A 124,986-nucleotide genomic window follows, 5' to 3' on the forward strand; every position below is an offset into this window, starting at 1 on the left:
AGTCTGTTGTTACGAAGGATTAGTTTGCTAGAAAGGAAAACTTCGTGTATTTATGGACAAGGAAGTTTGGACACCAAGGAATTTCCAAAACCGGAAATATTCTCAAGATATTCATAAATGCAAAGATTCGGTTTTCATAATTCCTAGAAATGCTCTGTCCAAAAATAACAATCGAAATCTCTTGGAAAATATAATTAGTAAATCCACATTACCAATTCTGTAATTTCCATACAAATGAAATTAATAACCTTAATTAAAAAATTCTTAACTTATTTGTGTTTCGATCCTTGGATTCTCTTCCCTTAGCCGTTAAGGAATATCTTTGAACAATTATAGAAATAAACATTCTCAGCACGTGTTCAAAGTTTGTCGACATCTTTACTTTGTAAGTTCTCTTCCACACTTACAACCTTGAAACCGATTTGCCACACTTCCAAACAAGTTGAGAATTGGTTTATCTGACTTTCAAGAACTATGTGATTGATCAAACCAACATTCAATCACAATCATGGGTTTACGATTCTACCAAAACAAGTTTCGGTTCTACCTCCATGTGAGTACTACGCATAGTCACACTAGCTTCCCAAAAGATTCGGTTGACTAGGTACTAGGATCGGTTCCCCACGTATATATCGTATCTAACTTATATGTGTTGCACATGTTCACAGGATCGGTTCCCCTTTCTGCTGTAAACCTTGTTGCACCCGATACAAGGATCGGTTTCCTTTGATGTACTGCACCCCTTACAAGGATCGGTTCCCTTTCCCTTACAAGGATCGGTTCCCTTTCCCCAAGGCAGACATAATCCGATCATACCAAGGTGATTACTTAAGATTTGTTTTACTAATAAAAGTTATACCAATACAAAAGTCAGGCCTTTGTGAATAATTCTACCAAAAACACAACAAGTTGTGAGCGGTTCTACTTTATTACACATATTGGTTTTTCATAAGATATGCAACGAATAACAAAACCAATAACACCTGGCAATTTTCTTTTCTGTTCACAAAACGAGTTTATGAACTTACTTCCTTAGAACACATGTAAACACTGTTCCCTAGGATGAAATCCTCACCTCATACCCATACATAATCACAATAGCATTCAAATGATTATGGCGATGTCTTATCTACAAAGTTTAATGGTTAAGCAATAAACCTCGTACTGTATTCCTTAATACTATGTCTATCTAGAGTTAAAATATGCTTCGCAGTTATGTTTTCAATATGCAAGACTTGAAAGATACGTTAGAGAATGAAACAGTTCAAGTCAAATATCACTAACCTCAAGTGGAAGGATGATTGATGTCGTTGTAGCTCCTTGCTTTTTCACATCTTCAAGTCTTCGCAATACTTGTAATGTCTCATATCCTAATGCTTTCAAGCTAACCTATACGAAGTTTAACTCTAGTACATAATCAAGCGACTCTTAACATGAGTTTTGATTCACTAAAATATGACAACCAAACTTGACATACCAACGCTTGGTGGGTTCAACCGAGCCATGCTCTAACAAAAGGTTCAGCTGGAGAACATAACATAGAAGGCATTCAAAGGAACTTATATTAAGTGAATATATGCGAGGCGCCGAAATTTACAGAACATCTGGGATGGTTGCTACATTCGCCAGTCTGGATAAATTTCATGTATATATTGAACGACTCGATAAATATGCCGGTGGAGAGGTTATCACTCGCGGCACCATTTCCTTACAGAGTGACGTCACATCATATGCAAGGTTTTACGATTTCATCCCTAAGCTAAAAACCACCATCAACACCTGGCTCGGGTCTGTAGAGGATTGAAGGATTATCTAGATAATTCTTAATAATTTGAAATGCTTATTCGTATTCGTATGTCCACAAGAATTTGTTGCCTTTATTGAGGATGTCAAAGAACAATTTGCACTTTTCAAACGATCTAGTGAATGAACATTCCCATAGGCAGAGCATTCTTTTATCATCGCTAGTGGCGGCATGTCGCTGATCGCTTGTACCTTCGCCTGGTCGACCTCAATTTCATTCTTAAAAACTATATACCCTAAGAATTTCCATGAAGTGATCCCGAAGATGCATTTCGCTGGGTTAATATTTATTTGGTACTTACACATTTGGTCAAATATTTCATTCAAATATCTCACATGATCCTTGGACGTTATGCTTTTGACGAGCATGCCATATGCATACACTTCCAGAGTACAGTGTACCCATTGTGTGAACAACTTATCAACCATTCGCTGATAGGTGGCTCTTGCATTCTTCAATCTGAACGACATTCTTGTGTAACAATATAGTCCTCTTGGTCTGAAAAAGCAGTGTGTTCTTGGTCTTCCTCGATTAGCAATATTTGATTGTACCCGAAATACTTGTCCATTAGCGAGTGTCTCATAACCAGTTTTCAATTCTACCATTCGTGGAATATCTGGAAAACGAAAGCTATCCTCGGGATAAGCTTTATTTAAATCGCCGAAGTCGATGCACAAATTCAGATGTCTTTATTCTTTTTTGGAACAAGCATCATATTAGTGACGCACTATGAATATTTTGTTGGTCTAATTATTATAGACTCACTCATATTTTTGAGTTTTACTTTAATTATTTCGTGATAAACTGTCGCAACCTTCCTGATTCCATGTCTGAAAGGCTGAGTTGTATGACTGATATCAAGCCGATGGCATGCCAATGCAGGATCTACGTCTAGCATATCGTTCATCTTCCATGCGAACACGTCTTTATAATCTCGCTATAACTGTTCCAACCTTTTATATTCTTGCTCACCTAGTTTTATGTCTATCTTAACTATCTTTGGATCATTGAAAATCCATGTCCTTGGTGGGTTCTACCGTCGTGAAGTTCATCACTGGGTCGTCAAGAAGGGTTGGCTCCTTTAATTTCCATAAAGGCGTGCCCTCCTCTTCTGGGATCTCGCTCGGGATGCCATGTCCACTTGATGCTTTCATTTCATAGGTCTTGAGTTCTTGTTCTTTCTTATCTTCCTTAGCTTGTTTCTTCTTTTGCTTTTTCTTTTCTGCATGTCATTCTTACTGGTGAACATCAACTGTGTTTCATAATTTTGCTCTGGAAGGGTCTTCTCTAACCTCAGCGATCCCGTCTGATGTCGGAAGACGTATACATTGATGATACGTGGATGCTATGCCTTTTATTCCATAAATCTATAGTCTCACAATGATCATGTTGTAGGGAGATTATACATCTACAACGCAGAAGGTGACGACAGTTTGTATTTTCTCGATGTAAATGATCATGGTGAATTCTCCCCTTGGTTTTGAAGGTACACCATTGAACTCGTAGACGTTGTAAGTAGAAGGGACGAGCATCGAGTTTGAATATTCCATTCGCGTGATGTTAGCATAGAATAATATGTCGATCGAGCTTCTGGGGTCCATGAGTATCTTATCTACTGTCCACCTAAAGATTTCTAATGTTAGGACGAGGGGATCAGTGTGTGACTTTCCATTTTATGGTGCTTCGGACGTTGAAAACACTATGGGTTGCGATATCCATTTTTTCAAAGGTGGGGCCTTGGATATGCTGAAAATCTCTATTCCGTTGCGGTCATGTTCGTGTACTTGACTCATGATATTGCTATGGAATTTGGTCATTAGTAATGAATATTCACCTTTCGGGTATAGGGACTACTACCGAGTAAGACCCGAAAAAATGGCACAGGTGTACTTATTAATAATGCTCAAACGAGCACCCAAAAACATGGAAAAACAAGAATATGGAAAGTTCACCAAAAGAGGAGAGAGAAAATATAATAAAAATAAACAAAACAAAAGGAAGCGCGAGACCTGGCCCATCGGCCGGCTATGTCGCCGGTGCCTTGGCTGGTCCCCTTCCTTTTCAATTTTTTATTTATTATTATTTTCTCAAGTCTTGACTCCCTCATTCAAGCAAACTCTTGATTTTCCATATCTTTGTCAAATATTGATCAATCCGCTATATGGTTAACTAAGCAAGTGGTCCCACGATCATTAGGTATTTACGCCATCCAATATATTAAAACATTATTATTTTGATATTTCCAAAAACTGGACGTTTGAGCAAAAATCCTACTCGCTCATTCAAGTAAAAATTGAGAGTTTCAGTCAAAATCAAGTTCTTTTGAAAATATAAAATAATACTCAAATGTCCAACGAAAAATGCCAAAATTCTCTGGAATGGACGGGCGTCGACATGGTCACCAGTGCACCATCATGGCTGGACGGTCCCACCATTCCTTAATGCATGTTTTGATTAATCCTCCATATTTTTGGTGAGTCATATTTACACCAATTGGACGATCCTCCATACACCGTCCAGTCGGTCTCTCAACCACTAATCGCTGGTCCTCGTACCCATTGGTTGGTTGGTCTCACTACCCATATTGGACAACCCTCCATCTCCTGGATTCAGGGCTTCCTGAAATTAGGGTTTGATGATTCTAATCAAAGCTGAGCATCAATAATTTTCATATTGATCCAGTTTTCAATATTTTTATTAAATATTTGATGGTTGGTCTTGCTGCCAACATTTTTGATGCTCGATTGTCCAATAAGCAACAATCCATTTGGTCGATTATCTAATATTTCATTGGAATACCATCCACTTGATCGATCATCCAACCAATACTCTAATATCTATACTTTGTCATTCGACTATTCATGACATTGCGGATCGAGGGTGAGTATTCTACAATAACTCAACAATATGTTCCTGTCAGACACTTGACATATCAGAATACATATTGGTCCATAATCGGGAAATCTCACTAGACCGACGTTCATCAATCCAAACATTCGAGTATCATTGCTACCTCAACTGGCACAATGATATGTCACAATTCATCAGACTCGACGTCTGGGCATCATTGATGTCCCAGCAGACACCTTATGCTCAATCCATCATGACGAGTACTGAGCATGTCATATTCGTCATTGACAATTATGCTCGACTCATCAAAGTTAAGAATCAAGGTCTAGCCAAGTCAACAATTAACCAACTAAATACATGTCTTCCTTGCAAACTTCACATGAGACATCACATGGGGGATATTAACTAGGGTTTTGATCTGGTGGCCTACAACATGTGCGACGTAACAATACGTCCACGATGAGAAATGTGAGTAAGTCATGCTGGCAGTTGAAGGAGTAAGTGAAGTAGTGGATGGACAACATGCAATGTGAAACTGGTTCAACCACGATTTCCCACTTCCCCATTCTTCCACTCCTCTTCAACTATCACCACTTACTGGAGATCAATGTGTTAACTATTTCTGCAATAAAGAGGTTCATCAACCTATGATTTGATAACTTAATTGAACAGAACTCAAGCAATCAAGCTTAAACTGATCAGAACTTATCGTAATCAAATTTACGACACTCTACATTATCAAACATGCAAAACCCTCCAACACGGATAATTCAACACATCCACAATCCATAAATTTTCATTGATCTCGCACATTCTCAGCTTCCCTCCTACTAATCGACTCTCATCCTTGTTGTGGCCGAATTGATTCTAAAAAGACCATTTTCTTGGCTTAGGCCGGAATCGTACAGATTGATCTCTCGAATTCAAATATTCTCGTACAATACATATGTTAAAGATTTATACAATTTGTTTAATTAAAAATTCGCCTATTGCGCGACTCTCCACTTTTACCCAAAAATCGACTTATCGTTTTTACTCATCAACACCGATATACCTCTCAAATATGACTTTTCACTTATTTATACCTTGCGGTGCGTGCGAACACGTGGCGATGAGAGTTTTTGTCCACACATCCGGCGTGCAGCCTGCATGAGACTAACCACGAATTGCAGCCCAAGCAAGGCCAATGAGAATAATCGAATGCCCGTACCTCCATTAAGAAGAAATTCGTATTAATTGGCACCCACCATCCAAGCATATTGGAATATTAGAATCTTTCTATGGTGATGCCGCTTGATGAGTTTTATAGGGTCCACGTGCACGCCACATCAGAAACGGACAGGAAATGAGAGAATCTCGTGCATGCAAACACAAAGTTCAAACTTCAAAGCGCCCTTAGATTCCGAGTACAAATAGTCTATTAATTAATCAGGGTTGATTCATAGGATACTACGTGTCAACACCAGATACCTTGATATAAATTAATCAGGTTCAATTAATCACAATAATTGATGCGATGTTTAGTTAGGAGGAGTAGTTTACAAGGGAAAGTTAATGGAAGATATTTTCATTTAAATAAGATTATTAATAACAATATTTTAATGATTAGGAATTTAGGAGGGTAATGGTCGGTACGCACTGAGAATTTAAGCATTTTTAAACGAATTAAGTATTCATTTAATTGCTTAATCAATTAACTAATCGTGATCAAGAAAGGAAAGAAGAAATGTTGGAGAATGTCGGTGCCAATGACAACACCAAAAATTTCATCATTTTACTTTACATTTTTGTCAAAAGAAGTCCGTAATGTCTCTAAAATTTAACAAAATTTTATTTTTTTAAAGCATGAAATTCATTAAATAATTAAGAGACTGTTACACAATGGTATATAGTACTCCAAGATTCAAACCAAATTTAATTATAATTTTTAATTTCAAACCAAACCATTATTAATTTTTATTTAAAATGCAATAAAATATGTAAATGAAAACAAGTCAACTGAACGTGGCTTTATAGTGGCCGTCTATTAGTACTCCACTGGTAGCTTGGCTGGACCATGGACGTAATGATCAATTTTGACTATCGTTTACCGAATACAATATTGCCCTTTTGATCGTACACACTACATTGCTTTGATCAAAGCCAATGATCCAGTAAAAAAAAGAAGAGATGGAGTTGAAGCATGAGCTTGAAAAGGAGACGAGGACGACAAATTCAACTTAACTGGTCTACCATGCACAAGCCGGAAAACTCATTATATTGAGTCCTCCGCACCCATGTTATGTAGACAAGTTATTACTTGCAAATTATTTCACTAAAGGGATTTAGAATTGACCGATTTGAACCCCAAAACAACCAACAACTTGAGCTCTGAAAATGACAGGTTAATTGACCCTAGCTTCTACTACTGCTAGTTAATGTATTGTGGATGTCCCATATCGATATTGAAGCATCATTTATAGTCCATCCTAGAATTACTTTGAATATGGCAAGTATGCCCTTGGTGCTAGTATAAATTAGAAGAGATAAGGCTAAAGGAGAAGGTTTTTGAGTTTTAGAACATTTGTGTGAAGAATGAGAGGTTCTCTTCTTTCAAACCTAATTGTTATCTCTAGGAGGAATTAGATCATCTAATTCTAAAGTATCAACTAGATGCCTCTCATAATCTTATAGTTTTCAATTTAATTGGGTAGAAATTGTAAGTTATTTGAGAAGAATCTCCATTATTAGGTTCTTCCTTTATTCAAAGGGTAGAAGAAACTAAATTGGTTGATTATTTATCTTTTTCAAGTTATCAATTTCAATTTGTTTTCATTGTAAGCTTCCGGCTTCTCATCATTTGGTATCAAGAGCTTTGGTTGGATTCTCAAGGGAAAGTGGTGATTGGTGATGATACTTGTTCTTGAGGTGAACACTACTAATCTCTTTAACAATATTTTGGGTTGATTTTTATGTTCTTTGATAGTATTTTCAAGTTGGGTTTTTCAATCTTATATTGATTTCACTATGGTTTACAAAAGAGAAGTTAATTTGGGTAGGATTCATTCAAAGGATGTGTTAATGAATATTGTACATGAAGTGTTTGATGATATGTATCTAAGAATGGGAGAAATTTGTGAAGAATATTATTGGAAACTTGTAAGTCTTCGTAACCAAGAAAGTATTCTACCTAATGATTGTGATGATGTAAGTGAACTAGATGTATCAATTTTGGTTGGTGGATATGAGGATGAACAAATTGCCCATAAGGTGTTTGATGAAATACCTCCACCAAGATTTGGTTTCTCTTTAAACTATGAAGAAGGTGAAACTGCTCACAAGGTGTTTGATGAAATGTCTTCACCAAAATTTGATAGTTATTTGAGTCATGGGGAAAGTGAAACAGTGGGTGATCTTCCAACCTATCAAGATGGCATGAATGTGGATCAAATATTTTATTATTTTACTATCATGGACCAAGTGTTGTCATGTAAGAATCAAGAGAAAGAAGAATACAATCCTTTGTGTTCAATTTTTGGTGAGGTATTTAATGGTAATGAAGTAAAAGATTTTGGTGTACCAAGGTATGATATTGAATTGGAAAATGCTATGTTAGATGCATCTCGAGAACAAATTCAAGTATGTGAACCGACAATTACCGGAAGCAAGCCTTCACTCAAGCTACAACAAAATGGAAAGTCAATATATATTAATCCAATTTGGGCTTTCGTTAAGGACAAGTTCCATGGATTTCGTTACCGTGTAAGGTTGAGAGAAATGCTTGGTGTTTCTTTACTATTTTGAGATGTGTTTAACCATGACCTCAAAATGCTACATTTGGTAAGTAACTATAATGGAAGGTGTAGAGGTAGAATTGTCTTCAAGCAAGGAAGAAATTCAAGCACTAATGGAGAATATGCTTTGAAGAATTCGTGGACGAATTTGTTCAAACAAGGGGAGGATGATGTATTTACAAACGAATAAATACTTGGTGTGTCATTACTACTTGGGGATGCTCTCTACTATGACCACAAAGTGCTACATTTGGTGAGTAAATACAATGGAAGGTATAGAGGTAGAATTGTCTTCAAACAAGGAAGAAGTTTAATCACTAATGGAGAATATGCTTTGGAGAATTCGCTGACGAATTTGTGCAAACAAGGGGAGGATGATGTATTTACAGATGAAGAAATACTTAGTGTGTCTTTACTACTTGGGGATGCTCTCAACGATGACCACAAAGCGCTACATTTGGTGAGGAACTACAATGGAAGGTGGAGAGGTAGAATTGTCTTCAAGCAAGGAAGAAGTTCAAGCACAAATGAAGAATACGCTTTGAAGAATTCGAGGACGAATTTGTTTAAAGAAGGGGAGGATGATGTATTGTGGATGTCACATATCGATATTGAAGCACCATTTATAGTCCATACTAGAATTACTTTGAATATGCCAAATATGCCCTTGGTGCTAGTATAAATTAGAAGAGATAAAGCTAAAGGAAGAAGTTTTAGGGTTTTAGAATATTGTGTGAAGAATGAGAGTTTCTCTTCTTTCAAACCTAATTGTTATCTCTAGGGGAATTAGATCATCTAATTATAGAGTATCAACTAGATGTCTCTCATAGTCTTATAGTTTCCAATTTAATTGGGTAGAAATTGTAAGTTATTTGAGAAGAATCTCCATTATTAGGTTCTTCCTTTATTCAAAGGGTAGAAGAAACTAAATTGGTTGATTATTTATCCTTTTCAAGTTATCAATTTCAATTTATTCCAATTATAAGCTTCCGCTTCTCATCACTAATCTAGCAGCAGTAACCAACTTCAACTCAACTTTATCATTCAATCAAACCTTGAATCATGCTGTGTAACCTTTTCTTTCTTTAACAGTGTTTTTTTTAACAAAATGTTATAAAATGTCTCAAGTTTCCATTATAGAAATAAAAAAAAAAGAAAAAAAAACGAATAAAGAAGAAACTAGCTAGACACCAACATAATTAAGAAGACAAGTTCAATAGCCAAACTTCGACTATGTGCAAGGCCCTACTCTTTCTTAAGCCTTGAGCTTCTTTGCCCAGCTAGCCGAATATGAATCCAGAAGACTAGTCTGGTGAGTAAGACAAGGTGGTGGTGGAGCTGATGATTGAGGGTGAATCTAAGTTTCTGGCATCGCTGCATAAGGGGGTGAGGGTCGAAATTCATTGGAACCAGAACCACATACCGGATCAGATATAGATTTCATTTGTCCATACTTACAAACTCATTCGCTTGATTTATAAAGGGATACCACTATTATTTGGGGTGATACCAATGCATATAGGACAAAAAAATATTAATAGATCCTGACCGTCGAATCACTCAATTAGTATCATCCCCGCTAATAGTGGTATCCCCTCTATAAATCATGCACATTAGACTCACAACTCTAAAGTTAATACTCTCGTAAAATACTTCCTGGCTGCTGGCTGAAGGAATACTCCGAACGCAATTCCCATTTGCACGAGGTTAGTGACGTATATACAAGCTGACCTATACCGGGTTGCCTATGTGCATTGCTGGTACTAGTAGGGATGAAATTCTTGGGCAGACCGACAACTACTTCGCAAAATTTACAGTTGAAGAATACGGTTATTTCTTTGACGAAGAAGCTAACAGAGTATGGAAAAGCTGGAGAATTACAGAAAGCCATGAATCTGTTTGAAGAAATGCCACACAGAAATCAAGTTTCTTGGAATGCAATGTTAACTATACTTCTGCAATCAAACAAATTCATCGAAGCAGAGAATGTGTTCGAGAAAATGCCCCTAAGAAACTCGACATCTTACACTACCATGATTGCCGGCTTATCAAGGTCGGGGTTTGTAGCTGAAGCGCGCAAGGTATTTGATTCGATCCCAGTTCTTGAGCAAAATGTATTTTCATGGACGGCTATGATTTCGTCTTATACACATAATGGACAGCATTTTGATGCTCTTAAACTTTTTTCAATCACTTGCGGAGAGTTTTTTCCATGGATATTACCGAATTCATTTACTTTTAGTACTCTTCTGAAGTCATGTTTAGATGTAGGGTCACTTGTGATGGCAATGCAGTTACATGGTTTGACAGTAAAGATATTGAATGAACAAGACAAAGAAAATGTTTACGTTCAAAACTGTTTGGTTGACTTGCATAGCAAATTGGGTAATCTGGGTGATGCAGAGAACGTTTTCAATGGGTTAATGTGGAAAGACTTGAGTACCTGGAATGTTATGATGGATGCTTATGCTAGAAATCTTATGATTGATAAAGCTCTTGTAATTTTCGATTCCATGGAAGAAAAAGATACGCTTTCATGGAACATTATGATCTCTGGATTTGCAGAATGTGGTCGTGGGATTGAAGCTCTTGATTTCTTTCTCCGCTTGTGTAGGTTACAAGGACCAGGTACATACCCTAATTCATCAACTTTTACGATCGCTCTAACTATATGTGGTACGTATTCTATGCTCAACACTGGGATACAACTACATGCATGTGTACTAAAGCATGGGCTCACTGAGGGTTATAGTTATACGGGTAATTCATTGATTAACATGTACATGAAATGCGGATCCATTGAAGAGTCAGAAAAACTGTTTTATGAGATGCCCAGAAGAGACGTGATCTCGTGGAATTCACTCATCTTAGGTCTTGGGCAGAATGGGCTTTCTAAGAAAGCAATAGAAATTGGAGAAAAAGCACTAAGTTTGGGTATCTATAACCACAATACGTTTACTGCGTTGCTAACAACTTGCAGCCATGGAGGATTAGTTGACGAAGGGATTGAGTATTTTGGTGCCATGAGTAAAAGTTCTGGGATTGAACCATTTTTGGATCATTATGTTTGTGTGATTGATATGCTAGGAAGGGCAGGTAAAGTAGTCGAAGCACATGATTTCCTACGTAAGATGCCCATCTCACCGAATGCCATAGCATGGTCAACTCTTCTCAATGCATGCTTGGTTCATGGGAACAAGGAGATTGGGGAAGTTGCAGCTCGTGAGCTTCGGATTTTGGAGCCAAGTAATTCTGTAAGTTATGTGATGTTGGGAAATCTATATCGCAAAACAGGTCATTTTGAAGAATCTAGGCAGATTTTGGAATTGATGAACAAGATTGATTTGAAAAAGGAAAAGGGCATTAGTTGGACTCTTTAAATACAAATTACATATACAGAGATGCGAATTTTGATGACTACTTATTATCTGGAGATGGTTACATGATTATGTTATCTAGCATGATAGTGGGACTTGGTTTATACTGGTAATCTAATAAGTTGCTCTGGCTCCATGGTTAGGTATCATTTCCTCGTTCAAGCTTGTGATCCCGCTGATGCTCTTAGAAGATGTCAATTGACTTGAGAAAGGTTCAGATTCAGTTTGATAATAACCATCAGAGAAATCCGAGATCAAACCTTGAATGTCAAGTTGAATATCAATGGGCAGAAGAGGAGCACTAGCATCCCCTAAGAGATATTGCACTATCTTTCTCATGCTAGGTCTGTAGTTTGGGTTGGGATGCAAACATAACAAACCGAGTCCAAGAACAAGCTTTGCTTCGTCCGGGTTATATAAATCCAATGCAGGATCAACGGCTCTCATTAGCTCTCCTCGAGAATGCAGTTCTCTAACCCAATCAACCAAAACCAATTCTTGGGCATTCTTCTGAGGCTCAATGGGTCTTCTACAGCAAACCACTTCCAGCATAAGTGCGCCGTAACCGTACACATCCGTGCTTGTTGTAGCTTTCCCAGTTTTGGTCAGCTCCGGAGCTAGGTACCCGAGAGTTCCTACAATATGGGTTGTTTGAGGATTGATGGTGTGACCAGAGATCCTTGCAAGGCCGAAATCTCCTAGCTTTGGGTAGAGATCTGCATCTATGAGGATATTGCTCGGCTTTACATCGCGGTGCACAATTTTATGTTCACATTCTTCATGCAGATACAACAAAGCTTGGGCTACTCCTATCAGGATCTGACATCTCTGTTCCCAGTTTAGTGTTTTCTTCTGGTTATTGCTGAACAACATATCGTCAAGGCTTCCATTTGGGATATGATCATAAACCAGAAGAAGCTCATCTTTCATTCTGCACCAACCGTGCAACTGAACTAGGTTCCGATGCCTAAGCCTTCCCATAGTCATTATCTCTGCCACAAATTCTCTCATCCCCTGCCTCGAGTCTTGCGCCACCCTTTTAATTGCCACCTCAAGTCCTGTGCTAGGAATAATTCCTTTGTAAACGCTTCCGAATCCTCCACTGCCTATAAGGTTTTCCTCTCTAAATTCCCTGGTTGCAGCAAGGAGCTCGGAGAACTTGAATCTTCGAGCTCCGTACTCAACTTCCCACTCTTCTAAGGACTCATCAGCAGGCTTCCTCCACCACACCACCTGAAACGAACCGCAGGTCACCAGCAAAAATAGAGTTATGCAAGCTAAAGCAATTCCAACTTTGAAACCCTTCTTATGACCCACCACATTTCTGGATTTCTTAAAAATTGGAACTTTCGAAGGATCTAAATCTTCAGCTCTTCCACCAATCCTAAAGCTCCAACCATGTATGTTATGTGAAGCAGAGAGCACACCTGTTGACGCAGAGAAGCCAGTATACATGTACTCATTCATTAACGGTGTAAGGTCGATTGCAGAAAGGATCAACGGCTGATTTGGCTTTGGAATTCCAAGAGGAGATATAGTTACTGTAAGTAACTTTTTCTTTCCGTTGTATTTAATCCATGCTTGAATAAGATCTCCGCTCTTGAGATTGACAGATTTGTTATTATGTCCGTCGAAATATTTTGCAGGTTCGGATACATTAGAGACCAAGCTTCCTATATCTATCCCAACGTGATTATCATTGATGTCATTAAGATCAAGACTTTGAACAGTATCAAACTCCACACCAACTATCCGAGTTGAGAATTCAGCAATGCTCGTCTCGTTTGGAAGACCTAAGTACTGGTTTCGAAGAGAATTCTTGGGTTCTTTAGTTGACGAAATTACAAATGCCAGTCCATGACCTCCTAGTCCAGGGTACTTAGGTATAGCTGAGAATATAAATGTGGTGGCAAAAGAGAAAACGAAAGAATAGGTTGAATTCTCCTTGAATGGCAGAGGATGCGGATAGAATGAATGACCGAGGATCTTACAAGTATCATTAGTTAACTCTAGAATGCCGTTGGAGGTTACGCGTGAAGCTCCTGATAGGCTCATGTTTGCATGGAGGAACCCATTGTAAGTAAAACCATATTCTGAAGTAACAAATTGAAAGAAAAAGATTTGCAAGAAAATCCAAAAAGCTTTACTTGCCATATTTTCCGACCTTGATGCTAATTTAGTTGGTAGGTTTGTTCTTCTTTTATAAACGGTGTAGCATGCTATAAGTAGTTTGAATTGTGGTCAGCGAAGCGGTATTTAAGATGCATTCAGATGGAGTGAAGTTAATGTCAACACATTGATGCACTGGAAAGGAAAAACTGTCTTGTCTGTGGTCCAGGATTTCAAGTGTTCTTGAAACTTGAAATGCTTTCCAGAAAGGAGCTGAAAAACTGAACTTGGATAAAATCTTAACCTTACTGTACAACTAGGTTGTTAAAAATGGCAAGTGGATATATCAGAAAACTGGAACTCAGAAACGAAAAACTATCCATCAGTACAAAATCTAAGGGAGTTTTCTTGAAGACTATGCAGACTCTAAAATCCAGATGAACGGAAATCAATATATTTGCACATGGGTTGAATCTGAGTTCTACCATTTGACTCTGATGCAAATCGACATGGCTTTTCTCCGCAATCCCAAGTAGGGGTGCACATATCCTACCCTTAACCGCCATTTCTACCCTATCCGCCACTGTTTTGTCCGTACCCTATCCTACCCGTCAAACGGCGGATAGGGTGATGGTTAAAGATTTCTTACCCGCCATTAAATAGGTAGGGTGACGGGTAAAACTCGAAATTATCCTACCCTACCCGCCTACCCGCCTAATATCTGAAAAGACTAAATAGTCCTTTCATTTTTTTTTCTCCTGCGTAAATTTTTGTTGTTTTCATCGATATCAGGGGTAAAAAGCTAACATGTTTTTGCTCTTCCTTCTTAAGTTCTTATCTTTCTTCTTCTCCCAAATCAAATACACACCCCATACCTAATCAAACACACAAAATACTTCCTCCCAAATCTATCAGAAGAAGTGGAGTACTCATTCGATTGAATTCTTAACGAAACCCCTTTCTCCTGTTATTGCTCCATCTCCGTGTAAAGAGGAATACAACGGGTAAATTGGATTTTGTTTGATTAATTGGTGACTCTGATATGTCTACTAATTTCATACTCTGCATGTTTATAAAATCATCTCCTTTGAATTGATTTATGGTCTCCCTCTCGCCACACTACCCTTCTAGTATCCGCATCTTCACTGCTAATATCATTTCAATGGTTTTCTGTTTTGTAGAGTAACGATTTAATCGCAGGAGGAAAAAGCAAGAGAACCAAAAGGATAGCACCAACATCCGATGATATCTACTTGAAACTTCTTGTCAAGGTATAAATTTAGAAACCCATTTCTGCAGTTCTTATTGTTTTCATATTCTCACTTGAAAATCTCATTAGATGTTGTATTTTGGCTCTGTGATTGATTTAGTTGTTTCTCTCGATCAGAAATTAGGGATTTGGTCATTTGTAAACTGATTGATAAATTGGATCTTCATGATTTCTAGCTAAAACCCATGTCTTTAAATGTATACATTTTCAATATTTCAAACAATTTCAGTAAGATTTTGATTATTTGACTTTGAACCCATGTCTTTAAAAGAAATTGCTGCTCTTCAGTTGTTTAGTATTTGAAGAAATTATTTGAGAAATTAACATGCATGTTAACTGATTGATGAAATTTCTCATAGGAATTTGTTCCACATGGAGGACGAGTTTTAATGGGATTCGTAATTGGACATTTGTTGATTTTGGGCTAAGGATTCTTTACAAAAAAAGTAAGGTTAGAGTCTTGATTTCCTTCTTATTACTGTAATTGATTTTGAAATTCTTGTGAATTCCTTACCACCCACCAATTCCAGTTTTGCCTGCACTCTCACCAAACAAGATGGTAATTAGAATTTTTAAGCTTGTAGTCTGTACTCCATTTATTGTCTGCTAATTGAGTTCTTCGTCATTTATCTATAATTACTTATTCGAATATGCATCTTATTGGTAGTATCGTTCATCAATGGCTTCTTTCAAGCAGTTCTTCTCCTTGCCCATCTTATGATCACTCTCATCTTTGGTTTCATGTTGGTCTCCTCCTTTGTTGATGCTGGCAGAGCTTAAACTTGTTGCAGGGTAAATGACACCACCACTTAATCAACATTTGTTGATTATTAATTTGATTCTGGTTTTGAAAAATTTAGGTTCTTATTCTTTTCTGCCCTTAATTTTGTGCAGGCTTAGTGTGGGAAACATGGTTGAGATTACAGAAGTGATGTCAACGAGACCTCCTATTCCCTCTCAAGCTGCATCTCAATCTGTGCAACGAAGGGCCAGTGCGGTTGCATCTTCGCCACCTCCACCTCCACCATCTTCTCAACCTGAGGTCAGAGAAAGTATGAAGCGGAAGAGAACATCTTGGGTATGGGATCATTTCGAAAGGAGTGTTGATGAAGCTGGTATTACATGGGGGAAGTGTAACTACTGTGAAGGTGGTAAATATAAGGCTGGTGGTAAGGATTATGGAACATATAATTTGAACTGGCATTTGACTAAGTGTCAGAAGTATTTGGGTACAGTAGAATCTGCACAGCCTAGCAATTTGGGAGATCAACAACGTATGTGTGTGGGGATACGTTTTGTCAAGAAGCATGTAGGAGAGCCTTGATAAATTTCATAATCACAGATGAACAATCTTTCCGAATGGTTGAGGGTGAAGGGTTCATAGCATTTTGCAGGTATCTTGATCCGAGGTTCAAACTTCCATCTCGGATGACCGTCTATCGTGATATATGCAGGTTGTTTGTGACTGAAAAGGCCAAGTTGGTGAACTATTTCAAGGTGAACAAGGTTAGAGTTTGTCTCACAACAGATACTTGGACGTCCATTCAGAACTACAACTACATGGTAGTTACTGCCCACTTTATCGATGACCACTGGAAATTACACAAAAGAATCATATGTTTTTTTTAATCACTAGTCATGGAGGTGAACATATTGGAAGAACATTGGAGAAGTGTTTGATCGAGTGGGGGCTTGAAAGAGTGTTCACCATCACTCTCGACAATGCATCTGCAAATAAAAAAGCAATAGAATATGTCAAGGAGAGAGTTGTCAGTTGGGGATCATCAATTGTTGGAGGTAAACATTTGCATGTCAGATGTGCTGCCCACGTATTAGCTTTAGTTGTTAAGGATGGGTTGAAGAAGTATAATACTTCAGTGGAAAGAATCAGGTCAGTGGTTAAATACGTCACAGCCTCTCCTGCAAGGATGAAGAAGTTCTTAGAAGCTGTATTTGACGAAAGAATTGAGTATAAAAAGGGATTAATATTAGATGTAAAAACAAGATGGAACTCCATTTTTTTGATGTTGGATTCCGCGGAAAAATATGAAAAAGCCTTTATAAGGCTAGCACGGTCAGATAAAGCATTTCGTGAGAGGTTTATCTTCGATATTCCCGATGAACCAGAAATGGGTGTTAATATTGATGCTATTGACAGTACAGATGTTCCCGATGAATATGAATCTACTTCATCTGATTCTGATGCTCCTGAAGAACCCGTAGATGGTCGGAGAAAAGCCAATAAGAAAAAGCCTCGTGTGCATGCTCCTGAAAAGTATGATTGGGCTAATGCTCGAGCCCTAGTTCAGTTTTTACAGGTATTTTATCTTTCTTTATCAACCATTTTAGAACTGATTGCATGAAACAAAACAAGGTCTGAAACTTAGAGCTGATTGCATGATACAAAACAAAGTCTGAAACCAGTAGATGGATTGTAGACTGCGATAGTCAAGGTGGTTAGTCTTAACTTTTGTTGATTACTCGTTGAATCTTACCTCGTCTGTCACTTGTCAGTGTTTGTTGATTGCTCATTCCAAGTGTTTGTGTTTGTGATTCTGTGTCTTGTTAGAATAACATAGTTTGAATGGTACAGGCCCTGCAGGGTCTTATTATTGTACATGGTTTAATATGCATTTTCAACTGGAGCAAATTTATTGCAAGTTTTGCTATGACAACATCCATCTCTATGGACGCAACGGTCGATGACAATTAGTACTGTATCTACAGGTATTTTTTGAAGCCACTGTTGAGTTTTCTGGTTCTACATATGTCACTTCGCATACATTTTTTGCGGAAATTTGTGATGTACGTGGAGAGTTAAATGAATGGAAAAAAGCTCATTTTGATCCTCACTTAAGCCATATGGGTGAGAAGATGTTACTTAAATACAACAAGTATTGGGGTGAGTATAAAAACATGAATCCTTTATTGTTTATTTTTGTGCTTCTTGATCCAAGAGAAAAAGAACGTGGACTGCAAGTAATACTAGAAGACTTGATTGTGCATGATATTCCTTGGATGAAACAAAGATTGGTAAAAAAATTGGTTAGATAAAGTGAAAGAGGATTTTAATGAATTATATACAGCTTATAAGGCAGAATATGCAGGTGTAGGAAGTGTGTTAGCCTCGTCAGAATCTGTAGGTGAAACTGGTGGTAGTCCTAGTCAAGAGAGCTCTAGTTCTAGTTCTACGTTACATAGAAAGAGAAGATATAAGGCCCATAGAGAAGAACGTAAAACCCAGTTGTCTACAATGGAGGATTTTGACAAATCAGAGGTGGAAAGATACTTATCAGAGCAGATTTCCTCACCAACAAAAGACAAGAAAGAAGGTTCAAAGTTTGATATATTAACTTGGTGGAAAAGCAATGCTGCAAGGTTTGATATTATGTCACTTATAGCAAGAGACATACTTGCTATTCCCGTCTCTTCAGTTGCAAGTGAATCTGCTTTCAGTACTGGAAAGCGAATACTTGGTCATTTCCGTAGTTCTTTAAGACCCCGAACTGTGGAAGCATTGATTCTCCTACAGAACTGGTTGAGGACGCCGATTGATATGGATCCATCTACACTAGGAGCTGAAGAGAAGGAGGATGACGTCTTAGAGTCAGGTATACAACTTTCCTACATTGATTCTCCTACATTTGTCAAGTCTCTGCTGTTTTCAGTTTCTTAGAATATAGTATAACCATATGTATATTTCCATTAGTAAGTATACTGAGACCTCTTAATCAACATTTGTTGGTTCTCCTTCGGTGCAAGGATTTCTATTTTATCATGTTGTTGTAATCAAGTGCCATGTAACTTGAAGTCAGAATTGCTTTACAGTTCGTGGTGCCTAAATCAGATCTTTTGATGACTGTAAAGGATGATTCAAGCATATAAATGCATTGTATTGTATTAGGTGTTGTAGAACTACTTTTTTTTTGAAGTATAGTTGCTATCTCGAACTCATAGAATTTAGCAATTTCCTAGCCTCTTATTTTGTCTTTCAAACATTAACAGATACAAAACTTGTTGTGATATTATTACTTGATTTTGGTATTATGACTGAACTTTGCATCAAATCATTCACTATTATGACTGAATCTAACAAGAGATAACTTGTATGCAGATTTATTTGGTGATCTTAGTACTTATTCCATCATCGTAGATGATGATTGAAGAAGAAGGTCAATATGAAGAGCTTTTGGTGATGATATTGTTATATGAAGAACAAGGTCACGTGAAGAACATGGAATTGGGCTGGGATTCATCGTCTATTTCAAAAAGAATAGAACTCTTTTCTTGAGAATACTTTTGTTTGTACATTTTTTATGGTTATACTTTTGTTTCTTGAGAATAGAACTTGTTCAGAGTCTGAACTTCAAACTTCAGAAAGTCATGGAAAAAAAAAACGGTTATACCCGCCACCCTACCCTACCCGACCTGCCAGAGAATGGGTTGGGTAGGATCTTACCCGTTTAATGGCGGGTAGGGTGGCGGGTAAAATTTTTCTTAACCGCCAGTAAACGGGTAGGGTGGCGGGTATAGGCCATATCCTACCCACCCTACCTGTTGTGCAGCCCTAGTCACCACGCACCAGGCTCTTGAGCCCATGTAATAATCTTGGCTAAGCTAGTTTATTCTCAAACTTAGTCGTTTCTAATTCCTAATGTCTCTTTCATGATAGACGGTCGAGATTGAAGCTAATAATAAATCCTAGGAACTTGTTCTACCTATAAAAGGGACACAATAGCCATCAGTATTGTGTCTAAGATTCATTAGCTTAGCAGCATCAGCAGATGTGTCCGAGAATGGTGAACCCAAGAAACAATTACATTAGACCTCCTCTTGGTAACGCTAATGGCGCAATAATTGCTCCCTATCTGCCTGTTCCTCTTGGACCTTTCGGGTATGGAATGGGAAATCCTGGTATGCCATCTCCAGTTTATTTTGTTTCTGATCCTCTTAGGGGTGTACCCTTCCTTCCAGCTGCTCCATTCCCTATGTTTTTTCCTGGCGCAGACCATAATTTATACTCCACAATAGCGAAACAAATAGAATACTACTTCAGCCCAGTATATCTACGCAATGATATTTTCCTGAACCCTGATTTTGGGCATACCTAAATCTTTCTAGGCATATCTAATAAAGACAAAAAAAGATGTGAAATAACAAAATCAGAAGTCCCCTTAACCAATTTTTTTTAATGACAAATCTGCCCTTTTAGGATTAGTGTTAATACTAATGATTAGTTAAAATAATTCTGATTAGTGACTAATGATTAGTGATTAGTGATTAATTTTAAGATTATTTAGTTATAAATTTGTGTACATGAAAAATTTTGAGTAAGAAAAAAAAGTTCGATTTTTTGGAGAAGAAGAAGGGGAAAATGAGAAAAAAGCTTGTATGTGATTCAATGGATGAGGAGGGTACACTTCTATCCTATGTTTAATCTCACTTTTGTAGCTTAAAATCATAAAAAGTTTGTGTTTTTTCACTAAAGTTCGGCGAGTCTGGAATATGTTCGGCTTAATATATGATGTAGTTTTGTAGTGGTAAGTAAAGTGTTCGTTGCTCGGACTTGAAAAGATTTTTAAAACAAAAATATATACAAAATTTGTCACAGGATCATTAGATACTAGGACTCAGGATTCCACCAATTCTTATACTCATGCGAAACAACTATTAATTCTAGACAATTATAGCTTATATTGATAACAAATATCGACTCTTTTCTTTGCGAAAATAGATTTTATAAAGTATTAGATGTAAATCATAAGCATGATGCATCAAGAGTTCCTAGACTAAGCATACATCATCAGATAAAATCACAAATAATCAAGAAAAATCATAAATCAACTCATAATAGTGCAAATAGTCATAAAAGAATTAAATAAAATTACTCATGCATAAAGAATGGTTTCCTCCATCATCCCAGTATTGGGGTTTAGCTACTCATAATAATCATGTTCTCAAAATACATACTTGATGCTCAAAATATGATTAAAAGAGTGAAAAATATAAAACAATGAAACTACGACCCTCTATAAGCGTCCAGAGAAGAACGATACGTACTGCTGCTGAAGAACAATACTTCAGCGCTGCTGTTGAATAACGACGCAAGTCTGCTGCTTCTAGCACTGTTTGAAGAACGACGGCTCTGGAGGGTCCGTTCTTCGTCTTCTTCTTCCTCCTCGAGCAGCAGCAGCAACAACAAGAAACTTTTCCTGCAACTCCTGTTCTTCGCTCCTCCGGTCTCTCTCTGGTCCCTGCTCGACCCCAAACACTTGATAATCTTCTCTCACTTCGCACTAGCCTTTATATACCCAATCAGCTCCAAAAATCCCGAGAAAATCTCCTCTTCTTCCTTTCTTCCAAGTCACGGCTTTTCTTTTCTACACGGCTGCTGATCCTTGTTCAAACTCTTCGTACGCGTCTTCTGTTGTTACCAAAATTTCCAAAGATATAAGGGAATCGAATAAGAGAAGATATCCTCCCTAATCCTCCACGCAATTGCCAAAACTGGACCCAACATAATCCCATGAAAACAACATTCCCTGTTGAACTTTTTTCTCTTTTCACAACTTATCCAGCCCAATTTGCTTCGTGAAATCACTTACACTATCCATGTTTAGCTTAATCACGTTCATCCCAACTGTTTCCAGCGATTGAATCTCTTCAAATCTGCTCCAAAATTCGAACCCTAAAAATTGTTCTTCGCTGCCCATAGTTTCCCGCCAAAACGAATGCTTGAAAACTTGAAGAAATGTGACCTTCCCCTATCCAGTCCCGGTCTCCCTTTAGCAGATGCCTGGAAATGGTCACCCCTTAGTAATTAGGTTACCCCTTATCCAAAGTGAGAGTCCGTATAGTAATTTTCTCCCACGAGCGCAAAAACCACTTTTTTAGCCAATTTCGCCGCAAAAGCTTATTTCTCCAAAAATACCTATAGGGACATAAAAAGCCATAATAAATATAAAATCGAGCATTAATAATATATATAATTGAGATTATATAAGACACAAAAATGTGCCTATCAAATACCCCCAAACTTATTATTTGCTAGTCCTCGAGCAAATCAAATAGAAAATAAAATCCTAACTCACTGTCGCAGGCATCGTCAGTTGCATTTAGCGTATGCAATAAGCCTTTAAACCCCTAGGTGTCCCTAGTGGCCGAGTTATAGTCTCGGGAGGGCTTACTAGAGATATACCCACAAAACCTTTATACTCCAGACCCTAGCTATCTACGCAGAACCTTGGAAAGCACTAAAGAATCTCCTTGGTTGGCATACTTATTGACTACAGGAGGAAGTACCCTGATGCGAAATTCCAATTGATATACACGAGTTTGCACTCAAGCATATTAAAATTCATATAAAGTGACAGAGCTCTACTCAGATAGTCGCACTATGGACATCAATATCCGGAGTCAAAACTAATCACATGGACAGATCAAGAAGATGGATATAGAGAAAAACATAGATGGTTCTGATGTTTACTAAGTGAACGGCGTTTCCCATATCTGTCTGAAGGCCTCCGCCAAAATGAACCTATCCTAATGGATTGAGATACTAGTCTGACTAATATCAACACAACTGGCATATACAAGGGAACCAGTGATTGATAATCCTAACTCTAGGTCAACACAGCTGGCATATACAAGGGTACCAATGGTCGACTTTATTGAATTTATTCCTTTTGGTCAAATGGTCTGGTCTCAATTTTTTTTTTTTCATAATAATTTTTTTTTTTTGTATCTCAATCACTCTAATTCACCCTAGTATTGGTAACAACTTGAATCGTGAGCCCCACCTAATCACTTAGAGAAACATAGTTTAAAAACAAAATAAAATAAAAATAGAAGTGAAAAGGACTCAACGAGATATGGTGAAACTATCATGTTATTTCTAACACCTGAGCTCTGTGCTTTTATGAATAGACTCTTCTAGATGTTGCCATCTAATCAGATTGGTTCCTCAACTCCTACAATCAAAATGCTTCCATCCACTTAGATTGGTTAGTGCCATCCTTAATAGGCATAAATTTCTAGGCTCTGGAGTTTATTTATTCATACTGCAACTAAAAAGTTTCTCCCATACCCCCAAACTTAAATCTAACATTGTCCTCAATGTTTTAAAGATGAAATTAAAAGCATGAACAAGGAGAAACTGTTACCATTTGAAGCAAAAGAGATAAGGAAAGATATTACCGTGTCGCATGAATGTTGGGCTACCTCCCAAGAAGTGCTAAGTTTAAAGTCTTCAGCCAGACTTAGGAAAAGATTAGTCAACTTGAACCATAAAGTAACAGACGAAATAACTGCGGGTCTTTAAAACCAAAAAGAGCTGACAAAAGGAAACTGCAGTGAACCAAGAAAATGGACAAGAATAACATGCCCTTACCTAGTTTCCTGATAATTATCGCTAATTGTGGTCCAGGTTCAGGTTCTATGAAAGGGTCTAAATAGAATATTTTCATTGGCTGCGTTTCTTCATAGATGGGATCCGAATCACTAGGTCTTAGAGTCTGCAGAAACTCAAATATGATCTTAGAAGCGCACAATAATAACCTAAATAACTGAGGATCCTCTAAGTAAATAATATTTGACTTACAAAATTGACCACAATGAGAGTAGTGGTCACTCTTAAGCAAATGTGTCGATTCTAATTTCCTAAAGCATTTAGGTTTAGTCTCACAACTTAATATTCGACACATTTGGAATATAAACGTTCCCACATTTGGAAGAAAACTATTTGGTGGGAAAACAAAGTCAATCTGGGTATCATAGCATGGGCAAACCACATCAACCAGAGGATGGGTTTCTAACGACTGAACTTCTTCCTGGACATCATTAGGTTCGGGAAAACGAGTATGAAGGTAATCTTGTAAAATTGTCGAGGCAGAGATATCAAGTCCTAAGTGAAGGGACTTTCTGAGAGTTAAAGGTAAGGCACTAGGAAGGTGATAATCACCCCCAAACTTAGAGTTTTCAGTGTCTCTAGATAGACTAGTTACAATCTCCCTAATTTTTGGATCATTAGATTCTTGAAAATGGTCAATTGATTCTTCTAATTTATTATCAGTTAGTGCATCTTTACTCATCTCTACGGGTATATCTTCTTCACCTAATATTATTGTTTCTAAGTCGCTAGACTCTAAAACAGCATTTTCGGAATAAACCCGTTCCTCTAAACCACTATCGGCTTCGTAATCAAAAGGAAAAACTACATCGTCTAAAACGATGATATCCCTAATCAAATCCTCGTCCTTTTGAATAGGTGAATAATCATAAAAATTATTTGGATTTGAACTAGAAATAATATAATCATTATAAATCTCAATTGGATTAATAGATTCCTGATCACCATGCCTACATATTTCAGATTCTTCATTACTACTATCCTCATCATCATAATAGTACAAAGATGATTGAACCTTATCTAAATAAGTAGTGTCTTTTATTCTAGCCTCGTCCTCTAAATTAGGCAAATATTCACTATTGATATCAAGGGTAGAATTAGAAACCCTATTTTGGAAATTTAGATTATTTCGAGCAGCATTAGCCAACTGTTCATTTTCTGCCTCTAGACGTGCCTGAATTTCACTGAGCATAACACTTATACGTTCACCACTCTCGTTTATCATCTCAGAATATTGTGTACACTCTTCTTTTGAACTATTCATTGCAACTAAACGTTTATACGTCCTTTCAATCCGTTGTTGGGTCTCTTCTAGAGATGGAACAGGTTCAAAAATATCATAATCAGGACTAGTTTCCAAAAACGAGTAACCAGTACTACAGTGTTCCTGATTTTCTTGTTCGTAAGACCAATTCGCGTGTGGATAGTAATTGGGCTCACCATGGTCATAAAACTGATGATGTCCATATTCAAATTCAGGTCAATACTCATTGTATTGGCTTCTATCATACCAGTTCGACATTCTTAATTGCAAGGGAATTCTACACAACCACAAACAAGGCCGACTCGACTTCACCAAAGAAAGCCTAAAGATTTCTAGCAAACAAAAAGCATGATGGCTCCACTTAGATTGTTTCTAGACTAGCTTCTATCTCTCGAAAGGTAATTCGTTACAGTTTGAGCAAACCCATCTGGATCAATCCGAGCTAATGTGAGATGAAACTGAGGCGAGGGAAGCTCAATGGAGCTTTGATACCCAAGGCCTCACCGGTGTTACAAGGCGGCTTGTTTCAACTCCCAGAAGTCATCATGAACTTTGAAATTGCTTAAAAGGTAACCAACATCCTTCGAAAAATTTTCCTAACAAGCTCGATACCCTATAGGTCTCTTTCTAATCAGATTTTAAAGCTTGGGTTCGCGTTAGGTTTTGTTTTCCTAAAACGGGCAATAAGGGAGCGGTGATGAAATCCGAACCCTTATCTTGTTTAGGCCAGGCCTTTCCCTTTACTAGGAATATAAAAACAGTCTGGTTCGTCCTCAAACAATTATCACCTTAAGGAATACAGTAACCCGCTTGCAGGAGATTCGCGAGTGTTTCGATTGGACTTACCTCCCGTACCAGACGGGCGATGAACCGTTGTAGTCGACTCGGGCCACTGACTCCGATGTCAGTGTACGAACCCGAGGGGCCGAGACGATATAGTAATCGTCGTCCTTCCCTGCACACAGTTTGTATTTAAGAGTACCCTTCCGTAGGGTATAAAAAAAATGTCCAATGTCCAAAAATAAAGAATAAAGTCCAAAGAAAAGTCTAAAAACTACAAAAAATTACGAAAAATAAAACCCTATGTACAATTTCTAAAAAAATAAAAAAAAATAAAAAGCTATATACAAAACTTCTTCATCACTCCTTTTGGATTCCTCTATTCTTTCGTTCTTTGGCTTCACTTTTCTTTTCAGCACTTTCTCTTTTCCTTTTAGCGCAGCTCCGAGTCTGAAAGCAAGCAAAAATACCAAAACGGGTAAAAAAGAACAAAAATAATAAAAATAAATAAATAAACCTAAAAACAAATCTATAAACAAGTCCGCGACGGCGGCGCCAAAAATTGATGTAGTTTTTTAGTGGTAAGTAAAGTGTTCGTTGCTCGGACTTGAAAAGATTTTTAAAACAAAAATATATACAAAATTTGTCACAGGATCAAGAGATACTAGGACTCAGGATTCCACCAATTCTTATACTCATGCGAAACAACTATTAATTCTAGACAATTATAGCTTATATGGATAACAAATATCGACTCTTTTCTTTGCGAAAATAGATTTTATAAAGTATTAGATGTAAATCATAAGCATGTTGCATCAAGAGTTCCTAAACTAAGCATACATCATCAGATAAAATCACAAATAATCAAGAAAAATCATAAATCAACTCATAATAGTGCAAATAGTCATAAAAGAATTAAATAAAATTACTCATGCATAAAGAATGGTTTCCTCCATCATCCCAGTATTGGGGTTTAGCTCTCATAATAATCATGTTCTCAAAATACATACTTGATGCTCAAAATATGATTAAAAGAGTGAAAAATATAAAACAATGAAACTACGACCCTCTATAAGCGTCCAGAGAAGAACGATACGTACTGCTGCTGAAGAACAATACTTCAGCGCTGCTGTTGAATAACGACGCAAGTCTGCTGCTTCTAGCACTGTTTGAAGAACGACGGCCCTGGAGGGTCCGTTCTTCGTCTTCTTCTTCCTCCTCGAGCAGCAGCAACAACAAGAAACTTTTCCTGCAACTCCTGTTCTTCGCTCCTCCGGTCTCTCTCTGGTCCCTGCTCGACCCCAAACACTTGATAATCTTCTCTCACTTCGCACCAGCCTTTATATACCCAATCAGCTCCAAAAATCCCGAGAAAATCTCTTATTCTTCCTTTCTTCCAAGTCACGGCTTTTCTTTTCTACACGGCTGCTGATCCTTGTTCAAACTCTTCGTACGCGTCTTCTGTTGTTACCAAACTTTACCAAGATATAAGGGAATCGAATAAGAGAAGACATCCTCCCTAATCCTCCACGCAATTGCAAAAACTGGACCCAACAGAATCCCGTGAAAACAGCATTGCCTGTTGAACTTTGTTCTCTTTTCACAACTTATCCAGCCCAATTTGCTTCGTGAAATCACTTACACTATCCATGTTTAGCTTAATCACGTTCATCCCAACTGTTTCCAGCGATTGAATCTCTTCAAATCTGCTCCAAAATTCGAACCCTAAAAATTGTTCTTCGCTGCCCATAGTTTCCCGCCAAAACGAATGTTTGAAAATGTGAAGAAATGTGACCTTCCCCTATCCAGTCCCGGTCTCCCTTTAGCAGATGCCTGGAAATGGGTCACCCCTTAGTAATTAGGTTACCCCTTATCCAAAGTGAGAGTCTGTATAGTAATTTTCTCCCACGAGCGCAAAAACCATTTTTTTAGCCAATTTCGCCGCAAAAGCTTATTTCTCCAAAAATACCTACAGGGACATAAAAATCCGTAATAAATATAAAATCGAGCACTAATAATATATACAATTGAGATTATATAAGACACAAAAATGTGCCTATCAATATATCAGCCGAACCCACCTGGATATTGACAACTAATGAACAGTTCGGCAAGCTGAAAGTGTTATTATTATGAGCCGAACCTACTTTGTAGCCCCTAGTTCGGCTTGTTTAAAAATGTCATAATGAGCCGAACCTAATCCTGTGTGATCTGGAAGAAAAATTATTTGAGGTTCGGCTTATATTGAGAAAATCGTAAGCGTCGAACCTTTTGGTAGTACATGGTTTGGCTATTTACATAAGTATTATATAAGCCGAACCTGATCACTTATATTCCTGATAATTGTTGGGGTAAGAATTTTGTATTGGTTCGGCACATAATGTGAATATCGTAATAGTCGAACCTCGTAAATGTGCTAGGTTCGGCACATATTATGATTATCGAATACGCTGAACCCCTATGCATCTCTATCTGTGACTAGGTTCGGCTTGAAATTTCATGCCGAACTGTTCATATACACTTACAGGAAGCTTTTGTGAAGAACAGTTCCGTTAAAAATGCAACTCAATTTTGAGCCGAACCCAACACCGTAACCGTCATTTAATCGATGAAAAGCAACAAATAGGAGATTGGGTTTGTAAAACTTACTTTCTTATCCTCATTTCCGGAGTTGGAAATGCAGTTGGTTCAATTTCTGGTTCAATTGGTGGTTGATTTTCAGTTTCTACACCTTCATCTCCAATTGGTTCTTCTTCTTTAATTGATGGATTAGAAGACGATTTGGTTCGCTTAGTCCCTGCTTTTCTTTGTACGAGTCATTATGTGGTTGAGTTTAATCGACGATCAATTTTTTACGAATCGACAATTAATCACGGTGATGGATTTTTTTTTCGCGGGAGGGGAAGAGTTCGGCTAGAGGAGGAAGAAGAAGAGATGTTAAGGGAAACTGATTTTAGATTTTTGTATTATGGGTATATAGGTAATTGAACTACTCATAGGGTACCTCTTATAAGGTCATCGAAGATGGAACTATTGTTTTGTATGCCTAGAAAGATTTCAGTATGCCCAAAATCAGGGTTCATTTTCCTGTGGCAAAACATGGATGAACAAGGCTGGGTTCCTGTTTCTTTAATAGCAGGCTTCCACCGAGTTGAGCAATTAATGAAAGGAATTCCATACAGTGTTCAATTTATATTGGATGCAGTGAGAACATCAACAACCGTAGAGACCATGGGTGATATGATAAGAAAGCGCAATGACTGGATGAATTGGATCTTGCCTCCAGCAGCAACTAATTTCGCTCCTGTTCCTGTGCCTCAGCCGGTAGGTGTACCAAAAGATGGGAACCCAGAGATGAACAACCATTTGCAACGTTCCTCCGGGGAGGGGACATGTGAAGTTAATAAAATTAAGGATCTTCTGCGAGAGATTTCTACATGCGACAGAATTGAGGATATAAGAAGTGGTTTCTACAATTTTACTTTCAAACTGCCGAGAAAAATGAAAGCGCGGGATGCAGAAATTGTAGTTAAGGCTATGGAGGCATTAGTTGATACTCTGCAACGTGAATACGAACTTATCAAAAGAGAAATTGATGACGCTGATGAATCTTATAAAGAGGCGATCATTGAATTTGTTGACAAGCATCCTTACGTCGTTGATATGCCATTGTTCGAAGACCTATTTTCTGACGACCAAAAAAGAAACTTGCTTGAGCTTGGCACAACAAAATCCAAGAACAAAACAGTGGGAGACCTCAGACCATGGTGTTTCAAACTATGGATGTCGTTTGGTTCACAGTTCACACCCACTTGTTGGTACTAGTCTACTTTGTAACCTGATCTGATCCAATAGTGTTCACCCGACACTTGCCAAGTAATTCTGATGTCACCCCCATCATCACCATTAGATATCTGTAGTTTGAAGCATAACCCATTGAATCCAGCTACTATATCCTAACATAATACAGTGTACACGACTGTACAAATTAAAAACCCCTGAACTAAGCAACCAAGATTTCCCAATTAATAAACCTCAACTGTGTACTTTATGTTGTTCAACTCTTATCAATCTTTCTGAGTCTAAATAGACAGAAAAAAGATCCTTAAATCAAGGTTAGTATCTCTTCTACTTTACTTTATCGTTGATTTGTTTTTCTTTTTCTATTACCCGGTGCTTTTCTTTCAATCTTCATGGGGCTTTTTAAAGGATCCTAATTTAGGGTTCTTAATCTGTTAGGGTGAACATGGCGCAAGAGAGTCAGAAAAGAGGAATTGAAGAAACGGGTTGTCAAACTCCCAACTCTCTAACCCTTTGTGCTAACAATTGTGGGTTTTTTGGAACTTCGGCGACCAATAATTTCTGTTCAAAATGTTACAAAGATATCATTTCGAAGCAATCCAATCAAAAAGCTCCTGTCGTTTCAATTGTTACAACTGAGAAGAAGGATAATGTTGAGGAGGACCCAATTATCGGTGAAGCGGAGAAGATTGCGATTGCAAATGCAAATGATGAAGGTGAAGCGACCACCTCTGAAGATCCGACGAAGAAACTTGCCAACCGTTGCAGTTTCTGTAGGAAACGAGTTGGACTCACGGGATTTAAATGCCGGTGCGAACAAACGTTTTGTTCCATTCATCGTTACACGGATAAGCATAATTGTCAATTTGATTACAAAAGTGCAGCTCAAGACCAGATTGCGAAAGCTAATCCAGTTGTGAAAGCAAATAAGATTGAGAAGATTTGATAGTGGCACTGGCAATGCAGCAGGCAGAGGTGTAGTGAAATGTCTCTGATATTGTTTAATACAAGGACTACTGGCTTATCTATAAGGTAGATGGGTAATTAAAATAACTTAAATCTATTTCCCTTGCGGAATAAATCTATGTATCTACCGGGAGTTTGATGAATATGTACAGTTAGGTGTTTCAATTGAAAGTTATAACATTTAAGGTTCTCTATTTTCAAATATGATTTTTCTTCTTCATACTAGTAACTCTCTGGAATTTAAGTGTCTTTCGGTTCAAATGTTAAGCTGTGCTGTTTAAATGTTAACTCCAATGGGTGTATATGTTACTGCTACCTCGTCATATAGATCATCCTCAGCTATAAAGAATTTGTATGTGAAATTAAATTGTTTATGCAGCTTGAGAATTTGATCAACTCTTGTTATGTCAGAAAGCTGAGAAGATTACCTAGTGCAGTTGCGCCGAGCTCCACTCATCTGGTTATTCCTGGGCCAGGTTTAGTTCTTTAACTTGTATACCTGGTTAAGCCTTCTAGTTCTGGCCGCCATTTAGATGTTGCATTTCCTCGTTGGTTTCTATGAAGTAACAGGTTGATAGGATACTATTAGTTCGCTATTTGCAGGCACCTATTGTCACCATTTACTAATATAACAAACAAAATAATAAGTATGTGGTAGTCGTGCAATTTAGCATCTCTGATGATAAGTAGTGCTATTTGTCCATAATTCATAGCAGTTCTGCCCCATTAATTTTCTTTGTGTACTTGTTCTTGAGAAACTAAGGCATCCATGTGTTGGATTAACAATCGAAGTCATCCTGACTCTTTATAAGGCTGACACACATGTAGTGATTTTCTGCATTCAAAAAGTTTCCGGCTCTACGGATGATGCCACCAGCTCTAAGCAGTGTCTCATAGCAATCTTCATCTTCTTCTCTCTTACACTTCACCCACGCGTATCCTGCAATATCATCAATGACTTTTAAGTACTATTTCATCAAGATCAGCGAATTTTGTGTATAGATCATGTAAAAGGCTCGAGTAAGGGGAAAGGCCTATCAGCAGTATGTTGACTAACCTGGAAAAACGTTTGGATGCAGTTACTATTTTGTTTATTTAATCTTTTCCATCGTATCATTGTTGTTCTGTAGCTGAATTCAAAGAATTATTTCCCATTGTTAAGTACTACTTTCAGCAGCTTCAGATGGCGACAGTCACAAGAAAGGCCAAGACTGCTGACGATCATGTCCTTTATTAAGGTACGCCTGGTTTGCATATAAATACAAATATGTAGATAGATCAGTCATTCCATGCTAATAGATTTTTACTTTATGTCATTGAAGATTATTTTGAGCTTTCGCTACCAAACTTGCTTCAAATGATCTGACATGAATTGCTTACCCAAACTGCATGACCAGTGAGCTTAGACAATATAAAGATCATAAGGTCTTTCTTTGCAGGAGCTGGGAATGCTGTATAATGAATAGTAGGCATGATCATAAATTGTTTTGACAGATGGGCCTTGGATAAAAACATGATCACAAATTCCATGAAATTCAGTGTTGAGTCATACTGTCTGATGGCAATGATTTGTGATGCCACATAGATGTATTCCTCCTCATTTGAAGTTCTTAGAATTGAAGAAGTTTGTTTGGGTTTTCTAGATATAATTGCATTGCACACGAAGGACTAGTTGATACATACATTCTTGTTTTTCTTAATGTAGTTGATTACCAACTTTGTTACAGACAAAGTGAAGTTATATTAAACAAGCTAGTAATCCTATCATTGATAGATGATAATTAATGATATCTACTACAATTGATATTCAAATTGTTTTGCCGCCATATTCTTCATGCACTTGTTCTTGAGAAACCAGGGCAATCATGCGTTTAAGTAGCCAATCGAAGTCATCCCGACTCTTGATAAGGCTTAGACGTACATAAAGATTTTCAGCATGGAAAGTGCTTCCATTTCTACCTATTATACCACCATCTCTTAGCAGTGCTTCGTAGCAATTCTCATCTTCTTCTTTCTCACACTTCACCACGCATAAGCTGCAGTAGCATCATTATCTCTAATTAAGTACTACTTCAATTACATCAGCAGGTTTTATTAAGATTTGTATGGTCAATGCACTAGAGATGATACCGAAGGACCTTATATGAAGGAGGTGAGTGAAACAAACAACAGTATGCATATTTTAACTAACCTGGAGAAGGAACGGTGACATTTTGAAAATATCACAATAGAACGGTGATATATCTATAATACAAAAGAGGTCATGGCTAAGTTAGCCTGTACAACTAACGGTCCAGATTAAATCTATCTCAATATAATTCAACAACTCACGCTTAAAGTTGGAGCATGCGCTCATAAATACCGCGCGTGTGGCGTTCAATCGTCTGAGCAGTTTTGGTTGGGCTTTCGAGGGCTTTTAGTTGTTATCGAATTTGAAGGACGACGACAGCTGCATATTGAGCCAATAGGAAAACAATCAAATCTTAATTTCTAGGGTTTTCGGCAAAATCCTTCAAATAGAATTCATGGACGGTGCCATATAGCTTGCAATGTAACATCAACTACCATATATCTAGCATACAGTGGTCAAATTGTTTCTTGAGCTGTAAGCTATTATCTCCATCTCCTTTCTGAAATCTTAAAAAACTTTCTGCTCCAATCTTTCAACGGAAAATCTATGATGGAGCTAAGAGCATGTATTGGTGGGTTCACCGGTGAGTTAGCTATGGAGGTTGATCAAGTTATAGCATTGGGATTCACTAAGCATGTTATCGATAAGACAAGTCGCTGCGTACTGTTGGTATACGGTTGTAGAAGTTTAACAAATATTCCTAAACCACTATTTTACATATCCAAATATCTTGAACATCTTTCGGAATGAAGCCATCAATGGCCGTTGATACATCTCGGGAGCAGCATATATCTCCAGGGTTTGTCCAATAATCTCAAACTGGCTTTTAGTGCACCTCTCTGATAATGCGTTAATCCATTTCAACCATCTTTGATTTTCCCTAGCGACAAATATAATTTGAAGATGTATACATCTAAAGCCCTCTACCAATTGAAGAGAAATATACAACCATCGATGTAATGTTAGGGCACCATTGTGCGACTATATCAAGGTTTAAAGTACGACTGCGGGCAACCTCACTCATAATTTGATATTGGTAGTTAGAATGTTAGGGTGCATCTTCAAAAAATAAACCAAGTAGAGATGAAAGTCATCTTCAAAACTCCAGCACAAAGGAAAAGGATGAAGGCAAGTACGAAGGACTGATACTACCTACACCATAATTGGGGAAACAGGTGTAACTAGATCTTTTGAGGAGAGTTGACCCCCATCTGAAGACAAACAAAGTTCAAGGCTTTGTCAAGCCGTAACAACGTCCCGTTTTTAAATCAACATTTAATGTGATGCGTTAGCGTATCAAATGGAATACCAGCTAAGTGTGTGTAAAATGTGAATATAATGGGAAGATAAAAGATACCGGGTTGTTTTAATTTGTGGGCGGCATATTAACTGATTTTACCATTCATATGTGGTAATTGAATAACAATTGACACAAACCCAATAAAAGCTACAACCGAAAATGGGTCTTTGGGTCGGGTGACTCATAAAAATTCGGAAACACTGAGGAATTTGCTATTTCATCCAGAATACCCGACTACGTTTAACCGGTAGTCCAGCGCCAAAAGGTAATTAATCGGAGGTCCAAAAAGCTTTTGAATAGTCAAAATTACTTGTCTATCCTCACCACTCACATGTGGATGCATATCTCGTTCTTCTTCTTTACCTATCTACCCATAGACACGTTAAAAGTAATTTTCAGTTTCATTTTCGATTCTCTCTCTCTTGTTTCTTCAGTTACATAACCGCTCCTTCAATTTCTTCTTTACCAATCGCTTCTATCTCTTCTTTCTTCTCAATCAAACTCATCTGAAAAACGATTTCGGAAATCATTAATTACAGAAAAATCATCAGTTCCTGACCTAATCAATTACGTAAATCATCAGTTCCTAACCTAATTTTTATTCATTCAATTGAAGAGAAAAAATGGTTAGAACTATCAAGCGGACAATTACAGAAGAAATTGTAGAAGAAACCCAGGTAAAAAGAAGAAGAAAAATTGTTGATGATTCACCAACACAATCCTCCCCTGCTGCTAAATCTCCGACAACAAGGAGTGTGAGTAAAGTTGGTACTCCTTCACGAACAAATGTTCCTCAGGTAGAAGGTAAGCAAAAATCAGAAGAAAGTAAAGCCTAATTTTGTACTTCATATTGACATGCAATACTTAGAAAACTGTTGTTGAATTTCATGTTGACATGCAAATACATATCAATATGTAGTGCTGATGAAAAACTGTTGATATGTAGTGATGTTCAACTAATATCCTACATATGCTCAATAGAATCACTACATCTCTGTATGTAGTGTTTGTTTTACATGTTTTCAACTGTTGTATATGCAATTTACTCTTACATATTGACATGCAGTGTGTGTTTCTATGCTCAATGGAATCACTAGATATTTGTATGTAGTGTCTGGTATACATGTTTTCATATGTTGTATATGTAATTTGAGACAACATATTGACATGCAATGTGTGATTCATATGTTTTTTGTTCAATAGAAACACAACATCTCTGTGAGTCATATGTTTTACATGTTTTTCATCTGTTGTGTATGTAATTTGACACAACATATTGACATGCAGTGTGTGATTCATATGTTTTATATCTGTACTACATATCAATATGTTATCTGCATTTTGTAGTTATTGATATGTAATGATAGCATCTCAATATGATATGTGTGCTACATATTATTATCTGCCTGTAATATGTAATGTGTACAAAACTTTTGGTTTACAAAAACAGCAAAAACCAAAGGAAAGAAAGTAGCTGCTGCTCCTGAAGCAAAAAGCAAAAGAAAAACAGCAGCGGCAACTACTAAAGCAAAAGGAAAAACAACGACAAAGGCTGCTACTCCTTCACCACCAGCAAAGGGGAACAAAGCACTTGTCCTGATAGCTGCTACTCCTTCTCCAAAAGGAAAGGGAAAAGCAAAAAGGGGGAAAGCAAAAGCGCTCCTGAAAGAAGGTTTGTAATGTTAAAACTGAAGATAATTCTTAATAATGAGGGGGAAGTTGTGGTATTTGATATGTAGTTGTTTCATGTTCATGGTAGATACATTACCTACATATTTGATATGGTGTAGGGGAAGAGAAGGGGAAGAAAGCAGTTGCCTTGAGAGCTGCTACTCCTTCACCAAAAACAAAAGGGGGGAAAGCAAATGTAGAAGGTATGTAGTACAACTACATATAGAACAAAGCGTATGAATAATATGTATCCTTAATAACATATGTTTATGAGTATGTAATGATGCATTGTTGTGCTTGTTTTTGGTATTAAGTGTTTTTACATTTTTACTGTATCAAAGCAGATACATATGCCATACGTACTATTACAAATCGATATGTAGTTAAAATAATACGTAGTGGTATCTACTATTATATATCAATATGTAGAGGTAAATACTTATACTCTGATAACATATTACATATAAATATGTAGAGGTAGATACTTATATTCTCGTATGTACTGTTAATAATATGTAGTTTCAAGACTTGGTAGATATTACAACTACATATTGATGATGTAACTACATATTTGATATACCATATTGATATGTACTGTAATATTTTTTGGTTCTTTTTATTGTGTAGGTGCTAATAAGCGTAAGAAAGGAGATGGAAAACCACGAAGTTTATAGCGTGGCGGTTTCAGGGGCTTGTGGAGGCTTGCGAAGACTATTAGGACCACTAAGAAGGCTATTGCGAAGTCCACTGAAAACCTTGAGTTGAGTGAGTTGCAGCTGAAGATGATTTCTGAAGCATCATTCGGTAACCTGTTCCTAATGTTCTGGTACACAAGATTTGAGTTGGAACATTGGTTGAAGATTGAAGATGCAATGACGAAAATGTTACGCTGTTACGTTAGGGGTCAAGATCCAAACAAACTTAGATTTGTCTTTAAAAGGCATGGCCAACCGAATGAGATAGTATCCACACCAGAAGAAATGACACTTATTTATGGGATGCCGAGAATTCCAAATAGGGAATATCTTGATTATAGGCTTACACAAGTCAATAAAAAAAGTGGATGGCGTGAAACAGAATTTTTCAAAAGGACTTTTCCCACTGATATGAAAGCTGGTGATAAAGTGACTAGGCCAATGATTGTGAAGGCAATCTTGAATATCCTTAAACGAACACCAATTAATCTGAAAAAGAAGAAGTCTGATGAAGAGTCTCTGCAAAGCGTGGGTGATCAATCAAATGAAGATTCTGAAGAAGACGAGGAAGACGAGGAAGATGCCGAAGATCTTGTTAGGCTTATCTGCTTGTATATGTGCACTTCATTATTTTTCGCTACAAGTGATGCAAACGCTTTGACTGAAAAATATATTGGTTTCGTTCTTGATCTTGAGAAGACTAAGAATATTTCATGGCCTGACCTCATCCATTCTCATTTAGAGAAAGAGCTGAATGAAAACGTGGAATCCGTAGAACACACAAATGGTTGTGCTATTTATTTGTTGGTAAGAATCTATTTATTTGTTTATTCTACTTCAAAATGTTTTTGTTTTATGTGTTTTCTACATTTTGATAGTATATCTTATACTGCATATCAATATTTTGCAGCCATGGTTTGCGGAGCATACCCATTTGGTGGCGTCCGAGGATATAGTGACAGAACCTGCAGGAATGTATGTGCCAAGAGTGGCTAGGTGGAATCATACAAAGATATGTGCTGAGTTCCTAAAGGATATTGATCTTTCTGAGTATCAGGTAAACTTGCCGTACATATTTTGTCATAATAAAAATATATATTGATAAGTACACGTAGTTCGACATATTGATATGTAATTATTAGCATATTAATATGTAGTAGTTATTAGCATATTAATATGCTACTACATATTAGCATATCAATATGTATTAGTTATTAGCATATCAATTTGTGGTGATACATATTGATATGTAGTTATTAGCATATCAATATGTAGTTCTCACTGTGTATCTAATAGAGAAAGAACCACGACATGTTTTTTTTTGGTAATATCTAATATGTAGTTGCTTTTTTACATTTATTTGATTTGTACCAGTTCCATGTTGATTTCAAAGATGAGATAACACACGAAGAAAGACAAATCCTTAATCGTATTTCAAGAAGGATTCAACAGGAAGCAAATGATGATGCTTTTTGTTTAGATGACAATTCCGAATCGGAAGAAGAGAAAGAAGAAGAGGAAGAAGAGAAGGAAGAAGAGAAAGAAGAAGAGGACTCAGTATTGGGGGGAGAAGATTGGAAGATTAAATACGATGATTCGAGGAATACAATATCTGCCAAATGGAGTGAATTCAACACAATGCAGCAAGAGGGCGAACCGGTTGACGCTTCAAAGCTTGAGTTCATGTTGCATGATATTTACCGGAAAGCTTTCCCTTTGCAGAGAGAAGCCAGCCAGGAAGATTATGTTAGCTTGGGATGTACACCTACTCCAAGAAACCCCAATGAATAGTTGAATGTGGACCAAATAGTTGAGAACGAAATACAAGGTTCTCCGGAAGATCAAACAGATGCTAATGTCAACATTCCTGAAGTTGGTTTGTCAACACCGAAAGATCAAACTCATGCTAATGCCACCTCTGAGGTTGAATTGTCAACAACTTCAGTATTCAAGTTCCATGATGTTGAAGTTCCGCGTTCTGAGGTTAAAAATTGGGCTAAATCTAATTTGGAGCAAAAAGTCAAAGAGATACAAGAGAAAAAGGGCAAATAAAACACACAGGTAAGTAGCATATCAGTACGTAGTCTAAGTAGCATATTAATATCTATCTGTGACATATCAATATGTAGTGGTATCTACCATTACATATTGATATGTAACAGTACATTCTTGTATACCACTATCTATCTGTTACATATCAATATCTATCTGTTACTTATCAATATGTAGTGGTATCTACCATTACATATTGATATGTAACAGTACATTCTTGTAGTGGAACATATTTATATGTAACAGTACATTCTTGTGGTGGTAGACATAGCAAAAACTCAAGCTAAGTAGGTTTTTGTTGACAGTTTCAATTGATTTTTGCAGGTTGATCAACTTGAAGTTAGGCAGGAAGCAGCAAAGGAGTTGCTTACAACTATGCTAGAAACGAAGTCTTCAGTTGTAGTTAATTCAGAAATTTCCAGAGTATAACGCCGGATTGGCGGCGGAAGAGTTTCATTTGCTGGATGTACCTTTGTTTACTATGATGTCGAGTTTGGAACACATTGAAAAGCTGTCTATGCCAGATTTTATAGAAATGGCAAACTCTGGCATTGGTGTTTATGTCGAAGAGTTTGCAGACCTCCTTCCAGATAACAACGATGGTCTTTTTGGTATTAACTTACGAGAACAATTTGATAATCTGTTTGGAAGAGATTTGCGGCCTTTACAAATTCCACAAGAAACAACTGAGCAACAAGAACCCATTGAACCGAAAGATGCAGGTGAAGTTACAGGTAAGCAACAAGAATACATACTTACAACCAGTTCAAAAAGTCATTTGGAGGTTGCATCACAAGATCCTTTGGATGTTTCATCACAAGATGTTCTGGATGTCCCCTCGCAAGATGTTTTGGAGGTTCCATCACAAGATCCTTTGGATGTTTCATCACAAGATGTTCTGGATGTCCCCTCGCAAGATGTTTTGGAGGTTCCATCACAGGTGAATGATATGTACTAAAAATCTCATTTTTGTAGTAAAAACTACAAATCACTACATACTGATATGTATATCAGTATGGTAGCACTAGAAATCACTATACCATACAATCATATACCACTACATGCTTTCAAAAGATTAGGTGATGTAACTATGTTTTATGCAATATAGATATTTACATATTTTTTTATGTTGATTAAAAATGCAGGAACAGTTTAGCCCAAGCCAGAAACAAAAAATGGTAAAAGTGAACAAAAAGCGCGCTTCAAAGCCCGAAAAGCAGCAGGTAACAACACCCACCAGACCTGTTACTCGTTCCCATCCTGCAAAGAAGGTAGATGATATTTATGAGAGTGGAAGTAAGTTCTCACCATCATATAAAGGACCGAAAGCTGCAGCAGAAGCAATACCGCTAAACAAAAAGAGAAAGCTTAAATTGCGCAAGTATTTCCGGAAACTGACTAAATCACCATTCTATAATGACATGAACGATGAACAAAAGAGTACTCTTTCCACATACATCAATAATGCAAAAAATCTTAGGTGAGTTCTCAATTGACACTTTTATATTGATATGTACTATTAGTTTGTGTATGTACTTTTGATATACATACATATTTGTATAAAAAATACTGAGAAAGACATATCAGTATGTACTGTTACACAAAGAATACTAACCTTTACGTCGTTTATTTTCTAGCTCAATTGCTTGGAGAGTGGGAGAAGGTGGTCTTTGTGTAAGTGGAACTACAGTTGATGACTTGGTGCAGAACGATTTATTAGAACAAGATCTTCTCAACTACGCACAATACAAGCTTAACACCAAATTTCAGAATGAGCAACCGATGCACGAAGTATACAGGAAATACTTGCCTGTGTTGCATCTGGATCCGTCCGCTTGGGTAAGTTGTTATCTTACACTGCATATTTACTACACACATATTCAAAAATTAAAAAAGTATGTAGGGGTAGGTACACTACATATCAATATTGCATAAAACAACATTAGATATAAACTATTTCAAGTACATCCATGTTTTCAGTACAATGTCGAGTTCCCGGATAACCTCAAAGGAGCAGCACATGATTCTGTTTACAAACCAATATTGGCGATGGATGAAAGTATCAAGAAGATTCTTGTACCAATGTGCCACCACAATCTTCATTGGACGCTACTTGAGTATGACTGCGAAAAAATGGTGTTCAACCACTACAATTCTTCTAAGGCTGAATGGGGAGGTATTTGTTATCCACACGCCTGCAAAATGGCAGATTACATGTACGTACCTATCAACGTGTACTTGCTGGAGAAGAACAAAGTAACAATGAAGAATGTAATAGTGAATGAATGTGAAGCACCTCAACAAGGGGGATCGCCAGACTGTCTACTGTTTGTGATGCATTTTATGAAGATGATGTCAAAAAGAAAATATGTGGGAGTGCCTTTGGGAGATGATGAAGAAGTGCAAGTGAAGATTCGTAACAAAAGGGTCCCGTTAGCATGCAAATTGCTGAAAGCATCTCCACCAGAAATCAGTTGGCAGATGACACAAAAATAGTCTTACTTGCTAAAAGTAATCTGACAGTACATATCACTATTTACCTATTTTCTTTTCTTTTTATTCTTGGTTTCATTTCATTTCATGAGTTCAAGAATGTTCAAAAACATATATCTAATATGTAGTGATTTTTAATTTGAATTTGGGTTTAACTTTAATGTAGTGATATTTCAATTGTGTTACTTAAACATGATTTTGTGTTGTTGATACGAGGGGGCGCTGCCCCCTCGACCCCCATGAAGATGGTGAATCAGCTGGAAAACCAAAAGATGTTCTAAATAATCTTACTGGAAGATGGTTAAACCACAAACCAGTACATATTTAATTGTTTTCTTGTTACAAACATCTAGTATGGTTACACTACAACCACTACATATCAGTATGTAGTGGTAGATACTAACACTACAATACTGACATGTAATTTCAGTATGTAAATACTTCACTACTGGTGATAGATACTGACATTTTGATAGACTTAACAACATATTTCATTATTCGAAAATAACTACAATAACTACATTTTGATAGACTTATAATGTTTCAAAAACCAAAAGATGTTCTAAGAAACAACAAAAACAGTATTTTCAGTACACTTGTAATGTATGTACTGTAAATGAAATACTTATTAACCAAATTCAGTTGGTACTGACAAAATCAAAAAGAAAAACGGTAGAATAGAACAAGGGCTAGAGGAAAGAATTGTGGAAAAGGAATCTGGCAACATCATCGATATAACATTCTGCTGCACGTTCAAGCCTGTGATAAAAGAAAAAGAGAAATCAGAACACTACTTGCTTAAAAGTACATTGTATTGTATCAAACTTACTTAATTAAGACATTAATATGTATCTGACGGAAATACATACCTGACACAAAATCATTCTTCAGAAAGTTCATACTGTCGGATAAGATTGCATGTTGCCTTGTTGTGATGAGTCTTCAAATTACAGTTTGAACACTTGACAGATTTTCTACTAGTCTCATATGCAGACTTAATACGTTTCCCCTTTTTCCTGCCTGGTGGAGACCTAATTACTTCTGCTGGGAGAACGATATCATCTACGTGATACTCATCGGGCCTGTGAGAAAAAACAGTATCATATAAATGGAATGAACCACAACTACATATGAATATGTACACGGTATATTGTTCCTGAAAAACAAATATAAAAAAATGTAGTGGTATCTACCATTACATATCAGTATGTAACATCCATATGTAAGTAGGTTTATGTTGACAGTTTCAATTGCTATTACATGTGTAAGTGGTATCTACCATTACATATTGTTATGCAAAATATGAAAATGTACTGATTAAAGACACATACCTGTCGTGGTTAGGAACGGGTCTAATAGCTATTGAATATAGCTTACGAAAAGTGGTAACTTTGAAATAATCTTCAACGTAATCAAGAATCCTTCCTCCATCTAGTAACAGCTGCAGTAGCGTGCGAGCATGGAAAACCATAAACGCGCCATCGTTGGCAAGTACAAGTTTTTCTCTCTAGATCTACCATATGAGATCTGCACAGTACATATTCATGTGTTATTTTTTAGTACACCTAATATACACAGTACATATTTATATGTTCTCACAGAAACATGGTACTTAAAAAAAGAAAGAGAAAGTAAATAACATTCAGATGATAGAGATTAGGGGTAAACGCTAACCTTGGAGAATGCACTTCATAACGATTAGCATCTGACTGGCTAACTTTCCAGGGACGACCAATTTGGATGTGTAGTTCAAGCAAGGCTTGATACGTAGGGGTTAGCAGTTCTGGGTCCATCAAGAGACTCTCTTCACGACGTTCTGACATCATTTCCATCATACGTATCCTACACGACAAGGGGATAGCAAGTCTGTTATACTAAAAATATACGTAGATTAACAGAACATATATGCTAATACTGTTACAAAAAGAAAACTAATATAAGCTTGTACTGTGACTAAGGAAACTGATACAAACCTGATCGAGTCAACGAACGCACACGCAGGTAATTTCTTCTCTTTGTTAATCCAGCTATTGAACGATTCAGCAACGCTAGATGAAGTGTAACCATAACTACAGCCCTTGAAGAAAGCACTGGACCACTTTTCTTTTGGAATGTTGCGGCAGTAGTAAGCAACAGAAGGCCTTCCAAATTAACCATTTCTTGAAGACCTTCCTCGTATGTTGCAGGAGAAAGAGCATATGTCGCCTTTCGGAAAGCATCAGTCACTTCCTTATACTTTTCGTCAGACTTTGCGATAGGTAAGTTTTTGTCCAAATGGAAGTAACAATATCTTTGATGAGAATCAGGGAACTCTTTGGGAATATTTTAACCAACCCTTCACCTCGGTCAGTCATAAAAGTGATTGGGCGATCATCATTCAAAGCCTCCTTCAGTTTCTTGAAAAACCATTCCCAGCTGATATTGTCTTCACCAGGTACTAAAGCAAACGCAAGCGGATAAAATCCTGCAAAAAGGAATTACTAGTTATGTTAAGCAACTAATATTGACACTACATATTGACATGCAGTTGGTTTACCTCTTTGTTGATATGTGAAAACCTGACACTACATAATAACATGTTAAGCAACTGATTGACACTACATTTTCACATGCAGTATGGTTTATCTCATACTCAGTAAGGTCAATATGTAGTATGTAGTATGGTCAATACTCATTGTCAGATAGTGAAGTAAGGTCAATATGAGTGATCTAACTACCAGACACTACATATCAAAAAAAAAAAGAACCAGTTACCTTGATTGCCATTAAGACATGTTGCTGCCATGAGACCTCCTTTAAAAGTTCCAGTGAGAAATGTACAGTCACAGAAAATCATGGGACGACATAGTTTATATCCCTCTATACAAGCTCCAAAGCAAACAAAAAGTCTATTGAATTTTTTTGTAGCATCATTGAAATCGAAATCAATAAATGACCCAGGGTTTGTTTCCCTAACAACATTCACCCACCAAGCAAGATCAGTGTACGACTTCACATCATTACCAAAAATATGTTTATGCGACAACTCAATTGCATGATATGCGTGGTGATATTGGATTTCAATGCCACCACCAACTTTAAGATAATCTATGATCTCTGCTGGTGTTATGCGAGGGTTGTGCCTGACCATCTCATGAATTAGAATGTTCATGAGTTTTTTTGTAACTCTTGGATTCTTCAACATATAACCACCGCCACAGGTGTGCCTTCCCACATATTCCTTTATCTTAAAAACATCAATAGAACTACCAATGGCAGTTGCGTGAAGCTTCCATGAACAACCTTTCACACTACATACGGCGGTGAATCTCTCAAGGTCATTCTTCTTCTTAATTACCTCATATCCAGTTCTCATGCAGTATTTTTGGCATGCTATACGTACGGCATCAACACCACCATAGAATAATTGATCTGTATCATCAAAAATCTTATCCCAACCATCTGAAAAAAACACTCTTGGGGATTCTTTACCTTCTTTCAAATAACTATTCTTTGCACTGACAACTAAGTCTGCCAACTTCCATACGCCTAGATGCGCCATTTGAAATTACATCCACGTGCAAATCAAAGAAAGCTGATTGCTTTGAAGAATGTAATGCAGAGATGCCCTGGAGTGTTACATCGGCAAGAATAGGAACTATCGCTTGATTCTGGAAATAGTTAACCAGAATAGTCGATGGAGTCAACCAGCTCCACATATTACAGATGCAAAATTTCAAATCCTCTAAAGTTGAAAACGATGTAACCTCATATGCAAAATGATATTGCTTATGGTATACATGAGAATATATGGAGAAGTCTGGTTTGGGAGCAACGTCAGACATGTTAACCCTGTAAAAAATGACATGTACTGAGATGAAACAAAAAGAGTCTTTGTATTGACATGATATAAGCAGTACGTATTGACATGTACTGACTCATATTGATATGTATTGGCATCTACTGCAGGATGAAAAAAGAGCATGCTATATGCAGGACGTATTGACATGTACTGACTCATATTCATATGTATTGGCATCTACTGCAGAATGAAAAAAGAGCACGCTATATGCAGTACGTATTGGTAATACATACTACAAGATCTGTCTAATGAAAACTAAACAGAACAGCAGCAAAAAAACGTAGAAAATACAAAAAATCAGATTACAAAAAACATAACAGAAATCATAAAAAGAAATCATACCTTGTTCAAATCTGAGATAAACCTAATTCGAAGCTCAAATACCTAATTGAAACACACAAAAATCACGAAAATTACTTAAAAAACGAACGGAAATTACTTCGAAACTGAATTGACATTGTAAATCATCATAAAACAGAAATCATAAAACGAAATCATAAAAAGATAACAATGTACATCATATACAATTATCCTGATAGAAATCGGATCAGAATAAACCTAATTATTCATCAAGATTTCTAGAACAGCAGCAGAAGAGGATGATTGAAAGGATAAATACCTTGGTTCGAAGCTCAGATGACTTAATTCGAAACTCAGAAGAACCTAATTCGAAGCTCAGATGAAGATGATTGAAAAACAGTACCAGAAATTGAGAGAACCGATTTGAGAAGAAAAAAAGAGGAAAGAAACTGATTTGGTTTTCTGTTCTTCACTTTAAGTTGCAGAAGGGTATGTTGGGAATATTTGAAAACTGTTCTTGTGTAAACTGCACGTGGATGGATTAGGGGATAAAGTTTCTGGTCCAAAAACATGTTTTTGGACCAGAGGATAAATCAATTCTGGGAGTGGACTAGCCAGTAACCAATTCCCTCATTCCTGGACTAGCCAGTAATTCCTAGTTTTTCTTTTTACTATATATGAACGGTTGAATAGAATGCATATATATATTCCCGTGCCGTTACGGCACGGGTTGAGCGCTAGTGTACAATATCGAGGGATGAGTTTCTCAAGGGAAAAACGTTTTGATGCAGATACGACTTTGTTTAAGCTTTCCCATCTAGTCCTTGTTGTTATGTGTCCGAATTCAAATAACTCTTTCCCAGTTCCAAGTACTACTTTAACAAGCTTCAAAGTTCTCAACTCGGAGTCACGAGAAACACCAAAACTATTCAAGGGCATGTAGTTTAGAAATCTTTCATACACTTCTTGATCCTTTATCAATGCCCACCTGTAGTGTATAAATTACATGCTAAATTCTATCAACCAATTTGTAGATGTGGAAAATCCTACAACTACATCCAAAAAAACACATACACACACCTAATGAAGTAAACCAGCAAGAGATGCACAAAAACACAAGATATACGTTGTAACACCTCGAGTTACGGATCAGGGTCAAACCCACATGGAGATCCGAACTCGAAGCGTTACGGGTCAGAAGGAGACGGATCCTATATTTAAATTTTCTAATTTTATTTTAACAAGCATAAATTATTTATTTATTTTTAAATACATAGATCAGGCATTATAAATTACTAGTTAAACATTTACAAAATGATATTTGGATAAAATTACATATCAACCAATGGAAAGAAGCAAAACAAATAACACTAGTTAACTTCTAACTTCCACTTCCACTTCCACTTCCACCATTTATTTTAATCTGCAAAAAATGTCAATTGGGGTGAGTTGACGGCTCAGTAGGCATACTTTCCCATCCTCTAAAAGATACAAAGAATTCACGATAAAAATGGACGAACTCACAATAATAAATGACAATAAGAATTTTATCAGTTTATCAATAATTTCACAATACCAATATTTTCGAATTATTATTTAAGTCATTTTGTTACATGAGTCCACGACACGAAAACCTTGGTTCGTACACCACCTATCCTTTACCGGCACGGACAGCCGCCATCAATGGTCAGGAACAAAAGTTCCTATGGGGATCATACCCATTTGCTCTCAGGGATCATTACTCGTTCCGTTTTCGTTATCCGGCACGAACATCCGCCATTGATGGTCAGTAAATACAAGTTCCTACTGGGGATCATTGCACATTTAAATTTCGGGGATCATTACCCGCCGTTAGCATGAAACCATATTCCATCTAACGGTAAAACATGAACTCATATAGTCTGTTTTAAAATTATTTTAGTATTATGATGACATGTATGGAATATTATCATTCAACACCACTGATCATTTCATACTCAAAGACACCATCACCATGAATATCGATCATTTATGCACAAGGAAAATATGTAATCATATATAAAATACAATACAGACTAGGGCTGTCAATGGGTACCCATTACCCGCAACCGGAACCGGATCCGGGAGAATAGGGTCCGGTTTCGGGTCCTAAAATAGGACCCATTAACAAGTTAGGACCCGAATGGACCCGTTAATAAATGGTTTCATACGGTTCCTACCCGGCGGGTAGTCGGGTATTGTAAGTATTTGTTTTTCTGGGGTTAATTCGGTCATGTGAAGGGTTATATATATACGTCGTTAACAATTATAGACAAACATAACCTAAAATTTCCGCATCTGACTCTTCTGCTTTCACCCTCCGTTCCAAGCTCTGCTCAAAATTGGCCTTTCATTCTCTCCATCTATGTAATAATTTCTTGTCCTAATGAAAATTTCATCTTTTCATGTGTTATAATGAGGAGACACTGTTTCAGATCTGCTATCTTAGTAACGTTTAATGATGGGTTGTAGCTAAAAGTTAAAATTCAAATTTGTTAATTTTGTAAGTTGTAAATGTTTACTGCAAATTTTTTTTTTGTCAAACGTATATCTCGAATCTCTTTATCAATTAGAGGATTGACTGATAATAATAAAATTTGTTTGTTTAAAATTCCTTTGTTTAGCTTTTGAAGTTGTAGATGATTATCTGCTTATTGATTAAATAACTTTTATTCATACTCAATCGACAGTTCTTTTTAATTAGTGGCTAGATCTTGATAACGATGGTGATGCTGTTGTATTTGATCTGTTTTCAAGTGTGGTTATTTGAGGATAGATGGAGGTGGTTCTAAAATTTTCACCTCTTCATTTCACTCCACCTCAATTTCAGAGAGCCGAGGCAAGTCATGACGGCTGCTGTCTGAGGAAGGTTTAGAAATTCAGAGAAAGAAATGGAGACTGCGGCTGTTGATTTGAGAGAGGGAATCGAGAGTTATGACGAGTTAACAAATCGATCTGTGTTGGGTTGGATTTGTAGAATAAGCTTCAGTCGAGAAACATATGATGTTGTAAATCTGGTGAAGATTGAAGGTGCAGATTAAGAAGAACTCGTTACTTCTATGATTGTGTTGATAGATGGAGGAATTTAAAGAAGAATTGGAAGAGTCCACAGATCTAGAGAGCACACAGTGAAGAGAAGTTGAAATTGAAATTGAAATTGAAATTGAAGAGTTAGGGTTTGTCAGTTTTGGGGTTTTTCTCGATGCTGAGATTAAGTTTTGATTCAGCTGTTGATGGTGGTGTTCATGAAATGGAATCAGGGTTTCTAAGCTGAACGCCAGCTGTGGTGGTCTGAGAGGGTTTGAAGCTATTCACATCTAGAAGAAGATGTTGTCATGAATTGAAGCTGGCCATGGTGTTGCAGCTGCAGTTGTAATGATGTTAGAGCTACAGAATGAGATGCAGCAACTGAAGTGGTATGTGTTGGTCTGTGTTCGAATGAAACTGCGATTAATTATGCATTGCAGGTGTGATGTTGTTGGTAGAGTGCAAGCAGCTGTTGCAGGAGCCAAGAAACTGTCCGAGAAGAATTGGTACAGCTGACTTGTTGTAGTTGAGCTGTACATGGGAGTTGTAGTGGTGATATGAAACAGAAATTGGTGATCAAGAAGCTGTTGGATTGAGTGCAGAATTATTGCTACTGCAATGGGTTTAAGAGAAATTGAAGCAACAGCTGAGGTTGGTAACGGTTGTTTGATTAAAGCTTGTACTGAGAAGGAGCTTCTGAACTGGGGTTTGCTTTGTTGGAATTTCCGTGAATGCAGAGATTGAAATGGGTTTTGTATTGATGATGTTCATGGGTTAGTGGCCTGAGCCTGAGATGATGGAGATAGAGATGGTATTGATGATGTTGGTGGAATTTCTGGTAGTGGTCATGAGAACAAGAAAAATATGGCGTTGTGTTGGTATTGGATGGCGTGGGGAAGGCTGGTCTGTAAGTGTTGTATGAATGGTCTGAGCTCGGCGTTGCAGGTGAAGTTTGGCTGAATACATTGGTGCCGAACTGAAGCATGCGAAATGAAGTTGCAGCTACAGTTGCAGAGGAGAGTGGTGGGTTACTAATGAAGCTTATGTGGATTGCTTGTCGGCTCGCTATTACAGAAGCAATAGCTCATGAACTGGTTAAGGAAATGGAATGAATGGGTCGGTAGTATAGCATGAAGGCGATGCTCAGAGGGACTGAATTGGCGCAATAGAGTTGAGAGCCGAGGTCAAAGCACTGGAGTTACAGTCGTGCAAGCCAAGGCTGTGGTGGAACTGGAGCTACAAGGAAGTTTGTGTGTTATCTGAGATTGTGCTGCAAATTGCTATGATGGACTGAGATTGTAGATGTAAACTTCTACTGGTCATGGACGATGGCGGCAGTTCTTTATAGATTAGAACTGCGAAGATAAAGAGTGGGGATTAAATTGGTTATGTAGGAGCTGTTGTACTAAAGCTGGGATTGTGAACAGTTCAGAATTAAGATTCGATACAATTTATTGACTTCGTAAACCACTTACATTTGTATGACCTGATGTGTAATAGAACTGAACTTGAAGTACCCGTTTAATACCCGGAACCGGTGGGTACCCGGATGTTTAATAGGGTCCGGTTCTGGGCCAACTAATTTAGGAACTGGACCCGGAATCGTGAGGACCCGGAACCGGAAAAAATAATAGGGTCCGGTTCCGGGTAGTATAATACCCGGGAGGAACCGGACCCGTTGACAGCCCTAATACGGACTACTTGGATTCATAAATATTTATGATTGTACAACATTTTCATCTAAAAGAATTATGATGAGAAAACACACAGTACACCATTATATACACGTCAAACAGCATAAACAAGTAGCTACAAACAACCTTGCTAAACATTAGGATCAGAATTCGAAGTATATAAAGGGAGAAAATAAAATTCAAGTCAATTCGTAAATTAATCATCTCAAAGAGGATAAGTCAGTAAACCCACCTTTTCTTTTTAAATTTCCTTACAGCTTGATCCATACATTCCAAATGAGATAACTATTCATATTATGTAGATGATTCTCTTTAGAGAAATGATTGATTTATCATTGTTATAAAAGACGTGCACTTTGATTCTGTGATCAAAGAGTCAATCAACGGAGATGATCTAATGGGGACCCCGATCTGGCGGTGGGAAGCTACTGATTGAGTTTTTGCTTGGACGGCTGAGAGAAACTCACGGTATTGTTAAGCGTCTCGGTGTGCGGGGACCAAATATAATGTGTTTTATTCCCAACATAAAACCAATACTAATAACAAGCCAGTTTCATCGAGTTTCCTGCAACTTTTGATCTTCTTCGACGCCCTAATTTTCGATGTTCGTTAACAGATAATCAGAATTCACGGATAGCGTAATCATCAATTAAACCTTTGGATTGTTGATTCTCACTGGGTTGTAATAAGGTTTGTAATATTATTGCAATTTAGGGTATTAGCTTTTAGGCAAAATCATTGTTTTCTCTATGGGTTTTTCTGGGCTTACCAAATTCTAGGGTTTTTACGTTTTCGTCTTAGTCATCAACTGTTGCTGGAGTTGATGTCAATCCTCCTCCACCATCTGCAACAACAACCATCTCCGATTTGATTCATGCCAAAGTAACAACAGGAAATGGCAATTCAATGATGAAGGAGCTTTAATTGAGGTATTCCGTGCACCTGTTCAGATATAGAATTAGAACTTCTCATCTGTAATTCTTATATGTTGGCGTTCATGAGTTCCTCTTATTAGTTTTTTTCTACTTGACGGGTATCAGAAGCTCCAACAACCCTCTATGTATCAGTAGTGAATATCTTAAAAACAAGACTATGATAGAAGTTTCAATAAACCTCTATGGTTACTTCCCTTATTGTATGGTCCTTTATGTTATTTCAAAAGCATACTTTTCAGTATATGTTTCATTTAACATGCTTTAAATTTCTTTTGGTTACCCCTTTAATTAATCATATTCTGCTGTCCATCGTTACTATTTTAGGAATGAACATGTGTGTGATTTAAACATCTCAGTCGGGTAATTTTCAATCTCTGTACATTTATTTTGTCAATTTACTTGGGTTGGTATGTATCTTTCTCAAGCTTATGTCGTATTTCTCGGAAGGATATCAGTGTGTTTTATTCGTCTACATTAGTCGATAAATAAGTTATTGTTGCTGGAACACTAACTTTCAGGCATTTGATTTTATTAGATATCTATCAATGTCTATCATTTCCATATACTCATTCACAATGAGAAAGGACGGATTGACACCTGTAAGTGGAATCCTATGAAGAACTATCACTACTAACTGAATTGGATTAGTCTTAATGTGTCTAATTTTCACTTCGGCAGTGGTAAGAGTAATTAGGTATATGACTACTAACCCAATTTCAGTTAGACCATATCAGCATCACCAACTGTATAGTTTTTGAGAGTTCCGCTCAACCTCAAAGTGCAAGAGGTATGTTGATTTGAATTACTACTTTTGTCTTATTACTCTAATATTGTATGCCTCAACTGCCCTATTGTCCAGAAAATAAACTGACTACCCATCTGTGGACAAGATCATTGGGGACAAGAGGTATGTTGATTTGAATTACTACTTTTGTCCATGTTACTCTAATATTTTATGCCTCAACTGCCTTATTGTCCAGAAAATAAACTGACTACCCATCTGTGGATAGGATCATTGGGGATCTTGAAGCTCCATTATAGATAAACCTCAAATAGAATCAAGATATTTTGTTTAACTGGAAAAATGACCTTAGTTTTACACTTTTACTCATTTGAGTTTTATAACTGTAGAGTCACATGATTTTTCACTCTTTTTTTGTATTTATCCTATATGTTGCTCTTATAGCAATAATACATACTCAGACCCCTTCCAACATAAGTAATCTTAGATTTTTAAAGTTGATGTTTCAGAGGTTCTGTGATGGATCCCTTGAAAGCATATACGACTATGAAATACTTATCAAGTAGAGGAAAAACACGATACCTTACGATTAGTGAAACAAACTTTATTGAGGTACTGCATATTCTTAGTTAATATATCTTTGTAACGGTAATCGTATTGATAACCAAATTGTTTTCCGAAATATGATTTTATAACTAGCATATTAGACTGCATGTTTAACAAGGTGGTAATGTTATCAGAGGGATGCCCTGTCTACTATGGACCTGCATCAACTTCCTTGGATTATATCTCTTTAATTGGATTTCCACTTCTGTCATTGTCAACCCAGCTAACCTTTTAATTGATCTCCCAAATGGTACATAGTCTTTTCTCACCTTTGCAATTGTCTCATGTCTTCTCATGAAAAGAACATACCTACAAGGATGAAGGCTGAGCTCAGTGGTGTTGTCAACATCAACCATCAATAACTCTTGATATTTGTCTGCTCGCTACTGTTGATATACTCAACTGTTAGTAGTGTATACGATTCTTCATTTGCTTTGCATCTGTTCTAGTTTTCATCCCCTCCAAATTGATTTACAGATTTTGGTTCACGGAATCATCAAAATAGAATGGTTGATCTGTATTTGATTATTCTGAAGAGTGACTTTTGATGCGACTGGATGATGCAGGGAACACGGTGAAGTCAGAGACTTGGAAGAGTGGGGACTAATGGTGGTCTGAGTATGTCATATTAAGCTAACTCTACACTGTTAATCTATTTTGGGTGAACCCTTTTTAAATTGCTGTGTTATTTACTGTGCAAGATTTTAGATCAAATGAACCATCATAACCGGTTGCCTAGCATGTCAATTAGGGATATACGATGTACAGGGTTCAGGGTCCTAGACTATAAAAATTCGAAATTTTTTGAGTCTTTGATAGCACAACACTTCACGGATGGCGTTATATTTATCTCTGGAGAAAAGTTTTTGATATTGCTGTTAGAGGAGATCTATTGGGAATTGATGATCAGGAGTTTGCTAACATGGTTAATAATGGAAAAGTCGGTAAGGACTCTCAATCGCAATTTTGTTCATTGTTTGAGTTATCATCTTGGACATCCTCCACCTGACTGCTAAGTGTTAATACTCAATTCCCTCCTCATGGGAGATAGATGAATCTTTTTAGTGGACTCTATTGGATTCAGTTCCTTTTTGGTTTATCTCAATCTACTTTCTTGACTTACCTTATTTACTGAATTTAATTTATCGTGTTGTTCAGACATTGTTGCCATATAGTTTCTAGAAAAAATAAGTTTGTAGTCTTGAAAATATGTTTGTTTAGTAGCATTTCAGTTACCACTAAAAGGATTAATTACCTGGATATATTGTGTCATCTCCAGGTTATTTGGTCGATAATTAAGTATGGTACAGATTTCATATACGTCTTCCATCATATATTTGGAGTACACTGAATTTGTATCATCATTCTTTTCTTCCTGCTTGCATTTTTTTCTGGGAAATTTGGCTTCATTGTAAACAATTGCAACAAAACTAATTTCCAGTTCAGCCAATAATGCCAAGAATTTATTCCCTTTAAATCTTATCCATTTCGTCTCTTTCTGTTCATTTAGTTTCAATTTTAAAGTTTTGAGTAATTTTATTTTTTGTGCACGAGTACTCCGCAGTTTCTTGAAACGTACCATATATACACAAGATCTACTTATGTTTGCTTTCATATTAGTTCTTACATTATTCATCTGTGAAATGAAAACTTGATGGGCTCACACTTGGCTCCAGTTGTAGCTTTCATCTCGATGCAAATTGCCTAGAGATGTCTTTAAGTGCCTAGATTCTTAAGTTCACGTTTTCTAAGAATTATATCTAGATTCTGTTTGGGAGTTTGCGTCACTCAAAGATTTTAGATTGCGCCTTTTGTAGAGTGTTAGGGCTCTAAATTTTATTAAAACTTTGTCTTTTTTTTAGCAGACATATAAAGAACAAAGTATTTATCACTCATTGGCTTCTCAGGTACTGAGATGATAAGGTTAAGATGTTTCCGGCAACTTAAATGGAAAACACTTGCTCCAAGTTTTCTTTTACTGATTTTGATGACATGCAAGCAATTAACAATACTTATTTTACTTTAGCGGGATTCTATCACGACGAGATCAAGATCTTCTAGAAGTTTCTTTACAGGGGAAACTTGGTTAGAGAAGAGTTTGAGAAGCCTTAACGGTTAGCTAGCTGACAAGTACGTGTTTCCATAGTTACAGAAGTTTCATGGGCAATGGATTTTAAGATTATTGTTTTTGTCAAATGCACTAAAGGTTCTAAAGATCTTAAAAAGAAAGTTGACCGAGATATTAAAGCTTAATAATTTTAAAAAAATCTGCAAAGCAGAACCAACACTTCATAGTACATATGAAAAAAAAAAAAAAAAAAAAAATTCTTTATAGTACATACTACAAAGAACCCGATCAGTTATTTCGGTGTGGATGTTTAATGATGTGTGAAAGGGTGTGAAGCGTGCTCTATCCAGAATCCTTTTTACCTGCAGTTATGACTCGAGAGTTAATTTGATTTTATGCTCTAAATTATCTTTTTGAATGGTCAAGCAAAAACAGTAAATTGCATATTCGAGTTGTAAATAAGAAATATCTATCCGTTTGGTAAAGGATAGTAAACATCTAAAGGGTAGTAAACAGCTACAAACACCTCCACAAAGGCGTGGGACTGAGTGGTGGTGTATGTTAGAAAGGCAACACAGTAAGAGAAAATATTGTAAATAGCTAACGGGACATGAGGGGTGGTAATATCTACACTTATATTTAAATCTCTCTAATATACGGTTGTGTGAGGTAATTGCAAAGCCAGGATTTTGTGTTAAAATTTGGTTTGCAATGATACTCTGTCTTTGACCTTCTCAAATAAATACACAAACATATGAATTGAATATGGAAATTTGGATCATGGCACAGTCCTGCTTCAATAAACTGAGTATAAGGTCATCACCTTTATATTAGAGTCTCAATTTCAATAGGCACTTGATGAGGAGACCACCGACGTTGTTGGGTCTTCAGTATCCCAGGAACAAAACAAACCAAGAACCTCCTTAATGTAGCCAGAATAACAAAATAAAAATACAACCTTAAAGATGAGGGAAGGATCCCCACAAACACTTAAATACACTCTCACACTTTCGACGATATTTTTCTCAGTAAAACCTAAACGGTAACGGATTTGAAAATAATATTTTTGGGATATATTATATATAGCTACCAAAAATGAGTATATTCAGAAATGTCAAATTCCATTATTTATCAATCTTAATTTCAATGGATGAAAATATATTGATTTTCAAGTGTTATATGTCTTGAAATGTGCTCATTTTTAATAGAAACGTAGAGCTTCGTAAAAGGGACATATCACCAAATTATTAGCTTTAAATCAGTTAATGTTTAGGTTTTACTAACAAAAAATCGCCAAAAGTGTGAGATAGTGCAAATATAAGAGTGTAAGTGGATGCTCTCTCATCAAAGATATATACAGAAATATCCAGTATGTTTTATCGACTCTTTATCATTCACTATAGACCAAAATTATAAATTAAAATCTAAAAAAAAAACCGCATCGGTTGAGAAGATGAAAAAATATCAATTAATACGTGATAAATTTGGGCTCATTCTAACAACAATGTTGTTGGATTTGTTCAATTTACATCTACAAAAAATCAGCACACCTGCACTAGGCTACTTATATGTTAAGTACAATGGGGATTTGTATGCCCATATCTCTAAGGTTATCATATGTTGGACTTCTGAATAGATTTGTTGTTGTTGTAGGTAATTTATAAGTTGATGCATCTTTTAGTACTGTCATTCACGTATCCTTATCTCTACCATGTTAAACATAAAGTAGCACACAGTCGATGCGAAAGATGTAATCCTTTCAAGAAAAGATGTCGTATATAACTCTTAGTACTCAACAAATTTCTTGGTATATTCAATGCCTCCGTGACGTATTGTTCACAAGGTTCTAAAAACGGTGATTACCCTCACAAGTTAGATGTTACGTTTACACGAGTATCGAGTAGGACCATATTATATTAGTTTGTATCTCTGTAATTTGCACGAATTTAAATCTCTCCAAAGATGATTTATTTTATAAGTAAGGACAAGAATGCATAGGAATGTAAAAAAATTTGTTGGATTAGTTGCTAGAAAGCCAAAAAAATTAATTTTAAATTTTGAAATTTGAGATGACTTTGATATGTTCTTCTATAAACCTTGATTATTTATCAATTTGAAGTTATTCTCTGACGTACTTCAAACAAGCTCAAAAAGCATCTCACCTATACTTTAAGAAAAATCAATATCACTGATAAAATTGATAAATATCATATTAAAGTTTTTTGTCTTTTTCTTTTTGATCAGATCATACTAAAGTTTTCCAGGTTATAATATAAAAATTTCCCTATATCATCATACCACAGGGTATAATTGATTCCAGCAATAGGGAATGAAAATAACATCATTAGGCTATTTGGTTAATCACGTAATAAGAACAACAAAAGAACATTACTATCCCAAAGAGACTGCTATTATCTTCTCATTAAGCTCCTTCATTATATTTTATTTATTCTTAAGCCTTTTGTACCTTGCAAGGGTAAGAGTTTCCAGTATTTAAACATGAAACTAATTGTCTTCTCTAATCTCAATACAAACCAAATAAGATAATATGCATGGCCCTGAAAATCCCATTCCTCTAATTTAAACGTGAAAGACAATAAAATCGCTTGACGCAAAACTTGCTAAATTGGATGATTAGTGAAGAAGCTCTTACCGTATGGATACTTGAAGGGGTTTTAGAAAATTACATATAACATTATATACACAAAGTATGATGCAGATATATGAAAGGTAATAGTATGGCCGTGACACCAGGCTAGCAAGCTCAAGTATTCATCAGAAGGGATCATGCATGTTATCAGGGACGGATCCAAGATAATTCTCTGGCTAGGGATGAAATATCACTTACGGGTAAGACGGCCGAAGGCTGCGACAGCGATAATTTTTTTGGGGCTTAATTAGTTTGCAGTTATTATTTACCTCCACAATACTACATAGATACACAAGTAAAGCTTAAAACAAAACTTTTTTGTTTTGAATGTACAGAAGAAATACGGGAGATAATATGTGGAGAAGAAGAAGGTTTAAGTTTAATTTTTCTCATGTGAGCTAAATATTACACACAAATGAAATTTATGTTGGCTAATTACACTAATACATGAGTTAAAACTCAAATACTGCTAGATTACCTATACAAAAAAAATTCTTGGATAATAATAGGGGCGGGCTATAGCTCGGGTTATCCCTTTGCTAGGCCCATCCCTGCATGTTATGAGCAATTAAATTTGGCGTCATAGGTTCTTAGATCAAAAATAGGAACAAGTTGGTATAGTTGCGAGTAAACTATTCAAATATGTGGTATCTTCCTTGAATTTTTGTTATTTAAATATAGATACGTTGTTTGGTGCTGAGTTTTAATACTGGACATGCTATTAAGGAAGAATTATTTTAACCATAATGATAAAAGGACGATATACAAACAAAGACATCTTGAAAGAGAGCTCCACAACACTGTAAAACAAAGCAATGAACGGCAGAGACAACGGTCAAATACACCCTTTAGAAGAAATGAGCACCTAAATTAACCCGTTTACCTCCCCAACTAATGTACTAATTTGTTGTCCTCGATTTGTTACGAAGAGTCAATATACTATTATGCACGGAATACATATCTAGATGCAAAATAATGATTTTTGGAGTTTGTAAATTGATGTGGATTTACAATTGAATTTCAAAACATAGGTTACCTCATACGCACGCTCTTCAATTCTTGAATGGTTGATAAATTTGATTATTCTAAATTTCCGGATAAAAAGATTGATCCAGATTTGTTGCTGATGCTTAAAAAATGTACGTTACATGGTGCAAGTAGTTCCATATCTCTATGGAAAAACTGAAAGCGTGACTGAAATTATCCGGAGAAACACGCTGATTATACATGCATGGATGAAAATAGATATCTAATTTATCATCGGTGTATGATGGAAAGGAGGTAATTGTTCACAATGGATACTACACCAACAATATGTAGGTAATTCCTTATAACTCGATATTGAGAGAACATTTCCATATCGATGTTGAGGTTTGTGAAGTTTCTAATTAAACATATATAAGTCTATCTATATAGATCATGGTCCCGCAAAAATTTGTGCAGGTGAATGTGATAAGGTACGATAATACATTAATGTGAGATATAATGGACCTGATACATTAATGTGAGATACATTGGACCACCTGAGGTTGTGTGACATTACATGGTCATTGGTGCATGACCCTTTGCCCAATGACCTGAGGTTGATGGCATCATTCGGATATTACATTTACCCTTTGCCCACTCCTCTACAACATTTCGTATGGAACACAAAAAAGTGTAGAATAAGAAAGGTATTTCAATTAGAGTTATACCCACTACCCAGATAATATAAACTTGACTATATCAGTGGAATACTTCACGGAACTTATATACAATACCAACAAAAATATCATGTGTTAAATACTAACAAGAGGTTGAGCCGGGGCCGTAAGGCCCCTGTGATACCTAGTGTGGAATATATTTTAATTGCTATCAATGGCTGCATATGGGAGGAACGGTAAAAGTAGAGGAAAAGGAAATGCGTTACACGAAATGCTACTGGTTTTGGATGATTTCCCTATTTGTCGCCTAGGTTCATATATGTATATATATAGTATAGCCATTAATTTCTCAAGGCTTTCACATTAAACGTTGTCAAATATTAACGCACCAAAGGAATGTGAAATCTAAAAGGTCCCTAACTTTAACAGAATTTTGTAAACACTTTCTACCCATAAAGAATGCTACTAAATCTCTCATAATTACATACTGTATAAGTCCATTGATTAACGTGCTCCACCACAACAAAAATAAGGAAAGAACAATATTATCACACATGCAAGAACTTAAGTATATACAGCAAGTCAGCAATGCAATTAACTACACATGCATAATGATAATAGTCATTATTTTTAAATCCGTTTTCTTTCTTCTTTTTCTTCTCTTCTTTCTGAACAAAAAGTCCAGATCCTTCCTTTATTTCCTACAAGTGTAATTATATAACATGTGAACTGGAGAGTCTTATCAAGGCAATTAGGCATGGAGAGAATTAATTTAGCAAGATGGTACCTACCCTCACCGGGATGTATTCGTATATGTATATAAAAATGCTGACTAAAACTTATTTAATTCCTCTTTTTCCTCCACTACTTAATATGCATGCATAGCCACAAAATTAAGATCCCAAGTTTTAAGAGAAAACGTGTGTCCTTTGGACTTCCTAAAATGTCTTACTATATTTTCAATTGTTTGATTATTTAGGCAAATGCGTTATGATTAATTAATGATATTCACTACCACAAAATGTAAATGATTATCTCTCCAATTCAAAAGTCTATCGTTAGAAACTGCACGTGCAACTAGTTGACTACATTTGTATCTTATTTGGTCTACGTATTTTATTCGGACATGTCAATATTTGGGTACTGAATTCCGAACCAAAAACAACGGGTATCACAGTCTACCACCCTTAAAAGAAATTTAGTCCCTGAATTTAGAACATGCTACCGGTATTAAATTTATGCCAATCAACAAACACAACACAACACAACAATTCATTTTATTGCACACAACTAACTATCACGCATATTCCGACAAATCAGGAAAATATGATTAAGCAAATAAAAATGGACGATCATAACAAACAATCATGCATGGTAATTTAGTTGAATTTTTTTTTTTGTTAATTTTTTTTTAATAAAACTATTATTTTACTCTCTAATTTCCGGAGTTTAAATTACAAAGTTTTTAGTTGGTAGCTGAGAACCAATCCCTTTTTGAATGACAACACCCAAACGATGAAAAATAAAACTACCTAGATCACTGTCAGCATCATGGATGACTAAACAATTCTTCAAACGCTTGAAAAATCGAACCGGCGATGAGCTCCAGTGAGAAAAACCGACGATTGAAAGCCAGGGTTTCTCGATGGATTCGTCTCATCCATGTTGTTTTTTCTCTTTGATCGTTCGGCGTTTTTCGATTTCACTTTCTTTTCCCTTTTCCACGATTGTTTTCCCTTGTTTTCCCTGTCAGTTTCGATCTAGGGTTTTAGTTCCTTTTCCGTTTTTTAGGGTTTTTGAAAGTTTTTGTTTCCATGTCTGCTACCCCACGGCCCTGTACTCTTAGCTGTTCACGGACGTCTCAGCAACGCTCTTCTTCCCAGCCGCTATCATCTTCCACACGACGCCAAAACCATATCGAAGATGCTGTTTCACAGAACGAAAATTATCATTGCCCTCTCAAAAACTTCCATGGATGTCTGGACGGGGTGAATGGTAGAGTTTATGTACGGGGATCGTTCACGAAACACTTACAGGACAGGAACTTCTCAACATTGGATAACAAAGAAGATTGCAGAACCATCATCTCCAACGACTTACGGGTCTTCTGTGCTTGGGAGAATTTTCTTCGACAGACTAGTCAATGGTTATGCTGCCAATGTATGATCTTACATGCCTGGCGAAGTTTTGAAGGAGCTAGACATGTTGTCATTGCTGGTCCTGGTGCGCCTGCAGTCTTCCTCATACATGGCATTGACAGGCCTGAGAATGTTGTCGTTGTGGTTGATTCTGTTGACGTTATTGAACCTGTATCTTGGAGTAGTGGTGTTGCTTCGACTCTGCTGAGGTTCCACCTGATTCTGTCGAGATGGGTTCTTCCCTAAAGTCTATACCTGACATGTTCTCCTCCTTGTCACCGGAACTGCTCAACGCCGTTTTTCAACGGCGTTTTACCACGGTTTCCAGCCTTGAAGTCTAGTCTTGATAATGTGCTTTGTCGACCTGCTGATTTGTTATCTTGGATCAGTCTTTTGCTGCTTCCCATTTGCACATTAACCTTGTACAGACCTACTCGTTATGTGGATAAGAAGTCTTCCAGTAGGAAACGTCTTCAAGTGGCAGCCATCCAACATGCTTTACCCACTTGGAAAGAACCCATGGGTTGCTTCACCTTGATCTCCAAACTTCTTCGCCAATCATGCCAACAATTCTCTGCCAAGAAGGACAGCGACAATAAGCCAGAGTCGGCTAATTTGAGTGCGTGTCGGAAGAAGTTAGAATATGGGCACTTTGCAGCTGCGATTCGGGTCTTGTCTTCCAATGGGTTAGCACCTCGTGATGAGAGCACCTTGACTGAGTTGGAAGCTAAGCACCCCACAGCTCCCCCGCCAGATATTCTGGTTGACATCGCCATTGGTGATTCCATAATGGTTGACTCAAGGGCTGTCATTGGCGCCATCAAGAGTTTTCCCAGAGGTACTTCTTGTGGTTGGGATGGTTTGCGTGCTCAGCACTTGGTCGACGCTTTGAGTGGAGCTGCAGCGGCTGTTGCTGACGAGTTGGTGGCTTCGATTACTGGGGTTGTCAACCTTTGGCTGGCAGGTAAGTGTCCTAAAGTCTTAAGAGAGCTTATTGCTAGTGCGCCACTTACACCTTTGCTCAAACCCGGAGGTGGGCTTCAACCAATTGCAGTTGGTACTGTCTGGCGTCGTTTGGTCTCTAAGTTGGCCGCTTTTTCAGTTGGCAAGGACATGCAGTCTCATTTGGTGTTGGAGTTCCGGTGGGTGGAAAAAGCATACTTCATGCTGTCAATGGTTTGCTGGAGTTGAAGGGTCTGTCGGATAGCATGTCAATGTTGCTTATTGATTTTTCGAATTCTTTCAACATGGTTAGTAGGTCTCATCTTCTTAAGGAGGTCCGGCTTCACTGTCCAAGTATTTCTCGTTGGGTTGAATTTTTGTATGCTAATCCTGCTAATCTTTACTATGATCAATACATCATGTCCTCAACACTCGGTGTTCAGCAAGGTGATCCTCTCGGCTCCCTTTTGTTCGTCTTGACACTTCACCCTCTTGTGAAGTCCATTGCTTCTCGTTGTAAGCTTGATTTGCATGCCTGGTATCTAGATGATGGTACTCTCATCGGTGACACGTTGGAGGTTTTCAAGGCCTTGAGTATTATCGAGACCGAAGTCTCGATCAGAGGTCTCCATCTCAATATCAAGAAAACTGAGGTTTTCTGGCCTACAGTTGATCCACGGAGTGTGGAGATAGGTGTTTTTCCCCCTGATAATGGTAGGCCGAGCAAGGGAGTTAAGCTTTTGGGTGGTCCTGTGAGCTTAGATTTGGATTTCATGAGTGACATGGCGGTTAATAGGGTGAATAAAACTATTCAGCTTGTGTCGGCTATCAAAAAACTCAAGGATATCCAAAGTGAGTTTCTGCTGCTCCGAAACTGTGTTGGTGTATCAAGATTATATTTTGTTATGCGTACTACTAATCCGGCAGCTCTACAACAAGCCTCTGACCTCTTCGACGACCACTTGTTCCAATATTTGAGGCTTCTAATCACTGGAGATGGACCTGGTTTTGGACCCTTGCAACAGAGATTGGCTACTCTTCCTATCAAGGATGGTGGGCTTGGCATATATACCATGGCTGACACTCGCACCTATTGCTATCTTGCTTCTCAGAGTCAGACTGCTTCGGTGCGGAAGGTGATACTTGGTAGTTCTTTCTCAAGCTATTATGCGGTCGCCTATCATTTGGCTCTTCAGAATTTCACTCAGGTATGTGGTTTGCCTTCCACTTTTTGCGTCGATGACACTGCCCCCCCTTCTATGCACTCCCTGGCAGTCACTTATTTTGATGCAATCAAGAAGCAAATCCCTGACCGATTCGTTTTTTCTGCAAGAGACTCCACACTTTGGCAATGTAACCAGATCAAACATGCTCAGGATTATCTTTTGGCTATTCCGATCAGTGGTTTAGATCAATGTATTGGCCCCAGACAGTTCAGAGCTGTAGTTTGCTACCGCCTTGGTATCCCCATATTTGTTGATGGAGGGTTGTGCTCGTGTTGTAATAAACCTATGGATATATTTGGTAATCATGCGCTTCACTGTGCTAATGATGTTGGACTAAAATTCCGTCATGACTTAGTACGTGATGTAATTGCGAATATTTGCTTCAAAGCCGGGGTCCATGCACGCAAGGAGGTGAATTTGGGTCTTATGACAGATAGTAACAAGGATTTACGTCCTGCGGATATCCTTGTTCTCAATTGGGAAAACGGCCAAGATGTATGCGTGGATGTCACAGAGGTCTCACCCTTTACTGATGATGGTGTTCGCTCCTTCGTCCCAGGCCAAGTTATCTTTAGAGCAGTTTCGCTTAAACGCTCTAAATATTTGAACGAATGTACTTCACATGGTTATGGTTTGGGTGTTTTAGCATTCACTACCTTAGGGGAACTTAGTGAAGATACCATTTGTTTTTTGTTAATTAATTTTTTTTTTAGTCCTATGTAAGATCTAAAGCCTAGAGCTCTGATACCAACTTGTAGCATCCCGAGTTCCGGACCAGGATCAAACCCACATGGAAATCCGAACTCGAAACATTACGGGTCGGAAAGAGACGAATCCTATATTTAAATTTTCTAATTTTATTTTAACAAGCATAAATTATTTACTTATTTTTAATTACATAGATCAGGCATTATAAATTACTAGTTAAACATTTACAAAATGATATTTGGATAAAATTACATATCAACCAATGGAAAGAAGCAAAACAAATAACACTAGTTAACTTCTAACTTCCACTTCCACCATTTATTTTAATCTGCAAAAAATGTCAATTGGGGTGAGTTGACGGCTCAGTAGACATACTTTCCCATCCTCTAAAAGATACAAAAAATTCACGACAAAAATGGACGGACTCACAATAATAAATGACAATAAGAATTTTATCAGTTTATCAATAATTTCACAGTACCAATATTTTCGAATTATTATTTAAGTCATTTTGTTACATGAGTCCACGACACGAAAATCTTGGTTCGGACACCACCTATCATTTACCGGCACGGACAACCGCCATCAATGGTCAGGAACAAAAGTTCCTACGGGGATCATACCCATTTGCTCTCAGGGAACATTACTCGTTCAATTTTCGTTATCCGGCACGAACAACCGCCATTGATGGTTAGGAAACACAAGTTCCTACTGGGGATCATTACCCATTTAAATTTCGGGGATCATTACCCGCCGTTAGCATGAAACCATATTCCATCTAATGGTAAAACATGAACTCATATAGTCTGTTTTAAAATTATTTTAGTATTACGATGACATGTATGGAATATTATCATTCAACACCACTGATCATTTCATACTCAAAGACACCATCACCATGAATATCGATCATTTATGCACAAGGAAAATATGTAATCATCTATAAAATACAATACAGACTACTTGGATTCATAAATATTTATGATTGTACAACATTTTCATCTAAAAGAATTATGATGATTAAACACACAGTACACCATTATATACACGTCAAACAGCATAAACAAGTAGCTACAAACAACCTTGCTAAACATTAGGATCAGAATTTGAAGTATATAAAGGAAGAAAATAGAATTCAAGTCAATTCGTAAATTAATCATCTCAAAAAGGATAAGTCAGTAAACCCACCTTTTCTTTTTAAATTTCCTTACAGCTTGATCCATACATTCCAAATGAGATAACTATTCATATTATGTAGATGATTCTCTTTAGGGAAATGATTGATTTATATGGAATATATTTTAATTGCTATCAATGGCTGCATATGGGAGGAACAGTAGAAGCAGAGGGAAAGAAAATGCATTACACGAAATGCTACTGGTTTTGGATGATTCCCCTGATTTGTGGCCTTGGTTCATATATGCATATATATATAGTATAGCCATTAATTTCTCAAGGCATTATTTCACATTAAACGTTGTCACGTATTAACGCACCAAAAGAATGTGGAATCTAATAGGTCCTAATTTTGGCAGGATTTTGTAAGTACTTTCTACTCATAAAGAATGCTACTAAATCTCTCATAATTACATATTGTATAAGTCCATTGATTAACGTGCTCCACCACAACAAAAATAAGGAAAGAACAATATTATCACACATGCAAGAAATTAAGTATATATAGCAATGCAATTAACTTCACATGCATAATGATAATAATCATTATTTTTAAACGGAAATGGGTCATATGACTATAGTAGGAATTACATATAGGTACTAGTTTAGTGATACTAATTAGTGGCAGGTCCACCAACTAAAGCTCAGTAAGCATAGATCCATAATTAAAAGAAAACATGAAACTGGACCTAATTTCTTAAGCCTAAGTCATGTACACGTGCGGGACATATGTGACATATTATCATAATTCCCAAAACACCTGCACTATATAAAAACGGATAGAGACGTTTGTTTCTTTTTCATTCTTTCAATTTATATTTTCAGAGAAGAGCTCTGCAAGTGAAGATTATTTGAGGTCCTTGTTCGATTCGTGAGTTCGATTCATGAGTTCGAGCTCTGCAAGTGTAATCGGTAGGTGGATTTTTTATTCTTACGATATTCATGCTTGATTTTTTAATTTTTTTACTTCGATTTTGATAAAAAATACTTCAGATCTAGATAGATAATCATGTTTTATGTTCATTTAATTAGTAGATCTGATATTTTAATTTCATTTTGTTGGTCTTTGATTTGTTTTTAGTTTGATTTTGTATATTAATCATCAGTACGTATATGATGTACTGGTGGTTTTTGATGAAAATAGTTCAGATCTAGTTATAAAATCATGTTTTATGTTCATTTCGTTAGTAGATCTGATATTTTAGTTTCATTTTGTTGGCTTTTGGTTTGGTTTCAATTTTCTTTTGTGTATTAACCATCAGTACGTATATAACGTACTGTTAATCTGTGTTTACTATGCATCTATAGGTTTGGTTTCAGTTTTTTACAGTGTTTTTTTGGTATGAATTGACAGTACATATATGGCGTACTCTTCTGATTCTGTTTTATTCGAAGTTTTTCCAGTTTTTTTTTGTTCGATCCATGAGTATGTATGTATAATACTGAAGTGTTGTCACCATTTTTAGTCTTATCCGTCAGTACATATACGAAATACTGTAATATTTGTTTCGATCCTCTTATTTTTCATAGATCTATTACCTATTCTTGTCATGCAGTTGATTTGTTGTTCATGAATCTTCAGTACATATGTCGCATACTGATAGGAAATGCTATTTGGATGTGCTTTGTCTCATTTTTTAGTCTTATCCGTCAGTACATATACAAAATACTATAATATATGTTTCGATCCTCTTATTTTTCATAGTTCTGTCAGCTATTCTTGTCATGCAATTGAGTTTGGCCACTTCTTTGACATGAAGTTCAGTTTTTAGTTCATGACTCCGCAGTACGTATATGTCAAACTGATATAAACTTCTTCTAATTCTGTTTAATTCACAATTTTGCTACTTCTTTTGGTTTGATCCATGAGTATGTATGTGAGATACTAAAATACGTGCTTTGATTCGGTTATATTCATGGATTCATCACTTATTGACATGCAATTGAGTTTTTAGTTTATGAATCTGCAGTACGTATATGACGTACTGATAGAAACTTCTTTTGATTCTGTTTTGTTCATAGTTTTGCCACTTTATTTTTGTTTGACCCATGAGTACGTGTGCGAAATACTGAAATAGATGGTAGCTTTGTTGATGTGTTTTAATATTGTTATATTCTGATCACATTTACAGGTTCCATATGTCCAACGGATACACACTCTATATATAAGCAGTGCGGCAGATATATACTCAGATTTGTAAGTAGTGCAGCAGATATGTACTCAGATTTGTAAAAAGTGCAGCAGATATGTACTCAAATTTTAAGCATGGTGGCAGATACGTACTCAAATTTATAAGCAGTGTGGCAGATATGTACTCAAATTTGTAACACAAATGTAGCAGATATGTACTCAAATTTGTGGTATTTTATATGTTTTAATTAAATTTGGACCTCCCGATAAATAAAATCTCGATTTGGTAGAAGTATGTTATTTCACACATATTTAACTAGTAGGGTATATTAGTCATTTCCATGTTTTCAAAAAATTTTGGACCCTAGGATAAGAATAAAATCCGGTTGGACCCTCCTATAAATAACCTTATGGGCTTAGGACCAAACAAGAAATTTTCCATGACTATAACCCAATAAAGTACGGGAGTGATGGACATGTACAATATAAGTCTGGGTGAAAAAGACACAAAAAAAATTGGTCATACATACCCTTTATTTTAAACTTTATTCCTTATCACATCCTTTTCTCTCTCTTATTTATTTTCTCTCTCTAATTTAAAATTAATCGCGAGAAATGTCTTAACTTCTGATATATAAGTCAGATTCTAATAAAATTTATATTTTTGGAAAGGGCTCCAAAATCTCTACAAAACAAGATCCATTGTTGATATGAAATTCGGAAGAAAAAAAATTTATTTTAAACTAGGCCGAGGATACATTGTGCACCCAGGTGCATCTGATCAAAATGTATTTTCTATAAAAATATGCATTATGCACCCAGGTGTAACTTGGCCAAAATTTATTTCATATAAAAATATGCATTATGCACCCAGGTACAACTTGGCCAAAAATATTTTTCTTATAAAAATCAAAAAATTATACATTATGCACTCGTGTGCGACAAGACCAAAACCTATTTCTCGTCAGAATACACATTATGCACTCAGGTGCATCTTGTGTATTTCGCGGGTAAATCCAAATTTATCCCAGTTATCACCTGCGATATTTTATGTACAAACAAAATGACTAATTCATGATCATGGGAGCTAAATCCACCACCATTACAATTGCATTGGCCAGCAAAACATCAACCAAACATAAGTATTAAGAAGAAAAATAAGAGGAATAACAAAAAATTCTGAAAAATACACATTATGCACTCGGATGCAATCCGTAGAAAAAATATTTTTTGTCAGAATATCCATTATGCACCTAGGTGCATCTTGTACAACCACCTCTGTCAAAAAACCCATCCAATTCATGACTCAAAACACACACATCCCATTGCCAAATTTCACCTTTAACAAGTACCCTTCATGATTCGATGAAACTTTATTGTTCTCACTCTGTTTTCAGACTTCCGTCGTCCGGAGTTAGTAGTACCAGCTTGCTATTTTCGATGCCTTTTCCAACTGTTTTTGCAAGACTAGTTCAGGCATAAATACAAATACTTTGTGTGCATGTAGCTGGTGACAATGAACCTGAACACAGCTCCTTCCCTGCAAAATTCCAATGAATCATGATTCCAAATGGATTGACAATAGCACAAGGTCCGACATCTAAGCATCAAGATCATCAGAGAATCACCAAAAGTACTGTCATTAAAGAGAATACTAAGCGAATGAGATAACATCTTGTATTTCTTTTTGTCTACGTACACATTAGAACTCTGAGATCGAGAATCGTCCATATAAGGTACTTCCTACCCATAATTTTTTGTATAGGAAAAGAAAAATGACAAAGACAAGGGGTTTAGTAATCTTACCAATAAGATGCAGTCATGAGAACACCAACCAAAGAGGCAAATAGCCATTACTCAAAATCTTAATATCAATATCACTTCCAATAACTTCTTAATTGAATATCAACATCAGTTAAAGCCAATTCAGCCATAACCACACAAAAAGACTTACTCTACTTCTCCACATAATTTAATGACAACTGCAAGATGAAACTTAGCTTATATAAAGACAACTCTCTTTATTGATGTTTAGAAAATCTCTCAAAACTAAACACAAGTTCTAATCTTGCTCATATGATCAACCACAACTTTGGTGATCATATATATATAGAACTATGAATTCCTTTTCCTAGTCCTATTACCTTATTACATGTCTTTCCTTTTCTTAGAACTAGATGACTTCTAATTCCCTTAGGATTACATCAATTGCCTTTTCTTATCTTAACCAACTTGTTAGAGATTATCTTAGGCTTAATGTTGAAGTTTAACCAACATTCTCCCCGTTAAGCTTCAACCTTACCCGTGACATATCTTGTACTCCAATCAATTGTCTCATTTCTTCAAACTTGATCCGAGCTAATGCCTTTGTCAATATATCTGCTTTCTGCGCAGTTCCTGGTATGTGTTCAACTTTAATGACCTCCTTCTCGATGCATTCTCGTATGAAATGATACCTTTTGTGAATGTGTTTCGTCTTCCCATGAAACACTGGATTTTTAGTGAGTGCAATTGCAGACTTATTATCAATCTTGATGAGAATTTTTTCAGGTTCTCTTCCTTTGATTTCACCCAACAATTCTTGAATCCATATTGATTGTTTAGCTGCTTCTGTTGCGGCCATAAACTCAGCTTCACAGGATGAGAGGGCTACAGTGTCTTGCTTCTGTGAACACCATGTAATAGGTGCTTCACCTAGATAAAATATATGACCAGTTGTACCCTTTCTTTCATCTTGGTCAATATTATGACTGCTGTCACTATACCCAACAATTCCTTTTGATCCTCCTCGACCATACTTCAATCCACAGCGGATTGTTCCTCTTAGATATCTAAATATCTGTTTTATTACATCACCATGAGACTTGTGTGGACTCTGCATATAACGGCTTGATACTCCCACATAGAAAGCCAAATCTGGTCTTGTGTGTAATAAGTATCTTAGGCATCCAACATTTCTTCTATAACTCGTTGAATCAATCTCAGATTCTTCTTGTGCCTTTGAAACTTTAAGTCCAAACTCCATTGGTATCTTAGTTGGATTACAAGTTTCAAGTCCTGCTTCTTTCAGAATTCTCCTTGCATAAGCTTCTTGTTTAATCTGAATCCCATCTACTCCTTGATGGACTTCTATGCCAAGGTAATAAGTGAGTTTTCCGAGGTCTTACATCTCAAACTTTGATGACATTTCTCTCTTGAACTCATTGATCACCTTAAGGGAGTTGCCATTCAAAAATAGATCATCTACATAGACTGCAATCACAAGAAACGTTCTTTTTTCATCTCTTCTGTATACAGAAGTTTCTATAGAACACTTTATGAATCTCATTCCCTTTAAGATTTGATCTAACTTTGTATTCCAGGCTCGAGGAGCTTGTCTTAGACCATATAGATCTTTTGATAACTTATAAACCTTACGCTCTTGTCCTTTTACTTCAAAACCTTCTGGTTGTTCAACATACACATCTTCTCGCAATTCACAATGTAAGAATGTTGTCTTAACGTCTAAGTGGTGAATTTCCCATGAGTTTTATGCTGCCTCTGCAATTAATAAGCGTATTATTTCAATTCTAGCAACTGGTGCAAAAACTTCATCAAAATCTATGCCTGATTCTTGTACATATCCTTTAGCTACAAGCCTTGCTTTGTATTTATTGACAGTACCATCAGCATTCCGTTTTATTTTGAAGATCCACTTAAGACCAATCACTTTTACCCCACCTGGATTATCAACTAGAAACCAAGTCTTGTTTCTGTTGATTGAAATAATTTCTTCTCTACATGCTTGTGTCCATTTAGTCGAGACCTTTGATTCCTGAAAATTCCTTGGTTCATCATTAACAGAAAGTAGCATAATCTCACATTCTTCTGCAGCTTGAAGAACATAATCCTCCAGATATTGTGGCTTTTGTATCTGTCTTGTTGATTTTTGCAGTGGAATGGGTTGATTTATTTCATCGATCTCCTCTTATTCTTCTTCTTCTTCTTCTTATACTTCTTCGTTATTCTCGGTGTTTTCATTATTCTCTTCTTCTTCTTGATTAACATCATTGTTTCCATTGGTATTGATGATTATGGGTCCTTCGCCTTTATCAATTACTTGACCCCATCTCATGTGAAACATTCCTGGATCCCTACTTGGTCCATCATTAGTTTCTTTCCAGTTCCAGTTTGCTTTTTCATCGAATACCACATCTCGACTCACTATTACTCTTTTCGTTGTTGGATTGAATAATCTGTAAGCTTTGGATCCAGGCTCAATTCCTAGATTCACAAGAGTCTGAGATCGATCATCCAGTTTCTTAAGAGTTGCAGAATTAACTTTTGCGTATGCTTTGCAACCAAACACTCTTAAATGATCTATGTTTGGTTTTCTCTTTCGCAAACTTTCATATGGAGTCATGTCTTTCAGAGCTTTCGTAGGTATCCTGTTTATCAGGTATGTGGAGTGTCGTACAGCTTCTCCCCATAGATAATTAGCTACCTGCATAGCCTTTAAAGAACTTCTTGTCATCTCCATTAGAATCCTGTTTCTCCTCTCCACCACTCCGTTTTGTTGTGGTAGCCCTCGAACCATCTTGTTCTGAGACATAGTTTTTAAGGTTCTGAAACTTATGTGTCTGAACCTTGCGTGCCACTTCCATGTCTGATCTTCCAGTCTCATATTCAGACACAATGGCCTTCCAATCATGAGACTTATCTTGTAGAGTCTATTCTGTGAGCGTGAGACTCTAACTAAAAGTCTTCCACTTGGGTCATGAACTGTTAGATAATCTTGTTGCATTCTAACATCACATCCAACTTCTGTATCTTGTCCTAAACTTAGAATGTTGCTTTGTAAGTTTGGGATGAAGTAGATGTTTGTGACAAGCTTCTGTTCTCCGGTCTTGCTTTGAAATCGGATTGATACTTTCCCTTCAATCTCTACATAAGAACCATCTCCAAATTTCACTTTTCCTTTGATTTTCTCGTTGAGTTCAGAGAAATAGTGTCTCTTGCCAGTCATGTGGTTGTTGGCTCCGTTATCTAAATACCGGATTCCTTCTTCTCCATCCTTTGCTTCATAGTTCTTTGGTATTAGTTTCCCTTCGTTTAAGAATACAACTTCGTGCATGAAAAGAGTTGTATATGCTTCCCTTGTTTCATTCTTGTTTTCTTCTTCCATGTTTTGTATTCTTTCAGGGCATACAAAGGAGAAGTGTCCTGGTTTATCACATCTGTAACAAATAATGTTTGATCTATCCTTCTTTTCTTTCCCTTGGTTTTGATCATTCTGACTTGTTGTTCTATTTTGTGAGTTAAACCTTCCTCCCCTTCCTCGGCCTCTGTTTACTCTACCACCTCTTCCACGACCTCTTCCTCTTGTCGCAGAGTTTTGTTGGTAAGAGTTTGTGTACAAGAGTTTTCCTTGAGTTTCCCCATTGTTTTCTTCATCAAGGATTCTCTCTTCATATGTTTTCAATCTTCCAATTATATCTTCATAGCTAGTCTTCTTAAATATAAGACTTGTTCGAGAGAAGCTATGATATGAATATACTTGGATCTTGGTAAACTATTGAGAAACTTCTTTACCAGTTTATCTTCATCAATGGATTGTCCAAGTGACGCAGCTTTTGAGGCTATCTCCGATAGCTTTCCTGCAAAGCTATCAATAGTATCTGTTTCTTTCATCTTCACTCTTTCAAATTCAGACATTAAGGTTTGCAGACGGGCTTCTTTAACTCGATCAGCTCCGAGATTACGTGCCTTTATTGCATCCCAAATTTTCTTTGAAGTTTCCTGTTCACCAACTTGTAGAACAAGACATTCTGGTATTGCTTGAAAGAGTAATCCAATGGCAACATTGTTTTTGTCTGGGTCCAATGTACCAGGATCAGTTGTTTCCCAAACTTTGTAGATTTTCATCAGTACCTTCATTCTCATGGCCCATACTGTGTATTTTGTGGCGTTGAGGATTGGAACTTGTATTGATGGTGGCGTGAACTGTTTTGCACCCACAATGGTGGTTTCGTTTTCCATGGCTCAGAAACAAGCTCTGATACCAATTAATGGCAACTACAAGATGAAACTTAGCTTATATAAAGACAACTCTCTTTATCGATGTTTAGAAAATCTCTCAAAACTAAACACAAGCTTTAATCTTGCTCATATGATCAACCACAACTTTGGTGATCATATATATATAGAACTATGAATTCCTTTTCCTAGTACTATTACCTTATTACATGTCTTTCCTTTTCTTAGAACTAGATGACTTCTAATTCCCTTAGGATTACATCAATTGTCTTTTCTTATCCTAACCAACTTGTTAGAAATTATCTTAGGCTTAATGTTGAAGTTTAACCAACATAATTGAGCTAAATGTTTACCAGTAGCAACACCAATTCTAACTGATAATAACTGAATCAATAATTCATCATTGCTGCGCACATTAGTAGCACTAAGAAAAACAATAGGAAGCATAACAATCTTCTGTTCATCATTTCAACCCAAACAATTCCTGCAACATCCCTAAATGTATTGATTCACTACGTCCGCTTCCATAAAGAACATTTCTTGCATCAAAAGGGGAAAAAACCCAAAATAATGTTCAAAGGATTAACCATATTTCAGATTGCGGAAGTAGATAACTAACAGTGGGGGATCTACTTAAGTATATAAACCCAAAATTCATCAAAACAGAAAGAACTCAAAATCATCTTGAAATTCGTAGAACAAACCAGAATTAATAAATCGATATCAAAAGTAGAAAAAGGATGGAGATGATTGCATCTTCTCTCGCTCTTTTCCTAGTATCGACGATAGCCTTTCTCGTCTCGACGGAGATGAGATAAAAATTCATCATCATCTACAATTCAGTTCTGTAACTATTAAGGATATTTTAGTCCTGTCGTAGAAAATCGGTTAAATTAAATTGGGTGAAATATCCGAGTTTGGATGTTAGAAAAGTATCTTAGAGATACTGGTCTTTTAGAGAAAGTCTTATGGATGGAATCCTTCCATCTTCCACGCCACCTCAGCATTTGGAACTGTGAATGGAAGCGCAAGTGTAATGGTGGAATAATAGAAATGTTATTCTTAATGGAGCTAAAAAAACGATATTAAGAATTGAGCTTTTTTTCAGCCGTTAGATTTCAACAACTCATTTTAAATCTACGGATAAAAAAAAACGCAATTCTTAATAACGTTTTTTTAGCGCCAATCTTATTTGCGTTTAACGCTATTCTTATTGGCGTTTAGATGGATTCCACGAACCCTTCCATCAAACCATGGAACCCTCCTTGGATTTTTTGTGGAAAGCCCCAACTTGGGAGCCATTAGACTTGACATTCCATGGTTTTTCCACACTTGGAATAGGTTGGATTCCACCATAAGACTTGGTCTTAGACCCAACCCAATATTTTACTACTCCCTCCCTCCGTTCCTTTTTAATATGCTGGTTTTGGTTTTAGAGAAATTTAAGGAAATTAAGAGAACTAATCATTGAAAGTGGTCTTCATGACACTTGTCAATAAAAGAAGTGAAGTGAAATGGTCCCCATGACACTTGTCAGCAAAAGAAGTAAAGTGCAATGGTCCACATGACACTTGTCATCAAAAGAAGTAAAAAGAAAAATGGTCCCAGAAAATTAAAGTAACATTTGACTTTCCCAATTAGGAAACCAGCCTATTTTTTTGAAACATTTATTTATACAAACCAGCCTATTAAAAAGAAACGGAACGAATAGTCTTTTAGACCCAGGAATTCACATCTAGGGGCTAATCGACCAAAAAAACTTTATTTTTAGATCCGTTTTCTTTCTCCTTTTTCTTCTCTTCTTTCTAAACAAAAAGTCGAGATCCTTCCTTTATTTCCTACAAGTGTAATTATATAACATGTGAACTGAAGAGTCTTATCAAGGCAATTAGGCATGGAGAGAATTAATTTAGCAAGGTGGTACCTACCCTCACCAGGATGTATTGGTATGTGTATATAAAAATGCTACCTATAAAACTTATTTAATTCCTCTTTTTCCTCCACTACTTAATATGCATGCATACCCACAAAATTAAGATCCCAAGTTTTAAGAGAAAACGTGTGTCCTTTGGACTTCCTAAAATGTCTTATTATATTTTCAATTGTTTGATTATTTAGGCAAATGCATTATTATTAATTAATGATATTCACTACCACAAAATGTAAATGATTTGTCTCTCCAATTCAAAAGTCTATTGTTAGAAAATTCACGTGCAACTAGTTGGCTACATTTGTATCTTATTCGGTCTACGTATTTTATTCGGACGGGTTAATATTTGGGTACTGAATTCCAAACCAAAAATACTGGGTATCACATACGTGGTTCGGTATGATTACCTACGTCCACGGGGGTAAAAGGATGATCTTATTATTCGATTAAAGGTTACAAATTATGTATCTCACTAACAAGCACTATATTATCTCTCTCAAGTTCTTGATATTCTCTTCACCCTCATTGATTACTTGGTTCTTTAGCTCTCTACATGGCCCTCTATTTATAGCTACAGGTGATGATACATCCAAGTTACAGTGTAAGTCGCGGCGTATCTTCCTTGATGTCCTTCTCGGGTAGCAGGCGATGTCTTTTCCGAGATGTAGGGCTGGGCCTAGTGATATCTTCTCCCGACATCCATTCATTCGATATCGATCAGTTAGTGAGTATAGACGATGTCACCCTTGATATTATTAGCCGAGTCTTACTTTGACCAGATTCTCCTTATCTTCTCAACTACTTCGTCAATGCATTTATTGCTCTTATACTCGATGGTTATCTCTTCTGTCACCTCCGACCTTTACACGTATTGTCTTCACGGGTTCCCTTGGTGTCTCTTTTCTCGCACCTAGGCCAGGTAGAATGATTTGGTGCTTCACACTTCATCTGCTGTCGATGCCCCATTACCTAGGATTGCTCCACGTGGATCTGTGGATTATTTACACCTACATTTATGCCCATTCTTTCACTCGTGTGATTGACACGAGGGGAAGAAACCGCTTCTCCTTCCACGTCCGCTGCCATACCGTGTTTCATGTCATGTTGTTCCCCACTACACTCGTCTTTATGACTTGTTTACCTTCTTCGCTGGTTACAATTGTTGGGACTATAAATTCAAGCCATAAACCCTTGGTTTTTCACTTTTACCTTTTCCGAAAACTTGCACTCTCTCTCCTTAGTTTCTTCTTTCAACTGCTGCTCGGAAATCCTTTTGTCTTCTAATCCTATGAAAGCTTCAATCACCCTTTGACCCTTTCATTGCTTTCCCCTTGCTGCTGTTGCGATTTTTGCTGCTTGCTACCTTCTTTGGTTCGAGATTTCTTCCCAACAGTTCTTCCATGTCTTCTTCGACTCCCTCCATGACAGAGAAGAGGTGTGTCAGTTATACCTTTTCTGATGATGATGGTGTTCCCATTGATTCTTTGTTTATTGTTAAAAACCCTTCGCACCATGATCATCGCGCCCTTAACTCTATCCTTTATGGTGGTTCTCCTTCGTTTTCATGTAGGAACGACAAGAGAGTTTCCAAGGACTTGACTGATGAGCAGTTCATCAAGCAGTTAAAAGATGATTTTGGTCTCCATGGTTATGAAATCCGACTCTTATCGGGCCAAAGAGGTGTTTTGAAAAAAGGTGATGTCATGAATTTCCCTCACTCAGCCGAGGCGACCGTCATCACCAAGGGTCAGTTGGAGCTCGGCCTACGCTTTCCACTGTACGATCCTAGCCGTCCCTTCCTGTACAAATCTCTTTCAAAGATTCGTCAGTCTCGTGCTTTAGCTAAATGAAATGGCAACACCTTTCGACTCATAAACGAATGGGAGAGGCGAGAGCGAGGCGAATGCACTCCCACCGCTTGGTCGACCTATGATCCTTCCGAAGCAGGCGACTATATTCCCGCCAGCTTTGCTGCCAACTACCGGAGTGGGACTTCTACCAATGGTGATCTTGCTGGATTCGCTGCCAGTCCTCATCGCAACAAGACTCTCCCTGAGGGTTTTAAGAAGCTTCTCTTGGACGAGGACCCTGAGGGGAAGACAACTAATAAGCATGCCCGCCATACTAGTGATGTAGCTTGGGATCGGGTTCCTCTTGCTATTTATGGTCCTCTTCTTAGTGGCAAGTTTCCTCCTCCGGCCGAGCCCTATCAGTTCTGGGTGGTCAATGTTGATCGAGTAAGTTTTTCAATCTTGATCGATGTCGGCCCGAGTGATCAACGGGACGGTGTTTTAATTTGTTTGTATTTTGTAGTTCAAGTCCCAGAGTAGCCATCCTGAGCCTCTCAGTCATCGAAAGAGGGATAGAGGTCCCATCACAAGAGTCGAGGAAGAGGCAGGGAAGGTAACAAATATACTGCTTTATTCACAGTACATGTACTTGCCCATATTTGTTGCCTTGAATGAATCTAACGAAGACTCATGTGCAGAAGTCGAAAGTTGATAAAGCAGGAGCTGGAGGTGCTTCAACAAAAGATGGTGAGGATCCCGACGATCGGCTACCTTTATCTTATTTCCTAAGGAAGTCGCCTCAGAAAACTTCTGATGTTTCGTCTACCGTTGTAGGTGGTAAGCCTAGTGGGAAGGGTAAGGAATCGTAGGTCAATGAGTCTGCCTCCGGGAAGGTGTCACCCTGCCTCCGGGAAGGTTATGCTCCAGCAGTCTGCTGGTAAAGGTGTCACCCTTGCCAATGTTGTTGTGTTTCTGTTGTCTGATGGTGATGATGATGACGATCTTTTTGATGAGGAGGACGAGACTGGTGGTGTGGGCGAGGAAGGTGAGCCGAAGCCGATAGAAAAGTCTACTGGTGGTGGAGATAACGTTGTTTTTGAGGGTGGAGAAAATGTTGCTCCTGGGGGCGAGGTGTTGGGGACTATGCCTCCTGTTTTTCCTGCCCCGAGCTCGGGCGGGACTACCTTCTTTACTTTCTAGGGTCCTGTGTGCAATTCTCTAGGGGCTATTACTTCTCCCGATTTCGGATCCCTAACCGACGAGGAGATGATTTCTGCAGTATCCTCATATTCTGCTGGTCTGAAAGATACCCTCAACCAGATGGTGAGTTATCTTTCTTAGTTGTATATTTATGACGTGGGATGGTTGTTGATGTTCGTAATGTTCTCAGGCTGCCAATAAAGAGTTGTTGGATGCTGCTCTGCGGCGAAAGGAGCTAGCAGAAAGGGAATGTCTTCGTATCTAATTGCAGCGAGAGCAAGAGCGAACCCGAGAACTGGAGATGCAACTGGCCGAGACCCAAGGTACTTGCTCGAGCCTAACTTTCTATAATTGATTCTGTAGTACCAATATCCTGAGTTTAGTACTCTCTTCCTAGCCGAGATGTCTAGTATTGATGCCGATGCTACTTCTGAATATCGTTTGTTAAAGAGAAATTTGGATATAGAACGAAGTCATGTGGACAATCTTCATCAAAGAATCGTTAACAAGGATGACAAAATTGATCGTCAGGAGGTCTTTGAGTATGTGCCCGAGGAGGTGGATAATCTTCGAGCGAGCCTTTCTCGGGCCCATGGTATTGCCGCCGATAAAACCTTGTTGGCTGACAACTTGGAAAGTCAATGTAGCGGGTTGAGACTTCAGATTAGGGATTTGCACATTAATCGTAGATGGATATTGAAAGAGAAAGGTACTGCAGAAGGGTCCAACCAAGAATTAAGGGAGAAACTTCGACATTTCGATCAGGTATCCCAAAATTTGGAGTGGGTTCAGGCTCAGTTATCGGGCCTGCAGTTGGCACATGATCGGCAGAAGGCTAGATGGAGCGACCACAAAAAATATTGCCCCACCAATGAGTGCAACGAACAACACTATAATGAATTAACTAATAAGATCTCAGCCATCGATTGTAGTTTACTTAAGTCCGAGGAAACCGTTAAAGTAGTTTTTCCCTTGCTTGAAGGTGTTGTTGCTTGTGTTGTGTTTGTTCATATTTTGATGTTATGATGTTGGTGCCCCTATTACTAATCGTCTTTTCTCATCTGCAGTTGAATAAGGAAAAGTGAAGTCTTTGGAGGAAGAGACTGTTCGGTTGAAGGAGAGGAAGACCCAACTACTCGGGCAGGTAGCTATTGCTGAGGCAGCGTCGACTCAACTGACTCAGAATCTTGCTGCCGAGAAGGATAGGTTCAATACCGAGCTTGTCGCCAAGGTGAAAGAAGGTGTGAAGGCGGTTATGGAAAAGAAACAGGTCGATGTTGCTGCTAAAGGGCAGGTTCGGGATCAGTTCCGCCTAAGGCATAGGTAGGTCTTTTGTATTGTTGCGCCACTATTGTGCTCCTTATGCTGGGTTGTAATTCGCTTGAACATCTTCATCTTTTCTGACAATTTTATTTGATGGGGTGATGTGTAGCCAATCGGTTGTTTTCGTGTTGCTTGACATTTTTACTTGTGTTACTATGGTCGTACTTTGGCTTTCTATTTATGGTGAATTTATTATTTCCTACAACAAAATGTTTTAATGTGTTAGTATAAATGCCATTTCTGTCGAACACACTCAACAGGGAGGGTCATCGGGCCCAATGCCATGTCCTGATTGAGGTATCTCATCACCGTCAGTTTTGATCTAGTGGTAAGGTATTCAGTCATTCCTAGGTTTTATTGGCTCGATATCCCCAAGAAGTTATCAATTAACTAGCTCGGGCAAGTGATTTCGGCCACTTGCGATGAGAGAAATGTTGTATGCTCGACTGTCGGGTACTCGTGCCCCGACAATCGGCCAATGGTTTCCAACCACCAGGGCCCTTAGACTACCTCGGCACTTTCACACTGCCACTGCCCCGAGTTCGAATAGCCCATAGAGTTTAAGACACCTCGGCACTTGCACACTTCCATCGCCCCGAGTACGAATGTCCATTCGAGTGTAAGTTACCTCGGCACTTGCACACTGCCGTCGCCCCGAGTACGAATGACCATTAGACGCAATTGTCACATTCCCTACCCCCACATGGATTTTTAAGGAAATAAATGACATAATATCATACCTGTTTACATACCTCTCATGGGTGATATAGCTTTAGGCGTCGAATGTTCCACGGTCGCGGTTCGGGTGTTCCATCTGGTTTCAGTATCTTATACGCCCCTTCTCCAACTTTTTCCGCAATGGTATATGGCCCGCCCCATCGTGCCGCTAGTTTCCCGCCCTTCTGGTCACGCTCGTAGCTAGGTATCTCCTTCAATACCAATTGCTCGGGTTGAAATTCTCTCGGTCAAACTTGTTTGTTGTACTCACGTTGCAATCTCCTTTGGTAGTTTTCCATTTTTTGTAGGGACATTTCTCTAGTCTCTTCTAAATCATTGAGCGTAGCCAAAATAAGGTATGCTAAGATGTTCCTTCTCCACGCGTCGGTCCTTGTAGTAGGTATCATTGCCTCAGTTGGAAGGATGGCTTCAGTCCCATATGTTAGCATAAAAGGTGATAAGCTTGTCGCGTCTCTGCGGGTGGTCCTGTATGCCCACAACACATTGTAGAGATCCTCACACCACTCGCCATATTCTCCATCCAACTTCTTCTTTAGGTTGTCGGATATGGTTTTGTTCGTGATCTCGGCCTGCCCATTACTTTGTGGGCAAATGGGCGTTGCCTTGCTTTTGTGGATGTTGTAGGTGTTAAACAATAGGTCAATGTTCTTGCCTTGGAGTTGTTTTCCATTTTCCGAGACGATTGTTTTCGGCACGCCGAAACGACAGATAATGTGTTCCCAGATGAAGCGAAAAACGTCCTTATCCCGAATGTGCCTTAGTGGTGCAGCTTCCACCCATTTGGTGAAGTAGTCAATAGCCACGATCAGATATTTTCTCTGCCCCGACCCGACATGTAAGGGTCTTACGATATCGATCCCCCACTTGGCAAAAGGCCAGGGTCCAATCACTGAGTTCAGAGTTACTGCAGGCGCATGTATATTTTTTCCAAACTTTTGGCATTCATCGCAAATTAATGCCATGTGCTTTGCATCTTCGTTCATGTAGGGACAAAAATATCCCATGGTTTTAGCTCGGGTTTCCAGGCTTCGACCTGAGCTGTGATTGCCCGCGGCCCCATAATGTAGCTCATTCAGTATTGAGTGCCCTTCTTCTTTGCTTAGGCACCTTAACAGTGGCCCTAGGTAGGAATTCCTATACAGAACACCGTCTCGTAGTTCGTACGATGCTTCTTTGCTTTTAATTTTGTTGATCTCTGGTCGTCCTTTAGGCAACTCTCCCGTCTCCAGATATTGGTGAATGGTTTTTCGCCAATCGCCGTCTTCGTATTTATCGGCCGTAGATACCACTACATGTGCTTTTGTGTCTACTGACTCAGGTACAGATGGCATCAGGATTCTCATGACTCTGATGCCTTCAATGCTCGAGTCTGTTAGCATGGAAGCGATGTATGCCAGTGCGTCTGAATGTCGACTATCTTTTCTGCAGATGTGTCGGAACTTGATGTTTGGTATCTGGCCGATATAAAATTGGGCGAGCTCCCAATACTTCTGCAATGCTGGGTCATGTATAGCGTACTGCCTGTTGATCTGCCTAATGACTAGCTGAGAGTCACTAGTCAGTCTCACATCATGAACCCCCATTTTTACTATCATCCGTAAAGCATGTATTACGGCCTCATATTCGGTGACATTGTTTGTTGCCTTAAATTCAAGCCTGAAGGAGTGAACCATCTTATTCCCCTTTGGTGTAGTGAAGACTAGCCCTAGGCCCGACCCGTCTTTATTGGACGACCCGTCTACGAAGACTTCCCATCGCGTCGGACTGCAGGTTTCAAGGAGGTCAGATGGATATTCTCGGTCTTCTTCCATGCCCGGTATGTCTTTGATTTCGTCCTCATCGTCTAAAGGGAAATCTATCAGAAAATCGGCCACTGCCTATGCCTTTACTGCCGTTCTCATCTCATAGAAGATATCGAACTATTTGATTTGAGCACTCCACTTAGAGATTCGTCCCGACTTTGCTGCATTGTGGAGCACTGATTCTATGGAAGACTTCGTAAGCACTCGAATTCTGTGAGTTTGGAAATACGTTCGAAGTTTTTGTGTTGCAAATACTAAGGCTAGTATCAATTGCTCAATTCTGGTGTAGTTCTTCTCCGTTGGGTTCATGGTTTTGCTTATGAAGTACACATGCTTCTCTTCTGCCCCCACATTTTTGACTAAGACTGCACTTATGGCATAACTCGTTGCCCCGAGATATAGGGTAAGCACTTCATCGGGCTCGGGTCTTTGTAACACTGGTAGGCTCGCGAGATGTTGCTTAATCTTTTGGAATGCATCCTCACACTCCTCGCTCCATTTGAATTTTTCTCCTTTTCTTAGCGTCCCGAAGAAGTCTTTATATTTACCCGAGGACCGTGAAATGAATCGCCTAGTGATGCCAAGTTTCCGTTTAACCGTTGTACATCTTTTATTGTCACCGGGGACGGCATTTCCAACACATCTCTAATCTTTTCCGGGTCGGATTCTATAGCTTTATCAGTGATTATGTATCCCAGGAACTTACTCGAGGTAACCCAAAAAGTGCATTTGGCCGGGTTTACTCGCATCTTATATTTTCTCATGGTTCGAAAGATTTCCCTAAGATCGTCAATATGGTTGGCTGCCACTTTGCTTTTGACTAACATGTCGTCCACATAAACCTTGATGGTGTTGTGTATTTTTCCTCGAACATGTCCTCCACCAACCTCTGATAAGTGGCTTCAGCGTTCCTCAACCCGAATGGCATTTGAGTGTAGCAATATAAGCTCTGGGTGTAAAGAAAGACGTATGTTCTTGATCCTCGGGAGCCAGGGGAATCTGATTGTATCCCGAGTATCCATCCATTAGTGTTATCGCCTTATATCCAACTATGGATTCTACTAGTTGATCGATGATGGGGAGGGGAAAGTTGTCCTTTGGACAAGCTTTATTCAAGATGTTGAAGTCGATGCAGATTCTGACCCCTCCATTCCTTTTAGGGACTATCACCATGTTAGATATACATTGAGGATATTGAGCCTTTCGAATGATCCTAGATTCTTGTAGTTTCTTTAACTCGGCCTCTACCGCTGCTTGCAGCTCGGGTGCAATTCTCCACATTTTTTGCCGGATTGGATTGAATTTGGGATCTATCCTTAGATGATGTGAGCATACCTCCGTATCAATCCCCCCCATATCATGCATTTTCCAGGCGAATACATCCAAGTGATCCTTTAATAGGGTTATCAGCTGCCCTGTTTGTTCGTCCGATAGTAGGGTTCCAATTTTTACTAACTTAGGTTCCTCCTCGGTCCCTAAGTTGATATGTCGTGTAGACTCTAAGGCCGAGAAGTTTGGCTTTGATTCCTCGACCGACGTCGCCTCCTTTGATTGCTATAAGATCTCTTGCTCGCTTGTTTCGTAGGCTGTGATGGCTTGTGAGAGTATCTTCTTCAATTCTTCCGCTGCTCTAGCTTCCTTATCTTTGTTCTTTTCTCGACGCTGTCTTGATCGTCTTTCTTCGTTTTGTTGAATATCCAGCTGCATGCATTGTCTTGCAGCCTGGGGATCGCCTAATACTTCCATAACCCCACGGTAAGATGGGAACCTTAATTTCTGATGGTATGCCGACGCCACCCCTTTGATGCCCGCGATCAAAGGCCTGCCGAGAATTTCCTCATAAGGCGATACGACATCCACTACACAAAAGGTGGTAAGTGTGTCCAAATATCCTTCTCCATCCGAGACCCTGAGAGTGACTTCTCCCTTGGGCACGATCACTGTACCATTGAAGCTGTAGATCCGATAAGTTGAAGGGATTAAAATTTCATCAGATAGCTCCATTCTTTTAAACGTGTCGTAGAAAAGGACCTCGACTGAACTCCCACTGTCCATCAGTATTCTTTTCACTCCCCATTCCTAGATGATTAGGGTGATCACTAGGGGATCCCCATGTGCTTGTCCATTCGATGGGACATCTTTTGCTGAGAAGGTGATCGGTTGCATCATCCAGGGTCCCATAGGCAAAGTTTTTGCTACACTAAAGATCTCCTTTCCCGCCCGATCCCTCTTGTGGATTCTAGAAGTAATGCTGATCCCTAAGTCGAACCCTTGAGTTGCCGAGTGTGATATGGTATTGCAGGTGAACTGAGTTCCTCGGTCAATCCTCACTTGATGCACGGGAGCATCGGGCTGGGTAGATGTCGGCGTTGTCTTAACAAAGTGTCGTAAGTACCCATCTCGGATCAAATGCTGGACAATGTCTTTTACCTCTCGGCAATTGTTAGTCGAGCGACCTCGGTACTGATGGTAATGACAAAACTCGGGATGGTTCTTGTCTCGTCAAACTGGATCCCCCTAGTCTTTGGGTATCTGATGTCATTTCGCTTTTCTACGTCCTTGAATATATCTTCCAATGGTGCGTTCAGAGGCGTGTATGTTCTTGGTTCATGACGAGGCTTTTTTCCTTTCTCGACCCATTCCTTCTTGCCCGAGCCATGTTGTTGTGTCATCTGCCTTTTTTCTGATCGCTTTGGGTCTTCTTGAGGGACAGGCTCCGCCGCCGCGCTGGCTTCTTGTATTCCTCTATCTTGCGCCCCCTCTTGTATCTCCTCCAATGCGATGTAATGCTCCTTCATCTTCCTCATCTCCCTTAACGTTTGTGGTTTCTCAGTGTACATTGCTATCCAAATGGGGTCAGGCTTTCCTAATGAATTTTCAAACCTGAAGATCTGTTGGTCGACAGGTACCTTCTCGATATTGGTACACAGCTTCCTCCATCTGTCCGTTAAAGATCTTAAGGGTTCCCTGAACCTTCGTGCCAGTATGAATAGCTTATTTACCCCTGGGCGAGCAATGTTGTTATGCATATAGGTTTCAAGAAATGTTTCCACTAGGACGCCTTAATTGCCAATGGACTCATCGGGCAAAGTATAGAACCAGTTCTTCGCCTCGCCTTCTAGACTTGCCGGAAAAAACTTTCACATAACCACGTCATAGTTCTTCCATTGTAATAGGGATATGCTATACATCTTGTTGTGCTCTCATGCGTCACCGGTGCCATCAAACCTGGAAGGGAAGGTTGGGAGTGTACACTTCGGAGGGAACGGTGCTCGTTCAAGCTCCTTGGTGAATGGGGTTTTCTGTGCTTCGCTAATCACCTCTTCCATCTTATTGTCCTCGCCATCTCTAGCCAATTTCTTAACCATCTCCTCAAGTTGCTTGAGTTTGGCCTCAGTCGCCGCCTCGGATCTCTCGTTATGCACTTCTTCGTCGGTTGAGGAGTTCACGGGAGGGTCGCACCCACTTCTTGTACGGTTAGGGTTGGGTACGCGTCCTCGGACAAGGGTGGAGTTCGGGTTCGTCCTAATCGGGTGTGGTTGCTGGAAGCTCCTCGTCTCGATGACCCTCTTGACCCAGATCTCTGGTTCCAAAGTTGATAGTTTTCATGCTCTAGTGCCAGATTCCTTCTCTGCAACTCCCTCATCATGTCTTCCTGTCTTCTCTGGTTGGCCAGAATTTCTAGAAATGTCGGGTCGGTGCTTTCGTGACCGGAATGACCATTTACATGGTTCCCTATCATGCTGGGTGGTGGAACCAGTGGTGCCACAGGAGGAGCTACGGGGGGATCGGTTGCCACTGGTGGGATGTATTTGGTGGTGTTGCCCAATTATACATGCACTTGTCTAAGCCTCTCTCCTTCTTGTTCCAAGGAAAATCGATATTCCGCACGTTGCCTTGCTCGTCTACGGTCCTCTCGCATCATTTGCGCTTCCTCGTCGTCATATGTGTCTGATGCAGTCATTCCGTCTATCATATCCCCTGGTCTCATGTCCCCTGGTCTCATTTGGCTCGGGTTGATCTTTAGTCCTCTCGGAGAAAGATCATCGTCTCGGGCTAGATCGACTTCCTCATTGACAGTTGCCATGCCTCCACCTGGTGCCCGGGGTTCTTCCTGCTGGTGCTGTCGACTGTTTTGTTGTCGAGAGTCCGTTACTCCTTCTTGCGCGCTAGTTCCTGCTACATTTCGATTCCTCAGGATCCTGCCCGTCCCGGAAGTACTTGCCATCGGATCAGGTATGATTGATACTCTTCGGATCGCCCTTCCCTACCTACGTCAGAAAAATAGACAACGCCTCACTTTGGACTATTTTCGAAAAGGTTAAGGATGAAGTACAACAGTTCTGAATTTCAGCAAAGGACAAAGTTCAACCAAGTACGATTCCTTTTTACTTCAACATTATGAACTCAGCAAAAGATGTGGTTTGACTACTAAGACGATTTTTTTGAAATGTTGTTTTACTACGTCGCTTTCGGTACTTTTCCCATGCATTAATCATTATTTGTCCTAACATTCTTTGTGCCAGAAATCATTAATCATCTGTACGTTTGGTCGGAAAATTTATTTCTTGGCTAGGGTTTGTAGTGATGACTTCCGTCAATCGTTTTGTCGATGTCTCAACTGCACAGGTTGCCAAAACAAGGTTGCTCGACCTTTTGGCTTTCTGATGACGCTGTAAGGCTCTTGTTATAGGATTAGGATGAGACTGTCATCGAAGTGCTCACCGTACCCTTTCTAGCCACAACTTTGGAAAACCCTAACTCAATGATTTTGAGTTGGTTTTGTCGCTGCTACTATTGTGTTTAATTAACCCACGACGAGATATGACCAGTGAGATGAAGTTTCATTCTAGCTTCTACCAAGCATCAAAGATGATCCTTTTGGGAGCTTTGAATCTTTCTAACAACTCGTCGCGGTCATAAAAGAAAACACGATCGACCATAACTCAAACCTGAGATTTTAATCATAACTACTTCAAGGATTTTGACGTAAAGAAAATGTTTTCAAAAACAAAACAAATCACAAGTTTCTTTGACTCGAAATCGTAAGATAAGAAGATTTTTGTTTAACAGGCGACAAGAATCTTGTTTAACAAGAGCAAAACAGTTCACACTGTTGACGGGATTTTTCGACTCTAAATGAGGACTCTGCAAACTCAAAGAAGATTAGATAAAAACGAATGTAACAGATCCGGGTTTTGAAGGAAAAATTTCTTTAAAAGACTCATCTATCAACTCAGATGCCTCAACCATAAGATTCTTTCAGTTAGCATCAACTAACACCAAAAGATGTTTTAGGAGATTTTGAATCTCTCTTTAATGGTTTTGATGCAAGGTATCAAAAGATGTTACACAGTCCCCTTAGTCGGCGCCAGAATATAGATGTGGAAAATCCTACAACTACATCCAAAGAAACACAGACACACACCTAATGAAGTAAAACAACAAGAGATGCACAAGAACACAAGATATACGTGGTTCAGTATGATTACCTACGTCCATGGGGGAAAAGGACGATCTTATTACTCGATTCAAGGTTACAAATTATGTATCTCACTAACAAGCACTCTATTCTCTCTCAAGTTCTTGATATTCTCTTCACCCTCACTGATTACTTGGTCCTTTAGATCTCTACATGGCCCTCTATTTATAGCTACAAGTGATGATACATCCAAGTTACAATGTAAGTCACGACGTATCTTTCTTGATGTCCTTCTCGGGTAGCAGGCGATGTCTTTTCCGAGATGTAGGGCTGGGCCTAGTGATATCTTCTCCCGACATCCATTCATCCGATATCGATCAGTTAGTGAGTATAGACGATGTCGCCCTTAATATTATTAGCCGAGTCTTACTTTGACCAGATTCTCCTTATCTTCTCAACTACTTCGTCAATGCATTTATTGCTCTTGTACTCGATGGCTATCTCTTCTGTCACCTCCGACCTTTACACGTATTGTCTTCACGGGTTCCCTTGGTGTCTCTTTTCTCGCGCCTAGGCCAGGTAGAATGATTTGGTGCTTCACACTTCATCTGTTGTCGGTGCCCCACTACCTAGGATTGCTCCACCTGGATCTGTGGATTATTTACACCTACACAATCTATAACAATTTTTTCTACCAAAACTTTAGCTTGAATATAAATGAGCTGAAACGAATGTTTATTTACCCGAATCTGCTGCTTGCATGACCAGTAAGCTTAGACAGAGTAAAGATCATGAGGTCTTCGTTTGCAGGAGCTGGAATAGCAGTATAATGAGGCCAATAATAAGCGTGATCAAAAATTATTTTAACAGATAGACCTTCAAGAAGAACTGGTTCCTTGAGTTACAACATCTGGATTGTTTGGAGAAGTTACAAATTCGATAAAATTCACGGACGAGTTATATTCTGACGGCAACGACGTGTTATTCCACATAGATGTATCTCCTTCCCATTCAAAGTTCTTAGAGTTGAAGAGATCTGTTTGGGACTTGTAGAGCTGCATCCAAAGGGTTAATAATCCATTGTTCACACTACAAAAACATTGATTTTTAGCCACGTGCTTTTACCACGCGTTCATGTATGCCGTGGCTATTAATGACATATTACCACGGCGTAACTTTAGGCGTGGCAATATGCCACTCATTTGCCACGCCTGTAGAATATTTGTGGGGCTGACAGTAGAACCCAGGTTTCCCTTGTTATGATTTTTATGAACGGGATATTGGATGTCTTGTCACGACTTGGTTGGCCGTAACAACTGGTGGGTTTTAGGCGTGGCTAATTTAAGAATAAACTGCCCATTTTATGCCTGGCTAAATTGGGGCCTATTCCAATTAATTGGGGTCTACACTACAGGACAAAAAATGATTATTAAGAGATGAAACTACCAACTTACGCTTCATCAAATACTAATACTACAAATGTGTCCCCATTAAATTCTAATAATAAAACTAAAAACTAAAACTATAAAATTAAAAACTAAAATCAAAATCAAAATCAAAATCAAAATCAAAATCAAAATCATAAAATTAAAAACTAAAATCAAAATCAAAATCATAAAAATTAAAAACTAAAATCAAAATCAAAATCAAAATCAAATTCATTTTCATTTCCACTTCAACTAATTCTTCTTCTTTTCTTCTCAACCCAATCCTCTAAACTAGGTGTTAGTAACATGCAATCGCTCAAAAATCGGAAATTTTGAAATCAAATTTTTCCGGGTTTACCATAATCGGTTAACGTTAATGTAAATGTGATCTGATTGCAAAATAGAAACGGTTTATGTTCATGCCCACAAAGACCGATTGTCCTTGATATGTTTTCTGGTTCGGCCATAATCGGATTACATTAGCACTTATAAAAACCGATTGTTAATTATAATGCTAGAATCATATTTTATATGTATGTCGAGTAAACCGATTGTCGTAAGAAATTTTTCTGTATCTTTTTTTGTTAGAATCGGATTACATGAGCACTTTTATAAACCGATTCCTGTTGTGCAATGTCAATAATCGGTTTTTATGTGTGCATCGTATAAACCGATTCTGGTTATACCCAAATTGAAAATGAGTATGAGTATGATTTTACACAAATTCAAAACGAGTATGATTTCATACTCGATCTCAAAATGAGTATATGAATTTATACGCGAACTGAAATCGAGTATGAAATCATACTCATTTTCAGATCGAGTATACCCATAATCGGTTTTTTGTATACATTTGCAAAAACCGATTCTTTTTTTTTTGTGAATTTAAAAAATCAACCCAGAATCGGTTTATGAGAGCACGAACAAATACTGATTCTAGTTTGATTTTTTTCAAAAATAAAAAAATAAAAAAATTCAGGTTTTGATGAAGAATCAAGATTAGTTAATTCTTAGTTTAGTTTGATTAAATATCAATTAATCACCCGATTAACGCTAATTAATCAAGGCGTAGATTAGCTATTTTTTAAAATAATTGGATAAGGGGTGGCTTTTTTACTATTCAATGACCTTTTCTTGTCATCTAGATATAGGCCCCAATTAAGTCATATAGGCCCCAATTTATCCAGGATTTTATGAGCAACAATAAGAATTTGGGCCACGTTCTAAAAGGATACCTACCCACTTTCTCTTCTAGTCAAGGCTTCAATACCATCAATCGCAGACCACTAGTAAGAAAACTAAACCAGAGGTTGTCTTCCTTTTCTGTGGAAGGCGAAACCCTAAACTCTTATACTCCTTCTCCATTGTGTTCTCCTCCATTCCGATCTTCATTTTAACACTAAATCCTAGTAATCCCAAAATACCACTGCATTTCACTAATCAAACAACTGACCTTACCCTATAATCATAGTCGTTAATCACAAAAAGTTCAACCATGCGAATGGTTAGAGAATGTAAATTGGGGATCCGATCAGGGCTTTTCATACTTCGATGCTCTGACAAAAACAATATATAGCACTTTTTCTTGCTATCTAGATGTCTAAATTGTTATTGGATATCTAGGTGTATTGGGTTCAGTTCCATGGCAACAAATTAGTTCACTCAAATTAAAGGTTAAAATCTCATGAAATCCTGAATTCTTTACCTTTGTTGTTCTTTTCGATTATGCTGATTATTTTGTGTTTTTTTTTTGTTGTTGTTGGCTGGGAAATGCAACGTTAGGAGATTTAAATCATCGAAATCGAAATTCATATGTGGTTGGATAGAATTAAATCATCGATGTGTTAGTTTTTAGAGGAATTTGTTTTTGGGGATTTTGACTTTATCCTGATTTTGTTGAAATTTCAATTCAATTGATTTGCTTAGGTTGTAATCATCTAAGCTTTATCTTTAATCTATAGTACATCAGGTAGAAATTGGAATTTTAGGATTCTAATATGAGACTAGTAGGTATGCCGATCTAAGTTTGTTGCAGGATTTATTCAATTTTATTCTTTTTGTTTGAGTTTTATTTTTAATAAATGGGATTAAAATCAATTAATCTTCATTGATTAGGTGTATTTGAAAATGCAGGCCCATACAAAATGCTAGAACGTCTGTTGGAAGTGCAAATGATTCTTATATATTATTGTATACACTCAGTGAATCTGAAAAGTCATATTATGTTGCTCATATCAACAGTTACCTCGAAGAAGATCCATTTCTAAAGATATGCCTTCATGTTGATCATTTGTAAAGGATGAAACTCTTTTATACATGGTAATTTTTCTATATGTCCATTTTTGTATGTTAAACTTATTGTATTCATGCAAATAGACATAATAGTGTTTAAGGATCTACCATCTTTTGGTGTGGTTAACTTATCAATGTGGCAGTCCATGGGGTTATCGACGAACCGTAATCAATATTAAATGGGTACTCAACCATTGGGAAAAGAATAAAAATCATATAATTTGTCTAAATTATGCCAAAGCTATTGGATGTAAATTAGTAAACAATGACACCCAGGTTCTATCGAAGGAAACATGAAATTTTACATCCTTTTGAGTTTCTTGTATATTTGGTTTTATTAAATTTCTTGTCGCTTACTTACTGTTACATTCAAGTAGTTATTTTGTCAGCGGCATCACTTATCTCCCTATGGATTTCAGTTTTTAGCTTCATCTGGTGCGGGATGTGCTTTCTCAAATTATTAAGGTGTGCTATGCTGGACTTCGTGGATGCAAGGTGATCTGTTAATAATTAACTTACAGAAGAGTAGTATCTAATATGCTTGATTTCATTGTACCTAGTAGATTGTGTGGCTGAATCTATTTAGCTTTATATACCGTGTCTTGTAACAATGATTTCCAAGATCCATGTTAAACTAATACACAATATTTTGGGTATAAATAAATCAGATGGCTCTGCTTTGGTTCTGAATCAGATGTTAACTACGGAATCTTGTAAAGAAACAGGTCATTTAAGTTGAGCATCCATAGAATTATTCTAGGGAAAGGCCTACATTTTGGCATATAGTTCTGAATCAGATGTAAACTATGATCGCGTAGAACCGTTGTATGATTGAGTTGTTTTATAAAATTGTTGGGCATAACATAAGCTTTGAAGTTGAATATCTTATATGGTTCTTTTTATTTGTTGAATATCTTATTGCTCTGTTTCAAATGTGTACTTCTTGCGTTTTCAGTGGTGTTAATTCAAGTTTTCTGGATGAAGCAGGGATAGATTTATCTAATTAACTATTAATTAAGAGATACAGTTTATTTTTCTTGATGTCGTGTTGAGTTTACATTGATGTCTAACTGTACATATTTTATGATCCAGGCTTTGCTAAATGGTAATGGAAGTGAATCTTTGTCAGGAAGATACTTGTTGATTGACATCGGAAATGAAGGAATGTTACATCAGCCTCTGGTTTACTCATTTTAATTTTATTTTTTATGTTAAAATTAAGTTGTTAGATGGAAACTCAACATTGGGGCTTGGAATTATTTTTCATTAAGTTTTTTTTTTTTTTTTTTGCGGAGTTTTAATGTAATCAATTATGACATTGTAATATTTGTTTGAATGAATGAATAATGTTGACTTAGAATTCTGGTAGCTTAAGTAAATATGGTTTCAGCTGAATTCCAAACTATTAAGTGTAAAACCGGAATTGCAATCGTCTGAACAGTACCACATCAAAGTGTTGAACCAATAGCCACGACTGATGTATTTTTGTATTTCTGTGGTTAATTAATACATATATGTGAATCTAATCCTTAATTAGCACGGTTAAAATGTGTGGCAAATGAACTTGTGCCAATAGTTACGGTGAAAAAACCGTGGCTAGCGTAGTGGCAGAAACTATTAGCCACTGAATTATTAGTTACGAGGAAGCAGCCATGGCTATTGACCTTTTGCCACGGATTTTTGATTTATAGCCACGTACTCTTGCCTTGGCTAAATCTGATTATTTTCGTAGTGTCGATTGAATTATTAGTTGTTTTAGACATTCAAGTACGTCATACAAGAACTAGTTTCGGTAAAAAGGGATGGATCCAAGAATCCTGGTGGACGATGGTGGATCCTGAGGGAAAGTGCATAAATTGTTGCATTGAGAAGTTGTGTGGATCCAGCACCGAAAACCATGAACTTTCCGGTGGTATTTGCATTTCCAACCGTTGCATGCAATTCTCGAAGAAGCCTCTCGAGCTCCTTTGAAAAGAAAGTACCATGCTCGTATCCAAATTTGTAAGCCATGCGGTGCCACCCAGACACCATAACCGCACTACTTTCAGCATATTTCATCCAAAATGGCTCCAAAAATGTCGGATCCCCACTGCATTAAAAAAATATCCGATATAGTTAGCTCTCCATTGCTTAGTCATCCCCTTAAAAGAAAGTGGTCTTCACCACAGTAGCCTTCTTCCTAAAGCTAACTTATTGGACTGTCGGAGAATCCAGCAAAAACTGACAGTGAAAGACTATCAGCTAAAAATTTGATTTGAAAGGTCCGATTTTTTTATTTTTATTTTTAACAGTTAGATGAAGCATGCTTTCTCCACCTTAAAATGTCCGAATTTATTCGATCACTTTGAGGAAAAGTTTGTAATTCTGAATCGCTCAACGCTCATGTCTAATAAACGATCGGGAATGGGGGCGGATGAAGAGAGAGATTACCTATCAGCATCAGCAGGACAATTAGGAGAGAATTGAGAGCAATCAACGCCATAATAACAAGAATTGCACTCGCAACTTGGAAGTGGATCGCCTCCGTTTGCTCCTTCCAAATGATTAGCAGTTAATAGAATTGTGAGCACCCGGACCACGAGGGGGTCCGAACGCTCACAATCAATCATTAACATCTAAAGAGATTATGATGATGGTACCCCGGTGTTGATTCATTGGCTCAAAACCTTCGGGTTTATCATGGCCTCATCCAACAACTCCATGCGTGGCGTTTGTGCATGGGATATAAGTATTAAGGAAAACAAAACATATAAGCAAACATGCGCGGAGCTAAATGAATGTAAAGTGCTGAAATGTAAATAAGACCAAGGTTTACGTGGTTCAGCACTAAGGCCTACATCCACGGGGTTTGTTGTTTTACTATGTTCTTCACGGTTACACGAATAGTTGAATGACTTTTGGGGTTTACATGTTTCTCTCCTCTAAGGGATTAACTTACACTTACTATTTCTCTCTTTCTCTCTCTCCTTCCCTTCCTGATATTTTTCGATCCCCTTTCCTCTTGGTGGAGATTGGATATTTATAAGGTTAGAACGTGGGACCCATCTCTGAAAACCGTTGGAACCTTATCTTCTTGTGTCCTTGCGTCCATCACGCGGAGGTCTGCGTTTGCCCCTTGATCCCGCAGAGGCATCCTCGCTCGTTCCACAGGTTGGTCGACACGTACACTGCTCAGAGTGTTTAATGTGGGTAGTTGAGGGGTCTGCTCGTGTCAGACAAGTGTCTTCTGCCCCTGTCAGTCCGTGTCAGCTAACTTTCTCTCCACCGTTGATCTTAGCTCCTCTTTTGGGGATGAGATAAAGTAACTCCTCGGGGTTTATTCGGTGTTTCGTGACGCATCATGTTTTGATGTTTTGGCCTGCATGCTTTCCACGTACCTTTTTATATACACGTGTCTGATAGTGAGATATATGTGTACACAAGAATACCATCTAAGAAAGCACGACCATGACCTGAACAAGAAATTGAAGCTACATCTTCAGCCACTTTTGCTGATCTTCTTGTCCAACTCAACTCGTTTTCTTCATCACTGCTTCTCAAAATACTTAATATCTTACTATTGCCTTCATTAATAAGCACATAACTAGCGAGTAACAGGTTAAGAATTACAGAGAAACATGATAGTAATACCCAAACCCAAGAGTACTTCTTCATATCTTTGATTATCTTATCTCCTTCTCCATCGACCAAACTTATACTACAGATGCCATAGGATGATGACGACTTTACTAGGAAAATGACCTTTGAGGTTTTAGAGATTCCCTAGTCGTTGGAGCAATTAAGAGCATCTCCAGTAGAGGGTGAATCTTTTTATTTTCCATGACACATAGGATTTTAGACCCCCAATTAACATAAATCCATCTCCAACCGTAGGATCTTACAAACTATGAGGGATGTGAAAATAAATATGAAGGTGTCCAAGAAAGTCTTATTTACACCTTCACTTGCACCTCCACGTCAGATTTTAATTTATTTTATTTATTTTAGAAATTAGTTAAAGTAAAGATTGAAAAAGCGGGGGTCTAACAACACCACCCAATATTTTGCTTAACAATCTGTATGGACTAACTCCAAAATACTTTGCTAGAGAATCAACTAGACAGTCAGACTCAATCTAGATAAAAGTATCTCAAGGAGTTAATATCTCTCTCTTGATTTGATTTTTACTCAAGCTAAAAACAATAGCGAGTCTTTATCAAATACAAGGAATACTTGGACGGTACCAAAGACCAATGTCCAAGGATCAATCAATATCAATCAACAACCAAATATTGGATTTCCAATTGATGATCACGAACGCACAACCTGTATTATTTCAATTATATAAAATATAATGCGGAAAATAAATAACACAGACACCAGAAATTTTGTTAATGAGGAAACCGCAAATGCAGAAAAACCCCGGGACCTAGTCCAGATTGAATACACACTGTATTAAGCCGCTACAGACACTAGCCTACTGCAAACTAACTTCGGACTGGACTATAGTTGAACCCCAATCAGTCTCCCACCGATTCAAGGTACAGTTGTACTCCTACGCCTCTGATCCCAGCAGAATACTGCGCACTTGATTCCCTTAGCTGATCTCACCCACAACCAAGAGTTGTTGTAACCCAAAATCACAGACTTGATAATAATCAGATCTGTTTCACACAGAAAAGTCTATAAGAGGATAAATCTGTCTCCCATAGATAAACCCTAGGTTTTGTTCCGTATTTAGATATAAAATCAAGGTAACAGGAACCAATTGATAATCCGGTCTCATATTCCCGAAGAATAGCCTAGATTAATCAATCACCTCTCTACAATCCTTCCTGACTATACAAGCGGATTGTCGAGGAATCACAAACAGTGAGACGAAGATGTTTGTGACTTCTTTATCTTGCCTATCGGAGAACTCTCGCGATCTCAAGCCAATCATTCAATTGTACTCGTACGATAGAAGATGTAAGATCAGATCACACAACTAGGATAAAGTAGTATCGGTCTGGCTTCACAATCCCAATGAAGTCTTTAAGTCGTTAACCTGATTTTAGAGAAGAAAATCAAAGGTCAATGGAGATCGACTCTAGCGGGCGCACTAGTAGCACACAGACGTGTGGGGATTAGTTTTGCACAATGCTAGATGTCTCCTTTATATAGCCTTCAAATCAGGGTTTTGCCTTAGTTACAAAGCAATCCTTATTCACCGTTAGATGAAAACCTGATTTAGATTCAAGCTAATATTTCTCAACCGTTAGATCGAAAACTTAGTTTGTCACACACACTTGGGTAGATGTTTACTGGGTTCGTGAAAATCATGCCCAAACGTGTATGTGTATGTTGGTTCAAAATAGTAACCCAAGAGGTTAACCATATGAGCATTGCATATTAACCTTGTTCTTCTTCACCATAACTAGTTCAATTGACTCAAATGAACTAGTTAAAGAGTTGTTCAATTGCTATGAGATCTTCTGTAACTACACAAGATACAATTGAAACAAAGAGGATTCGATTCGATTGAATCGGCTCATGAACATTATAGCCACGGTTTGCATAAAGCATTCCTTAGTAATTTAATGTTTCATGTTCAGAGCACATCTTTAGATCACAACCTCTTAAGTTCACAAACAAGTTCGCAGACTCGGTTGAGTTTTCCAAACTCAGCAGAAATTCTCGGAAAGAGAACTTCTGCCAGTTCGCGGACTGGGTTCGCGGACTTAGCATACAAACGAGTTTTGGAAAATCCCAGCAGAAATTCTCGGTCGAGAACTTCCGATAGTTCGCGGACTTGGCAAGCCAATTCCACAATCCTCCCGATTTCTCTTGATCAACAAAGTTCGAAAACTTCGGTTCAAGGAATACATGGTTATGTAATCTAAACTCTCATTTCAATCATTGAGACATTTTCAGAGGACGCTATGTAGCCGTTATTCACAGACCGATTCACGTCAGAGCAATTCTCAAAGTGATTGAAACTTTTCATGACTTTCGTCACTAGGTGAAGATAAACTTGATCAAAGAGAAACGCTTTACCAACACACGATTTCGAGATAAAAGATGAGCAATGAATGCTCAGCTCGAAATGTCAAATGTGTATGATCTAGTCTATATAGCATACGACTTTTGTCTCACAAGAAGTAGGAGATAGAAGAGATAAACTTTTGAGTGATAGATAAGTTCAAGTCTCCACATACCTTTTTGTTGATGAAGTTCCACGGTTCCTTGTATAGATCTTCGTCGTTGTATGATGAATCGCCATGAAGTCCTTGAGCTCAACCACACTTTTCTATCCTAGTCCGAGACTTAGCTATGTAGGCTAGAAATCAAGACTTATAGTTTTGATCACTAACATTGACAAACATGCTTGAGATAGCAACACATGCGAGGTTGACCGAGCTATGCTCTAACAATCTCCCCCTTTGTCAATTTTAGTGACAAAAATATTAATACATATGGAATACAAAAAAGATAAACTTTAGTGGCTCCTATTCCGTAGTCTAATCTTCAACGTTCCTTGAAATCTTCGTCCTTACAAGTACTCCAATGATCCCAAAGGTTGTAAGTTTAGCACCATCGTTGTTGAAGATCCGTAGCTATAACAATGAGAGAAATCGAGATTCTCGATCATTATTATACATTTCCATAGTATTATTATATAACATCAAAGTCCAATTGTATCACGACTTTAACAATAATACTACGGTGATATGTATCACCCCCCCGTAGTCAATACTCCATCTCGATCATGGAAAGCACTCCCCCTTACACAATGATCTGAAACCATATGTGTTTGTAGTGTGAACAATAATATTTCTCCCCCTTTTTGTCAATAAAATTGGCAAAGGTACAAGAATGGGATCATAATGAAATTTCCACAAGAGACATTTCATGACCAAAAGAAAAATACACACCAACTTAATTTAGATGCAATCTAATAACCGAAGCTAACAACATTCATCAAGGAGTTTTAAGATACAAGATAACCCCTATAAAATTCCACATCCACACTCCCCGCAAGATATTACCATTAAGCACAAGTTCAAAAGAGCTCTCCCCCGTTTGATGTCATTCCCGAGAGAACAACAAGAGCGACCTTAATTTCGAAAGAAAAGAAGGATTTTATATTGGACACCAAAAACCATAGGAATGATTTTCTATATCCAAAGCTCAACCAAATCAACCACAAGTAAACCCATGATTAATTCAATTGGAATACACAACTAAATCAAACCACAAAAATGATCAATTTAATTGAAAGTGCTCAACATAAGTAAACTCACGGATCTACGACTAAGTCAATCACACGGAGATGACTAGCTTAACCGTTCAAATACTCAACATAAGGAAAACCTTACGGAATATATGACTACATTAACCAAAGAACATGATAGTGTAGCCTTTTATATACTCAACACAAGAACTTGTGGATATATGAAAACTCAACTAGATTAATTACAAGAGAACCTATAGTTAATCTAATTGGAATACAAATAACCAAACTAATCACCGAAGTAATCAATTTAATTATTTTGGGCTCAACATAAAAGAACTTATGGAACCCCGACTAAGTTCATCATAGAATATGACAACCTTAACCGTTCATGTACTCGACATAATAAAGAAAACTTATGGAGTACAAACTAAATAATCAAACAGGTTGCTTAATTTAGTTCTTAATGCTCGACATATAGCATCTTATGGAACAACCAACAAAGCCAAGGTAAATCGACTTAGTTGTAAGGTGCTCAACATAAGACACACAATGGAGCCTTCACGGTAAAACATAATAAAATGGATCAATGAAGATCAATACCGTGGATAACATACAAGGATCTATTCTATTTTCCATCATAACGACATAATAGACTTTATCCTTGTTGAACAAAAGATATTATCCTATTTTCCATCAAGTTAATGATTACATAGGCTTAACTTTTGTATATGTCAAAAGTCTATTAGTCCTTTCATCAATATGAATACCGATTCATGAACGACTTTACTTTTGACTGCAATATGGGACCTTCAAGTTCACGGACGTAAACAATACATATCCCATAAAAATATTGCAATATCACAAACCGTTAAAATACTGCAATAAACATCATCCTCCAAATATTTTTAGAATTTAAAACCAACACCTAAAAAATAACATAAGAAGATGAAAACAAAAATAGCTATGTGTAGTCACAATCATCGCTATTCAAAGCACTAGTTATTCTTCCAACTAATCCAAAAAGAAGACATCCTAGGCATCTAAAAAGACAAGCTAGAGAGAATCAAACTTCATTGTTTCCCTGACAGCGAATAGGGATAAGGGCACAACAGGATCCTCACAAGACAAGGAGTCTTCCGGCTTGTGAACGACAGCCTTCCCTGCATTATTAAAGAGATGATTCTCTTTACGAAGATCATTGATTTGAGATTTTATGAGACCAAGGTCAGACACAACCTTTTCCAACTCAGATTTCACTTTATCAAGACCTTTTAGAGTATCAACAAGCTGTTGTTTTGCTTCCCCCAAGTACTTAATAAAGTCATGAACAACTTCAGCAGAGATCATATCATCTTTCTCAACATCTTCATGAGAATAAGCAAAGAAGCATGAAGCATTGGGATGATCTTCATCTACAAATGTTCTCTTCTTCTTGGAATCAATCTCAACACCTTTGTCAGGAAATCCTTTTGCAAAACCACCATAGCAAGAGGAGGAGGAAGACATTCTTGAAAATCCAAAAACCACCAGGAGTACACGTACGTGACTTGCAAACCCTAAGAGGTTGGATATATATTCTTTGGGGACAACAATTTAGGGTTTCAAACATAAACTGTTGACTCGGTCCAGAACGGAATCCGTTCGAGTACAGAAAGTACCCAAGAAATAAAGTCCTTCAACAAATTGAAAACAGGACCAAAAAAAAAACGTTTTAAAACAGTATGCAACAACTTCTTTTGACTTAACCAATACTTGATCTTAGCGGATCTGTCAACACAAGTTTAGCTATGAACGATAAGAAAATAGCTTAACTTAACAGATGCAAGCAACAAGTATACCTGTTTTTAACACAACTTACTCAACAGGATTTTATATGAGTAAGTTCTCGAACCTTGTGATTAATTAGCACAAGTACGAGCCCCAGGCTCATTACGAGGTTTATGTCTTTGGTTAAGTTTGTATTTCCTTTTAGTCTTAGAAAGAGATCATGTTTGACATGAGAAATTATCAAAAAAATTATTGTCATCAAAATAAGAGACATAGTTAGAGTTCTTACCAGAAGTGCCTTGACATGAGGAAGAGGATAATCTGTCGACAAGCTCTTTATATCTTCCAACTATCTTTTTAATATCTTTCTCATCTCATTGATTTTCCTTTCTTCTGGGATGACTCTCTCAACAGGATCAACGTTGCTTTCAGAAGCATAGTGGTTAACTTCCTTAGGATGATGTTTATTAAGACGTTTATTCTGCCTTTGAACATTGGAGGAACTCACTGTACTGACATTCCTGGTAGCATTCACAGGATAGCTATGAATCCAATTGTCTCAATCATATGTATGTCAGTCACACCTTTGAGAATCAAATCTAGGGTGTGTTGAAGTTGAACTAAGGAGTCTTTATTCAACTTAGGGTTTCTCTTTTGTCTAACAGAACACTTAGTCTCACAGATGAGACATACCTTTTGATCATAAGAATGATTGGAGGAAGTCGTCTTAATATCATCATCAGAAGATTTGTGATTTTTACAGAGTGTCCTAAGTTTGGTGGAAATATTAGGAACACATGTTTTTACTTCTGAATGTAAAGCCTCAGAAATTTTTGATATATTAGAGTGCTTTGGACAACCTTGAACGGAGAGTTTATTCAAACGGCGTTCAATATCCAAGGCATCCTTTTCGAGGCTGGGCTCAAGAGTTAAGCACGAAGGATGATCTTCAGCATTGCCGTGGACTTTGCAATCTCTTACAACACCAAGAAGAACATTGACATGGTGTTTTAGCTGATCCAATCTGAGAGCTTGAATTCTAACAAGATTTAGAATCAAATTACTCTCTTCAGCTGTATCCCACTCATTAGAAGAGAAGGTCTCTTTCGAGGGGAGCTTGACTTTCGTCACTAGGTGAAGATAAACTTGATCAAAGCGAAACGTTTTACCAACACATGATTTCGAGATAAAAGATAAGCAATGAATGCTCAGCTCGAAATGTCAAATGTGTATGATCTAGTCTATATAGCATACGACTTTTGTCTCATAAGAAGTAGGAGATAGAAGAGATAAACTTTTGAGTGATAAATAAGTTCAAGTCTCCACATACGTTTTTGTTGATGAAGTTCCACGGTTCCTTGTATAGATCTTAGTCGTTGTATGATGAATCGCCATGAAGTCCTTGAGCTCAACTACACTTTTCTATCCTAGTCCGAGACTTAGCTATGTAGGCTAGAAATTAAGACTTATAGTTTTGATCACTAACATTGACAAACATGCTTGAGATAGCAACGCATGCGAGGTTGACCGAGCTATGCTCTAACAAAAATAAACAGCTAAGATTTTATCATACAAGATATTATAAGGATTAAACTTTCACTATTGGAGATAGTTTTTTAACCATGGTGTCCTATATTTACTGTATGTGTAAAATCTCCTAAATAAAGGTCTTAATTAGACTTCCACGTAGGATTTTTTACACCCACTATTGGAGATGCTCTAAGATGGTTGTTGATATGGGTGGGATTTGTTTTTGCTAACTAGGTTGACGGTTGACCAGAGTCAAAGACAAATGTCCATACTTCAGGTGTTTGACTATGTGATCCCTGAATTTTTCCAAACAACTTTTGTTGGGGATCGATATATAATTGGTGTTCGATAGGTAAAGAAGTGTTGCCGAGTTTCGAGAAGTCGGGTCACATGTATCATCACCCAATGACATTACCACTATACTATATTCATATTGATAAACAGTTTTTATGTTCCCTCTACAGGCTCAGTTTTGATATATATATGGCCTCAAGCAAAGTAAAAAAATTGTAGTCCACAAAAGGAGAGCCAAAGTTTTAAAAAACTCTTACTACGGATTCTCGTTGAAACAAGACTTGATCCACATATTAATTCTTAAAAATGTCCTCGTGCGACAACCACAAAAGTAACGACTGTTTAACTGAAGAGAACTATCTGTCCTCATGCGACAACCACAAAAATAACGAATGTTTAACTGAAGAGAACTATCTTAGCTCGAAGGTACATTTTTAGCTTATAGTTGATTTTGTAAGCTAAGTAAAATTACAAAGGTAGAATATCACTTCTATTAGTTTTTCCAGTATATATATGAAAGAGAAATTGGGGAATGCCGGTATTAATTGGGTGATATTTTAATAAGTTGTCGTTATGATTTTTCAGGGTTTTTTAGTGCTGGCATGAACAATAAATATATCCCCAATTAATATCAGCATCCCCCAATTACCCGTTCATATATATTTATTCATATGGTATTTGTTTATTTATTTTCGACAGTTATCCAAATTTTCGTGTAAAAAAAAATTAGTAGATAAATTATTTATTATCCACCTTGAAGCAGTCTTAGTTAGCTAATCTTATTTTCGATTAATCACGCAAAAATATACTTATTGTTTATTTGGCTCACACTATATTAATGTATGAAACTTTTTTTGTGACCTTTTTGTTTTTGTGGTCCCAAGCAACGCTTAGCTTATCTGGCAGTGCTGGTCTTGTTCCTCTATAGGTACTAGTTGGTGGCTTAATCTTTCTCTAGAAAGATGGATATACGATAGAAATTGTTGTAAATGGTAAAACATTAATTAACAAATTCTCTCGATAAATGAATGAAGAAATTGGCCTTCGGGCCTCCTGCGAGATGATTAACAAAGCAGAAGGAAATGAGCACATAATGTCTATAAAAAATTCTCACATTATTTTTTTCCCCAGGTCTTTTCATTACATTCACTTACAACAAGAAACAAACACCCGTATTTGGAGCATCACATGCATCTTTACGTATTCTTTTTGCTTTCCTTGGTCTTTCGTTCTGTCATAATGCTAATAACTTATCCAGTCACAACGTATCAACCGCTAATGTACCTTTCATTTATCAATCCTCGGGGACATGGCATAATCATGAAGGTAGTATTTACTGTAGTGTTGGATTTCGAATTCGTACGGAATCCCTTTTTGTTACCGGGGTCGCCCAAAGATCCCTAATGTCTCAAAGCGAGGAAGCCCTAGGGAAACTCGTTTCCCTTGTCTCGAACTTTTTGAGGAACTCATAACATGCCAAGGAAGAAAGGATGAATTTTTTCTCGCCTGTGGCACGAGCTGACAAAGAAAGAGTACTGTCTATCGATGAACAGCGGAGTGTCGTAGTTGTTAGCGTTGCTTTATTTTTACCTCTCCTTTCCTATTAGCGAGTTATGATCCTTTTGTTTTCAATTTTTTCATTGGTACCATTTCCTAGTCATTAGCAACCCTGCTAAAATCAAAGTGGTTGCTTACCTGTATGTATGACACCCCCATATCCCCAATATAAACTAGCTCAAAGGACTTACATTAAGATCTTGGTATTGATAATCTTGACCTTTCATTGGTTATACAAGGCGACTTGAACATTCAGGGACGAAGCCTAAGGTAAGTTAAGGTTGGCGGGAATTTTTTATAATCATTTAAGAGTCCTATAAGTCTCATACTATTTATTGGGAAAAAACTCATTACTAACCCCCTTGAACTGCTTTTCTTTAGCTTGCCCCCCATGTATAAGGTTCCCAGATCCGTCCCTGTGAATATTACTCTTAACTTACAAGATGGAAATAGTAATAATGTTAATTAATTATTCTTTATCTCTAAATATTATTTAGTTAGTTGATAATGCATGTCTTAGTAATTTGGGTTTCCATGGTAATCCGGTAACAATAAATATGGCACTGGCAGAGCCCAGTCAAGACTTGATAGGGCATTTGTCACTGCTCAATGGTTACTACAATTTACATACTCCCTCCGTCCTAAATTATTAGTCCGCTTTGACTAAATCAAGATATTAGGGAGACTGGAGGAGTGTACAAATCTACCCTTATTAAATGCTATGTTATTGCTAAAATTAAAAGGAGTATATGGAGTATGTAAGAAAAATATATTTGTAATTATAATATATATATATATAAATATTTAAATAGAAGATAATAATAAATATCTTTATGATTTGATTTAGTAGATTTGTTTCATATTGAGGAAGATATCATTTAATATCTAGATTGGTGATATTTAAAATAATTTTATAATTATAAAATTTTGAAGGATATATTTGAGAGTTTGACTTAAAAATATGACTATAAACAGAAGTTGGCCAGTATTTTAGGACAAACGAAAATAGAATAGAGGACAGAAATTTTAGGACAGAGGGAGTATTAAATTTGTTTTATCTACTTCGAATTGGGTTTGATCGCTGCTCTGTACTTATGGTTGTATACGACAATGGAAAATCGCTGAAACCGAACCAAACTAAGACGACTAGGAGAAGAATTAATTGAGCCATTTACTAATGGTTTAGTTTTGGTTTTAAAATCTGAAAACCGATGTTAATGGCTTCGGTTTTAGTTTAGCATAAAACTGATTTGAAAACCATTGGTAGAACCGATTAGTTTTGATGTGACCAATATTAACCGCTAAATCTACCTTAGACTAACCACATTTAATCTTATTCGCATATTTGAAATATTAAAATCTAACATAAGCCTAACTCTAAAAACTATTTACCAATTTGTTCTTCTCCTCATCCTTTCTATTGGCAACTATTTACCAGTCGCCGCCTCTATTTCCACCTTTCTTCGTTCTTCAGTAGGCTATAAAGTTATCGCAGTAGACAACATCTTCTTTGATTTCTTTGAATTGTTTCTTGATTTTAAGCTCAACACAAGATAGATTCATGGCTAAAGTTAAATTAGGGTTCTCATTTACAAAATTAGGGATTTGTTTTGGGCTTGGAAAATTATTAGGGGAAACTTAGTTTTTTGGGGTTGATTGACTTCGATTTTTCATTTCTTTGACATTTATTATTACTTTGAGCGTTAATTTTCATTTACTTGGTATATTTTATTAATTAAGATACCATGATCTTGTACTTTGGTTTAGCTTGTAGACACCATGGTACGCGTACTGGGTATGTGTACCTATCTATATTCCAGAAACTCATATATCCATGGTACGCGAACTAGGTATACTACCTACTTTAAGTCCAAATTTCAGTAATTCTGAAAACTCTCTTTCTCATGTTCAAAATAATCACATTGCGTGGGAAATTTTCAAATGATCCACAAACATAGTTCTCGAACAATAAATTATTTTGAAATAAGATTGATAAGCACCCATGAACATCCATTACTTGAATCATATTTCGAGATGTTTAATAAGACAAGCTTGACTCGAAACTTCTTCTTTCCAATATCTACTAGAGATCATACGACGTAGTCTCACATAGATAGAATGGTAATACTTGTGAATAAATATAACCGTTCAGTCTTCACATACCTATTTTTTGATGAAGTTCTCCAAATATCTCTGTTTGATCTTCATTATTTAATCTTCGAGGGTTATTCAGTGATGTTCGATGTCTGATACTCAACAAAAGTGAGTGCAGAATTGCTTGAACTTAGATGGTTGGATCGTCTTCTTTGTTCGAAATCAATGATCTTTAACTTTCCAATAAGAATGCTTATGGAAAGTGTTGAAAGATCATTTCCTTCTGTGGTGGCATATTTCTAGATTCGTAACGAGTGGAAAAGATCTCAAAAAATTTATCACAATATCCCGTTTAGGAATAGTCATTCCTACTGAATAACACGCGTTCACTATTTCTGATAATTTGTGATTAAATTTTTCAAACGAATCTTCATCAGCCATACGAAGTTTTTCCCAGTCAAAAGTCAAGTTTTGAAGTCGTGCTTCCTTTTCGGCGGTATTCCCTTCAAATACAGTTTTAAAGATATCCCAAGCATTTTTTGATCTTGCACATAGACACATGATGTTGAAGATCTTGGCTTATAGTGTGGATAGTGGCGTTCAATCCATCGGAGTTGTGTTTAGCATATTTGATTTCATCATCGTCATATGCCTCTATCGCTTTAGGAACAACAACAACTTCTTCTCCAACCATTGAAGCATTGTATCCCCTTACAACAAGAACCCATGTCTGAAAGTCATGAGCTTGTAAGAAGGAACGCATAACAGTTTTTCACCATAAGTAATTTGTGACATCGAAGGCTGGCAATACGTTAATCTAGATTGCACTCTTGTCCATAATACAGATCGCTTCAAACACAGACTTATTGGGTCTAACATTGTTTGCCTGCTCTAATACCAATTGGAAACGCATGGGATACCATGTGACACTACCCTAGTTTCTCTAAAGGATCCTCATTGATGGGTTTTCTCTGCAAGTTCAGCCAAAAATGACCATGCATCATCCACAGTTTTATCAATGAACTCAACATTACACATAGACTCAACCATGGCTCGAGGATTAAAGTCTAGTGCCTCATAAAGGATAGCGACCAGTTTCCACTTTTCAAAGATATGGTGCGCGCATTCAATCAACAAATCATTAAACCATTCAAAATAATGAAAAAGAGTTCCTTCATCTAAGTGGAAAAAACGATTGATATTTTGACGAATAATGATGGTCCCGTGATGTGGATTTTTTTTTTGTGAAAAGTTGATTTGTGAGTTGTTCCCAATTGGTGATTGACCGTGGTCTCAGACTGCGAAACCATGATTTAGCCTTTCTTTTAAAAAAAAATTTAAACAAACACGACTTTAAGAGTCCTCAGACATATTTTCAAATTGCATAGTCCGACAAATTTGCTCAAACTCTCTTACGTGATGATAAGGGTTTTCAAATTCAACTCCTCGATATATTGGAAGCATTTGTATCATATTCGCACTCACTTCAAACGGGCCACCAGTCTGGGGCAAGACAATACATGAGGACATGTTTATTCTCGCAGGATACGTGTAACACTGGAGAGTACAAGGCAGATTCATAGCATCACTCATTGTCTCAAATTGGACAAGTGTGTCAACAACATGAAATGGGGTTCAAGCAGGGAGTCTTTATAAATACTAACTAGACAATCATTTTGATCATACATAAATACAACCGGGGCCTAGTGTCACACTAACCAAGCATTCATTATAGTTCCCCAAAACACATATGCGCGCACACTCATGGTATACAAGGATACTTACTTGCGAGAACGAAAAAGAGTATGAACAACCAAATTGATTTGCCTTCCTTTTTCTTCTTTCTCTTTGGTAAATGTAATTGTATAATCTCGAGCACCTCCGCCAACAACCTAGAACAGGCGTAATAATTTCATCATCCTTTCTTCTTTATTTGTTGCAGTTGTAGACGTCTTTCTGATGCCTGATAGCACTAAACATTTTAGGTGTTAGCACCATTCAAATAAACAAATCCTAAAACATCAGTGACAGATTCACTAAATAAGCCAAAGCAAAAAGAAAATAAAACATATATATATACAAATGATTATTAAACAAGCTACTGAACGATACACAAATACTAGCGAAAGCTAAGATTCAGTCCAACTAATATTAAAGCTACAAGCTACTAACAGTAACAAACAAAAACGTTAAAATGTTAAAACAATGAGGAACCTACAAATTTCTAAACTGGACTCTATGAAATGAGAAAAACAAGATAGATGCATCTTATACCAAAATCAAAAAGCTATATAACATGGATTATAAAAAACAAACTAAGTTACTAAATGCTACAATAAAAACTAGATGCAAATGAAATGATAATAAAGAAAAAGAAATTACAGGACAAACAAAATTTATACTATATATGCAAATGAAAATAATATGAATCAAACAAAACAAAATATAGATAAAGAAATTAACAAAAGTATGCACTATGAACAAGTCCTAACTACTAGTAAAAACAGAACCTAAAAATCTAACTACATCGTTTGCCAACTCCCTGGCAGCAGCGTCAAAACCTCGGTAAGCTTAGAAACCTACAATTATATACCTGTTTGAGGGTAAAAACTGATTCTACGGTTTTTGGTAAATTTGGGGTGTGTTGATGAGAAACGAATTCAAACCCTAAACAATGCACTGCACGGGAGTACTTTCAGATTCGAGAAATCAATCTGTAAGACTCTGGCCAAAACCAAGAAATGTCCGTTCCAGACTCAATTCGGTCACAAAGTGAAGGAAAATGGTTGATCTTAGGGAGGGAAGCGAAGAAGGTGTTGAGATCAAAAATATTGAATTATGAAAGTGTGGCTTTTATGACTTGTATCAGAATGTGGAACTGGCTTGCATAATGTAAGCTATCAGTTCTGGGTGTTTTCTGGATACTGTGTTAACAACACTTGTCTTCTCGAAATAGATTGAAAACCTATTTATACAAGTCATTTGAGTGCAACCTTAATCTCGTAGGAAGTTGAGAAGGTTAAGTGATGGAGTAGTGGGGTTGTGTAGGAGATGGTGATCATCACGTGGTCACCCCTCCACCCACTTCTCTCATTGTTGTTAACCGTTCATCTTTTCCTGACACGTTCTCGTGATGGGCGCGTTGCACGCCGCACGCTGTAAACCGCCAGACCAATACCCCAGTAAGTATCCTCCAGTTTGTGTCATGTTTGATGTCTCGAATGAGTGGGTCAAGTCGTGGGACTTGCCGCAGAGAATAGCACATGATGCTATTAGGTGAAACAACTAAGTTGTTTATGAGGCCGACATAAAATATCGTATGTATTTGATGCATGTGAAGCATCGCATTTAAGAATCTCAATTTAATCGATGTGTATGAAGCATCATTGTTTTAGAGCCTGATTGAATAAGTCGCGGATAAGCGTCTTAAAAGGATAGCGGGGTCGACCACTTTGGGTGATCGTTCGAGTGTCTTATGGGAAAACTACCATCTAGTCGATCACTCCCTGTGGAGGAGTGATGGCCGGTGTTCACAACGTCACTTTGTTAATTTTCTGAGAATAAATCTACATCGTCCTACTAAGCTGGCGAAGTTGGATGGTCGTGATTGATTTGTGGCAGTTGTTCAATGCCGTTGACGCGATTTTTAGGGTTTGGAGACCGATCGACCAACTCCCTTTTGAGCGAGCGATTCGAGGTATTGCGTCTGGGTTTGAGTAGGTCGGTCGGCCATGTACAAAGGTGGGTTTCCAGCGAGCACGCTGACATCTCCTGGGTCACCTAAAATTAAATCTAATCCGCCCAATTCGACTGGCAAAGTTGGATGGTTGTGATCGATTTGCGGCAGTAGTGTGTTGCCGCAAACGTAATTTAGGGTTTCTAAAGCAGCGCGTTCACCCTACTTTGGGTGAACGATTCTATACGTTCTCTTCTTGCCGTGAGAAATTCGATCGACTAGGGCACTAGTGTGCCCGCTGATGATCATGCTTGCGCTTCCTTAACTGTTCGTAGGAGGATCCAAGCCGTCCAACCAAGCTGGCAAAGTTGGATGTTCGTGATGCTTCTAAGACCGTTTTGAACAGTCTATCTTGTTTGAGCTTCGTTTTTACGCAGCGCAAACGCCCATGTTTGGGTTGGCGTTTGAATCGCTTGTGAATGAGCAACGTGGGATTAGATCAACTAGACGACTAGTGGGCCCGCCGGTGGTTGCTACGGTGATTGCTTAGTTCTACTAGGAGTAGTCTAAGCTTGTTAAATCGCGCGGCCAAATTGTGTGGCCGCGATTATTTTTTGAGACTGATGTAAACAGTCCAGATTTTCCTTAAGGAATTTAAATGCGTTCGATCGCGCCAACTTTTAATTAAAAGGTGTGTGGACGTGATGATCTCTTTGTCAGAGGGTGGTGTAGCCTATGTTGGGTTTTTTCATGCAGGTCTCAATACTGACACTTCAGGAGATTCATGCTACTCCGTTGCGAGTGAACATTAATCGTCATGTCATGCCAATATTGGGAGTTTGGGTGGGGAGTATAGCATAGGAAAACACTAGGCAGACCATGCATTAGTGAATAATGCTGGTGCAAGATAAAATTTATTGAATATTTGGAATTTTTGCTACATGCACCATTTTGAGCAAATTTTATATACATAAATATATTGAATTGCTCAATACATATATGAGCGAAGAGGCTTAGGCACTCATCACTTTTTAATGGATCCACTTCATTAGTGAATAATGCAACTAGGAGCTTAAATACTCATTAGGCTCTATACTAGTGAAGAATTCATCTAGGAGCTGGAATTTCAATACAATATGAAGAGCGGCATAGACACTCATCAGATTTTGATATATTCTTCAAATTCCTTGCGGAATATAGACATATCGAGATCTATTACTGCCGGTTCAGATAGATAGCCTTTTACAATTTTTTCCCTAAACTAAAAACCACCATCAACATTAAGTCCCCTGATTCTCATGTAACAATGACATTGTTGCGGGGTAAGCACTAGATGGTGACAGACGGAAAACAAAACCAATAAGATGAAGTAGATAGATGTTAGCAGAGGTATATCGCTCGGTTTGAACTTCCTTTGCAGTCGTACTGGTGAAGCAGCTTTCATTAAGGGCCTACCAACAAATTACCGCTCTTGATCATCAATGGTAGGAAAAAGAAAGCGGCATGTCCGGTCAAGTCTTTGGAGCTCAACTAGATTCTCTGAATCCCGTTCGTATGAGCGAGAGGAAGAAACCCTTTCCGGCTTTAAAATTCCGTCGGGTGTAAAGGGAGCTTATGCTCTTTCCTGTTTTGCACGAACATCAAGACCCACCCATCTTCATGTACACCAAACAACAGCAAGATAAGTCCATCTCGTCTTCGTATTCTTAATGTGAGTGTAATATCCGCGTTTAATTCGATGTGATTGACTTTCTTTGTTAGTAGCGGTAGAGCGAGTATCAACAGCAGCAAAGCAATCTGGGGATATTTCCGCTACTAAGCTAAGGGGAATTAATGATTCCAAAGACACGCCCAATATGGATGATGAATTCTTCGAAGTGTCCTATACGATTGTTAGGACTCATCTTAATCACGTGACAATTCTTCTTCATGGACCGGAGGGTGTAGAAGTTGTACCATCGATCTTCTCTGGAATGTGTAATTTCTGTCTCCAGCCTCTCCAGTAAATTTCAAATTTTTCCGAACTCCGTTGTGCTCGATTGCAAGAGGCCTTGACTTTAAGTTGTTCGGTGGGCGTATGAGTGGTATCCTCTAGGCAAGGTGGAGGCATTCCCCAGGGGAAATAGGTTCTGTCAGAGAGGATTGCAGGTGGCGCTCGAGCAGCTACAGTGATCTCCAATTCTTCTGATGTACGTGCATGTACATGTCTTGCTCTGTTTGACTGGCTGAATTATCTGGATAGCTTTGAAATAATCTTACTCAACTTCTTTCGTAGTTTAAATGCTTTGAGAAGATGAACGCCCTTGTTGGATTTACATGTATCCGGGATGACATTGCAGGAATAACTGAGAGGTAATGGAGGCGACCGACGATTTTGAGGACGTGACTGCGTCCTCGACCCTCAATTTGATGCTCCTCATGTAAATCACGTGTTAATTGGGGGGATTCAACATGTCAGCGAAGTATGCTGAATTGTACGCCCGAATATTGAAGAAGTATGAACACATTTCCATAACCAAATGTGTAGTATGATCAGTCGTGCTGCTTCTGAATGAGTGATCGAATGTCGGAAGTATCCTCAAGACATGTGTGTAGACTTCGAATTTAATGTTTCCTGGTTATATGAAGGGATTTCCAAAATCCGAAATTTGCGAACTGAAATGGATAAGATTCCTTCCATGAATCTCATTAATTATAAATCGGAAATTGAGAAACTGTCTCAGGAGTTGAAGTTGAAGCAGGTTACTCTTCGGGGTATAAAAAGTGTTTTCTCTAAAGAAGATGAAATGTTGCTGAATGATTTCCCTTGAATGTCTTTATTTCCTTCCCATGACTTTTCCCTTTAGGTGTTTTGGAAAGACGAGACGTTCCTTTGTGGTTTGATTTGGTTTTGAACAGGTAGGCGGCTGCTCTTGAAGAATAGAGGGTTTTTTTTTTTTTTTTGTGAAAGAAATGGTGTTTCACTAAAATCTTAACTATGAATGCAAATTGGTTCAAACATTTTGGATGAATTGTAAGTATTATATGAAAATAAGGGAAATACTAGGGAAATGGCAATATAATGTTTCAGGAACTGACATGAGCTATCTAGTGTGTATTGCTACTTCTCCCAGTTGTCAGTACCAAGGAGTTTGCAATAGTCACCTTGTTTAATTTCATAAACTAGGTAAGGCTCCTGCTACTTGACCTCTGGACCTCTTATGCTCGATCGAGACTTCTTCTAAACATTTGATAAAATATTGACAGGGACCAACTTCCTAGTCGCAGTTGGGTTGACGATCGGATCAAGTCCCCATTTCTTGATGAGCTGAGGATTAACAGACTGTAAAAGAGGTTGTTCGAGAAGACTTACTCGTGCGATTGAGCCTCTGGATATACGATATGGCGCTTCTGGACTTCCCTTCGTAGTCCCTGCGTTAATCAACGCTTTTCCCAACTTGACATTTCTAAGATAAGCAGTGGTTAAGAGTCCCCAGCCGCTTATGCTAATCATGTCTTCCATAAGAGAGTTAGGCCTGGGGGAAGCTTCATCGATCGAAGGTAGTCGCTTTCCCGATACAACACAATTTAGAGCGGCAAAGATATCTTGACGTTGTGCCTTGGAGAAAGAGAGAATTTCACACACATGTTCCATGGTTGACTGTGCAGTTTTGTAGACGGAGTCCCCAAAAAGCATGTAACAGCTTCTAATAGGAGGATGGTATTTGTATAATCCTTCAGTGCCTATTTGAAGTTCCCCTGAATCGATCTTCTCCTGGAAGATGTACTTGCAGTCACTTGTAGGATGGTTGACAAATCTATGGAAGCGGCAGTACTTGGGATCTTCCATTTCTTGTTTAGTTGGAGGACGTTTGATACCAGGTAGTTTGATGAAGTCATATTGTATCCAGACCTCCAAGAGTTAAATCACCTCTTCCATTGGAAAGGGAAAATCTGGGAATGGTGGAGTCTCATTTGACCTATGTGAAATGGGAGTCGGACGCTTAGATTGTTGATAGTTATTCCCCGGATGCTTTCTCTTTCCACCCTCACTAGTGATTAATTGGAGGTTGGGTATTTTATTGGAAGGACACCTGCTTTCCTGAACATCTTTACGAGTTTCTTCATTCTGGGAAGATTCGGATCGACTGAGTAAAGCAGCAGCGGATCTCTTAGCAGCTTCTGATGTAATTTGGGAATTGATACTTTCCAGGAAGGACGCACATAATGAAATCATATTTTCATTGCGAGGACTCTGATGAGAACGTGCTAAATCCCACGAGTCTTCTTTCTGAGTTTGAGGAAGCATCTCTCGATCTTCATGAGCAAACAAGTTAGGTTGGTGGCTACTTTTCCATTCAACACGGTCATAGGATTCATCTTCCTCACCAGGAATAAGAATATGAATCTTGGAAGAAGGACTATTAACGTCAGCGTTGATCCAAAGTGAATTGTTGGCGGCGTTTCCTTCAGAATGAATGCGTGTTGGTTCATTTGATAGCTGATCCGAGAGGACTTTCAAGAGCGTAAATACTCCGTCCTGCGTCTTGAAAATAGTAGCTTGATTACTGACAATATCATTCAGGATTTTCATCAAATCATGAATAGTTGTTAAATATTGAGACTCCACAGCCTCGACAAGGGTTTTGAATGAAAGAACGGATTCATGAATAACATGTGAAGTATTGTCAGTGCTGGGAGAAGTAAAATTGGGATTGAGGGTTTCTGAACCATTCATAAGATCAACCATATTGAGAAATTTAGGAAATTGAAAACGGGATAGGGAAAATGATTTTTTGCAACCGAGAGATCAATCTCACACTGTGGTCGCTAATTGTTTGAGGGTAAAAACTGATTCAACGGTTTTTGGTAAATTTGGGGTGTGTTGATGAGAAACGAATTCAAACCCAAAATAATGCACTGCACGGGAGTACTTTTAGATTCGAGAGATCAATCTGTAAGACTCTAGCCTAAACCAAGAAATGGCCGTTCCAGACTCAATTGGGTCACAAAGTGAAGGAAAAGGGTTGATCTTAGGGAGGAAAGTGAAGAAGGTGTTGAGATCAAAAATATTGAATTATGAAGGTGTGGCTTTTATGACTTGTATCAGAATGTGGAACTGGCTTGCATGATGTAAGCTATCAGTTCTTGGTGTTTTCTGGATACTGTGTTAACAACACTTGTCTTCTCGAAATAGATTGAAAACCTATTTATACAAGTCATTTGAGCGCAACCTTGATCTCGTAGGAAGTGGAGAAGGTTAAGTGATGGAGTAGTGGGGTTGTGTAGGAGATGGTGATCATCACGTGGTCACCCCTCCACCCACTTCTCTCATTGTTGTTAACCGTTCATCTTTTCCTGACACGTTCTCGTGATGGACGCGTTGCATGCCGCATGTTGTAAACCGCCAGACCAATACCCCAGTAAGTATCCTCCAGTTTGTGTTATGTTTGATGTCTCAAATGAGTGTGTCAAGTCGTGGGACTTTGCCGCGGAGAATAAAACATGATGCTATTAGGTGAAACAACTAAGTTGTTTATGAGGCCGATATAAAATATCGTATGTATTTGATGCATGTGAAGCATCGCATTTAAGCAGCTCAATTTAATCGATGTGTATGAAGCATCATTGTTTTAGAGCCTGATTGAATAAGTCGCGGATCAGCGTCTTAAAGGGATAGCGGGGTCGACCACTTTGGGTGATCGTTCGAGTGTCTTATGGGAAAACTACCATCTAGTCGATCACTCCCTGTGGATGAGTGATGGACGGTGTTCACAACGCCACTTTGTTAATTTTCTGAGAATAAATCTACATCGTCCTACTAAGCCGGCGAAGTTGGATGGTCGTGATTGATTTGTGGCAGTTGTTCAATGTCGTTGACGCGATTTTTAGGGTTTGGAGACCGATCGACCAACTCCCTTTTGAGCGAGCGATTCGAGGTGTTGCGTCTGGGTTTGAGTAGGTCGATCGACCATGTACAAAGGTGGGTTGCCAGCGAGCACGCTGACATCTCCTGGGTCACCTAAAATTAAATCTAAGCCACTCAATTCGGCTGGCAAAGTTGGATGGTTGTGATCGATTTGTGGAAGTAGTATGTTGCCGCAAACGTAATTTAGGGTTTCTAAAGCGGCGCGTTCACCCTACTTTGGGTGAACGATTCTATACGTTCTCGGCTTGCCGTGAGCAAGTCGATCAACCATGGGTGTAGCTGGGTCACCGGTGGACAAGCCAGAACTTCTTTGATCGCTCAAGATGCGATTTAAGTTGTCCAACTAGGCCGACTAAGTTGGAAGGACGTGATGCGTTTTGAGATCGTCTTTGCTGGTCTCAATTCGTTTGAGCTATTTTACGCAACGTGAACGCCCATGTTTGGGTAAGCGATTGAGCACTCTATAGGTTTGCCGCATGAAAGTCGATCGACTGGGGCACTAGTGGGTCTGCTGATGATCATGCTTGCGCTTCCTTAACTGTTCATATGAGGATCCAAGCCGTCCAACCAGGCTGGCAAAGTTGGATGTTCGTGATGCTTCTAAGACCGTTTTGAACAGTCTAGCTCGTTTGAGCTTCGTTTTTATGCAGCGCAAACGCCCATGTTTGGGTTGGCGTTTGAAGCGTTTGTGAATGAGCAATGTGGGATTCGATCAACTAGAGGACTAATGGGCCCGCCGGTGATTGCTTAGTTCTACTAGGAGTAGTCTAAGCTTGTTAAATCGCGCGGCCAAATTGTGTGATCGCGATTATTTTTTGAGACTGATGTGAATAGTCCAGATTTTCCTTAAGGAATTTAAACGCGTTCGATCGCGCCAACTTTTAATTAAAAGGTGTGCGAACGCGCTGATCTCTTTGTCAGAGGGTGGTGTAGCCTATGTGGGTTTTTTCATGCAGGTCTCAATATTGACACTTAGGGAGATTCATGCTACTCCGTTGCGAGTGAACATTAATCGTCATGTCATGCCAATATTGGGAGTTTGGCTAGGGAGTATGGCATAGGAAAACACTAGGCAGACCATGCATTAGTGAATAATGCTGGTGCAAGATAAAATTTATTGAATATTTGGGATTGTTGCTACATGCACCATTCTGAGTAAATTTTATATACATAAATATATTGAATTTCTCAATACATATATGAGAGAAGAGGCTTAATCACTCATCACTTTTAAATGACTCCATTTCATTAGTGAATAATGCAACTAGGAGCTTAAATACTCATTAGGCTCTATACTAGTGAACAATTCATCTAGGAGCTTGAGTTTCAATACAATATGAAGAGCGTCATGGGCACTCATCAGTTTTTGATATATTCTTCAAATTCCTTGCGGAATATAGACATATCAAGATCTATTACTTCCGATTCAGGTAGATAGACTTTTACAATTTTCGCCCTAAACTAAAAACCACCATCAACAATACCGCAAGCGCATGGTGTCTAGAACATAGATAACATCAAATACGGGCTGATCCTATGGGGTGTTGGATTAGTGAAACTAAATTTTTAAAGTTTAACGAATACTAATTTAAAGACAAAGGGTCGTCGATGCAACAAGAGTATGAATGGTTCTACTTAAATACAATACAAAAGCAAAGATAAAGATATATTGGTTTCGAATCCGCCACCTAAATTCTTAGAACTCCTTCAATATACTAGTTCTCTTTTAATTAAGGAGCTATAGAGGTTCAATCCTTAAACTACATTCAAGATGTGATAAATCACTCAGAAATATGATGACTTAATCTTAGCAAAAAAAATGTCAATTCATAGAATTAGCTATATTTTAAGGCATATGTAGTCACAAATTGAACTAAATCAGTTTACATAGAGCTTGAATACATAATAAAGAATTGATCAAACTACCAAGGATGCATGACATACAAGGTGAAAGTATATTGCTATAAATTCAGGATTAAATCATGCTTTTCAATATAAATTCATGGAGAACAAGTAATCAAACCAATTAATTCTATTTATTAAGATGGTTTCATCTCCACCACAATAATGAAACTAAAACATAGAAAAGATGAAACTAAACATAGATATTAATACTAGAGCTTGGTGCACCGGCTACTCTGAACATGGTTTCTGCCTACAATTCTCTCCCAATTTATATAACGCTTTTCCCAATTTTCAATCCCATCAAACAATAAAGTACAAAGTGGTACTAGACCACCAAATACAACTCACCATACTAATTTAGAGTACCATGTCTTCAGTTGCTTGAAGTTACTGCCAGTATGGTGTTGGTCGAGAAAACGCACCACATCTTTTCTTTTACGCTCAATCAAGCCACTTACCTGTTACTAGGTTAATGCTTCTGATGATTTAGATTTTGAAAATGGGAAAAGACTAATAAACAGAGATGGTGATATAGATATGGAGGAATAACTTGGGTGTGAAATGGGTAATAGGAAATGGTCAGTCGTGATGGTGGTTTGATAGACATAATAGAGAGAAGAGAGGTATTGTTGTCGGTGTTGATTTGAGAGAAACAAAATAAAGAAGACAAGTTTTCTCCGATTTTGGAAATGAAATGGGAAGAGTGATGGAATGTTTAGACGTTAAGAAGTTGCACCTAGCTTAGGTATATGTCATGTACCAAAGTACAATGACAAGTTTGATAGATAAATTGAGGATAAACCTCTCTTAATTCTCACGAATCAAGCCTATTGGTTCCGAAGAACACAACCTTAATCGGATAAACGATTCAATTTCATTAATTTTCAGATGCCTCTTCATCACAGACTCATTTGCTTATAAGCAGGAGAAATCTAACCTAGTATCTAACGGCTACAACACCACCAGATGTTTACATCTAACTCACTCTTTACAAGTGATAATCACACCCACTCATAACTAAAGGCTACCAATTACAACTAACACTAACTACTAATAAGTAAAAGGATAAGGGCACTCCCGTATGACACCGGGTACATGGCATTACCTTCCCCTCCAAAACATCCTTGTCCTCAAGGATGACATTAGAACTGCATTGATTTTCTTCAAATATCTTGCCAGGGAACTGCAGACCGTGGAACTGTTGCTCAAGATTTTGTTTATTGTCACCCTTCACGATTATTGATCCCTCTGGTGGAACTCCACCTGTTGTGTAAGGTTCCTTAAGATAACTGCATAGAGTGTCTCAGCAATATTTGGACTTTTCTTAACTGCACAACTCCCAGATTAGTAAGCACCACTTATATGATTAGTCCTGACTATAAAGTCTTGACTGATTGCTGATATTGTATGGTTCTTCACAATGCGTGTATCAACAGTTCTAACCATGGCTTGAGCATTCAGTTCTATGTCTTCTTCTTTGCAAGGAATTACATAAGCTTGTGAGAGTATGTTTTCAATCTCAACTCCTCTTTTTCTAACTAACATAGTAGAAACTGTAGGATCTTCCTTATCAGGTTGCTTGAGCTCTTTTGCTGCCTCTATTCTCCTCACAGTTACAGTCATAACATCCATCACCCCAAGAAGTATAACATTCTCCTCACTCCATAAACTTGAAAAGAACCAAGTGAAATTCATTTTGAAGGAGAACAACAACGTTAGCAGTTGGAGAGTTGGATCTAGCAGTTGCGGCATGCATTCCCACCACCCTTCCATGAAGTCTAAAGAAAATTCTCACACTACATAAACCTGTAGGAAACCAATTTAATGGCCACATCAAGGATACCAACAACATTAGCTCAGATGGATTGTGAACCACCCTGAGCCTGAATTGAGATCCCATTATCCAAATGTAATAATATAGAAAAATCGACCCAAGAGGAACATTCACACAAAAGCTATTTGTATCAAAATAGACGTCATTATCACCAGCAAGATAAGAGAACCCCTTAACACTATCTAACTCCTTGCCTCGATCGAATACCCAACGAGCAGAGTGGATGATAATGGTAAAACATTCATCATTTAACAGTTTGTAAGTAGTGACCAATATTACCTGGAATGTTGTCTCCATATCATCAATAACTATGGTCTTCAGTTGCTTATAGTGTTGCCAACAAACGAAAAGAAAACGCATATATGGTTGTAGCCTGTAGAGTATTCCAACACCCTTACTTTCCGCACATAAGAATAAATGCCTAACACTACCAGCACAAAGTAAACTATACGCAATAACTGAAGCGAAGATGATTGATCCTAAAGCAGATAAGGCTTCAGTTAACCCAGCTTTAAGATGCGAACTTAGGGTAGAAGTAGCCACCACTTGCTTGAGCATTTCTCGAAACAGGTTGTGCAGTATAATCTCCCCTCCAGTAATTAGAACATGCATCTCCTGGATTTTCGCTACCCTTACAAGAAATATTTTCCAGCCAGAAAACCATCCATTACTACGACAGAGTCTAGGGTTGGGTTCTCTAGGTGGCTCAGTGAAACACCACGCAAAAACATCACCACACCCACAAACTGTAGAGCTAGGTGATCCAAGAAACACAATGACAACCCAGTTTAGCCCACTACCATCTCTTATACGCCTTAAACTGGTTGAAAGCGATTTGAATTTCCATCTGAAGTGATCCACCAACATTAGAACATCTAGAATTTGAATCACCGTGAGCAAGACCCAAGTCCTCACTATTCTTACAAAGACATTAACAGATTCCGAACTTAAAACTTTAGTCATTTGTAAAGATATTTCTCTGGATGATGCATAATAGGTTCTAACAAATCGGCCAAACCAAAAACCAAGATGCACATAACATAACGACAGGCGATGAAAGAAATCCCACCACTGCAGTTTAAAAACCCCTTGAAGAATTATAGTTAAATAAGCAAATGAGATAAGCTCATGGACAACTTCAAAACTTGCTGACTGTCTCCACATAACTCTAAGTGATTTAAGATGAAAAACGGCAGTGTCGAGCAACTCATACTGCAGTTGTACCTAAAGAGATTCTTCTCTTAATGCACCATGCCACTGATCAAACAATGTAATATTATCTCTTGGTGGAATTTTCACAAATATCTTACCACTATCACCATAGTCACCCATTTTAAACAACACCAACGTAATAGATAATCTCAGCTCAGAAACAGATTTTCCATTATAAACAACTATTAGAGCAATTGACCCATTAAAAACAACCAACCAAGAATTAAGTAAATAAAAACAAAATTGATAACTGCTTCTAACACCACAAGGATACCTGTCAGTAACTAACCCTTTACCGCGATCAAATACTCTACCAGGAAAGTTGAAACAAGAGTAGAAGGATTTCTTACTAGGATACTGGCGACTGATAATAGTTTTGCTCTTGAGACACAGAGTATCAATTTCAAAAAATTTCAAGCACATATCAAATTTAGATTACCCTTGCAGAAGTGTAATTCCTTTCCCACGATCAAAAACTCTACCCATTTTGAGCTGCAACAGGAAATCGACTGCAACACTACTCAAATTCGCAGATTTACTCACAAATATTTTATCAAACACCTTCCATGCAATACTAGTAACACCACCTTTACACAACATACCCATAATTGATTGACTAAACGTCCAAGATGATTGATACCTAAGTTTCTTAACCAGCTCGTGAACACAATTGTCCTTATCATTGGACATTAAAATTGAACAAACATATAGGGCAAAGGAACATGAAGTAGTTGTATTGAAACCAAATTCATAAATACCAGCCAAATAACAAAACCTTTTAATGACTTTCAAATCTTTTCCACGATCAAATTGAATTCGATAATAATCAGAAGGAAGATATAAACATCGCTTACAGACCAGTTTGGTATGGTTTAAGTGCTCGCCATACTCCACCATTTTACCAGTAGCAGCTTCGATTTGATAACCTCTAGTATCACTCGACTCACCCAAATTAGATAACGGTTTTTCTGCTAGTGGGTCTATAATTATTGAATCCTTCTTTTCTTCGAAGAAAAATGAAGGAATCAATTTGCAGTCGAGAGAATCATTGTCTTCTTCTGATGATGGAATTGAAGAGACTTGGTTGAATGAATCAATTTCTACTTCTTCAATCAGAATTTCTTCCTCAATCTCCTTAGCTTTCATAATACCGAGGACTGACTCCAACTTCTTCTCTGAGCTGCTGATAAGCTTCAACATCTGCAGAAGATTATACTCCCGGGTTGGTGAATTATCTTCTCAAGAATGAACTTCATACAACCACCTAAGATTGTTTAATTCGTCCCTGATTTTCTTCTCCATCTTCACCGCAACATCAAGCTCCGTCATGGATCGAACGAATCTGATACCAATTGTCATGTACCAAAGTACAATGACAAAGTTGATAGATAAATTGAGGATAAACCTCTCTTAATTCTCACGAATCAAGCCTATTGGTTCCGAAGAACACAACCTTAATCGAATAAACGATTCAATTTCATTAATTTTCAGATGCCTCTTCAATACAGACTCATTTTGCTTATAAGCAGGAGAAATCTAACCTAGTATCTAACGGCTACAATGCCACCATATGTTTACATCTAACTCACTCTTTACAAGTGATAATCACACCCACTCATAACTAAAGGCTACCAATTACAACTAACACTAACTACTAATAAGTAAAAGGATAAGGGCACTCCCGTATGACACCGGGTACATGACAGTATACATGAGTCTAAAACACACCTCCTTTTTGCGAGTAAGCGTCCCACTAATTATCAGTTATGATGGCATGTTTGGTACACTCTTCTAACACTTATTTTCTGCCTTGTAGCAAGACACCTTGTTTCCTCTAATTCGTTTGTCATCAGTCATCAATTTCTACTTCTCTTTGCTTCTCCGATCATTCAATCTTTATTTAACTACCTAAAATTACAAAAATAACTCAGTACGAGAGAATTTATTCGAAAACAATAAAAATACAGAATTTGGTATAAAATGGGAATGTAAGGCACAAAAGATGAAGTAAATGCCAACTAAAATACACGAAATTATGCAATATTAGACACCTATCACCTTGTTGATGGTTCCAACCCGACCCAGATCCGTCACTTTTATTCTGCAGATTTTCAGACCCATTTGTCTTAGTCATGTCAGGTGTATCATTCTTTCGCCTTGCAGTAGAATAATTTGCACAAGTCTCATGAACTGGAAGTTTTTGACTGATGTGAGGAGGGGGAGTTGATGTTCTTTTTGCTGGCGGCTGTGATTGTGGAAGTGGGGTCCAACTTAACCCTTGTCGAGTCATGAACTTTGAGATCCGGTTTGGGCCCGGTTTAGGAATCGCTGTTGTGGGTTGGTAGATCAGTGGTGAATCAGACTCCACTTGATAGTTTTGTTGAGACAATGTTGGTGCTTTCAAGTTTTGATTATTAGCTGATGCTAATTGTTGGTTGGAAGAAGAAGTTCTGGATGGGTGATTTGAGGAAGATGATGTAAATGACAGATGTTTTGGTTTGGGGTGTTGTGCTTTCATTTTGAAACTCAGCCTGTGATATGGAAATATGGGTCTTTGGGTGTCCTATAAAGCATGTTCTGTGCTTATGAAGTTTGGACATTCATTTGCTATATGTCCTGTAAATCCACATCTATGACAAAGAGTAGAAAGATACTAGTATGCAAATTGTACCCAACTATTACCAATAATATATAATAAAATACTTGGCATGGAAGCTTCAGAAAGTTGGAGCTCGACCTTTGCTCAGATTGGTTTGTAATGCAAGTCCACATCAAACACTCTACCGATGTCGCTCAACAGTTCTTCAACCGAGTCTCGGTCTTCCAGATACGCACGAAGGTTGAAAAGTTGAATCCACAAATACCACTGTGGTAAAGCATGCATCGGGGTTTGATTGGTACATTCCCCAGTCTTCGATCATGAACACTTGATTTGAAATGATCCATGGTTTATGAGACAAGATGGTATCTTTATCTCTTTGATGCTTTAGGATGGCTTGATGTATACTGTTATCGGTATTGGGCCAAGTCTGGAAATGTTTAACTGCAATCGGATGCCAGTGCTTCTTGAGGGCTTGTTTCAAACCAGAGAAAGTGAAATGTCCTGCCAAACTTTGACCGCCAAGCAGTGACTAGCATGTGCATGCGTGAGTTCTTTCATCCTTTCAGTAAGTTGAAATAAAGTAGTTTCTTTTTGTTGGATCTGGTGGTAATCTTTGCTTTATGATGATGGTGGTTTTTGCGTTACTTTTGGTAGTTGAATATGGTTTATGCTTCATTTTTCTGTGTTGTTGTTCCTAGGTTGGTCATGTTTCTGGAAGGATTCTTGATGAGTTCGAAAAGATGTACTGATTTTTTCTTTTTGTTTTATTGTTGATTGAGCAGAAAAAGAGGATGATGAGGAAGCTGAGGAGTTCGAAGTTGCTTTGTTTTTCTGCGGAGGAGGTATAGAAGATTGATGGAAAGGATTAGAAGAATGAGTTTTGGATATTATTTTAGATTTCGAGAAATCTTTGCTTGTTGGTTTTGGTGAACATAAATCAGGTGTGGGGAAAAAAGATTTTGATGGTGCAGATTTTGTGGCTATATTGGGAGGTTACATGCATTGGGTGAGTGGAGCGGTGTTGCTTGCTATATTGGTGGTTCCATTTACGCTTAAAATAATGACAAACATGGTAGAATGGTGTGAGTGATGAATGGTTAGGATTATTAGATCGTTGTTTGAGAGGTTAATAAAAAAATCAAAAATCTCAGGAATTCGAGCCAGAGTATATTTTCCTTGCATAACTAGAGTATATTTTCCTTGCAGAACTAGTTTAGGCTGACATTAATATGATTTCCAGTTGTCTTTATCGGATAAACTGATGACTGCTTCAACGAACTGAAGAACATAACAATGCTCGGAGGATTTGCAAATTGATGATTATCTTGACCTTAGTCAACGCGACGACCAATATTGACCATGAATAAACTTTAGTTTATGGTGGAATCTGATAACGAAGTGAGTATGAAACCATTTATTTTTTACTTTATTAGTTAAAATTATCAACAATACAATTTTAAATTTTAAATTCATTAATGAGTGCGCTTTTTTGATATAAACTTCGAATTAATCATTAATAGTCATTTTACAAGACGTAAGATAGACAATAATAATTTAAAATAAAGGCTTTAATAATAAAAATTTCGGGAAATCTTCTTCATCTTGTTTCCTTCTTCATTTCACATAACTTCCAATTAATGCACTCATGAACAATGTGTCCGTTGTTTTTGTGACTAGTACTTTTCTTTGTCTTCAAATTCGCTATGTCTTGATTTTCCGTACCTTGTACTCTTCTTTGTTTTTTTTCTTTCTAGTTGTACGTTTGAGTTGGATAATATCCAAAACTTGAAGAAATTTCAATATTTCTTTGTTTTTCACCTATTTTTCTTTATAATTATTCATATTTTTCCAACAACTTCAAATACTACTCTAGAAAAGCTGGGTTGCCGAATCAAATTGGGTTTAAAATTTTGTCATTTGAGAAATTATGAAATTTTTTTAGAAATTGAGAAAAGGAGAAATAAATAAAAAATTGAGCAACAATTTTGGTGTTAATTTTAGTTTGTTTGAAAATTATCTATCTATAGGCGACATAGAACTATTAACTGTTGGCGCTAGAATCCTAGACTTTCCTTCGAAACGATATTAATTCATCGTTTCACTCTTTTCCCATACAATAAGTCTAGATTCTCCGGGCGATGAAATCTCGTGAATCCACCGCGTGACACAAAATGGGGGGCCCACAGTAAATAAAAACCCCACCCCTATTTTTTTCCTGGTGGGTCTCAGGAGTTTCTCTCTCACTCGGTGTGTTTTTTGGTGATGAATTCACGGTGTGTCTAACACAACCGTTTCTCATAATGATGCGTCTGGTTTGCCAACGCAGTTTGGCATGACAAATGGATTTTTTTGCCCTACAAGAATATGCACTTAAGTGGCAAAAGCGTCGAATCTTCTCATTTTTCCCCATGCATGTAGGAACCAGCCTTCCCAATTATCCAAGATTGCTAATAGGGGTACCATATTAAGTGGGGTGTACCAAAATCAAGATAAGACAAAACTGGTTTTCATATAGGACAAAATAAGTTTTGTCTTGGCTTGGTACACCCTCACTTAACCTGGCACCCCATTAGAGCATCTCCAACAGAGGGTGAAAATATTTTTTTCAATGACACATAGGATTTTAGACCCCCATTTAGTATAAAAGCATCTCCAATAGTTGGATCCTACAAACTAGGAGGGATCAAATACTAAATATGAAGGTGTTAAAGAAAGTCTTAACTACACCTTCGGGATGACCCTTAACTAATTCTATGTCATGAATTTTATTTAAAAAAAAATAATTTTTAATATGGAATCAAGCTAAATATTTTTTTTTTAATATTTATCTAAATCTAAAATACATTGTATAACCTTAACTACTGGAGATGAGTTTTAGTATAAAG

At 37.7% G+C, this 124,986-nt stretch overlaps 4 protein-coding genes, 1 long non-coding RNA gene and 1 pseudogene across 5 annotated transcripts; 4 read left to right on the forward strand and 2 right to left on the reverse strand.

Moving 5' to 3' along the window:
- The first annotated feature begins 10,199 nt into the window (after positions 1-10,199).
- Positions 10,200-11,807, forward strand: LOC113359918 (pentatricopeptide repeat-containing protein At4g02750-like). Its single transcript, XM_026603481.1, has one exon. The coding sequence runs from the start codon at positions 10,200-10,202 to the stop codon at positions 11,805-11,807; it is 1,608 nt and encodes a 535-aa protein (XP_026459266.1).
- Positions 11,808-11,889: 82 nt separating this feature from the next.
- Positions 11,890-14,022, reverse strand: LOC113359919 (L-type lectin-domain containing receptor kinase IV.2-like). Its single transcript, XM_026603482.1, has one exon. It carries the CDS (start codon positions 13,956-13,958, stop codon positions 11,919-11,921), a length of 2,040 nt encoding a protein of 679 aa, XP_026459267.1. The 5' UTR covers positions 13,959-14,022; the 3' UTR covers positions 11,890-11,918.
- A 14,706-nt stretch (positions 14,023-28,728) lies between these two features.
- LOC113357227 (la-related protein 1A-like) lies at positions 28,729-29,480 on the forward strand. The gene has a single exon (XM_026600568.1). The coding sequence runs from the start codon at positions 28,734-28,736 to the stop codon at positions 29,457-29,459; it is 726 nt and encodes a 241-aa protein (XP_026456353.1). The 5' UTR covers positions 28,729-28,733; the 3' UTR covers positions 29,460-29,480.
- Positions 29,481-29,600: 120 nt separating this feature from the next.
- On the forward strand, positions 29,601-30,623 carry LOC113357228 (zinc finger A20 and AN1 domain-containing stress-associated protein 6-like). The gene is made up of 2 exons (XM_026600569.1): positions 29,601-29,749; positions 29,874-30,623. The coding sequence occupies exon 2, from the start codon at positions 29,881-29,883 to the stop codon at positions 30,379-30,381; it is 501 nt and encodes a 166-aa protein (XP_026456354.1). The 5' UTR covers positions 29,601-29,749; positions 29,874-29,880; the 3' UTR covers positions 30,382-30,623.
- A 557-nt stretch (positions 30,624-31,180) lies between these two features.
- LOC113359920 lies at positions 31,181-94,181 on the reverse strand (annotated as a pseudogene).
- LOC113357229 lies at positions 49,950-54,276 on the forward strand. Its single transcript, XR_003363539.1, has 2 exons — positions 49,950-52,850; positions 53,769-54,276. It is a non-coding gene; the product is annotated as an uncharacterized LOC113357229 (long non-coding RNA).
- Positions 94,182-124,986: the final 30,805 nt, after the last annotated feature.

Source organism: Papaver somniferum, chromosome 3 (assembly GCF_003573695.1).
Source record: "Papaver somniferum cultivar HN1 chromosome 3, ASM357369v1, whole genome shotgun sequence".
NCBI classification, from domain to species: Eukaryota; Viridiplantae; Streptophyta; class Magnoliopsida; order Ranunculales; family Papaveraceae; genus Papaver; species Papaver somniferum.

Excerpts from the sequence above, each read along its gene's own strand:
- LOC113359918 (XM_026603481.1), top strand. The coding sequence starts at position 10,200 with ATGAAATTCTTGGGCAGACCGACAACTACTTCGCAAAATTTACAGTTG.
- LOC113357227 (XM_026600568.1), top strand. The coding sequence starts at position 28,734 with ATGGATGAACAAGGCTGGGTTCCTGTTTCTTTAATAGCAGGCTTCCAC.
- LOC113357228 (XM_026600569.1), top strand. The coding sequence starts at position 29,881 with ATGGCGCAAGAGAGTCAGAAAAGAGGAATTGAAGAAACGGGTTGTCAA.
- LOC113359919 (XM_026603482.1), bottom strand. The coding sequence starts at position 13,958 with ATGGCAAGTAAAGCTTTTTGGATTTTCTTGCAAATCTTTTTCTTTCAA.